At 42.5% G+C, this 134,582-nt stretch overlaps 1 protein-coding gene and 1 pseudogene across 9 annotated transcripts; both read left to right on the forward strand.

Moving 5' to 3' along the window:
• Positions 1 to 10,508: 10,508 nt before the first annotated feature.
• On the forward strand, positions 10,509 to 98,634 carry LOC135514260 (ras GTPase-activating protein nGAP-like). 9 transcript variants are annotated; one of them, XM_064937643.1, is made up of 19 exons: positions 33,030 to 33,753; positions 47,872 to 47,999; positions 48,270 to 48,393; positions 67,405 to 67,511; positions 74,849 to 74,961; positions 84,185 to 84,338; positions 84,644 to 84,742; positions 85,205 to 85,759; positions 85,949 to 86,093; positions 86,299 to 86,443; positions 86,943 to 87,179; positions 87,397 to 87,598; positions 88,945 to 89,144; positions 89,726 to 90,737; positions 90,888 to 91,022; positions 91,292 to 91,494; positions 92,527 to 92,614; positions 93,224 to 93,254; positions 97,564 to 97,732. In XM_064937643.1, exons 1-19 carry the CDS (start codon positions 33,210 to 33,212, stop codon positions 97,638 to 97,640), a joined length of 4,299 nt encoding a protein of 1,432 aa, XP_064793715.1. In that variant the 5' UTR covers positions 33,030 to 33,209; the 3' UTR covers positions 97,641 to 97,732. The 9 variants fall into 9 exon arrangements, with proteins under 9 accessions (XP_064793723.1, XP_064793715.1, XP_064793692.1 ...); XM_064937651.1 differs by lacking the exons at positions 33,030 to 33,753; positions 93,224 to 93,254 and adding an exon at positions 10,509 to 11,258 and having other exon boundaries at positions 97,564 to 98,634; XM_064937620.1 differs by lacking the exon at positions 93,224 to 93,254 and having other exon boundaries at positions 97,564 to 98,634.
• A 408-nt stretch (positions 98,635 to 99,042) lies between these two features.
• On the forward strand, positions 99,043 to 113,483 carry LOC135507061 (ATP-dependent RNA helicase A-like; annotated as a pseudogene).
• The last annotated feature ends 21,099 nt before the right edge of the window (positions 113,484 to 134,582 follow it).

Below are 134,582 nucleotides of genomic sequence, written 5' to 3' on the forward strand. Positions count from 1 at the left end.
GATCACTCCACGTACGACTGGTCTAATACTTAGAGTACTTCCATCGTGAGGTTAGCTCCTCCGTGGATAATATACAGTGCCTTGCAAAGGTATTCGGCCCCCTTGAACTTTGCGACCTTTTTCCACATTTCAGGCTTCAAACATAAAGATATAAAACTGTATTTTTTTATGAAGAATCAACAACAAGTGGGACACAATCATGAAGTGGAAGGACATTTATTGGATATTTCAAACTTTTTTAACAAATCAAAAACTGAAAAATTGGGCATGCAAAATTATTCAGCCCCCTTAAGTTAATACTTTGTAGCGCCACCTTTTGCTGCGATTACAGCTGTAAGTCGCTTGGGGTATGTCTCTATCAGTTTTGCACATCGAGAGACTGAAATTTTTTCCCATTCCTCCTTGCAAAACAGCTCAAGCTCAGTGAGGTTGGATGGAGAGCATTTGTGAACAGCAGTTTTCAGTTCTTTCCACAGATTCTCGATTGGATTCAGGTCTGGATTTTTACTTGGCCATTCTAACACCTGGAGATGTTTCTTTTTGAACCATTCCATTGTAGATTTTGCTTTATGTTTTGGATCATTGTCTTGTTGGAAGACAAATCTCCGTCCCAGTCTCAGGTCTTTTGCAGACTCCATCAGATTTTCTTCCAGAATGGTCCTGTATTTGGCTCCATCCATCTTCCCATCAATTTTAACCATCTTCCCTGTCCCTGCTGAAGAAAGGCAGGCCCAAACCATGATGCTGCCACCACCATGTTTGACAGTGGGTATGGTGTGTTCAGGGTGATGAGCTGTGTTGCTTTTACGCCAAACATAACGTTTTGCATTGTTGCCAAAAAGTTCAATTTTGGTTTCATCTGACCAGAGTAGCTTCTTCCACATGTTTGGTGTGTCTCCCAGGTGGCTTGTGGCAAACTTTAAACGACACTTTTTATGGATATCTTTAAGAAATGGCTTTCTTCTTGCCACTCTTCCATAAAGGCCAGATTTGTGCAATATATGACTGATTGTTGTCCTATGGACAGAGTCTCCCACCTCAGCTGCAGATCTCTGCAGTTCATCCAGAGTGATCATGGGCCTCTTGGCTGCATCTCTGATCAGTCTTCTCCTTGTATGAGCTGAAAGTTTAGAGGGACGGCCAGGTCTTGGTAGATTTGCAGTGGTCTGATACTTCCTCCATTTCAATAGTATCGCTTGCACAGTGCTCCTTGGGATGTTTAAAGCTTGGGAAATCTGTTTGTATCCAAATCCGGCTTTAAACTTCTTCACAACAGTATCTCGGACCTGCCTGGTGTGTTCCTTGTTCTTCATGATGCTCTCTGCGCTTTTAACGGACCTCTGAGACTATCACAGTGCAGGTGCATTTATACGGAGACTTGATTACACACAGGTGGATTGTATTTATCATCATTAGTCATTTAGGTCAACATTGGATCATTCAGAGATCCTCACTGAACTTCTGGAGAGAGTTTGCTGCACTGAAAGTAAAGGGGCTGAATAATTTTGCACGCCCAATTTTTCAGATTTTGATTTTGTAAAAAAGTTTGAAATATCCAATAAATGTCGTTCCACTTCATGATTGTGTCCCACTTGTTGTTGATTCTTCACAAAAAAATACAGTTTTATATCTTTATGTTTGAAGCCTGAAATGTGGAAAAAGGTTGCAAAGTTCAAGGGGGCCGAATACTTTCGCAAGGCACTGTACTTCTTCATACCTACAGCCACTACAATAGTGGAAGACAGTGACGGGTAGTAAAACCACTACAGACTCCATCGACACCAATTCTGACTGACCTCCAGGCAGTGACTTGAAAATTACCTGTTTACGTCAGACTCATTCTGAACGAGTTGTAATCTGCCAGGATACTTGGTTTCCTTCCCTTGACATGTGCGCTTACTTAAGCATAAACGCACATGCACAACGGAACATCCAATTAGGATTTATGCTAGGATCACTTAAGGGTCCGAGCAAAATACCAGCCTTTGTAAAGTTGAACATTTATTTTGAGGCCTTTAACTCTACAGCTACAGTACTAACTGTTTTCTTCTCAGAAGTCCATAGGTCATCCCAGTAGACTGCCCAAAACTAGTGCCTTACAGCTGGAGACTTATCATATAGTTATCAACTTAGGATAGTTCCCTAAGCAACACCCTGTAAATTAGGAAAGCCCTAGATATGATATTAGACAATGCCATGATAGGGTCATTTTTCCAAGACCATGGACGTAGATAGAATACAGTCCAATTAGATGATTAAGGGGGCATAACTATATTTCGTTTTGTTTATGCTTTCATTCATTTTGTTTCATTTTCTTTGGCACGTAGAAAGTGATAGAGCCATAAACAACTTCCCCATACAACCATCAGTTAGTGCCACAACACCGCTCATTTGGGAGGAAATGTAATGATATAATTCATGAGTGTGTGTGCGTTGTTAACATCTGCCTAAGTTACAGCCCAGATCTTCCTGCGATCCCAATCCGGACATCCGCTGCCCAGCCATGGAGCGGACTTCATTCGCAGAAACCCTACCCGGGTCGACCACCAGATGGGGACCACAACGATGGTCCACAACCAGGACAATCCACAGTCATTTTTATGTTGGTTTGCAACATGCAGGTTAATCGCAAGATTGAACCCAACATGGGGGGACTGTCATGACGTTGGCCTGGGTGTAGGTTTATGACAGTCATAAATACCTCTTTTCCCCTTTTTCCTCTCTCTACCCTACTGATGTTACATTTGCAAAACCCTTGGTTAACAAAGAGATTCTGGGAACATCAGAAGGTGGGGAGAAATAAACTATATTCTGGTAATCCGACCAATTGAACATATGCGGTGGTACTTAATGAATATGACGTCAGTTCGGTTGTCATCTGAGACATTCTCATCAATGATAAGATGACATAAACTCTATAGTGGAAAGTCTACACATCAGAGTTATCGGATTCACATGGAATTGTTGTTCAATTTAAATGTTTGAATATGAAATTATTTGTGATGGGATGAAATGTGATTTTAGCTTCTAAAATGTGAAATTTGGGTTTTCATAAGGTAGGGCTCTGCTCAATCAGTGGCCCACCCCTGTGGAGGGACATGGGCTATAAAACTTTTCAAACACGCCCTCCTCTCCCTTCCTATATAAAGCCTTGACGACAATATAACCTCCTGTTCTGAGGATGTGGGGACGACGGTCCGATGTCAGAATGGTTCAGATCATAACTGCAGAACGAAGCCAACATCAGTGTGAGCCTTGGTTGCGAACGGTATGCACTTTGAACTCTTATTCACTACAGAAGTGATACTTCCTAGCCGTTGTGTTAGCAACAGCCGCTGCAAACGAGGGTTAGGAAGGAACAGACAGAGTATCCCGTCTATTACACAATGACGTTACTACAACGTATCCAATTGACAACCAGAAACATTCTTCAAAGGACAAAGGACTCGGTTGGACAACACGGCCTTCCATCTACCACCAACCTACCGAAGCGCAACTCAGAGTAAATGTTTATTGCATTTCCCTTTTCCATATGGCCGGTAATTTAGAATGCATAAGATACTGTATTTACGATAGCACAGCTTCACCCTTTGTTCCTCAGTCTTCCCGCTCTTTCACTCAAACCCAGCCCCTTTTCTTTTGTGTAACAATCTGTCATATAATTTCCGCCCACTAGGGACGTTTTCCTTTATGACGTAATTTGTAATCAAGTTATGATTTAATTACGTGTATGTGTAATTCTGTGTGATTAGTTAGGTATTTAGTAAATAAATAATTAAAGACAATTTTGTATTGCTGATTCAACTTGTTAGCCAGGGTTCATGCAAGAATTTACAACTTTCAGATGCGACTGAATTAAGATGACGATTAATATTGACTGCTATTGATGTAAAATATTACTAGGTCTTTAAGAGTTTATTTGGAAGATAACAGCTCTATAAATATTATTTCGTGGTGCCCCGACTCTCTAGTTAATTGCATTTACATGATTAGCTCAATCAGGTAATATTAATTACGGATAAATTATTTTATAGAATAGCATGTCATATCACTTAATCCGGCATAGCCAAAGATATGACACTGGGAAGAAGCAGCACTGTGCGGGAACTTTTTAAATGTATTTTATTTTTATTTAACCTTTATTTAACTAGGCAAGTCTGTTAAGAACAAATTCTTATTTAAAATGCCGGCCTACCAAAAGGCAAAAGGCATCCTGCGGGGACGGGGGCTGGGATTTAAAAAAAATGACAACACAGCATGGTAGCAGCACAAAACATGGTACAAACATTAATGGGCACATACAACAGCACAAAGGGCAAGAAGGCAGAGACAACAATACATCAAGCAAAGCAGCCACAACTGTCAGTAAGAGTGTCCGTGATTGACTCTTGGAATGAAGAATAAACTTGTCAAGCATTGAGCTGAAGTTAATAAGTTTAATTACTGCAAGAGTTAGGCTAGGTGTTCCAACCATCACACACATATTAAATAATAATCTCTAATAATACACAATTATATCATGGACAATTTGATTTTAAAACACAGGTTTTTCCCCACTGTATTGTGTGGCTCTCTGGGGCCAGCTTGAGACAGTGAAAAATTTGGGGGAACTTTGTGCCGGCCTGCAGGCAAACAACTTCTGCGGGGGGAGGGCCAGGGAAGTTGCCTCTCGTTATTACAAAATGGATTGTGCAGAATATCTTACCTGAGCAAGTTAGATAGAGTGAAAGTATGAGATTGAGGCACCTGTGTGTGTGTGTGTGTGTGTGTGTGTGTGTGTGTGTGTGTGTGTGTGTGTGTGTGTGTGTGTGTGTGTGTGCGTGCGTGCGTGCGTGCGTGCGTGCGTGCGTGCATGCGTGCGCGCGTGCGTGCGTGCGCGTGCGTGCGTGCGTGTGTGTGTGTGTGAGAGAGATATGAGGGAAACTTCATTTCATAGTATGTGCTGCAAGTAAAAATATAATTATTCACTCACTCCAGAGACTAAGCAGGACTTGAAGTCATATATAACACATGTGAGAGACACCATTGATGACCCAGAGAAGGTTCAAGGAAAACTCAACAAGGAGGATAAGGTAAAACAAATACATCAACTCTAAACTACTATACTACAAGTAGATACGTCTCACTCTTGTTTTGTTTTTTACACCTACTAAAATGAAGTCATTGTTTTCTCGCTTCTTAGAACATATGTACGAACACCTGCTCAGTGTAGTTGGATTGGATGCAGAATACCAAGAACTCATCTATCCAAGACTTATTTGGGCAATGTCTTCAGGACATTATTATACCCATTCTGTCCGAGCTCACGACTCAACGTGAGAAAGACTATTGAGAATGCCAAGGTAACCGGTCTAAATAACTACTGACACGTACAGTTCTGTCTGTACTAGGTCTGAAGTTCAAATGTATGCAGATGATACAGTGATATATGTGCATGCAAAGAGCAAACAACAAGCTGCACAAGAACTCACTACTGTAATGGTCCAGGTTACAAAGTGGCTCAGTGACTCGTGTTTGCATCTCAATGTGAAAAAAACTGTTTGCATGTTCTTCACAAAGAGGGCAACAGATGCTGCTGAGCCAGATGTCTATGTGTCAGGGGAGAAGCTCCAGGTGGTATCTGATTTTAAGTACCTTGGCATCATACTTGATTCCAACCTCTCTTTTAAAAAGCATGTGAAAAAAGGTCATTCAAAATACCAAATTCAACCTAGCTAATTTCCGATTTATACGAAATTGTTTGACTACAGATGTAGCAAAACTGTACTTCAAATCTATGATACTCCCCCACTTAACATACTGCTTGACTAGTTGGGTCCAAGCTTGTTGTACAACATTAAAACCTATTCAGTCTGTCTACAAACAGGCTCTCAAAGTGCTTGATAGTGAGCCCGATAGCCATCATCACTGTTACATCCTCAGAAAGCATGAGCTCCTGAGTTGGGAAAATCTTGTGCAATACACCGACGCATGTCTTGTATTCAAGATCCTAAATGGCCTGGCTCCCCCTCCACCCAGTATTTTTGTTAAACAGAAAAGATATGGCAGCAGATCCACAAGGTCTGCCATGAGAGGTGACTGTATAGTTCCCTTAAGGAAAAGCACCTTAAGTAAATCTGCTTTCTCTGTGAGCACTTCCCATGTCTGGAATACACTGCCATCAGACACACATAACTGCACCGCATATCACACTTTCACAAAATGCATGAAGACATGGCTAAAGGTCAATCAGATTTATGAACATAATCCCTAGCTGTGCATTGCCACTTTCCATGGTGTCTGTTGTCTGTATCTTGTGAGGTGTGGAAACACTTTGTTGCTTTTATGAATTTTGTTTTGCTGCTTTTTGTTCTATGTTTCTGTCTGTATGCTACGTCTTGCTTGTCCAATGTTGCTCTGTCTGTATGCTATGTCTTGCTTGTCCTACATTGCTCTGTGTGTGCTCACTGCTCAATGATCGTCTATATTGTAATTGTTTATAATAACCTGCCCAGGGACTGCGGTTGAAACTTAGCCGGCTGGCTAAAACCAGCACTTTTACTGAAACGTTGATTAATGTGCACTGTCCCTGTAAAAATAAAATAAACTCAACCCAACATAGCAGTCACATCTGTAGCCATGAAATGCTTTGAAACGCTGGTCATGGCTCACATCTACACGATCATCCCAGAAACCTTCGACCCACTCCAATTCACATACCGCCCCAACAAATCCACAGATGAGGCAATCTCTATTGCACTCTTTCACACCTGGACAAAAGGAACACCTACGTGAGAATGCTGTTCATTGACTACAGCTCAGCGTTCAACACCATAGTGCCCTCCAAGCTCATCACTAAGCTAAGGCCCCTCAGGGGTGCGTGCTCAGTCCCCTCCTGTACTCCCTGTTCACCCACGACTGTGTGGCCCCACAAGACTCCAACACTATCATTAAGTTTACCGACGACACGACAGTGGTAGGCCTGATCACAGACAATGAAGAGATAGCCTATAGGGAAGAGGTCAGAGACCTCTCTCAACGTGGGCAAGGCAAAGGAGATAATCTTGGACTACATGAAACACAGGGATGAACCCGCCCTCATTCACATCGATGAAGCTGTAGCGGGTTGAGAGCTTCAAGTTCCTCAGTGTCCACATCACTTAGGACCTATTATGGTCCAAACACACCGACACAGTCGTGAAGAGGGCACAACTAATGCCTCTTCCCTTCAGGAGGCTGAAAATATGTGTCATGGGGGCTCAGATCCTCAAAAAGTTCTACAGCTGCACCATTGATAGCAACTTGACTGGCTTTATCGTTGCTTGGTATGGCAACTGCTCCGCATCCGACTGCAAGGCACTACAGAGGGTACTGCGTATGGCCCAATACATCATTGGAGTCGAACTCACACACCTGCATTGACTCCACACACACAGACACATTTTCACACTCTTTACCTACACTGCTGCTACTCTGTTTATAATATATCCTGATTGCCTAGTCAATTTTAACCCTACCTGCATATGCACTGTATTACCTCAATTACCTCAACTACCTTGTAGCCCTGCACATTGACTCAGTATCAGTACTCCTTGCATAAGCCTCGTTATTTTATTGTTACTATTTCCTTTTTTATTAAGTAAATAAGTCTACAACTGTTGTATTCGGCGCATGTGACCAACACAATTTGATTTGATTTGAGTATGATTGTAATTCAAGTCTACCTCTTGTTTCTTTTCTTGCAAAGGTCATTTTCCTTTGTCCTTTTATCTACACGAGAAACACTAATTTCATGCCACTTTGATACAAGCTACGACTGGAAGTGAATTTTTCATAGCAGATCTGGAGAGTTTACGCAGCAGGTTAGAAGAATTAACGTAGCAGTTTAGGACAATTACCCTAACAGGTTAGAATAATTAACGTAGCAGGTTAGGACAATTAACGTAGCAGGTTAGGGGAAGGTTAAGGTTAGGAAAAAAATAGGACAAATGTTCTCCTAACCTGCTACGAAAATAATTTCTGGTCGTAGCTGTATTGAAGTGGTGTGAAAAGAGTGTGCCCCTTATCTACACAGCCCATTATGCATAATCACTGACTGAATATCTGTTGCATGAGAGTGATTCATTGCTATTTCTATTTGCAGCTGAAGCCACAGCTAAAGAAAGCAAAAACTGGAGATAGAGAATGTGTCACAATCAAATATGCTCACAAATAGTCCAGACAAGGTCTAAAACTGTTAAACTGACCAAAGTGGAATTTGTCCACCATTGCATGTACTATCAAAATATTTTAAATAATAAAACATCAGAACCACCATTGTGTATTATGTGTACATTGCCTTTGCAAGTTAGCAGATGATGGAAATTAATATGATTGGGTTGATGACTGGATTTAGTGTTTTAAGATTTAATTATCAACAGACTGAGAACTATACTTACCACAGGGTGGAGACATAACACAAAGTTCTATATTATGAGAAGCCTGAGTCTTCATGAGAGAGAAAATCACTTTTTATTTCAAGACATGCTGAAAGGAAGTATTTATGTAATGTATTGACAAATTATAAAACTAGCAATAACATCATTATGAGGTAGAGTAGTTTCCCTCACTTGAAGAAAACTTAGTGCATTTTAAATGACAATCAAATAAGTTCATTAGGTATGAATTAAATGTATCAAATAGAAAATGAATGTCTGCCCCAGTTTTTTTTTAAATATTACTTAAAAAATATATTAAATTGCAGTCTACATCAGACATGTAGTTGAAGTCTAAAGTTTACATACACTTAGGTTGGAGTCATTAAAACTTGTTTTTCAACGACTCCACACATTTCTTGTTAATTAACAAACTATAGTTTTGGCAAGTGACACAAGTAATTTTTCCAACAATTGTTTACAGACAATTTTAGTTTACATTATTTCACTTATAATTCACTGTATCAAAATTCCATTTGGTCAGAAGTTTACATACACTAAGTTGACTGTGCCTTTAAACAGCTTGGAAAATTCCAGAAAATGATGTCATGGCTTTAGAAGCTTCTGATAGGCTAATTGACATCATTTAAGTCAATTGGAGGTGTACCTGTGGATGTATTTCAAGGCCTACCTTCAAACTCAGTGCCTCTTTGCTTGACATCATCGGAAAATCAAAATAACTCAGCCAAGACCTCAGAAAAAATTGTTGACCTCCACAAGTCTGGTTCATCCTTGGGAGCAATTTCCAAACGCCTGAAGGTACCATGTTCATCTGTATAAACAATAGTACGCAAGTATAAACACCATGGAACCATGTAGCTTTCATACCGCTCAGGAAGGAGACGTGTTCTGTTTCCTAGAGATGAATTTACTTTGGTGCGAAAAGTGTAAATCGATCCCAGAACAACAGCAAAGGTTGTGAAGATGCTGGAGGAAATGGGTACAAAAGTATCTATATCCACAGTAAAATGAGTCCTTTGTCTACATAACCTGAAAGGCTGCTCAGCAAGGAAGAAACCACTACTCCAAAACTGCCATAAAATAGCCAGACTATGGTTTGCAACTGCACATGGGGACAAAGATCATACTTTTTGGAGAAATACAAATAGAACTGTTTGTCCATAATGACCATTGTTATGTTTGGAGGAAAAAGGGTGAGGCTTGCAAGCCGAAGAACACCACCCCAACCGTGAAGCACAGGGGTGGCAGCATCATGTTGCTTTGCTGCAGGAGGGACTTGGTACACTTCATAAAATGATGGCATCATGAGGTAGGAAAATTGTGGCTATACTGAAGTAACATCTCTAAGACATCAGTCAGGAAGTTAAAGCTTGGTTGCAAATGGGTCTTCCAAATGGACAATGACCCCAAGCATACTTCCAAAGTTGTGGCAAAATGGCTTAAGGACAACAATGTCAAGGTATTGGAGTAGCCATCACAAAGCCCTGACCTCAATTTGCGAGCAGAACTGAAAAGGCGTGTGTGAGCGAGGAGGCCTACAAATCTAACTCCGTTACACTAGCTGTCAGAAGGAATGGGCCACAATTCACAATTTATTGTGGTAACCTTGTGGAAGGCTACCTGAAACGTTTGACGCAAGTTAAACAATTTTAAAGGCAATGCTACCAAATACTAATTGAGTGCATGTAAACTTCTGACCCACTGGGAATGTGATGAAAGCAATTTAACTCTCAGATTGTTCTGACATTTCACATTCTTAAAATAAAGTGGAGATCCTAACTGACCTAAGACAGGGAATTTTTACTAGGATTAAATGTCAGGAATTGTGAAGAACTGACTTTAAACGTATTTGGCTAAGGTGTATGTAAACTCCTGACTTCAACTGTATCTGCGATGTAAATACTATTTAAGCCGGTGCTTAAAATATTTCTAATCACTATAAAATATGTGCATAATACATATAGTAAGTACATCATCGTAGTTTAGGAATTTTTCTTCTAGTTTGTGGAATCTGACAGAAGGGCACGGCCCCTTTGAACCCATGCGTAAACGATTCTCTCTGGGATCCGCTGCTCTCTCCTGAATCCCTAGAATCTTGCGCTGGCATGTGATAGAAGTGGAACATTGGTTTGGATTTAAATATGAAAAGGATTTTTGATCCCCTTGGAAGAGTGAAGAGAAACCCAACCTCGTGAGCGCTGCTTCAAGTATTCAAGAATGGGCGAATAATTGAGGCCATGGCCGCACAAACTTAATATTTAGTTCCCTACACAATTGCTTGGAATAACAGGGGAGCGTACCAGACGTTCGGGACTTTTTCTGCGCGTGGTCCTGTTGGAGCAGCACTCCACCTCTGATCTCTGGGCAGTGACAATGTCAACAGCGTAGCTAGCCATAGCTAAAAAACGAATGATTCTAGACTACACAGACAGCTACCCAGCATTTACAATGTTGATTGCTAGCCCTCAGCAGTCTGGGAGATAAAAAAAAAATATGGTAGGGCGTTCGTCTAGCCAGAACGGCTTGTGCCAAACAATGAAATAGCTTGGGCTAGCTAGTAAACGTGAGTGAACTTAGCCGGGTTAAACGTGATTATTTTGTTGTCAAAAAGCTAACTTCATAGCAGGTTATTGCTTCCCTTTGTCGATTACGTCGTGGACTTCTCAGTTTTGGACTCTTGTTTCTACCTGGAAGTTGTTGGAAAGGTGATTTCTAGTATGGAGCCCGACTCACCCATAGGCGACGTGGATTCTCTACATGGGGGGCTGCTTTCCTTGGATCCATTGCTGGACCGAATCCTGGTGGATTCTTTATGCCAGCAACAAGGATGGGTGCGCGTATATGGTGAGATGGACATACATTTTCAAAGATGCTTAGTTAACCAGTGCACTGAGATGAGAGGTGTAATATGCGTTTTGGTTTTGACATCTCAAATCCTATTCCAAAGTTGCCATAACACCAGTGTCGTTGGTTGGAAAAAATGGGACCACTGTAACCAAGTTCTTCTGTCACATAGAAGGGTAACGTTAGGCTACATGGCTTGAGGGAACAAGCCATGTATCCAACCATAGACATCATAGTATTACATCATTGTTTGACCCTATTGCCAACATCACAGTATTTAGTGTTTGCCATTGCATTGGTAAACATTTACCATCCAACAGAAGGATATCTAACTAACAACTTTATTTAATATTTGTGTAGGGTGAGTCATGGAGGGATTGAATTACGTATTTTGGTGACAAGAACACATGTCAGAGTTCAGAAGACATGAAAGGCACATTTTCAGAATTCCATGTACATCACATGTCAACACAATGAAATATGGCAACAACCAAAGATATATGAAGGTCATATATTTGTATTTACATGCCTTCACTTCAGATGACAGTATTGGGCTGAGTAGTAGATCATTTTCAATGTTTGGCATGCTTAGTTCCCAAGCCCTATCATAGGCTACACATAGACCGAAAGAGCTGTTAATTAAAACACCTCCATATTATCAGGGGGCAGTTTATGCTGCTGCCACCAGTAGTAGTGGGGAATTTCGAGGCTCTCACATTATGTATTTACATGAATATGTCAGATCCTGTTGTTGGGTCTGGATGAGGAGAAGGAATGGACGTGATGGATGGGAGTTTTCCTCTGAAAAAATGCAATATGGTTGTAACTTGTGATATCTTGTGTGGTCGAGAAAGATTAGTAACTGCTTTCAGCTGGTGTTAATTTACTGTCCTCATTAATGATTTAAGTTTGCTAAATGGACATGCTATTTATAGATAGCTTGGCTTTACAGCAAGAGTTTTATGTAAGAATGCTGGCTAAATTTGAACTGATGTGTCTTTGGAGCCTACATCCTGTAGTCATGTTGGCAGGGACTGTTGTCATGGTAGCTCACTTCAATGAATGGAAAGGGATAGCTCAATAATATTGTGCTTAGACAGAACGTCCTTTGCTTTCCACGACTGTTTTTTCTTATTGTATGTGTTAAGATCGGATTGCATTCTGTTTAAATTTCTCTTGATGTTTGCAACCATTTTTTATGTTAGAGTAATTTCAAACGGCCACATTGGCTTTGCATTTCCTTGGTCATGTTATAAGCTACCTAGAGTAGCTTTGGGTAATTGAACTCTAAGACTGGATTGATTTCTAGCTATTTTTTGATCCTCAAAGATTATTATTGAACCTTCAGAGGAAGGAGTGATATAATGGAGAACAGAAGCAGAAAGATGTTGACAGTGTCTTGTTAATCTGCAATTCTGCTGCCCACTTGCAGAGTAACCGGAAGAGAGCTGTTTTCTTAATAAAAAGGGAACATTTTGACCTCCGTATACAGTTATGTTTTCTATGGATGAAGTTGTTCTCGAGGGACTCCTGGGAATGTTCTGCCAGGCCTATTTTTGGTTTTATTTGTTAATATCCTGGGAAAGTCACTTGACGTTAAGGGGTCAGTTGACACCATATTTAGTAGGCCATTAATAAATCTTAACTGCTATGTGATGTCTGATTTACGAGGATGATGTCAAATGTGCTGAAATATTGAGAGGGTGTCACTGTTCAGATTTTTGCTTTAGGCTAACATTGTTTTAATTATTGTGGCTATATAGAAAAAGTCACTGCTTGTATTTCAAATTGAAAGTGTGAACTGTTGGGTATGTAGGTGAGTTTAAGATTAGTTTGTTTTGCTCTGGAGATCTTTTGGTTTTAGAGCAGGCGAGTGACCAGCCTACTGTAGCTGCAGTGAATAGTGTGATTGTACTGTGGCCCATGGACAGCAGCAGCTCTGTTTCTGAGTCCTAGTACACTCAGGATGTTTGCCTCCACTTCCCTCCTCTCCCCTACCTTTTTCAAATGACTCGCCGGAGCTGTGATGTAAGCAGACAGTTCTGTGAATGACCTCAGTGGCCAGGATTCCAGAGCAGCAGGCACCAGTGTTCCAACGTCACTGCGTTCCAACGCTGAAATAACTCAATAAGGATGCCGGGCCAGCTGATCCCAATGTCCATGTTTTTCCAGTAAGAAAAAAACCCTGTCTTCTCTTCGTGTTTTGTCATTAAGTTCCAGACATGTAACCAAAGGCCAAAAATGATCTACATTTTTAACTGAAGTTTGTATTTTCTTCTTCAGAAAGTAGGCAACATTCTCAATGACATTGGTTGCCAGTTGAACTGGGAAATTGGGGATTCATTTGACTTTTTTGGCTATTCAGCAATTATTTGGTGTTGAATGAGTATCCAGTGTTCAGCCACAGTGGAATGGCAAGGTATGGTAGAACAATTATACTCCTAGTTTTTGCTTGTTGGCTGAGCTGGCAATTTTAGTTCTATTCAGGCTGAAAGAGTCGTTGTCATGGCTGCTTCTCATATAGTGCTCAGGGTCACCATAGCAGCTGTCTACAATTTTTTTCAATTAGGCTAGTAAACACTCAGAACAACAATTGCAATTTCCAGATATGGGAATACATGTTAAAGTAGGCGCAGCCTAGATTTCAGATCCTAGGCCTAAGCGTTAGTTTGTTACTCAAAAGCAAGACTTGATCCTACTGTCTGTCCCTGAATATCAAACATGGCACCATACGGATTAGGATTATGACCCATTAATAAGGATTGTGGTGCCCTGCTTGAATCCTTTGAAAACGTTGACAAAGTGCATTACCCAGAGAAAGGCATTGTGCATAAGCCTATTAAAATTTGACTGAAGAAGGAAGACCGAAGAAAGGGTTTATCAGTGGCCCTCCTACTCCTATTCAAATCAGCCATGCCTCATTTAAGGAAGTAGGCTTGGTAGTGAATTATTACAATATCATACGTCTCTAGCTGTAGTTTAGGGTTAAACACAGATTTTATAATCCCTGTCCTCTAACAATACAGAATCGTTTTTTTTTCTAATCCACCCAAACTCTATCGGTTTAGGCAATGGCCTAAATCGAGTCAATGAAATTGAAATCATAAACCAATCCCATTACTGCCATAGTTCGTCCTCAGTAGTCCACATTATCCATAGAGGAGAAATTTGCTTGTTTGGCCTGCTGTTTTAGACAGTTTTATATTCCCATTCATAGAAGACCAGTGGTTGACGGCCTCCCTGTGCTTGACTGCAGATAAAGGCAGGTATCTACAAATCCTCCACCCATTCCTTCGACACAAAGACGAATTGGCTTCACGACAACATTCTGGGATTCCAGGCGTTACCTGAAAGCACAGGAAGTCCCCTTCCTGTTTTAGATCCAATTCCAGATCTTTGAAGGACGGCCTGTCGTTTCCAATGGGAACAAATGAGCCATAGTGGGCAGAACAAGTAAGGAGAGGGGGGCAGAGCCAAGCACGAGCTTGCGAGATCCTATTGGTGCGTTCTAGCATCATCTGCTTATTTCCGTTAGGGAACGCCTGTGAAGTGCACTTGTGCAGTAACTCAATTTTCCTTTGCACTCCTTCTAAACAATGCCATTTGTTTTTCAAACTTTTGCAAAGGGTAACGTTTACAAACCTTATTCCACTCTGTTTATGACAGATTCTAGTTTTGGGAACAACTGTATTGAGATCAAATGATTCATCGATGAGAAGATTTGCAGAATGTCGTCCCAAATCCATCTCATTTCATCTTCTCCCTCTGCCCACCAGTGGGCTTCATCTCGCTACGATATGTGGATGCAAAACCTTTATACATCCAGTGAAATATCTGTCTCATTGTTCTGTCTGTGATAGGCAAAGTTCCCGCTAATTTCTTTTGGCACTGAGCAAATTTCAGGACTTGTAAATGGAAATTTGAATTCTGTGCCACTTCCAGTATCAATTTGAGCATAATGTAGGAGTGGCCTACCAAGAAAACCAATAGAGAAAATCCAATAACATTTTCACATGAAAATAGGCTATATCATAGAAATGAAAAGCTATGTGGTGTTCAATGCAAGCCTACATTCATCATCATCAACTTTTTTACACTATGCAGGGCATGACATTAATTAATGTAACACCATGGGCCAAATAGGTGACTGCAAATTACGTTATATTGTTGTATAATGCAAGGAACCACTTTACAAAGTACAAACCATTATTATTACCATACAGAAAACTAGACAATGTAGGCTACCCTCTGACTATTGTTTTTTTTGCATATTTAAGCCTGTTCCAAATTTCTACACTGCCCCGTAAATATTAACAAGCTTTTTACCTGACTCGCTTTTCAAAGATTGCTTAAAATGTGCTAGAGGTCTACCGATTAATCGGAAGGGCCGATTTCAAGTTTTCATAACAATCGGAAATCTATTTTTTTTGCGTGATTTTTGCGATTTCTTTTTATATTTTTTTATACCTTTTTTATTTAACTAGGCAAGTCGGTTAAGAGCACATTCTTATTTTCAATGACTGCCTAGGAACGGTGGGTTAACTGCCTCTTTCAGGGGCAGAACAACAGATTTTCACCTAGTCAGCTCGGGGGATCCAATCTTGCAACTTTACAGTTAACTAGTCCAATGCAATAACGACTTGCCTCTCTCTCGTTGCACTCCACAAGGAGACTGCCTGTTACGCGACTGCAGTAAGCCAAGGTAAGTTGCTTGCTAGCATTAAACTTATCTTAAAATGATTATGATTGTTTTTTTAACTACATATGGTTGATATTACTAGATATTATCTAGCGTGTCCTGCGTTGCATATAATCTAACTGAGCATACAAGCATCTAAGTATCTGAGCAGTGGTAGGCAGAAGCAGGCGTGTAAACATTCATTCAAACAGCACTTTCGGGCGTTTTGCCAGCAGCTCTTCGTTGTGCGTCAAGCATTGCACTGTTTATGACTTCAAGCCTATCAACTCCCGAGATGAGGCTGGTGTAACCGAAGTGAAATGGCTAGCTAGTTAGCGCGCGCTAATAGTGTTTCAAACGTCACTCGCTCTGAGCCTTCGAGTAGTTGTTCCCCTTGCTCTGCATGGGTAACGCTGCTTCGATGGTGGCTGTTATTGTTGTGTTGCTGTTTCAAGCCCAGGGAGGAGCGAGGAGAGGGACCAGAAGCTATACTGTTACACTGGCAATACTAAAGTGCCTATAAGAACATCCAATAGTCAAAGGTTAATGAAATACAAATGGTATAGAGGGAAATAGTCCTATAATTCCTATAACTACAAACTAAAACTTCTATAATAACTACAATATATGTACAGTGCATTTGGAAAGAATTCAGACCCCTTGACTTTTTCCAAACATTTCAGACTTATTCTACCGGGTTTTGTTTTTATGCAAATAAAAATGCAAAATAGATACCTTGTTTGCATAAGTTTTCAGACCCTTTGCTATGAGACTAAACATTGAGCTCAAGTGCACCCTGTTTACATTGATCATCCTTGAGACGTTTCTACTAACTTGATTGGACATGATTTGGAAAGGCACACACCTGTCTATAAAAGGTCCCACAGTTGACAGTGCATGTCAAAGCAAAAACCAAGCCATGAGGTCGAAGGAATTGTTCATAGAGCTCCGAGACAGGATTGTGTCGAGGCATAGATCTGGGGAAGGGTACCCAAACATTTCTGCAGCATTGAAGGTCCCCAAGAACACAGTGGCCTCCATCATTATTAAATGAAAGGAGTTTGGAACCACCAAGACTCTTCCTGGAGCTGGCCCCCTGTCCAAACTGAGCCATTGGGGGAGAAGGGACTTGGTCAGGGGGTGACCAAGAACTTGGTCAGTCTGATAAAGCTCCGGAGTTCCTCTGTGGAGATGGGAGAACCTTCCAGAAAGACAACCATCTCTGCAGCACTCCACCAATCAGACGGCCAGACGGAAGCCACTCCTCAGTAAAAGGCACATGACATCCCGCTTGGAGTTTGCCAAAAGGCACGTAAAGGACTCTCAGACCCATGAGAAACAAGATTCTCTGGTCTGATGAAACCAAGATTGAACTCTTTGGCCTGAATGCCAAGCGTCACATCTGGAGGGAATCTGGCACCATCCCTACGGTGGAACATTGTGGTGGCAGCATCGTGCTGTAGGGAGGGACTTGGAGACCTGTCAGGATCAAGGGAAAGATGAATGGAGAAACGTACAGAGATCCTTGATGAAAACCTGCTCGAGGGTGGTCAGGACCTCAGATGGGGGCTACGGTTTACCTTCCAACAGGGCAACGACCCTAAGCACACAACCAATACAACGCAGGAGTTGCTTCGGGAAGTCTCTCAATGTCCTTGAGTGGCCCAGCCTGATTCCAGACTTGAACATGATCGAACATCTCTGGAGATATCTGAAAATAGCTGTGCATCGACCCTCCCCATCCAACCTGACAGAGCTTGAGAGGATCTGCAGAGAAGATTCGGAGATCCTCCCTAAATACAGATGTGCCAAGCGTGTAATGTCATACCCAGGAAGACTTGAGGCTGTAATCACTGCCAAAGGTGCTTCAACAAAGTACTGAGTAAAGGGTCTGAATACTTATATAAATGTGAGATTTCAGTTTATTTTGAATACATTTGCAAAAATATCAAACTGTTTTTGCTTTGTCATTATGGGATATTGTGTGTAGATTGAGGGGGGAAAAAAACAATTTAACAATCACCCATCAATAGAATTGTACTCTGATGCACTCTGGCTCTGCTTAAAACAAATGTAGATTGTTTTTGGTTTGTTGCATCTCTGCGTGGCAGTCCTGGCGGAGGTGTTCGGCCACACACATGCTCAGCTTAGCGTGAACATGAGGCCTAAATGTTTTTTTGCTTAGTTCTGAAATCAAATGAACAAGTTGTCTTGGAATTAATCTGGAAATGCACTACAAAGAGGCTTAGATTTGGACCTAGGCTGCATTGCACATCTTACAAATGGTCGACTTATTTAGATCTGAACCACCGTTAACTATGTCCTCCATTGGCATAACGCAAATGAAACGCAAATGAAAACTTGAACGTTCTAGTTGTGCACAGGCATAAGAGGGCTGTCTGCGTCAATGATGGATGGCGTGGCTATGCGGGTGTATTTAGTGTTTGACTGAGGTGAACATGTCATAAAATATCCCTCTATGTAAAGCTGCAACAGGAGCAGTGTTGAATGAACAACAGACGCTTTAGTCTTCCATAATGAACCTCATCGTACTACTGCACCGAAGATTCAAACCTTTGCCCTGATTCATCTCACAGCTCCAAAGGTGGTTAAGGGATAGGAGAGCGGGAATAGCCTACGTCTAGACCTTTTGTCTTTCATTCAATACAGCCTGTTATTCAAAACAATAAATAAACAGGGACTGAATTAAAAAAAAATGTTCGGACCTCAAAAAGCAGAAGAGGATTTCGACATCCACCATCTGATTGTTCTGCAATTGTTTCTGTAGGGCAAAACAGATGATCATTTCCACAACATTATTTTTTTGAAATATAATTTGATCTCTGAGAATTGGCCATTTTCAATTTATAGGATTCATATAATATTCAATAAATATAGTACCCAATGTCCGATTTGCACAAAAACCTCCAATGATTTACCATGTGAAGAATCCCATAAAGTTATCAAACTCCATCCACGGTCCCCCACACCACGCCCACCTCAATGGCCAGTACACAGTATCAGTTCTCTGTATGACAAGTTATATTAAGCTGCGACGTGGAATATTTTCTTTGCAGCTTTTACTATGTTATGTAAAAAATAAAAATAAATTGTTCCGAGGTATTTGCCATTGACGTCGCTTACATTTTCCCCATAAATTAAGGGAAAGTACCAGGTTTTGTCCATGAAATGCCGCTGTTCCCGCTACTGCCCTTTTTGTCCATTTTGCTGGTCTCTTGTGTTTATCGTAACTGTCACAACATTTTCTTTGTGACTTTGGGTAGAAAACCAGGAGTTTTTGCTCATGGTGAAAATGCTTTGTGGTCATCCTCACAATTCAATCTGTGTCCAGGAAACTGCCCATGTGTGTGTTTGGTGAACAAGCAAACTATGAGGCAACATCAGTTCTAAGGGTTTCAGTACTATGGCCTCTGGGTTTTCAATGGTAAAAGTCCCGAAAAAGTGTTTTGTAATGGTGTTGGGTTTAATGGTGTCAAGCTCATCTAGATGGCTTTACAGCAGAACCTCAGTGTCTCATGAATGACAGACATGATCTTCAACCATCCTACTACTGAAAGAAGATCGTAGCTAAGCATGCATCTGCATCTTTCTTCTCCACTGCTTTGTCGACGTTTGTTGAAATACAAGACCGGGAACTCCAAAATATTTTGACATGATATAGCCTAATCCGCCTGTGAACATTTCCTCTGAGTTATTTACGCTGACTGTTTCACTCTGTTTCACTCAGTGCTCTGCAAAGCCACGCAGGCTTGCCAAGAGAAAGTGAGGCAGAAATAAATAGCTGTTGAAAATCCTGCTTAATGGTCAGGAGTGCAGGGCAGGGTGGCTATTTTCAGTTTGTTTTGTAGCAGCAGGCAACTTGGCAACTGTGAAGGGCTTAAGGATATTTGGCAGCGTTTTAGAGCACCTTCTGATTGTATGGTAGGAGCCTGTTAACTGGGGCCAGGTCATAGGCTGCAGCCCGAGAGGTTTTCTTAATCATATTGGATGGGGACTGTGGGAGTCTGCCTTGTTTTCTTCCCAGCTTAGTCACACATGACACACCACACAAGGATGTATAGGCCTCTACATGGAGGATTGGATCTGTCATCTTAACACCCCTATCATGAATGTTCTTTTTTTTTTTTTTTTTTTTTTAGTACCTTGCCAAGTCACCATGCTATTTGAAATAATATTTTGTCTGAACCTCTTTCTTTTTCCCTTCCTCCTGCCACTCATTACAAATTCGGGTTACATTTTATATAATATAGAATTATTGGTAGGCTGCCTCGACTAATAGGCTAGATATGAACCTCACACTTTGGTTGTGCATCACTGTGAGGAAACCTTTCTCTCTTGGTTTATTGGTCATCTTTAACAAAGGAGAGAGATGCTTCCTGCACTGGAAGATTAATCCTCTCTCTAAACCAGGGCTGTTCAAGGTCGGTCGTGGAGGGCCGTAACACTCCTGGTTTCCATCCTCTCCTTTTAATAAGGGACTAATTCAGACCTGGGACACCAGGTGAGTGCAATTAACTACCAGGTAGAAACAAAAACCAGAAGAAGTGTTTCAGGCCTTCAGAACTGGAATTGAACAGCTCTAAACCTCCTCATTTACCAATCCAAGGTCAATGCTGCATAACTGTTGTGCTATCTAGAAACGAGGTAAATGGCTATGCAGCACCATAACAGGTTTGAAATGAAGTGTTGTCTACAGAAGAGTGATGGGGAGAAGCGGGAGATTAGGTCTACGTCTATCATTGTATGCCCTCCCTCCTAACCACCTTACAATGGCTCAGCAGAGGCAGATCGGAGGAGGAAATGGAATGTTCCCTGTGTTCTTCTGTCCCACCCCAGCTTGCACCAAAGCAGCCATGCTGTCATTAGGGGGTTGGGATGAGGGGCAGGATTTCCCTTCCCCTCTGAAAATCAAAACAAGAAACTAACCTGTGCTGTTTAAAAAAAAATAAGCACTTGTTTCAGTTTTTCTATCATCCTGGTGAGTGGAAGAACACAGGTTAGGAAAGTAGGCTGATTGTGTGTTAAGAGAATGACTTGAGCTAGTTTTGTGTACAGATTGAGTTGCTGTTTTCTCAGATGCCTTTTTCTGTTTTGTAGTCCCTTTGGTGTAGCTAAGCTGTTGAATTCCAGTGATGGGATAATCATTATATGCTGCTTTTTAGCATTATTATAACAGCATTAAGCCATGTTTCCTCTCATGAAGTGAAATAATTGAACACCTCTTGGCTGGTTGGGGTGTCAAATACCATACCATAATGCGGGTTTTATCAGAGAACCAGCAGTACTCCGGACCTCAGAGTAAGATTTGAACACTCCTTTCCTATAGGCCCATAGTGCATTACTTTTGACCATAGCCCTGGGTATAGGGTGCCATTGAAAACACAGACATTAGTATTTTGCAGGGGGGATGTTCAATGCTTTGTCACCCTATACCCCCCTCAATCTTCACTCACTATTATTCATGGTCTGATTTATTGCCCTTTTTAATGGCAAGGTGCTATTTCTAGATCGGGCGGTGTTCATGCTCTCATAGGTCCTGGGTACAGTCCTGATTTCCGACAGGGCTGAATAAAGACGTCAATGTGGCCATTGGATAAAGCCATTCCAGCAGCCCAATGTCATTTTTCCTGTGGTCCAGATCGGAGACAGTATTTACCCGTACGTCACAATGGGAGAAGCATCAGCCAGACTCTCAGGGAGATGAGTTATGGGACTGGAATAGTAAGTCATCAGTCTAACTGTCATCCGGCAACAACTCTTCAACCGAAAAGGTTGTTGTCTCGCAATGCATATTTGGCAGTCTCATTCTCACGCTACGTTGACTAGACCATAAAGCGACATATATATATACACACACACACACACACACGGACATGCATTGCCCAACAACGCTACTGCCACATTCTGGAGTATTTTAACAAGGCTGAGTGGCTGACAACTTCAAGGTCTTTGCTGTGTGAACACACAAAAGAGATTGACTGCCAACTCTGACACTCTGTTCAGAGGTGGGTGCTAAGTACTGTTGGCAGGCAAATGTTTGACATCCCTACTGGTGTGTCTGAGTTGAAGTCAACACTTTATTGGTTTCTGATGCAGCTGGAATCATTTAGTCACTTGTCCATACAAATATTATATAAAACACCATTATTTACAGTATGTACAACAGCTGGCAGTATCTATACCACAATGCAGTTGTGAGCACACAAAGTGTTCTATATTATACTACAACGTCAATCTAACTGAATATGGATGTTGTGTTGGTTGAATGTTCCAGGCAAGTTCCAGAATGTTCTTCAGCAGGTGAATCTCTTCTTGTGTTGGCTAATGGCAGCTGGTTCAGTGGGCTTTGGCAGTGTTGGCAGGGATGTTTGGTTTGGGGGGCTGTGACTCTGGCTCCTTGAAGACAACTGTGTCTGGTCCTTTCTGCACTCCAGCCAGGTGGACTAGCCTTTCGGACACTTTCTTCACCACCCACTGCTTCGACCTCTTGCGGAAGATTTGTTTAATGCAAGTCTCCTGGAAAGACATGAGGATGTGTAACCATACAATAAACCATGTTCATCTGTAAACAAAAAAAAGGGTAGAGTAGACCGGTATGCGTTTTGTTACTCGTTCAATAATGGGGCATTGAGATGGGCCGTTAACGATGATGTGAAAAGTTTGAGGGGGGCTTGACTTGTTGAACGTCTAGTCGTGTATTGTTGTATATGATCACCTACAGTTGTACTGGTGAGTAGACAAGTACTGCCAACAATAGTGAGTTGTCTAGAAGAGTATACAAGCTACCCCTCTCCCCCATGCCGAAGACCTGACTGCAAGGGTGTGAAAAGTCTTGTGGAAAGTTTAGCACTGGTCTTGTAGATAGTTTAGTGTATTGGGGATTTTGTATTTCTTTCCCCCATGTCAATAGATCATGCATACTAACCTTCACACACGATACCCACCCTCAAAAGACACGAGTCAGTCACCCACACCATCCTCTCCTTACTAATACCAAATTCTCTGACATGTGTTCATGCAAAGCATTAAGTCTAATCAACTAAGCCTCCATAATACAGAGAGAACAACAGTAGAAAATCAAATCAAAGTTTATTTATCACATGCGCCGAATACAACAGGTGTAGTAGACCTTACAGTATTATGCTTACAAGCCCTAATCAACAGTGCAATTTTTAAGAAAAAAATGGATATTAGGTAAACAATAGAGTCAATGTTCGTTGGGTATCAGTTAGTCGGGCTAACTGAGGTAATATTTAGGTATAAAGTGATTATGCATAGATGATAAACAGGGTAGTAGCAGCGTAAAAGAGAGGTTGGGGTGGTGAGTGGCGGGACACAATGCAAATAGTCCGGGTAGCCATTTGATCACCTGTTCAGGAGTCTTATGGTTTGGGCGTAAAAGCTGTTGAGAAGCCTTTTGAACCTAGACTTGGCGCTCTGATACCGCTTACCATGCGGTAGCAGAGAGAACAGTCTATAACTGGGGTGGCTGGAGTCTTTGACAATTTTTAGGGCCATCCTCTGACACCTCTTTATAGGTCCTGGATGTTAGGCGGCTTAGCCCCAGTGATGTACTGGGCCGTACACACTACTAGGGCTGGGCGATATGGAAAACAAATTATCACGATAGATATATATTTAATTTGATAAATATAATTATCATGATATTAATCAAATAATGTTTAAAAGGTACATATTTCCTTTGTTTCTTATTTATTGTTAGAAGTACAACTCACAAATAACAAACTTTTTTTTAAAGCTGTAAACCCTTAAGTCATGAGCAAGAAGTAAAAAAAAGAATATGGTGCACATAGCAGTTTATTTTGGGGTAGTTCTTGTCTGACAAGTTTCAAGCAAGAAAGACAAGTCTGTCTACTAGAGGTCGACCGATTAATCGGAATGGCCGATTTTAATTGGGGCCGATTTTCAACAATCGGAAATCGATATTTTTGGACACCGAGTTTGCCGTTTTTTAAAATGTATTTGGGAACTGTATTTGGATTGGTAGCCACAAAGCACAGTTGGGTCACCTGCTACTGTCTTCCCTTCCACTGGTATACTGTTGTGTTAAGTTTTTTTCTTTCTGTCGTCTGGTGGTCAAAGCAAGACTGTAAAAACAGTCTGGACTCACTCTCTCACACACACACACACACACACACACACACACACACGCGTATTTGTTTGATTGGGATCAAGTCCGGGCTGTGACTGAGCCACACAAACATTGAGAGACTTGACTCAAAGCCACTCCTGCATTGTCTTTGCTGTGTGCGTAAGGTCATTGTCCTGTTGGAAGTTGAACCATAGCCCCAGTCTGAAGTCCTGAGCGCTCTGGAGCAAGTTTTCATCAAGGATCTCTCCGTACTTTCCTCCGCTCATCTTTCCCTCGATCCTGACTTGTCTCCCAGTCTCTGCCGCTGAAAAGCACCCCTACAGCACGATGCTGCCACCACCATGCTTCACCGTAGGGTTGGTGTTACACTCCAGACATGACGCTTGGCATTCAGGCCAAAGAGTTCAATCTTGGTTTCATCAGACCAGAGAATATTGTTTCTCATGGTTTGAGAGTGCTTTAGGTGCCTTTTGGCAAACTCCAAGCAGGCTGTCGTGCCTTTTACTGAGGAGTGGCTTCCGTCTTGCCACTCTAAGGCCTGATTGGTGGAGTGCTGCAGAGATGGTTGGTGGTACCAAACTTCTTCCATTTCTGAATGATGGAGGCCAGTGTGTTCTTGGGGACCTTCAATGCTGCTTACACCTTTTGGTACCCAGATCTGTGCCTCGACACAGTCCTGTGTCGGAGCTCTACGAACAATTCCTTCAACCTCCTGGCTTGGTTTTTGCTCTGACGTGCACTGTCAACTGTGGGACCTTTTTTACATAGACAGATGTGTGCCTTTCCAGATCATGTCCAATTAATTGAATTTACCACAGGTGGACTGCAGTGTAGTTGTAGAAACATCTCAAGGATGATCAATGGAAACAGGATGCACCTAAGCTCAATTTCGAGTCTAATGCAAAGGATCTGAATACTTATTTAAATATGGTATTTCTGTTTTCTATTTTCAATACATTTGCTAACATTTCTAAACCTGTTTTTGCTTTGTCTTATGGCGTGTTGTGTGTAGATTGATGAGGAAATAGATGTATTTAATCTATTTTAGGATAAGGCTGTAATATAGCAAAATGTAGAAAAAGCGAAGGGGGTCTGAATATTTTTCCAAATGCGCTCTATTAGTGTTTTATTTTTCTTATTTATTTTACAAATGTTAGTAATACTGCAAAAATGGGGCAAAGCAATTCACTTTTTCTTTATACAAAGTGTTATATTTGGGGCAAATCCAACACAACATATTACTGAGTACCACTCTCAATATTTCCAAGCATAGTGGTGGCTGCATTGTTTTTATTTAACCTTTATTTAACTAGGCAAGTCAGTCAAGAACAAATTCTTATTTATAGTGATGGCCTACTCCAGCCAAACCCTCCCCTAACCCGGACGACGCTGGGCCAATTGTGGGACTCCCGATCACGGCCGGTTGTGATACAGCCTGCGATCGAACCAGGGTCTCTAGTGATGCCTCTAGCACTGTGATGCAGTGCCTTAGACTGCTGTGCCACTCAGGAGCCCTGTGGGTTAACCTCTCTGCGCACGGAACCCGGTAGCGGGCTGTAATTCGACAACATACGGTGATCGCTACATAAATAGTCATTACACATTCATGAAAATACAAGTGTCTCACGTGTCGAAAGCCTATAATCTTGCTAATCCAACTGTGTTGTCAGATTTAAAAAAGGACTTACTGCGAAAGAATACGATGCGATTATCTGAGGATAGAGCCCCATAGATGTTTTTTATTTCAACCAGCACAGGCGTAACAAAATCACAAACTGCAATAAAATAAATTGTTTACCTTTGACGATCTTCCTGTTTGCAATCCCAATGCTCATTGTTACACAATGAATGTTTTTTTTGTTTGATAAAATACATTTTTATAGCCTAACACGAAACATTTGGTGAACCGCTTCGTGTCGTGAATTCCGTCTCATTCCATTTTCGACGACATATTCGAGGTGAATTCACACACAGAACGTGACTTTTCCAGTCATGTTAGGTTTCATTGCAATCAACTGGTTTGTTTGTAACACAACCAAACCTGAAGGGTCATTTCGCGGGACGTATTGACTGAAAGAAACCAATTTGAAGACCACAAGTAATGACATCATTGTGCTCCAATGATTTGCCCGCTGTTTCGTTGATTGACTGTATTTTAACCCAATGACCACTGATCGTCTTGAAATCTAGCTGGGTAGATAGCCAATGAGTTGAGGTAAACTGCAATATGTAATGTTTATGTGTTGGAAGACCAACCCATGTAGTAAACTCCGGCGTAAAGAGGTTAATTCGCCATTGACGATTCATACCGGAAGGAGCAACGCATGTTGCGCACAGCATTGTTTTAGTAAAGCGCATATTCAGCTGTTTATATATCAATCAGTATGACGATGAAATCAGGAAAAGCTCAATCTAAGTCTAGATCAACAGATGTACACACAATTTTAGAAGAAATTGATCTAGGACGATTAATTTAGCGATTACCAAATGGAGGAATATTTTTTGAACGGAGAGGACATCGTTTTGGACTGGTAAGTTCTTCTCATGCTAATGCAGTTGTTTGAAATTAATAATATAAAATAGTATTTGTGAAATAGGTTGTTGTTGAGGGGAGGGCAGGCCCACAACAATGGCCAAGTGAAATGGAGACAGTAGATCCAGCTGGTATGTTGTAATATAATAAAGACAGTAGATCTACCTGGTCTGTCATAATATAATATGAGACAGTAGATCTAGCTGACATGTCATAATATAAATGAGACAGTAAATGTAGCAGGTCTATAATAATATATTCAACCTTATGTTCCCTGTACTCTATATACAGTGGGGCAAAAAAGTATTTAGTCAGCCACCAATTGTGCAAGTTCTCCCACTTAAGATGAGAGGCCTGCAATTTTCATCATAGGTACACTTCAACTATGACAGACAAAATGAGAAAAGAAAATACAGAAAATCACATTGTAGGGTTTGTTTAATGAATTTGTTTTGCAAATTATGGTGGAAAATAAGTATTTGGTCACCTACAAACAAACAAGATTTCTGGCTCTCACAGACCTGTAACTTCTTTAAGAGGCTCCTCTGTACGCCACTCGTTACCTGTAATAATGGCACCTGTTTGAACTTGTTATCAGTAAATGATCACAAGAACGGTGAGCAAAAATCCCAGAACCACATGGGGGGACCTAGTGAAGAGGTTGGGAGAGCTGGGACCAAAGCAACAAAGCCTACCATCAGCAAGGGCATTGAAGATGAAACGTGGCTGGGTCTTTCAAACACACCGCCCGGGCAACGAAGGAGTGGCTTCGTAAGAAGCAATTCAAGGTCCTAGGGTGGCCTAGCCAGTCTCCAGATCTCAGCCCCATAGAACATCTTTGGAGGGAGTTGAAAGTCCGTGTTGCTCAGCAACAGCCCCAAAACATCACTGCTCTAGAGGAGAGCTCCATGGAGGAATGGGCCAAAATACCAGCAAACGTGTGTCAAAACCTTGTGAAGACTTACAGAAAATGTTTGACCTCTGTCATTGCCAACAAAGGGTATATAACAAAGTATTGAGAAACTTTTATTGACCAAATACTTATTTTCTACCATGGTTTTGAAAATTAATTAATTAAAAATCCAAATTAATTAATTAAAAGAGGTATGAATGTTTCCTCAAGGCACTGTATTTCACAACTGCTGTCGTTCAACACCAACAAAAATTAATTCGCTGATGATAAAAAAAAAAAACGGGGTTCAATGTCTAATTTCACAGAAAGATGCTTATTATATTGAAAGGCAAACACTGCCATTAATACAAGGAACGAAAGGTGTTTTTTTTTATGTCACACAATTTTGGACAGCTTAAACGTTATTAGAATGTATTACTGTTACCTAAAAGACGGCTCTAGTTTTAGGTCATACTTAATTAAATGTTTTAGGCATACTTGCCCAATAATTTGTATTTTTCTAAGCCTTTTTGTTTATAAATAAAGCCTTTTTGTTTTATAGTGATTGGTTGGTGTTGATGGATGGTGTGAAAACTAGAGAAAATACAATATTTAAAATGAAACTATATTACAGAAACTAGATATAGGCCAATATACAGTGCCTTGCGAAAGTATTCGCCCCACTTGAACTTTGACCTTTTGCCACATTTCAGGCTTCAAACATAAAGATATGAAACTGTATTTTTTTGTGAAGAATCAACAAGTGGGACACAATCATGAAGTGGAACGACATTTATTGGATATTTGAAACTTTTTTTAACAAATCAAAATTTGAAAAATTGGGCGTGCAAAATTATTCAGCCCCTCTACTTTCAGTGCAGTAAACTCTCTCCAGAAGTTCAGTGAGGATCTCTGAATGATCCAATGTTGACCTAAATGACTAATGATGATAAATACAATCCACCTGTGTGTAATCAAGTCTCCGTATAAATGCACCTGCACTGTGATAGTCTCAGAGGTCCGTTTAAAAGCGCAGAGAGCATCATGAAGAACAAGGAACACACCAGGCAGGTCCGAGATACTGTTGTGAAGAAGTTTAAAGCCAGATTTGGATACAAAAAGATTTCCCAAGCTTTAAACATCCCAAGGAGCACTGTGCCAGCGATAATATTGAAATGGAAGGAGTATCAGACCACTGCAAATCTACCAAGACCTGGCCGTCCCTCTAAACTTTCAGCTCATACAAGGAGAAGACTGATCAGAGATGCAGCCAAGAGGCCCATGATCACTCTGGATGAACTGCAGAGATCTACAGCTGAGGTGGGAGACTCTGTCCGTAGGACAACAATCAGTCGTATATTGCACAAATCTGGCCTTTATGGAAGAGTGGCAAGAAGAAAGCCATTTCTTAAAGATATCCATAAAAAGTGTTGTTTAAAGTTTGCCACAAGCCACCTGGGAGACACACCAAACATGTGGAAGAAGGTGCTCTGGTCAGATGAAACCAAAATTGAACTTTTTGGCATCAATGCAAAACGTTATGTTTGGCGTAAAAGCAACACAGCTCATCACCCTGAACACACCATACCCACCGTCAAACATGGTGGTGGCAGCATCATGGTTTGGGCCTGCTTTTCTTTAGCAGTGACAAGGAAGATGGTTAAAATTGATGGGAAGATGGATGGAGCCAAATACAGGACCATTCAGGAAGAAAACCTGATGGAGTCTGCAAAAGACCTGAGACTGGGACGGAGATTTGTCTTCCAACAAGACAATGATCCAAAACATAAAGCAAAATCTACAATGGAATGGTTCAAAAATAAACATATCCAGGTGTTGGAATGGGGCGGCAGGGTAGCCTAGTGGTTAGAGCGTTGGATTGGTAACCGAAAGGTGCAAGTTCAAATCCCCGAGCTGACAAGGTACAAATCTGTCGTTCTGCCCCTGAACAGGCAGTTAACCCACTGTTCCTATAAGAATTTGTTCTTAACTGACTTGCCTAGTAAAATAAAGGTACAAAAAAAAGAAAAATAGAATGGCCAAGTAAAAGTCCAGACCTGAATCCAATCGAGAATCTGTGGAAAGAACTGAAAACTGCTGTTCACAAATGCTCTCCATCCAACCTCACTGAGCTCGAGCTGTTTTGCAAGGAGGAATGGGGAAAAAATGTCAGTCTCTCGATGTGCAAAACTGATAGAGACATACCCCAAGCGACTTACAGCTGTAATCGCAGCAAAAGGTGGCGCTACAAAGTATTAACTTAAGGGGGCTGAATAATTTTGCACGCCCAATTTTTCAGTTTTTGATTTGTTAAAGTTTGAAATATCCAATAAATGTCGTTCCACTTCATGATTGTGTCCCACTTGTTGTTGATTCTTCACAAAAAAATACAGTTTTATGTCTTTATGTTTGAAGCCTGAAATGTGGCAAAAGGTCGCAAAGTTCAAGGGGGCCGAATACTTTCGCAAGGCACTGTATAGTATAGGCTGTTTTTAGCCTTCAGCCTTTATATAACCATATTAATTAATTTATGTACAATATTCTGCCTATATGAACAAATGTATATAGTCCTAGGTTACAATATTCTACCCATATGAACACTTATTTTAGGCCATAACTGAACCAGTTTCGGTAGTCTATATACTAAGGAAATATTGTGCCACTTGTGACACAGCCATGCTTTTCTTTCTTCTAAAACTAAAGCATCCATATCAAGGTTTTCAATCGTCAGTCTTGCTGTGGTGGGTTTCAAGTTGTGCTCCCTCCATTTCTGTCTCTGATAAGGATGTGCACTCCAATAAGCCCCGATGACAAAGGCAAGGCGTAGTGACTATGGCCTGTAGCTAGCCCCCAGTGGGACTCCTCTCCCATTTCCTCTCTGATCACAGAGGACTGGGGCCCAGCCAGGGCACCGCATTTAGCAGGACACATGAATATTTATGACACCATGCCATTCAGTTCGTGGTGGCCGGCAGCCGAGTGAGTGACATACAGTGGGGAGAACAAGTATTTGATACACTGCTGATTTTGCAGGTTTTCCTACTTACAAAGCATGTAGAGGTCTGTATTTTTTTTATCATAGGTACACTTCAACTGTGAGAGACGGAATCTAAAACAAAAATCCAGAAAATCACATTGTATGATTTTTAAGTAATTCATTTGCATTTTATTGCATGACATAAGTATTTGATAACCTACCAACCAGTAAGAATTCCGGCTCTCACAGACCTGTTCGTTTTTCTTCCTGTTCTCCACTCATTACCTGTATTAACTGCACCTGTATTAACCTCACCTGTTTGAACGCGTTACCTGTATAAAAGACACCTGTCCACACACTCAATCAAACAGACTCCAACCTCTCCACAATGGCCATGACCAGAGAGCTGTGTAAGGACATCAGGGATAAAATTGTAGACCTGCACAAGGCTGGGATGGGCTACAGGGCAATAGGCAAGCAGCTTGGTGAGAAGGCAACAACTGTTGGAGCAATTATTAAAAAATGGAAGAAGTTCAAGATGACGGTCAATCACCCTCGGTCTGGGGCTCCAAGCAAGATCTCACCTCGTAGGGCATCAATGATCATGATGAAGGTCAGCCCAGAACTACATGGCAGGACCTGGTCAATGACCTGAAGAGAGCTGGGACCACAGTCTCAAAGAAAACCATTAGTAACACACTACGCCGTCATGGATTAAAATCCTGCAGCGCACGCAAGGTCCCCCTGCCCAAACCAGCGCATGTCCAGGCCTGTCTGAAGTGTGCCAATGACCATCTGGATGATCCAGAGGAGGAATGGGAGAAGGTCATGTGGTCTGATGAGACAAAAATAGAGCTTTATGGTCTAAACTCCACTCGTCGTGTTTGGAGGAAGAAGAAGGATGAGTACAACCCCAAACACACCATCCCAACCATGAAGCATGGATGTGGAAACATCATTCTTTGAGGATGCTTTTCTGCAAAGGGGACATGACGACTGCACCGTATTGAGGGGAGGATGGATGGGGCCATGTATCGCGAGATCTTGGCAAACAACCTCCTTCCCACAATAAGAGCATTGAAGATGGGTCGTGGCTGGGTCTTCCAGCATGACAACGATCTGAAACACACAGCCAGGGCGACTAAGGAGTGGCTCCATAAGAAGCATCTCAAAGGTCCTGGAGTGGCCTAGCCAGTCTCCAACCTGAACCCAATAGAAAATCTTTGGAGGGAGCGGAAAGTCCGTATTGCCCAGCGACAGCCCCGAAACCTGAAGGATCTGGAGAAGGTCTGTATGGAGGAGTGGGCCAAAATCCCTGCTGCAGTGTGTGCAAACCTGGTCAAGAACTACAGGAAACATATGATCTCTGTAATTGCAAACAAAGGTTTCTGTACCAAATATTAAGGTCTGCTTTTCTGATGTATCAAATACTTATGTCATGCAATAAAATGCAAATTAATTACTTTGTCATACAATGTGGTTTTCTGGATTTTTGTTTTAGATTCCGTCTCTCACAGTTGAAGTGTACCTATGATAAAAATTACAGACCTCTACATGCTTTGTAAGTAGGAAACCCTGCAAAATTGGCAGTGTATCAAATACTTGTTCTCCCCACTGTATAAGCCACATGGTCGACGTCATGTGGTAGTTGATGATGGAAAATGCCACAGTGGCTGGGATGAATGGATGTTATGATTGATATTTGAGGAATGACTCCAATAACCAACATTTTGTGAATGCTAGTAATGGGTATTGAATAGGAAGTATACCCATGAGAACATGTGTAATCAAAACATTTTCCATGTTCAGGACCACTTCACTGTGGAATTGCCAGTGCTGCACTTTTCGCTCTTAACTTGATGAGTGTATGCGCTAAACAACTTCAGCATCCATTGACACACAGTCCCCATCATGGATACTGTTATGTTCCCCGGCGTTAAAGACACCCCCTCCAGTTCCCCGGAGTTAATGGCACTCCCTTGACAATCATAAATTGTTTGAATTACTTACTAATGCTCCATCTCCTGTTTTTAAATTAGGCGTACTTGAAATGTCAAAAGGCATAATGTTTTTTTCTTTTGCTCTCAAGTGTAACGTTGGTTAATTATGCCCTACAACTAAAAACCCCTCTGGAGGTCTTCTTCACACTTACATTTTAAATGTGTGAAGGACTCCAGTGAATGGCAGAGGTCTAATTTAATTTAGCCGACATAATGTGTTTTGTAGCAAATGGATTGCAGCAGTATTGTGGCCTATTTATGCTGTCTAGACTGTTATGCTGACAGTGAAGTTACACAATGTACGTAATGCAATATTTTGTTGGAACATCTGATTGAGAAACATTGCCTAGTCTTCGGGGAGTTTGTGACGTCTATGAAAAATGTATATTCATATCATGGCGCAGTAATGACAACAACAACAAAAAAAATCTTGACTGTTGATACGGAAAACCACAACCTGAGGCCTACAGTATAATAGCATCTGATTGGAGCGTCTAAGGAAGCTTACGTATACATCTGACTCCCCACTTCCTCTCAGGAAGGCTACAGTCAGCCAGTAAGCAAGATACTGAACTCTCAGACCTGAAACGTACTACTCAAATACGGAACATTACCAATACACAAAGAAATGGTCGCTGTAGTCTGTTAAAATATTACAAAGCTGTCAACCAACCATCAGGTTTAGCAGCCATTCGATGGTGACCTTCATCTGAAAGCTTTTAGGTTTACATTCGATTATGAGTCTACCGAGAAAGTTTCCAGAGCACAGCAGACAATCCGGTCCGAAACCACCTCAGTTTGGCATGGAGGGTTCTTACCACTGGCACCATTACAGAACGCGCTGGCTGAAGCAGCACTCCAAGTCCTCTCCTGAGCAGCCACTGAGCGGCTACGAGTGGAGGACCTCTGCCAGGCTGACACCTAAAATACCAAACGTGCCGAGGTTGGACAGTAATGATCACATCGTAATGGAACCTATCCACTTCAGAGTATTGAGTCTCCCTAGGAGGACTACCACCACCAGCAGCAGTACCGGACCTGTGGAGCAGCACAGTGGGCAGGGGAGGATGCGCTCTCTGCGCTCCCTGATTCCCTACCAAAGGTCTGTGTCAGAGCCGGGGGCTGGCAGCAGCACAAAGCAGACTGCAGTCAGGAAGGTGCGCTTAGACGAGCAGGAGCAAAATGTCCCCTTTGTCCACGGCCTGTTGTCCTCTGTATCACAGAGGATCAGTAGAATTCTCAGCATCAAGGATGAGCCAGACCCTGAGAACCAAGTGCCTGGTAGGAGAGCTCTCTCTCTACTCTCTCTACTCTCTCACTCAGTCACTCACTCTCTCAATCTCTCAATTCAATTTAAGGGGCTTTATTGGCATGGGAAACGTGTTTAACATTGCCAAAGCAAGTGAGGTAGATAATATACAAAAGTGAAATAAACAATAAAATTACACATACAGAAGTTTCAAAAGAAAAGACATTAAAATGTCATTATGTATATTTACAGTGTTGTAACAATGTACAAATGGTTCAAGTACACAAGAGAAAATAAATTAGCATAAATATGGGTTGTATTTACAATGGTGTTTGTTCTTCACTTGTTGCCCTTTTCTTGTGGCAACAGGTCACAAATCTTGCTGCTGTGATGGCACACTGTGGAATTTCACCCAGTAGATATGGGAGTTAATCAAAATTGGGTTTGTTTTCGAATTCTTTGTGTATCTGTGTAATCTGAGGGATATGTGTCTCTAATATGGTCATACATTGGGCAGGTTAGGAAGTGCAGCTCAGTTTCCACCTCATTTTGAGGCTATGTGCACATTGCCCAGTCTGCTTTTGAGAGCCATGTCTGCCTATGGCGGCCTTTCTCAATAACAAGGCTATGTTCACTGAGTCTGTACATAGTCAAAGCTTTCCTTAAGTTTGGGTCAGTCATAGTGGTCAGGTATTCTGCCACTGTGTACTCTCTGTTTAGGGCCAAATAGCATTCTGTTTACTCTGTTTTTTTTGTTAATTCTTTCCAATGTGTCAAGTAATGATCTTTTTGTTTTCTCATGATTTGCTTGGGTCTAATTGTGCTGCTGTCCTGGGGCTCTGTGGGGTGTGTCTCTCTCTCTCTCTCTCTCTGTCCATCCTCTTTAGATTGACATAGGGACAATTATTCTAATAGTGCCCAATTTAGATTTATGTTGCTATTATTTACTGCAATACAGGTGTGCACATTTTAGTCATTTAGAAGATACCATTAACCAGAGTGACTTACAATAGTGAGTGCATACATTTTCATACAGCGCCATGCTCTGCCAACTGAGCTACAAGGGACTACTGTGCATTTTCAGATATTTCCTCTGTGCTGTGGGGAGGAGTCTGCTGCTAATTGATAGTAAGGGATCTGCCTTTGGCCTGCCTTTCCAATAAAGGACTAGATATTCACAATTTAATTGACTGAAATCCTGTAATGCTCAACCAAAGAGCAGGGTGTATGAACATTTTTTGCTGGAGGTTAATGCTAATTGGATTTTCTAACTAAACTATCACATGACATGTAATACTCTGAGGCTCAAAAAAAGAATGACTGCATTTTGTCTTCCTATTCCCGACAACCTACATGAAAAGGAAGAAATATCTTGCCTGAAAATTGCTAGATCGTTTCTGATCTGAAGAACCATGGTATTTTATTTCCCATCAGCATATGAGAATTGAGCGGTGCGTGATCGTCCTGTTGATTTGTCATGCTGAAATGAATGGAAACATTCGCGGATATCTTTCACCCCACAGCACATCTGCAGTGTGTCTGCTCAGGTCACACATGCATTTAGGCCAACTGTAATTCAAGAGCAGAAATGACAATGCTTATTCAACCGTGGTTTGGCGTTCTTCTATTTCATGTTCCTGAAATGAGTCATAAGGGAACATTGGGGCCAGATTTCCTCAAAAAGAACAGTTGTAGGGTTGGTTAGGACTGATGTGTTACATTGGCTTTTGTAGGGGAAAACACACTTTGGTGATTTAAATTTCACTTCCTTATGTTAAAAAATGCATTTTACCAAGACAAATGTGGTTATTCATGTTCTGAATCGTTCAGTAGGGTCTTTCTCTAACATGTCATTAACATTGTATCCAAAAAATTGGATTTAATAAAGTAATACATCCGATAATAAGCACTGAGCACTGTTGACATAAGGGTGCGGGTTTCTCTTTTGAGGATTTTACATTTTGTGGTCGTGGCCGTCTTCAATGTTGTTTCCGCGTGTCGCAAAAGCAAAGTTAGCGTGACACGAGCTGAATTGAAAATAAAAAGCCTGGAATTTCACACAGACGCTTGTTTTTGGAAAAATAAAAGTAAAAAGAATTTCAAATTCATATGTAAAGCGTGCACAAAAATATGAAAATACTTTTGAACGGATTATGATGGTGATATAAGGTTTGGACCATTGGTTTTCTTTGAGGATTATCTACGCAATGAACATTTTTTTTACCCATTGGTCTAAAGGTGCGTTTTTGATTGGACACCCTAGCTTTTGTGTAATAAGTCTCACGACACTGTGGTCTAAGATGTGTAAATATTCCTACTTTTTCTAAGGGTCTGAAGGTGTAGTCCACTAGGCCCTGTGGACAATTTACGCTGTCACAAAAATGGCTTCCCTGTGTATTTGTAACATGTTTAGTTTATTGGGGAGAGGGGGGTGGGGGGTGAGGATATGTAGGGGGGTGGGGGAGGGTATTGCCTGAGTGGTAATGATCCTTATTATGCAGCAGTGTTCTCAAACATTTCAACATAAGTGTAAGGAAGCCTCCATGGAGCCCGCTGTACAAGCCTGTAACTGTAGGCTCACTATGACATGAAACCACAATGCTCTCCATTTGATGTTTCACTTCTGCTTGATAGTGTAAGCAACGTGGGCTTCCTCATTGTAGATTCACAGAACCTCCCTCAGGCCTGCCTACATTTCTCACACCAAGCAGTCAGCTGAGGCTTCTCTCATGAAAATGAATTGAAACTAATCCGAATTGGAGGACAATAAAACTGTATGCATCCATGTGCCTGAACTAAAAGTGTTCAGTTAGTCTCATGCCTCCCGCCTGTTCTGTGATAAACCTAAATTAGATTGCCTTGCGTATCTTCCACACAAACATATTACATTTCAAAGGTTGGTTGCTCACAAAAACAGAGCCTGCTGAATGCGGAGGGGAAACCGCATTAGCCCACCTTTCGTATGCAAATGCCCCTCTGCAAATAAATGTACCATGCTAAAACAAAAAGAATGTGGCAGCAGCACCTAAGAGCTCATTAACCTTTCAAAGCTCGGGCCAACGTTTGCATCCAGTCCTGGGAAAACTAACCGTAGCTTTGCATTTAATTTGGGGCATCTACCGGAATGAGGCCTGGTAGGGGGGAGGGGGGGGGGGGCTTTATGTATTAAAAGAGACATCTGTTGTGATGGGCCACTGTTCTGAAAAAGGGAAGAATTTGTGTGTCAGATATGCACAACGTGCTTGTGTGTCTGTCTGTGCACCTCTTCACTGAACGATTAACCTATGCTTATCTAATAGGCTTAACGTGATAAGAAATGACATTGGGTGATTCCCTATGGGCCCTGTTCAAAAGTAGTGCTCTATATAGTGAGTAGTGTGCCATTTGGGATGCACGCATTATCCCTCACCTTTGACCTCAGAGACTCCACCCCTTCCCATGCTCCAAGCACAGAGGGTTGACCCTTTTGAAACAAGGAAAAAAGAAGCCCATGCAAATGTGAGAAACCTCACTAATGGCAGCGTATTTAAATATTTAACAATGTCATTGAGTTCTGGAGTGAGCTCACCACAGGAACAAAGAGCATTTATCCCCATCATCCTGCACTGAATACAAATTATTTATTGTGACTGTTTTTGGACAGCTAGAAATACTTGTCCCATGAGGTACCTATGGCTATGTAGGTAGGACTAATGTATATTTTATATATACATATATATACAGTGCCTTGCGAAAGTATTCGGCCCCCTTGAACTTTGCGACTTCACAACAGTATCTCGGACCTGCCTGGTGTGTTCCTTGTTCTTCATGATGCTCTCTGCGCTTTTAACGGACCTCTGAGACTATCACAGTGCAGGTGCATTTATACGGAGACTTGATTACACACAGGTGGATTGTATTTATCATCATTAGTCATTTAGGTCAACATTGGATCATTCAGAGATCCTCACTGAACTTCTGGAGAGAGTTTGCTGCGCTGAAAGTAAAGGGGCTGAATAATTTTGCACGCCCAATTTTTCAGTTGTTGATTTGTTAAAAAAGTTTGAAATATCCAATAAATGTCGTTCCACTTCATGATTGTGTCCCACTTGTTGTTGATTCTTCACAAAAAAATACAGTTTTATATCTTTATGTTTGAAGCCTGAAATGTGGCAAAAGGTTGCAAAGTTCAAGGGGGCCGAATACTTTCGCAAGGCACTGTATATATACACACACACACACACACACACACACAGTTGAAGTCGGAAGTTTACATACACCTTAGCCAAATACATTTAAACTCAGTTCTTCACAATTCCTGACATTTAATCAGAGTAAAAATTCCCTGTTTTTAGGTCAGGTTGAATCACCACTTTATTTTAAGAATGTGAAATGTCAGAATAGTAATAGAGTGATTTATTTCAGCTTTTATTTATTTCCTCACATTCTCAGTGGGTCAGACGTTTACATACATTCAATTAGTATTTGGTAGCATTGCCTTCAAATTGTTTAACTTGCGTCAACGATTTGGGGTTGCCTTCCACAAGCTTCCCACAATAAATATTGGCCCATTCCTCCTGACAGAGCTGGTGTAACGGAGTCAGGTTTGTAGGCCTCCTTGCTCACACACATGCTTTTTCAGTTCTGCCCACAGATTTTCTATAGGATTGAGGTCAGGGCTTTGTGATGGCCACTCCAATACCTTGACTTTGTTGTCCTCAAGCCATTTTGCCACAACTTTGGAAGTATGCTTGGGGTCAATGTCCATTTGAAAGACCCATTTTTAACCCAAGCTTTAACTTCCTGACTGATGTCTTGAGATGTTGCTTCAATATATCCACATAATTTTCCTATCTCATGATGCCATCTATTTTGTGAAGTGCACCAGTCCCTCTTGCAGCAAAGCACCCCCACAACATGATGCTGCCACCCCCGTGCTTCACGGTTGTGATGTTGTTCTTCTGCTTGCAAGCCTCCCCCTTTTTCCTCCAAACATAACGATGGTCATTATAGCCAAACAGTTCTATTTGTGTTTCATCAGACCTGTGACATTTCTCCAAAAAGTACCATCTTTGTCTCCATGTGCAGTTGCAAACCGTAGTCTGTCTTTTTTGTTGTGGTTTTGGAGCAGTGGCTTCTTACTTGCTGAGTGGCCTTTTAGGTTATGTTGATATGGACTCGTTTTTACTGTGGATATAGATACTTTTGTACCCGTTTCCTCCAGCATCTTCACAAGGTCCTTTGCTGCTGTTCTGGGATTGATTTGCACTTTTTGCACCAAAGTATGTTCATCTCTAGGAGACAGACCGCGTCTCCTTCCTGAGTGGTATGACGGCTGCGTGGTCCCATGGTGTTTATATTTGCATACTATAGTTTGTACAGATGAACGTGGTACCTTCAGGCATTTGGAAATTGCTCCCAAGGATGAACCAGACTTGTAGAGGTCAACAATTTATTTTCTGAGTTCTTGTCCGATTTTTCCATGATGTCAAGCAAAGAGGCACTGAGTTTGAAGGTAGGCCTTGAAATACATCCACAGGTACACCTCCGATTGACTCAAATGATTTAGAAGCCTATCAGAAGCTTCTAAAGCCGTGACATAATTTTCTGGAATTTTCCAAGCTGTTTGAAGGCACAATCAACTTAGTGTATGTTAACTACCAACTGGAATTGTGATACAGTGAATTATAAGTGAAATAATCTGTCTGTAAACAATTGTTGGAAAAATGACTTGTGTCATGCACAAAGGAGATGTCCCAACCAACTTGCCAAAACTATAGTTTGTTAACAAGGAATTTGTGGATTCGTTGAAAAATTAGTTTTAATGGCTCCAACCTAAGTGTGTGTAAAATTCAGACCTCAACTGTATATATCTTTACATTTTATAAACGTGAACTTTCCAATTCTTCGCGCTGCGGTCTATGGCACTGCATCTCAGTTGAAGAGGTGTCACTAGGAGTCCCTGGTTCGATTCCAGGCTGTATCACATCCAGCCGCGATTGGGAGTCCCATAGGGCGACGCACATTTGGCCCAGCGTCTTACGGGTTTAGCCGGGGTAGCCCTTCATTGTAAATAAGAATTTGTTCTTAACTGACTTGCCTAATTAAGTAAAGGTTAAATAAAAAAAATGAAAAATATATCCAGACATGTCTGTGGGCTGAGCTTGTAAAACAATTTCACTCACTCCAGTAGCGCTGTGCATTTAATAGAATGGAATGGGACTTATTTTTAGGACTTTTTATGGTGCATGAACATGCCCATCTCGATTGTGAATGTCAGCATTGAAGCTAGCTGAATTCCTGTCATGTTCCTTTACTCATGCATGCCTGATTAGAAATGGAGTGCCACTGCTTTGCCGAGATAAGTTGTTTATGCTCAGATAGTCATACATTCATTCACATATACATCTATCCTCTGTATTGGCCTCCCGAGTGGCACAGCGGTCTAAGGCACTGCATCTCAGTGCTAGAGGTGTCACTTCAGACATCCTGGTTCAAATCCAGGCTGTATCACAACCGGCTGTGATTGGGAGTCCCATAGGCGGCGCACAATTGGCTCAGTGTCGTCCTGGTTTTGCCGGTGTAGGCCGGCATTGTAAATAAGATTTTGTTCTTAACTGACTTGCCTAGTTAAATAAAAAAACATGTTTTAGATGTGCAATTATCTAAATATGACACTTGTGCAAATTACTATAAAAAGCACTGGGCTCTAGGTATCTTTTTGTGATGATTGTGAGGCAGGGGTGAGTTTGTGGCTAGAACTGAGGCCTCGCCGCGCAGTTTTGAATCACTTGACTCCTCTAAAAGGAAACTATTTTCATGAAGCTCACCTAGTAATAACCAGGCTGCTGTCTGTTGTAACCTATGCCATAGAGATGAACAATGATTTATCTATATGGCCAATGCTGCTTTATAATATATTATCTTTGGGGAAAGCAACAGTATGTAAAGTGCGTCCCAAATGGCACCCTATGACCAGGGCCCATAGGGAATAGAGACGCAACCCTAGTTTGTCTAGTGTCTTCCTACCCCCTTCAGGGAGCAGCTGGTCAGAGAGCGAGAACACCTTACTGTGATTACAGATAGCCCTCTATACTAAGAAAGCATAACAAAAAACCCTGAATCATCCTCCACTCTGTGGTCCCACATGGCTTACAGCTGGAATGCCACACAATTCAATAAAGACAGGGCCACATTCACGAGCCAATCAGTTAATTGCAATAATTTCAGGCTCCACCTCTATCGCTCCAGCTACCAATTACTGTTGTTAATATGCAATGTTCTTGAATAGCTTGCTTTTGTCTTCTGGGATACAAAGGCCTGCATTTCAGCTATTGTAGTTAAGCCCCTGTAATATAGGGAGAACAATACAGCTATTATGTCCTATTCCCAATTTTGTGGTGAGTTTTTTTTTCTTTAGTGACAGACTGCGTGCGTGTAGCTGTGTACAGTAGGTCAGTTTCAGTACCACACCTCTCTCTGTTTGTGTCTGTTTGTATTCTAAACCCTCCTCTCTTTCCTCCCTCTCTCCACCTGTTGGCCAGGTTTTCTGGATAAAGGAGATGTCAGGCCATTGTCATTGGAGGAGCTGCTTTTATTTACTGGTTGCCACAGCGACCTGGCTATTGCTTACACATAGGTATAGGTTGGTCTCTGTCTGTGTAGGGCTTGAGGTTAAGATTGTTGGCGCACACAGAGCATCCTCTATTGCCCTATGTAGTAGAGGCTCTGGGTGTGGACCCACCTGGCAGCAAACACTATGGGAATTAAGTGTGGCGAAATGTATTACGCTTTTACCGGGTTGCAGCCTAAAATGTAGGCTTATGTCCCACGTGATAATTGTGTTATGTTATTCGGCGTGGTGAGTCACCCTTGAGCTAAAGATCGTTGTTTTTTTAGATGTCTTTAAACAAGTGGTAAATGCCTCCAAACAGTTTCCCCCCATCAGAAAGAAAACACTGCGTGAGCACTGTGGTAATTTGGCAGGATATTCCCCACCATATTTAAGATTTCCAAACAGCTGCTACTTCCCTGTTTTTAATCACAGCCGTAAGCAAATTCAGTAGGCTTATAGTCTACTTCTGGAGAGGTCAAAACCAAACAAACTTTTTTTTTTCTCAAGAAACCATGTTCGCCTTTAAGCTTTTTTCCTGGGAAAATAGAAGTGAATTCTCTAGTTTGAGCCGCAAAGGAGAAGTTCAAGATCCTATATGCCGACAGCATTACAAATAGGTCTGTGTGTGTGAATGTCTGTGTGTCTGTGTTAGGGTTTCAGTTAGGAAAATGAGGTGCTGGACATTTGACCAGCCGTTCTTTTTTTTCAGAAATTTGGGAAATCTGCCAGACAAATATGCATTGGGTGCGTGACCTGATTAGGGTGTCCACCCACGGTGCTCAGAATGATAGACATCCCATTTAGGTTATATAGTAATTCATATTAATAAAACTTGCAAGTCAAGGACACAACGATGTGCGAACGGTTCTTCTTACCGAATTCGGATGTGCAGTTTTACTTTTCCTCAGTCAACAAGACAAGTAACGAACAGTAAAATCACTAGCCTATGCCAATTTACTATCCCCCATAGTAGAAAAGTTTACTTATTCTGTTAGTCAGCTTGTCAATAAAGAAATGGACTCTGGGACAGTTGTGGGAAGATGGATTCCAAATTCATACAACCAGTAGGCCTATGCTACATAAACAACATGTTAAAAAGCAATGAGTCTGATGCAACAGATCAGAACGTTTAGCTTAAAATGCTGATAAACAATTTCTTCACATTATAGTGCAGCAATGCCCACAACGCAGTAGGCAGTTGTTCCATAATGTAATTAGCAGGAATTCGTTGTCAAAAGGGCACTGCCCGTGTGCGCAGTTTCATGTGACAGAGATGTAAAAAAAAATATCCATTAGAAATGTTGAGAGAGGAGTTCTAATAGGCTACTTTGAAGCAAGGTAAGACATGTTTCATAATATGTATTAAAAGAGTTCACGTTTCAAACAATGAAGTATTTATTTTTCTGAATGCATAGCCTACTGCCTCCAGGTCATTGCAAAGGGTCGTGTGAGGTGAAGCCTGCCTTCCTTTGTTTGAGATGCTGCTGCAGCTCTCGCGCTGTCTGACAGATTTTCTGCTTAAAGACTCAATCTGTATGCTGTATGCGTGTGATTGAATAAGATGCATTACAAATATACTTTGGTCTACACACACAGCAATTTAATTCCACTAAATTATGCAAATGAACCTATAGAACGATAAGCATGACCAGGCAAATAGATATCCATCAATGAAAATGCTAAAAAACATTATTTTCCAAATAGTATTTTTCTCTTCTCCTGGACAATTGGCCGGTGGCAATTAAGTTTTTCGTCTTTTTTAATTTTTATAGGCCAAAAGCCAGCTATTACCGGATAACGGAAACCCTGGTCTGTATGTATGTGTGTGTTGAGGACGATCTATCCTGTATTGGCAGTGATGAGCAACCAAAGTATGCCCCTGAAACCCCACCCTGGACAGGTGGTAGAACCTCACCCTGGTTCTCAGACATTCCAGACAGGCCTCTGGAGGGTTGGGTTTCACCCTGGCCATGTGGACTGGGCCTGGTCAGGGCCTGCAGCTGGACATCTCTGCCTGGTTGAGGACTGACCAGAGTATTCATAGATGCCACAAGTGCCAGTTGCCTTAGTTCCAGTCACACATTCTCTCTCTCCCCCGCTGTCCTCTCTTTCTGTCTTTCACACATGTATTGTAGACACACACCCAGTCAGAGGACCTCTGTTTCTCTCTTTCTGTCTTTCACACATGTATTGTTGACACACACCCAGTCAGAGGACCTCTGTTTCTCTCTTTCTGTCTTTCACACATGTATTGTAGACACACACCCAGTCAGAGGACCTCTGTTTCTCTCTTTCTGTCTTTCACACATGTATTGTAGACACAGACCCAGTCAGAGGACCTCTGTTTCTCTCTTTCTGTCTTTCACACATGTATTGTAGACACACACCCAGTCAGAGGACCTCTGTTTCTCTCACTGTTGCCACTATTTGTGTACTTTGCTTTGACCCCCTCCGGGTCACAAACTGGCAACGTTCTTTAACTTCCAGCTGGCAAGACTTCGCTGCTAATTGTTTTCAGACCCGTATGCCTCACAAACAAGCATATGGCAGTATGGGGGCTCAACTCTAGGACACCCACACAGTGACGACCTCATTACTCAATAACCAAAAGCATTACCTCTCTGTGAGCTGGGGAGCTGGTCTGATGATTTGTCTCCATTTCTTTTCTCCTGACGCTCACTTAGGCCAGGCAGCAATCACACACAGACAAACACACATACACACAGACACACAAACACACACACAGACACACACACACACACACACACACACACACACACACACACACACACACAGAGAAACTTCTCTCTTGTCTAGAGAAGTTGACTCTTTTGCTGCTTGTTGACTGTAACATCAGTGTTCCACTAGTGTATACACCCTTATGTTACACTAGAGAAATTGTTTCCATAGCTCGGGCTGACAGAGGAATTGTGAAGAGCAGAATCAACAACCTCTGCATAATCAACCCAGTTGCTTTGTGAGAAGGTGTTAAAGTTCAGAATCAGCCATTGTTATGTAAATGCATGGTGAAAAGTACCAGTGGTCTGGCTTTGGCCCCAAGTGAGAGCAGGTCCACTGGAGCCATGGCCCAAGTGAGACACTGGTATCGGCCCGCGTAGATGGATGGAGTCTTTTGGGTAAATCCTGGATGGAAATGTGCCATAAAAGTGGCTCTGATCATTAATGCTTTTCATTGAACTTACTGTAACTATTAAAGTGTCAGTGACAGATATAGGACCTTAAGCCCTCTGTCGGTCTGTTTCCAGGGGGGGGATGTTCAGTGAGGGGGAACGTGTTTCCTGTTCTGCCATTGAATTAACTGCTTTGTTGCACCCACACAACTCAGTACAAGTCCCCATCAGATTTTATAAACCACCAAATTCGTTTTTTGGGGTCTGATATCCCAGGCACAGATTAGGCCTAGTCCTGGACAAAAGCATGCTGTGGAGATTCTTCATTGAAAGTGCTTTTTAGTCCAGGACTTGGTTTAGGGCCCATCCTGTGTCTGGGAAATCAGCCATTTTGATTGAATTAAAATCCGTCTTTGCTAGCCTACAGTTTTGCTGGTGTTGATCACATTGACATTGCTTATATAATTCATATTTCTTGGATATTCTACCACTTTATGAGTGCAAATGAAACCAAATCATATTATGCCTGTTTGAGTTGTCTCTGAAGTACTTGCTCTGCCTCAGTCCTGAAAATGGGATGGGGACATCAGATAGCATATGGTCTTAAACCAACCAGGCCAACAGGCTTCTGCAGTCGAGCATAGATGCGTTATATAGTGAGATGAATTTGCAACAGAAGTTTTCTGACTAAATGGTCACATCTACCGTAAATATATTTTTTTATTTAACGAGGCAAATCAGCTGAGAACAAATTCTTATTTACAATGACGGCCTACACCGGCCAAACCCGTACAACGCTGGGCCAATTGTGCACCGCCCTATGGGACTCCCAGTCACGTCCGGTTATGATGCAGCCTGTCAATAGACTGTTGGTAATTAGGCCTAGTTAGTGACGAGTGTAAGGGTTTCTGTGGATGTGGTAGTTGGATATTCTTACAGGAGAAACGCAGAATACTCCAATTTGTTTTTTACTCCTGCTTAGGTGAGACTATTTTGTGGAATTTGTGGCCGTCTTGAATTCCCTTGAGAAACGTGGCAATTTCACACAGTAGCCGGCTACATTTGAACAGTAGCAGGTGAGAGAAGATTCTGTTCTCTTGGGTGTTGAGGCAGTGAACCTTTGTGGTACATGATTTAATATGCATGCAGAAATATCTGGTAACGGGTACATTTCTTCTCTGTATAGACTACCATTGTACAGTACAGTGCTATCATGGGATGGGGAAAACAACGGTGGATGCAGTTTTATTCTTTTCAGTGTTGAAGATTTAATGACACACTGTTCCAGTGATGACACACTCAAGTTTAGTTCATTCTTTTGTCTCAAAATAACTTGAAGTCCCTGTGTTTCGGAAATGATGAGTGATAAATTGTACCGCATGTCTGAAAGAAAAGAATATCTCATTCCCTCTCGTCTGTAATCTGGGAAAGTTGGCCAGATTCAAAAGGAGCTGTGCTGTTCACTCCTCTCCAGTCAATTAGTCAACTGGCACAGAGTGTCTAATTTGAGCTCTCAGCTCACATACCCAAATGTTGAACATAAACAATGAATACATGCAGCCAACCATCCTATTCAAAGCAGCCTACTATCTCTGGATTACGTTCCCCCCTTGCCCACGTCTTCTATATTCCGTGTGTGTGTGTGTGTGTGTGAGTGTGTGTGTGTGGAGCAGTCTCCAACACAGTGCTGCGGCCAAAAGACAGCACATTACCATCTCTAGTCAGACACTATAAAAACATGTCTGTTTACTCTGTCATTACTTCCGTGTTTGGTGAGCCGGCGTTGTAAAAAACTATTTGCTATCAGCCCTCGTCATTGCACTCTGTCCTATTGTTCAGCACTCCTTATTGCTGTTGGAGTACATTACAGGGTTGTGGCCAGTTAACATGGAGGCGGGAGGGGCAGCATTGGTCTCCCAAATGGTACCCTATTCCCTACATAATGCACTACACTATATAAGGAATAGGGTGTCATTTGGGACGCTCCCAATGACCGACTTGCGAGGTAGTACATGAACCTCTGGGAATAGGGCCTCCTTTGGACTCAACCTTGTTAGTCAAAGGAGATTGATTACGCCTGAAGGGTCACCTATAGACCTATAGCCCTTCCCACTTATGCTTGGTGACATGGGGGCTGACCTATGCACTCTTATTCCACAACTACCCTGCACCAACCAGACAGCCAGCCTATCATCAGGCAGATGCACCCGGTGGTTTGATGAACCTTGAATACAACACTTATATTTAATATTTAATCCCAAAAAGCCCCCCTTGGCTTGCAATGACCTCATCAACTATAATTGCCTGCCTGCTGTGTCTGCTGCCTCCTAAAACATTGTTTGCATCTCAAATACCACCCTATTCCCTATATAGTGAATTATGGACACAGGTCAAAAGTAGTGCATTATATAGGGGACAGTGCGCCATTTGTGACGGAACCATCTCACCAGTAGGGAAAAGGTCACATCCTGCAGAAGACATCCTGTAGGAGCAGTGAGGTAGTTAATGGACACAAGGCAGTGCACCTCATCACATAATGATGGGTTGACCGACAGCGGTGAATGAATGAAGCAATAAGGCCCGAGGAGGTGTGGTATATGGCCAATGTACCATGCCTAAGGGCTGTTCTTATGCATGACGAAACGCGGATACACCACAAACCCCCGAGGTGCCTTATTGCTATTATAAACTGGTTACCAACGTAATTGGAACAGTAAAAATATACCACGGCTTTCAGCCAGTCACCATTCACATACTTTTGCAATAATTCTATTGCTAGGTTAGGTAGGCTATCAAGCTTGGTTTCAGGTATGATGATAACACATTGTTTATTGAGCAAGGGGATTAAACTCCACACACGGCAATGTTTTTATTGTATGACAAGGTATGGATTCACCTTTTCCAGTTTTGTATGTCAGTGGATAATGTAGGCTTAGTTGTGTTTAATATCCCCCCATATAATCAATATTAAATTAATCTATATAGGATGTAATTGAAGGCCTGCAGTACCCTGACAGCGTGAAATCCATTCTTTGTTGCAGAGGACAACTCTGCCCTCTACAGACAAGCTGTGATGACTTCACCTTATTTTCTCTGGGCTCAACAGAGTTGGTGCTAATTCAATTTCCTACCTAATGCTGGTTCCTCTCAGTCAGTGGGATCAACAATACAGCTGTGTCTCGTGATGATCTATTTTCTGTTAGGCAGCAGACTTTGATCAGTCAAAGTGAGGCATAGCCCAAAAAGCAGTTCACTTCAGTGTGGCATCCTATCATTGCATACAAAAGGTGGTGTATAAAGTAAAGTTGAAAGGGTGAAGAGAATGTTCCTAAACTTTTTAAAGTTGAGTATCTTCCTGATTTACTGTGAGATCTTCTGTGCTGCTTACTCCCTCCTGAGGTGTCTTTCTTCTCCCCTCTGTGCAGATGTGAAGGGACCACCCACACACCGCTTTTCCTGCGGCCAGTCGCCCTACTCCGAGACCAGTATGTGGGAGAGGAAGTACTGCATCCTGACTGATAGCCAGCTCATCCTGCTCAATAAAGAGGAAGAGGTGAATAAAGTTCCACCTAATACTACCCCTCTTATACCACCATGCACACACACCATTTCAGAGGAACAAAGCAAGGTGTGGATAGTGAGGGGGCTGAATCTGACATCTTATCTCTAAAAATCTATCCCGTCTTCTGTGTGTGCAGGAAACATTTACATTTTAAGAGAAGACCTTAATATTGTATGTCCCAGGCTGATCGTGGTCCTAAGCTACTAGGAAAACTATTACTTATTCAGTATACATACTATAGAAATAAATGTGATTTTTCAGATGCCAGGTGAGGTGGTTGATAATCCGACAGAGTCGTCAAAGAGCAGGAGCCTGCGTCGGACAGTCAGTGTTCCATCAGAGGGACAGTTCCCAGAGTTCCAGGCAGAGGGCGCCTCCATTCTAGGTAAGACTGCCACAGACTGAAGAGGAGAGGAGGAAGCATATACAGGGCATTTGGAAAGTATTCAGACCCCTTCCCCTTTTCCATATTTTGTTACATTAGAGCCTTATTCTAAAATGGATTGAATAAAAAAAAATCCTCATCAATCGACACACAATACCCCATAATGAGAAAGTGAAAAGTGAATAACAAATACCTTATTTACGTAAGTATTCATACCCATTGCTATGAGACTCTAAATTGAGCTCAGGCATCCTGTTTCCGTTGATCATCATTGAGATGTTTCTACAATTTGATTGGAGTCGACCTGTGGTCAATTCAATTGATTGGAAATTATTTGGAAAGGCACACACCTATCTATATAAGGTCCCACAGTTGACAGAACATGTCAGAGCAAAAACCAAGCTATGAGGTCAAAGAAATTGTCCTTAGAGCTCCGAGACAAGATTGTGTCGAGGCACAGATCTGGGGAAGGGTGCGAAAAAAATTCTGCAGCATTGAATGTCCCCAAAAACACAGTGGCTTCTATCATTCTTAAATGGAATAAGTTTGGAACCACCAAGACTCTTCCTAGAGCTGGCTGCCCAGCCAAACTGAGCAATCGATGGAGAAGGGCCTTGGTCAGGGAGGTGACCAAGACCCTGATGGTCACTCTGACAGAGCTCCAGAGTTCCTCTGTGGAGATGGTAGAACCTTCCAGAAAGACAACCATCTCTGCAGCACTCCACCAATCAAGTCTTTATAGTAGACTGGCCAGACGGAAGCCACTCCTCAGTAAAATGCATGGCAGCCCACTTAGAGTTTTCCAAAAGGCACCTAAAGGACTCTAACCATGAGAAACAAGATTCTCTAGTCTGGTGAAACTAAGATTTGAACTCTTTAGCCTGAATGCCAAGCGTCACGTCTGGAGGAAACCTGGCACCATCCCTCCAGTGAAGCATGGTGTTGGCAGCATCATGCTGTGGGGATGTTTTTACAGGACATCTGCAGGGACTGGGAGACTTGTCAGGATCTAGGGAAAGATGAACGGAGCAAAGTACAAAGAAATCCTTCATGAAAACCTGCTCCAGGATGGTCAGGACCTCAGACTAGGGCGAAGGTTCATCTTCCAACAAGACAACGGCCCTAAGCACACAACCAATACAATGTCCTTGAGTGGCCCAGCCAGAGCCCGGACTTGAACCCGATCGAACATCTCTGGAGAGACCTGAAAATAGCTGTGCCGCGACGCTCACCATCCAACCTGACAGAGCTTGAGAGGATCTGTATAGTCCCTATGCCTAAGAATACTAAGGTAACCTGCCTAAATGACTACCGACCCGTAGCACTCACGGCTGTAGCCATGAAGTGCTTTGGAAGGCTGGTCAATGCTCACTTCAACACCATCATCCCAGAACCTCTAGAGCCACTCCCAATTTGCATACCCCAACAGATCCACAGATGATGCAATCTTTATTGCACTCCACAGTGCCCTTTCCCACCTGGACAAAAGAAACACCTACGTGAGAATGTTTTTCTGGCTGTGTGGTGCCAGGATAACAACCTCTCCCTCAACGTGATCAAGACAAAGAGATAATTGTGGACTACAGGAAAAGGAAGGACCCAGCACGCCCCCATTCTCATTGACGGGGCTGTAGTGGAGCAAGTTGAGAGCTTCAAGTTCCTTGGTGTCCACATCACCAACAAACTAACATGGTCCAAACACACCAAGACAGTAGTGAAGAGGGCACGACAAAGTCTTATTCAGGAGACTGAAAAGATCTGGCATGGGTCCTCAGTTCCTCAATGTTCTACAGCTGCACCATTTAGCGCATCCTGACTGGTTGCATCACTGCCTGGTACGGCAACTGCTCGGCCTCCGACCGCAAGGCACTACATAGGGTAGTGCGTACGGTCCAGTACATCACTGGGGCCAAGCTTCCTGCCATCCAGGACCTCTATACCAGGCCGTGTCAGAGGAAGGCCCTAAAAATGGTCAAAGACTCCAGCCACCCTAGTCATAGACTGTTCTCTTTTATACTGCCCGGCAAGCGGTACCGGAGCGCCAAGTCTGTGCCCAAAAGGCTTCTTAGCAGCGTCTACGCCCAAGCCATGAGACTCCCGAACAGCTAATCAAATGCCTTCCCAGACCATTTGCATTGTCCTGCCCCTCCCTCATTTACGCTGCTGTTACTCTCTGGTTATTATCTATTCAGAGTCACTTTAACTCTACCTACATGCACATATTACCTCAATTACCTCGACTAACCGGTGCCCCCCGTACATTGATCCTGTACTGGTACCCCGTGTATATAGAAGAAAAAGAAACGCACACCTATTAAGACGAGGTGCTGGCTAGCGGAGTAGAAACTTGAAAATAAAAGAGAGCCGCACACTCTTGGAGCTCAGATGCCAAAATTTAATACCAACGTTTCGACAGCCAAGCTGTCTTCATTAGGGTATAATCACAAACACTGCGGGATGACTCGTTTATATAGTGTCAAAGGACACAGGTGTCTGTAATCATGGCCAGGAGTGGCCTAATATCATTGGTTAATAATCAAATATTAAAATGTCATACAAAGAACAGCATACAAATGGATAGCATACGATCATAGATTAATTTGACTATACAAGTTTACACACAATTACAATGGCAAAGTCACAATAATCACAAGAATGGCTTCAGATCAAAGTCTACGTTGAGACCAAAGGGCGCAAGGGTCTTTAAATTAAAGATCCAGGCAGCCTCTCGGTTTAACAATAAATGATCAAGGTCACCCCCTCTCCAAGGGAGGGTGGCATGTTCGATGCCAATATAACGCAGAGACGAAATCGAGTGGCCTGCCTCCAAGAAGTGGGCCGCAACTGGATAAGTCAAGTTTTTACACCTAATGGTGCTTCGATGCTCTGAGATACGTACTTTTAATTTGCGCTTTGTTTTACCTACATAATTTTTACCACAAGGACAAGTTATAAGATAAATAACTGCCTTAGTGGAGCACGTAATAACACCTTTTATTGGGATCGATTTCCCTGTTTGTGGGTGTTTGAAGGATCTACATTTATAAGTGCCATTGCATCGAGCACAGCCATTACATTTGTAATTTCCATCCAGTAGGGGCGCAAATAGACATTGTTCAGGAATATCTTGGGGTGGTAAATCAGAGTGTACCAATTGGTCTCTGAGATTTCTGCCCCGCGAGAATACGACAACGGGAAGGTCCGAAAACACATTACCGAGACTATCATCGGATTTTAGGATGTGCCAATGTTTGTGAACAATTCCCTTAATTTGTTCAGAGCACTTTGAACAGCGGGTAGTTAGAACGCAAGAATGCGTCTTTTTGCTAGACTGACCTTGAAAAAGGTCATGTCTCATTTTGTTTTGAATTTTCTCAATGGCAATATTAATCTGATCATTCTTGTAGCCCCTCTCCTTGAACTTTATTTCTGTCGAAATCGGACTGTTTTTTGCAAATTCTTTTGATTCGACAGAATTGGCTGTAGGGCAAACTGTTTTTCAAGGGAAGCGGGTGACAACTATCAGCCCTCAACAAACTGTTACGATCAGTAGGTTTCCTGTAAAGATCAGTGTATAAAACCTCAATTACCTCGACTAACCGGTGCCCCCCGCACATTGACTCTGTACTGGTACCCCGTGTATATAGCCTCGCTATTGTTATTTTACTGCTGCTCTTCAATTATTTTTCATATTTAAAAGGCCACTCTAAATTGTGCAGTTTTGTCATACAACACAATGCCACAGATGCTTTGAGGGAATGTGCAATTCGCATGCTGACTGCAGGAATGTCCACCAGCGCTGTCTCCAGAAAGTTGAATGTTAATTTCTCTACCAAAAGCCGCCTCCCACTTTGTTTTAGTGATTTTTGCAGTATGTCCAACCGGTTACCTCGTGTAACCACGGCAGCCCAGGACCTCCACATCCGGCTTCTTTGCCTGTGGAATCATCTGAGACCAGCCACCCGGACAGCTGATGAAACTGAGGAGTATTTCTGTCTGAAAAACAAATTCTGATTGGCTGGGACTGACTCCCCAGTGGCTGGGCCTGGTTCCCAAATGGGTGGGCCTTCATAACATTTATAAATGTTATGTATGCAGTTCCGTGTGAGGACTTATAGTTTTTAAAATGGGTACAGACACCTCTGAACATTACTAACTGCTGCAACAATAATTAAACTAGTCTGCAATTTTTTATCTTCTCTTCATTGGCTCAGGACCGTAGAGAAACCTTGAAAATATTTATCTGGATGATGGTTGATCACTATCCATGTATCCCTCATCTGTAATACACCCTGCGACAAAGAAGCAGTCTGCAAGTATGAAGGACAATGGCACAAACGCATCTGTTGAGTGGATAAAAAAACTGCCAGCAGTGCCCATTACATAACTACAGCAGAGCATTTTAGAAAATACGACAGATCTGCAGCAGCGAGATTAGTATCAACTGAAGTAACTTAATTCTCTTATGATGAGTATGTGGACTGCTGCTGACCTCTTCCCTGCCTGGTCAGTGAGAAACAGCTGTAAGCTCCCAATAGGAACAAAATTACAAGTTGTAATAATAACAAAATGACTGCTATGTTCAGTGTCTTGTCTGTTTTCATGAGGGTTTAATTTAATTTATGCCAGTTAGTGTTTGCGTTCTACTACTTTGCGTTCTACTACTCCGTCCATAGGCCGGGAAATGCTCTGTAGAGTCGGTGTCTTTGGGAATGTATCAGGGACAATGTACCCTGTGTCCAGTCTATTGCTCCATCTCACAGGGTCTGAGTAACATGGCTGACCCTGCTGTCTTGATGTGGGCTTTTCTCAACCAGGGCATTCACTGGGGGAATCTGCGGGGGTGCGGCCGCTGGCTGGAGGGATGCTGGGCTGGGGGTCAATGGGAACAGGGAAGGGGTCTTTGGGCTGGTTGATTTGTGACTGCAGCTGATGGGTAGAGGAATGAGGATGAACATGGGCTTACATCCCAAATGGCACACTGTCCCCTATATGGTTGAAAGTTGTTCACTATGTAGGGAATGGGGTGCCGTTTGAGATGCCGCCCCTGTAACTCAGGGAGTCATCCACGCGTGATGACCCTCTTAATGTTTTCTGTCCTGCCCTCAACCAGGGGAGAGGGCCTTATTTATATGTTAATCTATACTCTTGTTTGACAAAGTGTCTGCTATACTGGGTTTTAGGCAAATACTGGGATTCTATGGGCATTCAACTATCATTTTGATTGACATGTAGAGCAAACAGAAAAATATGAAACTTTCTGAGATGAATGCAGTCTTCCTCCTTTAATATTGTCTTTTTGTTTTCTAAATATGGTGTTGAGTGATGCACATTTTAATAGAGCTCAGGGGACATAGCCTATTTTGTTTAGATTTATTCTACGAGGGAAATAATAACTTTTCCACCATGTTGTTATATTCCTCCACTATTGGCATTTTTTAGATGACCAGTTTTTGTGACACTGACTGGCATTTTTTAGAGGGAAGTCAGTGACATTTTTGGTACTTTTTGTCCCCCACACCAAATGATTTACAAGTCATAAATCTCAGTGCATTGGGCGCATTCGTCCCCTCCGAGGTTTGTATACAACAACAGTATTTGACTTCAACTATTTCACTGACTTTCCCTGTACTCCACCTGTAACCTTGTAGTAAGAGGGTTAATACAATACAGGTCGCTTGGTCAGCTGGTACCTGAGGTTGCTGCATCAATGAGATGACTGATATCTGAAGGTTATGATATGCGTGTGAAAGTTAAGGACAGCTTTTCACTCTTGAATGGAGGAATTTTGACTTGACGTTTCTGCAGGGCAACACACGTATTGACATCAATTTGTACAATCAACCGTAAATAAATCGCCTTATCATTTGCTGCACACCCCCTCTTTTACTGAGGGGCAGAGGCTTCGCTCTGACGGGTATGTTCGACGATGCGTCTTGAGTACGCATGTGGAAGGGCAGCTATTGTATTGTTCATTTCAAAAGACTAGAGAAGAGCGAGGGTGTGTGGGTTTGACCGGCTTGGGCGCAGGCTTTTCTGCATTCCTGCATGTCTTGAAAGGAGTCGAAATAGCAGCCAGGACGAGATAGAAAGCGAGCACCAGGATTTGGTATTTTTTCAGCGAAATGTGATTTCTGGATTGTAAACTATGGAATACATTTGGGGTAAGTTCAAGTCGTTTTAATTAATATTTTTTTACTTGCAAAAACAATTGTAGAATACAAAGAGCAATTCTATGAGAGCTCTTGGGCTGCTTACTCAGGAGGACCGTCTGTACTGTAGAGTTTGTACAGAAATAACTTTTCCAAGCACAACCTGTTACTCTTTGCCACTCGAAACAACACCTATGAATTTGTTTAGATGTTCCATCAATTTGTCGAGTCTTTGGTCAGAAACATTTAGGCTAAGCCTATGTTACATCCTTGTTGTAAGAAACAATGTAACATAATTTGGCCATATGTAAAAACGCTGTTACTTTTAGCATGTTGACAAGCATGTGATATTGTGGCCACGTAATCGCACAAATGATTTCTTATCTATTCTCCAAGGTTATTGTTATCTGCCATCCATAACTTGAACATAATAAACAATGGTTACTGTCATCTAGTCGGGAACATAGGTGAATACATTTTTCCGATGCCTTGCACTTCGCTGCCCCCATCTAACTGACACATTGTGGCAGTTATAGTTAGCCAAAATGTTGAACACTGTCTGGGTTTGACCACAGCTGTCCTTTGGTCGTTGATTTGATTTTCCATCGGTATGTCTGGAGAATGGAGATTATCATTGATATTTCTACAGTATTCGTAGGCAATCTCATTTCGTCACTTGGTTTGTCAATCAAAAGGTTGTTTATGATCGTTATGGAATATTGCCAAATAGCACTTATTACAGCTTATAGCATCTGTAAAACTCTGTCACAACTCTTTTACTTACATTCTCTCCTCGGGGAAAACACTTCTCTGTAATTACATTTCGGTTGATTTCTCTGCTCACAGCCAATGTTTACTGTATTTTGTTGCCAGAGTTGGGCATTTTTAATTTGTATGTTTATGATGACTGCGTGCACATTTTTCTGAAGAAAATGTCATCACAGAGAAGTGTCAGTACCGGCCACAAAGCATTCATGTGAAAATAGGGCATGGAAACGGTTATGTAACAGTGGATAAAGTCAAGAGCATTGCTTTGTTACCTGGACATATAACCGGTTCCATGAGTTGATAGGAATTCCTTGTATAGTTGTACAGTTGGACAATGGATACATTGCATTGCGTCATTCAGAACAAGTGGCAGTGTCAATGGTTTCTGATGAGGATGCTTTCATGGCATACATGTTGGGACATGTTTATGGGTTTTCTGAAACTTCCCTTATCTGAATAGATTAATTCTAGATACAGTGCATGATGACCGGTGATGCTGTGACACAAAGAAGTTGCCAACAGTGGCTCATAACTGTATTTTTTCCCCCTGTCTTTACCTTACTTGAGGCTTTCAGTGTTTTTGTATAGAGCAGGGGTTTTCAACATTTCCTTGACCAGGAACCCCTTCCCAGGCAAACCGGTGACCCAGGGACCCCCCACCATACACTATACAAAAGTATGTATCCACTTCAAATTAGTGGATTTGTCTATTTCAGCCACACCCGTTGCTGACAGGTGTTTAAAACCGAGCACACAGCCATGCAATCTCCATAGACAAACATTGGCAGTAGAATGGCCTTACTGAAGACCTCAGTTACTTTCAATGTGGCACCGTCATAGACTGCCACCTTTCCAACTAGTCAGTTCTTCAAATTTCTGCCCCGCTAGAGCTGCCCCGGTCAACTGTAAGTGCTATTATTGTGAAGTGGACACGTCTAGGAGCAACAACGGCTCATCAGCGAAGTGGTACGCCACACAAGCGCGTGTGGCGTACCACACATAAAAAAAAAAAATGCAGACCCCTTGCAGTACCCCCAGTTAAATAGCCCTGGTATAGAGCCCTTCACACTTGTATCTGTTCGTAGGTTTTGCTTGTCATATGGCAAACATTGTTTCGCCACGTGCTCCTGTGCTGACCTTACAGTGCAGGTGTGTCTGTTCTGGTTCATGATTGGACAGTGAATGGAACAGTGTGTATTTCACATTCCACACATTCTTCACACAGTTGCCGTGTGCATCACGCCTTACCATTGATATGCCTTCACTTCACAAAATATACACTCGTTCCCACACCACCATGTTGCTTGTGTAGCAAGTTTTCTATGTAGCAACTGTGTCTTTCCCCCATGTTGTGACATCTGTGGACAACCAGCACTGATGTTGCAAGTTTTATGTATTAAGAAATTCATTTCTATGAAGGCTGCCCCTATAATCCTTTCTAAAATAACTCTAAAGTGGCTGTTCTGTAGTAGATCCTCAACTCCACTTGAAATCTCTGTTTTCAATGGATTTTTCATCACCAAAAATCATTCAGATTTTTCTTTCTTTCAGCATCATCCAAACGATATCACGAATGAACATGATACATGCCTATCTATAAATGGTTACAGTGGCATTCCTTCTTCTTGACTGGCTGTCAGTGTTTGCCAATCCAGCCTTTATCTAGCACAGTATGTCAAGGTCACCACTCAGGGTTGTATACAGGAGCTAGTGATGAGGCAAGCAGTTGTCAGGCAGTCTGGTGGGGCCCGTCCTGCAGACAACATGGTCCAGTTTCAAATGGCAACCTATTTATTCCCTGAAAATAGTGCACTACTTTTGACCAGGGCCCATCAAAATTAACGCACTATATAGGGAATATGTTACCATTTGAGACACCTCCTGCTGCATCCGTTCCAGAAAATTCAGTTAAACAATTGATCGGGTGCAGGCCTTCCAGAAATCGATATCATGTTAAAAGATAAGCGCAGGATTAAAACGCATTGCCTGCCACGTGGTGAAATTAGGCGTCGCTGTAATTAGAAGTGATGCTTGCTGGGAGATTCCTACCAGAACCCCCTTTTATACCAGGTAGCTGCTAGCCTAATCTTCTGGGCCCGTATTCAGAAAGCATCTCAGAGTAGGAGTCCATTCATTAGTCAGGTCCATTCATTAGTCAGGTCCATTCATTAGTCAGGTCCATTCATTAATCAAGGTCCATTCATTAGTCAGGTCCATTCATTAGCCTATAATCTAAAAGGCAAAAGTGAGTTTAGATCCTCCTTGTTAGCATGCACAATAGCTGATATGATAGGCTATCCGTCTGCTGTTTCTCCAAGGCGCTCCATTATTTCCACAAAATAAGCGGTTAAGATATCACAATGTAGCATGCATGCTATTGAACATCATATGGTGTCAATAGATCACAATTACTTTGATGCAACTTGATGCAAACATCCTTGTTTGCAGGCTCCATTGGCCACTCACCACTTCATTGTGCTTGCGATATCTAATATGAAGTGTGGATGGTGATCATCAATAATTCATATTTAGAAGGACTTGGGGGTGTTATTTAACTAAGCCCAGCCCTAAGTTCTTGATTAACTCACAACGCTCACACCGTTGGTGCTACTGCATGATAAGGACTATAGAAATCATATTCCCTGAGGATAATTCTGCAGTTTCAGTAACTTTCAGTGTTGTCACATGCTGCATAATGGTCAACAATGTAGCAAAATTATGCAGACGCACTAAACCTCTGAGGTAGAGGACAAGGCACTGCTGCACTGTTCAAATACTGTTACCAGGGATTGCTGATCCACAAATCTGTATTGTGTTCATTGTTGTTTTACCTAGGTGTCTCTCCCAACCACTTCATATTCTTACCACTGAGTTTCTGGACTAATGAGGGATAGTTCCAGCTTTTTAGCAAGGGTCTGCATAGTAACTTTGTAAATGAACACGAACTCAGTCTTCGTCATCTTTTTGTGTGTAAGGAGAAATCTGGCTGGATCTTGCAGTTAGCCCTAAATAGTGGATATTTCTCATTTTCTGATTCACTGTATCTTGTCGCAAATCTTCCAATTTTGTAAATTGCCATTTCCGACTGACGATAAGGATTGTCTTGTACAGGGGGTTAATATTTTTTTTTGTTTCTCTCCCCCCACCCTTGTCTCTTCCCCCCTTGTCTCTTTCCCCCCACCCCTGTCCCTCTCTCCCCCATACCCCTGTCCCTCACACACAAAGATGACAAAGCCCCCAGGGTTGTGTCCTACATCAGTCGACTAAGGCAGCACGTTTTTTTGTAATTCGCCTTAAAGCGTGGCTCTAGATTTGACCTGTATGTCCTGTGGTTCCAGCAGTGAGGCTGCATTTCAGCTGCAGTAGCAGTCCAGCAGATGCTTCAGTACACAGAGAGAGGGAGGGAGGGAGGGGGAGGGGGAGGGAGCGCAACTGAAGAGGGAAGTACTTGCAGTCCTGTTCTGTTCTGTTGAGAGGAACGGTGGAGTGCAGTTACAGCGATTGATTGAATAAATGCGGTAAAATCTCTTCCGCTGCTGGCATGCCAAAAAGGAGTCTGATGAAGTGAAGGTTAGAATTGCTGCCAAGAGGAGAGAGTGAGTGTGATAGGGAAAGGAAGAAGAAGAGGGAGGTAGATAGCAGAGGGAGACTCCACGAGAGAAGGGGAGAGAGAGGGGGACCAGGAGAAGCATGGAGTGGAGTGCTATTTCAGGGAGAAATAGGTGGGATGCCAGACTGCAGGAAAAAAACTAGTTAATTAAGAAAACTGAGATCCTGGGATGATCTTGATAGAAATCTGAGATCAATGGGATGGCTTCATAGTACTGTAGAAGATGAACAGTTAAAAGGGAAATGACTTCGCCTCGTTAGCTGGTGGTGATGTTCTGTGTTTAGCCAATCGGATGCTGGCTAACCCTCTTCATCTCCTCCTCAGATGATGGGGAACAGCTGTGACAGAGGTACTGACTCAATCTCCCGTCTTTTTTCTATAGACTATATTGTTAGAAATTAGGTTGATTATTCATGCTTAATTATCATATGCGCAGAGCATCATTGTTAAAAAACTGTTATGTTCAGTTCTGTTTGTCTGTTTATTTTCCTTTAGGGTCTGTACTGTATACATGCAATGCTCTATTTGATGGGTTTGCTACCATCTTTCACGAACACTGAACTGATGATGTGCGTAACTTTGATCATCTTTACTTTGTGCTGTTTGTCAATGTCCATAGTTTCATTAAGTAGTAAGGATGTGCATTAAGTTTGATAGGTGTCTCTCTTCCCAAGCCAGAGAACTCAGTCTCCTCTGAATCAGAGTAAGTGGAGTTGAGCGTCTGAAATCCCGCTCACAGGGCGGTGCGCAAGGCGCTCAATGTCAATACCTACCGCTAAAACATGCTCCTTGCTCATAGGGAAAAAAAATAAAATTCCCTCCATTCATCCTTTTGTTTAGAAACACAATTTAAACAACGGCCATCGATTTGAGACGACATGGATCTACCATTTTGATTTGAAGTATTGAAACCAAACCATGTGATTTTGATTCAAATTATTTTAATAAACAACATGAAAATGTGACTGTAAGAAGCAGTCATCATTTAAATAGGCTACATATTAATCTGTATGTAAACACGAAATAGGTCAGGAGCCAAAACGGGTAGTCTAAGAAGGAACAAATATTTTATTATTTAGGCTATATCATTAGCCAATTATTTCAAGGCTATAGCCTACAAATAAATTAATTGTGAAGCATTTGCAAGTGTGACACAATAGGCTGGCAGGAACATTAAGCGCTCAACATTTAAATAACATTTTGTCTTATTCAATCGTTCATTCACTCACTCCTCTATAATGTAGAGAAAAACAGGGCAATTCAAGAGGGTGCTATGAAATTAATGTCAAATACATGAACTCTAAACGTGCTAAATTCTCAGAGAAAATCATCTTAACTTTTTAACCTTACAGTGGGGCAAAAAAGTATTTAGTCTGCCACCAATTATGCAAGTTCTCCCACTTAAAAAGATGAGAGAGGCCTGTAATTTTCATCATAGGTACACTTCCAACTATGACAGACAAAATTAGAAAAAAATCCAGAAAAATCACATTGTAGGATTTTTAATTAATTTATTTGCAAATTATGGTGGAAAATAAGTATTTGGTCAATAACAAAAGTTTATCTCAATACTTTGTTATATACCCTTTGTTGGCAATGACAGAGGTCAAACGTTTTCTGTAAGTCTTCACAAGGTTTTCACACACTGTTGCTGGTATTTTGGCCCATTCCTCCATGCAGATCTCCTCTCGAGCAGTGATGTTTTGGGGCTGTTGCTGGGAAACATGGACTTTCAACTCCCTCCAAAGATTTTCTATGGGGTTGAGATCTGGAGACTGGCTAGGCCACTCCAGGACCTTGAAATGCTTCTTACGAAGCCACTCCTTCGTTGCCCGGGCGGTGTGTTTGGGATCATTGTCATGCTGAAAGACCCAGCCACGTTTCATCTTCAATGCCCTTGCTGACGGAAGGAGGTTTTCACTCAAAATCTCACAATACATGGCCCCATTCATTCTTTCCTTTACACGGATCAGTCGTCCTGGTCCCTTTGCAGAAAAACAGCCCCAAAGCATGATGTTTCCACCCCCATGCTTCACAGTAGGTATGGTGTTCTTTGGATGCAACTCAGCATTCTTTGTCCTCCAAACACGACCATTTGAGTCTTTACCAAAAAGTTACATTTTGGTTTCATCTGACCATATGGCGTTCTCCCAATCTTCTTCTGGATCATCCAAATGCTCTAGCAAACTTCAGACGGGCCTGGACCTGTACTGGCTTAAGCAGGGGGACACGTCTGGCACTGCAGGATTTGAGTCCCTGGCGGCGTAGTGTGTTACTGATGGTAGGCTTTGTTACTTTGGTCCCAGCTCTCTGCAGGTCATTCACTAGGTCCCCCGTGTGGTTCGGGGTTTTTTGCTCACCGTTCTTGTGATCAATTTGACCCCACAGGGTGTGATCTTGCGTGGAGCCCCAAATCGAGGGAGATTGTCAGCGGTCTTGTATGTCTTCCATTTCCTAATAATTGCTCCCACAGTTGATTTCTAGAAACCAAGCTGCTTACCTATTGCAGATTCAGTCTTCCCAGCCTGGTGCAGGTCTACAATTTTGTTTCTGGTGTCCTTTGACAGCTCTTTGGTCTTGGCTATAGTGGAGTTTGGAGTGTGACTGTTTGAGGTTGTGGACAGGTGTCTTTTATACTGATAACAAGTTCAAACAGGTGCCATTAATACAGGTAACGAGTGGAGGACAGAGGAGCCTCTTAAAGAAGAAGTTACAGGTCTGTGAGAGCCAGAAATCTTGCTTGTTTGTAGGTGACCAAATACTTATTTTCCACCATAATTTGCAAATAAATTCATTAAAAATCCTACCATGTGATTTTCTGGATTTCTTTTTCTCATTGTGTCTGTCATAGTTGAAGTGTACCTATGATGAAAATTACAGGCCTCTCTCATCTTTTAAGTGGGAGAACTTGCACAATTGGTGGCTGACTAAATACTTTTTTGCAGAAACATGGGGTTTAGAATATAGTTTTTTTTCTCTATTGAATGGACATATTTGTATAAACATTGAATTAATTAATCATTTTATGGGTGAACACCCTACTTATTAGGCTCAGTGCCTTTCGAATGAACTATTAGAAGTTTGGCCAGAGTCTCTAGATTCAGGCTCATGCGATGGCAGAGGCCAGCAGTGGAGAATACACTCTGCAGAACCACTGGGGATGCTAAACACACTTCGGGCCACTCTTGCCAGGTGGGGGAAGGGATACGGAGTTGTCTTTCCAAAAGGTGATAACATCCTCGTCTGCATTGCTTCTCACAGCCGTTAGGTACTCCTCTACCTCTTCTTTCTTGTCTATAGAGGACTGCTGCTGCTGAATGAAGTAGAAGCTGAACATGCAAGGTCTTTTGGGCACTTTGTTTTGCTAAGGGGCAGGGATAGGTACTGCTGGTGCTACTGGTACGGCAGATGCACCTGCCAGAGGAGCGTTGATAGCCTCGGTCTCCAAGAGATTACGCACCAGTTCATCCCTTATCACCCACTAACTTTTAAACCTGGGGTCCAGGACAGCAGCTAGACAAGATGTTTATCATTCTAGTACCGCCTGTACCCAGTGGAAACGTTATCTGATGGTGTTTCTGCAAAAGCAGCAATGTCTATGGACAGACACAGTAGTCAACAGTTTATTTATTTCAGACAAGGCAGGGAGATTCATGCCTAGGGTCCCTAACTCTTTTTGAGGTCAGTTAGTGGTGTCAGAACCTCGGCCAGGACCTGTAGGCGACGCACTTTGTTTAAGGTGAGTTTTGCATCATCGAAGGTAGACTTCGGTTTGTTTTGCCACAAGGGGTGTCTTTCGAACATCTTCAACACAGATTCAATCATGCGTAATTGGCTCTTCCATCTTGTCATGCAGACTGATGTGGGACGCACTCCCAATCTGTCCCTTTCCTCTGTGTTCAATGTACACTTCCTAATGCTTTTCACAAGTTTCCCCACTTTCTGGATCTGTCCACTCACCCCATCATATATGTTAAAGGAATCCTTCATTGCGAGCTGACGCATGTGTATTGGGCACTGGAAATGGAGATTTTACTTTGAAGTAGTGGTTTACCATCATGTCCACGTTGTTGGCTATATGGTCAGTTTGGAACTGACGTGCCCTCCTCCGTGTCGGATGCCTCATTTTCCTCCTGTCCATCATCATTGATCTCCTCAAAACCAGGTAAGTTGAAGGCCTCGACCATGTTGCTTGCGCTGTCAGTCACCACTTGCTGGATGTTCACCTGTCGCTGCACGTTTCAGTTCCTCAGGACACTTTAATATTTCTGCTAAATGGCCTTTGATGTGTGGTGTCCTTGAGCTGCGAGCACATACAACGACACCGTGTGGCATTTATATTTGCCTTCAATGAAACTTTTGACAATCCCCAGTAAACTGTCCCCTTCTGCTAATCCAAATGTCTGTTGACACAACGAAACCATCACCAAGTTGAAATAGGTCTCTCAGCTTGGCTTCCATTTCTTTGAGGGCATGAGACATGAGGGTGTCTCAGACCGTACTATTAGCAAGGCAGTGTGTAGCTTGGTTGTGCTGCACTTGAAAAGTACCACATCCCTCCCCATTCTCCCTTTTTGTTACGAGCTCATAGTCCAAGTGAACAATTTCAAAGAAAGCCTCGTCGAATTGCCCCTTTACCTTAATAATTAACACTGTTTTGGTTACTACATGATTCCATATGTGTTATTTCATATTTTTCATGTCTTCACTATTATTCTACAATGTAGAAAATAGTACAAATAAAGAAAAACCCTTGAATGAGTAGGTGTGTCCAAACTTTTGACTAGTACTGTAGCTAACAAATAAATGCATGCTATGCATGCTGGGCTCTGAATTATGATGCATGCAATGTTTTATAAGACCAATCGGGCTACTGCCAGGGGTGCCAAGAGGACAGTGTCTGAAGAATAACTTGATATAGCACTTTGCAAATTAGCCTTTTTAATAGCTGGCTGCTGTCTCACAACCTGTCTGAAATGCGGGATCGGTCACCGTATGTGGTGTTGCTCTAGCCTAGACGTTCTCAGTTCATTATCTTGTCCGGTAAAACTTGTTTTCTTTACTGAGCATTAAATGGTTCTGGCTTCTTCTTTCACAGCACAGGCTGCATTCATGTCGCACAGGGTTATGCTCAAGGGGCTAAATTTAGCTTCCAATCAATAGCTCCCTGGATATCGGCCAGCGATCTCAATGTGACAGACAGTTTGGGACTTCTGTATTTGGAAGACGTGGCTTTCTTTGCTCTGTGAAGCATTGATAAGGCAGACGGTAGTCTTGTATACAGCTGCAGCAGCAGCAGAACTGGCTGTGGAAGTCTAGGAATGTGTTCTAAATGGCCCTGTATTCCCTATATAGTGTACTACTTTTGACCAGGACATTGGTCAAAAGTAGTGCACTATATAAGTTGGGTAGGAAACTACACTTTACAAAAATATAGATTTGGACGTAATGAATTTATTTCAATTGACCATAACTAAGCACAAAAAGAGATTTGTATTTGAAAATATAAATTTCAAACATTGATTACACATACAGTGTCTATATAGAGTCTACACCTCCCTTGAACTGTTACAAAGTGGGATTGAAATAGATTTCATTTGGCATTTTTTTTATTGATCAAGACAAAATACTCCATAATGTCAGTGAAAATAAAACTCTAGAAATGTCTACAAATTTAATAACTAAAATATTCGTTGAATAAGTAGTCACCCCCTTTGTTAGGCAAGCCTAAATTAGTTCTGAAGTAAAATGTGGCTTAACAAATCACTAAAGTTATTTGGACTAAATAATAGGGGTTGACATGATTTTTTTTAATGACTATTCCTTTCTTTGTCCCCCATACATACAGTACATCTGTAAGGTCCCTCAGTCAAGTATTGAATTCCAAGCACAGATTCAACTACAAAGACCAGGGAGCTTTTCAAAAGTTTATAAAGAAAGGCAGTTGTAGGTATTATTATATTACCTTTATTTTACTAGGCAAGTCAGTTAAGAACAAATTCTTATTGTCAATGATGGCCTAGTAACAGTGCCTGTTCAGGGGCAGAATGACAGATTTTGTACCTTGTCAGGTCGGGGATTTGAACTTGCAACCTTTCGGTTACTAGTCCAATGCTCTAACCACTAGGCTACACTGCCGCCCCAGGTAGATGGGTAACAGTAGCAAATCAGACATTGAATACATCTTTAAGCATGGTCAGGCTAATAATTATGCTGTGGATGATGTATTAAACCACCCAGACACATCAACGATTCTGAACTGAGCTGCAGGACAGGAAGGAAACTGCTTAGGGATGTGGCTGTGATGGGAGAAAACTGAGTAAGGGTCAACAACATTGTAGTGACTCTACAATAATGACCAACATGACAGAGTGAAAAGAATACAAATATACAGAACTAAAATATTCAGAAATATGTATATAACAAGGCACTAAAGTAATACTGCAAAAAGACACTGCAAAGGAATACACTTTTTAGACTAAGTTCAAAGTGTTATGTTTGGGGCACACGCATCACTGAGTAACTGCCTCTTTATTTTCAAGTATGGTGGTGGCTGCATCATGGTATTGGTATGCTTGACATCGGCAAAGACTGGGGAGTTTTTCAGGATGAAAAGAAACAGGATTAAGCTAAGCACAAGCAAAATCCTACAGGAAAACATGCTTTACACCGGACACTGGGAGTGGAATTCACCTTTCAGAAGGACAATAACCTTCAACACCAAGTACAATCTACACTGGAGTTGCTTACCAAGAAGATGGTGATTGTTCCTGAGTGAACAAGTTACAGGTTTGACTTAAATCTGCTTGAAAATCTATGGCAAGACTTGAAAATTGCTGTCTAGCCATGATCCCCAACACCTTGACAGAGCTTTAAGAATTCTGAAAATAATGGGCAAGTATTGCACAATACAGGTGTGCAAAGCTCTTAGAGGCTTACCCCAAATGACAACAGCTGTAATCGCTGCCAAAGGTGTTTCTAGCATTTATTGACTCAGAAGGTTGAATACTCATCTAATCAAGGTATATTGTGTGGATCATTGACCAAAAATGAGTATACAGTGCATTTGGAAACTATTCAGAACCCTTGACTTTCCCCAAAAAAATGTACTTTACAACCTTATTCTAAAATGGATGAAATAGTTTGGATTACATAGTCCCCCCCCCCCCCCTCATCAATCTACACACAGTACCCCATAATGGCAAAGCAAAAACAGGTTTTAGAAAATGTTGCCCAAAATATTAAATAAAATATTACATTTACATACGTTTTCAGACCCTTTACTCAGTACTTTGTTGAAGCACCTTTGGCAGCGATTACAGCCTCGAGTCTTTTTGGGTATGACGTTACAAGCTTGGCACAGCTGTATTTAGAGTTTCTCTAATTCTACTCTGCAAATCATCTCAAGCTCTGTCCGGTTGGATGGGGAGCGTTGCTGAACTGCTGTTTTCAGGTCTCTCCGGAGATGTTCGATCGGGTTCAAGTTCGGGCTCTGGCTGGGCCACTCAAGGACATTCAGAGACTTGTCCCGAATCCACTCCTGCGTTGTCTTGGCTGTGTGCTTTCGCCCCAGTCGGTGTTCCTGAATTCCTGGTGACTTTTGTATTTTTTGTCCCATGGGCAGCCTGTTTCCGACCCCTGATATAGGTATTAAGGTGTCATTTGGGACATAGCCAGGGACTCAGGGATGAGAAATTGGGGTGTTTTTCAGTTGAGGGCAGCTCTGCTCCAGGAGACTAGGCTGAGCTGACACTCCAGTGCCCAGGCTTACTAGGGCCTAGCAGCTGGCAGCTGGAGTCCCATGATAATGGCCCTGCCCTGCCACTGTAAACTGAGACCACCAGAGGGAAAATTAAATGTGGGTTGAGTCCATCCTCATCCTTGACACACATAGCCATAACCTTAATGAAAGAGACAGAATAGTTTGTCAGAACAGACCAAAAATAAAATCTTCTACAGAGAAATAGATTAATATTGTCATGTTTTTATTTTATCATCCAGAATGTTCACAGAGGATTACAGGGAAGCAAATAACACTATGTGACCTTATAGCAGGAACCTCAATGTCAATGAATTACAGACCTCTCTGAATAGTATTCTGAGATTTATTTTACTTGAGTTAGTGCATTAATTCAATGCTATAGCTTGTCTTTTGGGGGACCACAACACAGACTCGTGGCAGCCTGTGGCTTGAGGTAATTGCTTGCTCGATACCGCCCACCCCAGTCTCGTCCTTGGTGATCTAGATATCGTCAACAGCTTGTTCACCCATCACTCTGGCTCCCTCTCACAAATGTGGCAGAATCTGTGTCCATTCAACTCAACCTCCCCCAGTCCAAGGCAGCTAGCTTGATTGATTGAGTAGTATTGAGTTAGTGGAGTAAAGTGCAGACTCACTCCTCTTGTTTGTCCTGTCTAATCTCTCTGTCGCTCTATCTTTCTCTTGCTCGCTCTCGTTCTCTCTCTGTCTGTTGTCCACAGAAGTGTCTGCTGAGAGGTCCCCCAGGAGGCGGAGTATCACAGGCCTGGGGAATTCAGAGAAGAACATATCCCTGGACGTACCCAACTCATCTCCCTTCAAAGTACCGGTGAGTGCTATTGTTATGATTAGAAAATATGTTTATTGTCCAATGTACACGGATGTCCAACGAAAACTTCTCTTTTGCTTTATAACAAACCCCTCAGAAAAAAACGCACACATTAGACATTTTAAGCCTCTTTGTACAGTTTGATGTACAATAACTTGTGTTGGAGGCCATTAATATTTGTTGCCGTTTTATAATATTTTGCTATTTTATATAAGTTTGATATCCAGAAGTCTTTCTCTTGTTTGAAGCATATGGGCAGACTGCAGACCCAACCCTCTCTGTACTTGATTAGACTTTATTTCAGTTAAAACTCCCCAAAGCCCCATTGATGGCCATGGGCTTTCAGCAGCGCAGTCAGTGGTAAAACTCTCCGCTATAAACATGGTCTTCCTATTCCATCCTAGGACATGGATAATAGCAATCTAGTTGTTTTTTCTTTGCACCAGCAGGATAGAACGTCAGAGTCCGGTAAGATCAGGGGGGGTGGTGAATGTCTCTTTTATTAACAACATCTCTGATCTCCAATATTACGGTTCTGCTATTCTGAGTTAGAGTACCTCATGGTGGTAAGCTGTAGACTATACTATTGACCAAGAGTTTTCATCTGTAATTTAAAATAGCCGCCTATTTACCATCACAATCCGATGTTGACATTAAGACCGCACTCAACGAGTTGTATCAGGCCATAAGCAAACAAGAAAATGCTCATCCAGAGGCGGTGCTCCTAGTGGCCGGTGATTTTAATGCAGGAAAACTGAAATCTGTTTTACTTCATTTCCACCAGCATATGTCACCTGTGCAACTAGAGGGATAACAACTCTAGATCACCTTTACTCCACACACAGAGACATGTACAAAGCTCTCCCCCGCCCTTCATTTGGGAAATTGGACCTTAACTCTATCCACCTGTTAAAAAGCAAAAACTCAAACAGGAAGTACCAGTGACGCTCTCAATACGGAAGTGGTCCGATGAAGTGGATGCTAAGCTACAGGACTGTTTCACTAGCAGATATTGGAATATGTTCCGGGATTCATCTGATACCATTGAGGAGTTTACCACATCAGTCACCGGCTTCATTAATAAGTACATCGATGATGTCCCCACAGTGACCATACTTACATATCCCAACCAGAAGCCATGGATTACAGGCAACATTCACACTGAGCTAAAGGCTAGAGCTGCCACTTTCAAGGAGCAGGACACTAATCCGGATGCTTACAAGTAATCCCGCTACGTCCTGCAACAAACCATCAAATAGGCAAAGTGTCAATGCATTACTAAGATCGAATCCTACTACACCGGTGCTGATGCTTGTTGGATGTGGCAGGGCTTGCAAACTATCCCAGATTACAAAGGGAAACCAAGCAGAGAGGTGCCCAGTGACGGAAGCCTACCAGCCGAGCTAAATGTCTTCTATGCTCGCTTTGAGGCAAGCAACACTGAACCATGCGTGAGAGTACCAGCTGTTCCAAACAACTGTATGATCACGCTCTCCGTAGCTGATGTAAGATCTTTAAACAGGCTAACATTCACAAGGTCGCAGGACCAGACTGATTACCAGGACGCGTACTCAGAGCATGCTCTAACTAGCTGGCAAGTGTCTTCACTGAAATGTTCATCCTCTCTCTGACCCACTCTGTAATACCTACATGTTTCAAGCAAACCACCATAGTCCCTGTGCCAAAGAACGCAAGGTAACCTGTCTAAACGACTACCGCCCCGTAGCACTCACATCTGTAGCCATGAAATGCTTTAAAAGGCTGGTCATGGCTCACTCCACCATCATCCTAGAAACCGTGGACCTACTTTAATTCACATAGCACCCCAACAGCACTCCACACTGCCCTTTCCCACCTGGATAAAAGGGAGACCTATGTGAGAATGCCGTTCATTGACTACAGCTCAGTGTCCAACACCATAGTTCACTCCAAACTCATCACTAAACTCAGGACCCTGGGACTGAACACCTCCCTCTGCAGATGGATCCTGGTCTTCCTGACGGGCCGTCCCCAGGTGGTGAATTTCGAAACGACACATCCGCCACGCTGACCTTCAACACGGGGGGCTCTTCAGGGGTGCGTGCTCAGCCCCCTTCTGTACTCCATGTTCACCCACTACTGCGTGGCCACGCACGACTCCAACACCATCATTAAGTTTGCTCACCGACGACGAGCACGGCCTATAGGGAAGAGGTCAAAGACCTGGCAGTGTGGTGCCAGGACTAAAACCTCTATCTCAACATGGGCAATACAAAGGAGCTTGTTGTGGACTACAGGAAATGTAGGGCCGAACATGTCCCCATTCACATCAACGGGACTGTAGTGGAGCGGGTCGAGAGCTTAAAGTTCCTTGGTGTCCACATCACTAAGGACCTATAATGGTCCAAACACACCAACACAGTCGTGAAGAAGGTACGACAATGCCTCTTATCCATTTAATAAATAAACATTTAATAAACAACGGACATGGAACGAGACAGGAACAGCGTCAGCAAATGAGTAACACAAACAAAAAACAATGCAGAAGCGGGGAACAGAGCTGGGGAACTGACAAATATAGGGGAGGTAATAACAGGTGATGAGTGAGTCCAGGTGCCAACCGAGGCAACGAAACCTCTCGAGCCAGCCAGGGCGTGGATGCCTGACGGGCTGGTTTAGGCAACCCCGGTTCCATCGGTGGCGACCCAGAGCCAATGCCACGATACCAACCGGAACGCTAGTACTCTCCGATGCTTCGTGTGATGGCTTCTGCATTCTGTCACATGGATGGACTCTGGAGAGACGAAGCAGGTACGGGGAGTAAAACATTTAATAAACAACGGACATGGAATGAGACAGGAACAGCGTCAGCAAACGAGTAACACAAACAAAAAACAATTACTGCAGAAGCGGGGAACAGAGCTGGGGAACTGACAAATATAGGGGAGGTATGAGGATGATGATGAGTGAGTCCAATATCGCTGATGCGCTTGACGAGGGAAGGCAGGTGTTGCTTAATGGATGATAGGCGTGCGTGATGCAGGGCAGCCTGGCGCCCTCAAGCACCAGGGGGGAGGGAGAGCAGGAGCAAACGTGCACTACCCACACACTCACACATACTACATACAGTCACACCCACCCACACACTCACACATACTACATACAGTCACACCCACACACTCACACATACTACATACAGTCACACCCACACACTCACACAAACTACATACAGTCACACCCACACATACTACATACAGTCACACTCACACACTCACACATACTACATACAGTCACACCCACACACTCACACATACTACATACAGTCACACCCACACACTCACACATACTACATACAGTCACACACACACACACATGCATATTGACGCCACACTCACACACACTCTTTCACAATTCACATATGCTTCTGCTGCTCCCTTTATTATACTGTATATCCTAGTCACTTTTACCCACATGTTCATGCTGTATTACCGCAATTACCTCATACCCCTTCACATTGACTCAGTACTGGTACTCCTTGTATATAGCCTCGTTCTTTTTTTTGTGTTACTATTTCCATTTTTATTTAGCAATTGTGTATATTTTCCTTACTTTTTAACTCTTCACTGTTGGGAATGGGCTCGTAAGTAAGGATTTCATTGTAAAGTCTACACCTGTTGTATTCAGCGCATGTGACCAATAACATTGGATTTGATTTGAAACCACTCAAGGATTTCACCATGAGGCCGTGATAGGAGAAACTGAGGATGGATGAACAACATTGTAGTTACTCCACAATACTAACCTAAATGACAGAGTGACGAGAATAAAGGCGGTACAGAATGAAAGATATTTGAGAACATGCATCCTATTTCCAATAAGACACTAAAGTAAAACTGTAAAACATTTGGCAAATTAACTTTATGTCCTGAATACAAAGTGTTATGTTTGGGGCAAATCCAACACAACAAAAATAATGATGTGCAAATATTGTACAATCTAGGTGTGGAAAGCTCGCTGCGAAAGGTGACTCTCTAACATGTTAAATTGGTGTTTTATTTTTCATATATTTTTTGTAGATCGTTGACAAAAAATGACAATTAAATACATTTTAATCCCACTTTGTAATACAACAATGTGAAAAAAATTCTAGGAACGCGAATCCTTTCTGAATGCACTGTTATGCAGTAATTTAGATCATGGCCTATAGGGTGCACTATGCATGGAATAGGGTGCTTCAACCTTGTTAGGAAAAGGGGATACTTAGTCAGTTGCACAACTGAATGCATTCAACCGAAATGCGTCTTCCGCATTTAACCCAACCCTTCTGAATCAGAGAGGTGCGAAGGGCTGCCTTAATTCGACATCCACGTCATCGGTGCCCAGGGAGCTGTTGTTGTTGTTGCTCAAGGGCAGAACATCCCATTTTTCCACCTTGCCAGATCAGGGATTAGTTTACTGGCCCAACGCTCTTAACCGCTAGACTACCTGCCGCCCTCTCTGTTATACCACCACGTCTCTCATAGAGCTACATTCTGATTCATGTCATTCTGGTCTCCTCCTCAAAGTGAAGCAGTACTTGTCATTATTGTGTTGGCCTAAGGAGGAGGGATTGTCCATAGAATTACACATAGAACTCATTTAATAGGAGCTCTGTGGGTTTATCTAGCTAAATCTTACCTTATTATAGCTTCTCGCATAATGCATCAGCATTTTTCACATTCTCAGACATGGACTTGGAGTCTAGAACCAACTCTGTGCAGGTGTTGTGAAGTAAATATGGAAGTGTGTTATGAGATATATATATATATATTTGAAAACTTTTGCTTGCTAATCAGAGACTATGTGGGAGTGTGCCTCAAAGGACTGCGAAAACTCAGACATGCTTTTGGTGATATTTATAGCCAAAAGAATTGGGCCATGCATCACCGTTACTCATATCTCTGGCCTGTTATAAAGCTTCTTGTTACGCGTTTAGAAGATTTTGTTAAGGATAGATGAAGAACAACTTCTACATTTGAAGAAAAACTTCTACTTTTAAAAAAGGTCTCTGATAGCTTACATTTTTTTTACTATGTCATGTTTTTTTAGATTCACCAAAGGGTCTAGCCTACTTCCACTAGTGGGTAGGTGACTCATGTTTGTCTGCTTAAATGTTTGTCCGTTTCTATAGACAAGCTATTTTACCTGCACAGCAATATGGGAATGTTCCCAGTGGTGTAAAGTAAAAATACTTAAAAATACTACTAATGTAGTTTTTTTTATAGGTATCTGTACTTAACTATTGAAATGTTTGACAACTTGTACTCCACTACATTCATAAAGAAAATATTGTACTTTTTATTCCATACATTTTCCCTGACAACCAAAAGTACTTGTTACATTTTGAATGCTTAGCAGGACAGGAAAATGGTCCAATTCATGCACTTATCATGAGAACACGTGATCATCCCTACTCCCTCTGGCAGACTGACTATACACAAATGCATCTTATGTAAATAATGTGTTTGAGTGTGCCCCTGGCTGTCCATGAATTTTAAAAACAAGAAAATGGTGCTGTCTGCTTTGCCCCTTTACCCCTACCGACGTGTACATATTACCTCAATTACCTCGACTAACCTGTTCTCCAGCACATTGACTAGGTATCTGGACCCTCTGAATATACTGTAGCCTCGTTATTGTTATTTTGTGATACTTTTAGTTTATTTAGTAAATATTTTCTTAACTCTATTTTTCTTAAAACGGCATTGTTGGTAAAGAGTTTGAAAGTAAGCATTTCACAGTAAGGTCTGCACCTGTTTTATTCGGTACATGTGACAACTTAATTTTGATTTGATTAATATAAAGATTTAAAAATTATTTTTACATTTCATACTTAAGTATATTTAAAACCAAATAATTTTAGACTTTTGCTCAAGTAGTATTATACTGGCTGACTTTTACTTGAGTACGTTTCTATTAAGGTATCTATACTTTGACAATTGGGTACTTTTTCCACCACTGAATGTTCTCAATGGTGTAACCTGGCTGTTTCAAGTATGAGAGATTCCGTGTGTCTCTCAGAGTGGGAGTGCTGATAGGATCAGGTCCGTGTAATCTTATTCATTATGATCTAAAAGGCAACACTGTGTCTAGTTCAGCACTTCTAATTAGTGATGTCTAGGTCCCTGGCACTCAAAAAGCTGACAGACTTCCTGTACCTGTGCTCTCTGTGGATGTAAAATGTTTTATTTCTCTCTACCTCTCCTCATTGTGAATCATTTTTACAAAGCATATCAACACCTAATTATAGTGGAGTGCACTTCCTAGTGTTTATTGCAGCTTTGCTAATAAGTAACATGGCTTTCCTGTTTAGACTTAGCAATACGCTCTCACTGTCAGAGGTCACAATATGTACTCTGTGTTGCATTACCATATCCTATGTCAATATACAGGCCAGGGTAAGCATTATACACCACTCCAAGATATACAATATCTGGCTATGAATCATTTCAAAGTTACAAGTTTCTTCTTTCAACCATTCAATTAAGTCATAAAAGAACAACAATTGCATATATATATATAATATACAGTGGGGCAAAAAAGTATTTAGTCAGCCACCAATTGTGCAAGTTCTCCCACTTAAAAAGATGAGAGAGGCCTGTAATTTTCATCATAGGTACACTTCAACTATGACAGACAAAATAAGAAGAAAGAAAATCCAGAAAATCACATTGTAGGATTTTTAATTAATTAATTTGCAAATTATTATATCCAGATCATGTTTTATTTGATATCTCAGCCTTCACTGTAAATTAAGCAGAAAAAGCTTAAGGAAGTGATTGGGTGTTAGATGTGAGTAATACTGGGGTAAAAGGTCACTGACGACACCCCTGTCTCAGCTCTGACTCAAGACCCCTATTGGCTTCAATGTGACCACGTCATAGTATTCAGACTGACTGGGGTTATTTCACAATACACTACCAGACACGCTGTTCAGTTTCCTATGTGTCACCAGAGAATGACAATGGAATTCACTCCCCAACTTGGTCATTGTGGTCAGCTGGTCAGTCACACTGTAGTTTCTATATCACAAAATGAGCAAACAAAAGTCTAAGACAGTGATAGTGTTGTATAAAACTTCATTCTAGGTCTATGTAGGCTACACATTACACAACATTCGTTAGAAATTCTGAACTGACAGAGTTTATGACGGGTGTGACACATTAGCCATTCATTGGTACAGCAGCTCTCCCAATGCAGACAGACTAGTTGCAACAACTGCTGATGCCCACAGTAGAGACAGCCGTACATACTAACAAATGTGCGTCTCTGAGTGTAGCACTTCTCCTGAAGGTAGTTTCTTCTGTTGTGTCTTTCAGGGGTTTTTCAGCAAACGACTGAAGGGATCCATAAAGCGGACGAAGAGTCAGACCAAACTGGACCGCAACACCAGCTTCAGGCTGCCCTCCCTGAGACCTTCAGAAAATGACAGGTAGGCTGTTCAATTATCTCCTTCCATATTTTTTAAAAGTTTTAATACCGAGGAACTGAATTCACATCTCTTTTCTTAATTCTGCCTCTATATGAGTGGATTTAGGCCTATCTACTGGATCATCATTTGGTTATTTGGTTATTATTTATTATTTCACCACCAAAGTATAGCTGATATTGTAGATATTAAAATGTGGAAGGGGGGGGGTTGTACAGCCTTTTAAGAAGATAGCCACATCTTACATTATGTTCCCATCAATTATCAGTCCTGAGTGCTATTCTGAGATCTGTCTTTGATTCCAGGATTATAAGCCTGTGAAATAATGGCTTTACTGTAAGCCTGACTGCTTTCTTCCCTCCCTCGCATGCAGTCAATTTAACAGGACAATTAGGCATTGTTGTATCCATGCACGTGAGACCAAGACATTTGTAATCCACAGTGCGCTTCCTCCCTCCATTGGTCTGAACAGGGGGCTAATGTTGATATATTTGGGGTTCTCAACGCTGCAGTGAGTTTGCTGAATAGTATTGTTCTGAGGAGGGGGGCGGAGGGTCAGCAGACAGTGGGAAATGTCAGTGAGTTGCCTGCCCCCCTCCTCCCCCTGCGGATCCCTGCCTGGCGGGCTTCCTCTTTGCTCTGAGGGGAGGGGTCTTCGCCATGCTGGGCTCTTTGCTGCCTGCCGAGGGCCGTGCCCGACTGTGTTGATATGCAGCTCAGTGCGCCAGGCCAAATATGAAGGTTCTACCACTACACAGATACTCACTCACTCACTCTGACTGTTCTGTGCAGATTGTAGCCTACAGAGTTAGTGATGAACAGGCTAGCGGCAATAGACAAGTACTGTATCTATCTATGCTAGTGGCTGAGCGGGTAGCTGGTAGGCTACGTGCATATAGTACTGTCGAGCTTTGCTCAGGCTGACATGACATCTGTCACTGTGTAGGGCTGTACGCCCACGTGGATGGCATCTGCCTGCCCCGTGAGCCAGAGTAGTGAAAGTGGACTTTAGAGGCATTAGAGACAGCAGGAGTCAGGTATAATGGTCAGTGAGGCGGAGATGCAGCCTCTCTCTGCCATGGTTAACTAATGTGAGTGACTCCCAGTAAGGACCATACTACAGCATCAGCATTGTCACCATGGCGACCAGCGCATCCTCTTCATTCTTAAGGAGGGCCAGAATTCCCACCTGCCCAAGTCGCTGCACTTCAGGTAGGGCAGCATCATAGAAATAGAATGAGAACTAAGTCTAGAACTCATTCTAGTTCTGTGGACAGCATTTCTCCTACTTAGAGAATGCTGAGCTGAATGACCAACACATTGTTTGCTACATTTATAATGATCAAATTGGTGGCAATCCTGTCTTTTGTTTATAGATGGGTCATGTAGATGGGTCATGTTTCCTCTGCTGTTTCCTCTATTTCACCTTTATTTAACCAGGTCAGCTAGTTGAGAACAAGTTCTCATTTACAATTGCAACCTGGCCAAGATAAAGCAAAGCAGTGCGACACAAACAACAACAGAGTTACACATGGAATAAACAAACGTACAGTCAATAGCACAATGTGTGTAAATGCCGTGAGGAGGTAGGCAATAAATAGGCCATAGTAGCGAAATAATTACAATTTAGCAGATTAACACTGGAGTAATAAATGAGCAGATGATGATGTGCAAGTAGAGATACTGGTGTGCAACAGAGCAGAAAAGTAAATAAAAACAATATGGGGATGAGGTAGGTAGATTGGGTGGGCTATTTACAGATGGATTATGTACAGCTGCAGCGATCGGTTAGCTGCTCAGGTAGCTGATGTTTAAAATTAGCGAGGGAAATATAAGTCTCCAGCTTCAGCGAATTTTGCAATTCGTTCCAGTCACTGGCAGCAGAGAACTGGAAGGAATGATGGCCAAAGGAGGTGTTGGCTTTGGGGATGACCAGTGAGATATATCTGCTGGAGCACGTGCTATGCATGGGTGTTGTTATCGTGACCAGTGAGCTGAGATAAGGCGGAGCTTTACCTAGCATAGACTTATAGATGACCTGGAGCCAGTGGGTCTGGCGACGAATATGTAGCGAGGGCCAGCTGACTAGAGCATACAGGTCGCAGTGGTGGGTGGTATAAGGGGCTTTGGTAACCAAACGGATGGCAATGTGATAGACTGCATCCAGTTTGCTGAGTAGAGTATTGGAAGCTGATGATGTTTTGTTGTTTCATACAATACTGCACTGTTTTTGTCCCATCTGAACCAGCTGAATTATAGAAATTAACTGCAGTTACAACATGCAATATCATGCCAGGTTGAATTGTATGTGATTCTGCTTCAAAGTACTACCAGTTCAGAATCATATGGCAGCATTTTGTTAATTCAAGGACCTGGTCACAGCCGAGTAAGTTCCTATCCTTCCTCCCATTAAACATATCATGTTTCCATCCTAATGCATTGGACATGGTGAGGGCTGGCGTTCAGACAGGCAATCTGATTAGCTTTCAAAAGACTTTGAGGATGGGGGGCAGCAGCAGGTTTTTAAAGAGATCAGACTCCCTCAGAAATGTACTCAAGTGTTAGCTTTTTCACCACAAGTGCTCTGTGATGAATTTCAGTATGTCGGCTAGTTATCCACTTCGGTACTGATATAAACACTGATTGTTCTCAACATAATGCATATTTCTCATGTTCTCATAAACAGAGTTATGAGACGACACAAAGCACAACAAATGACCTTACCGCCCACAATGTTTTTACGACTTTAGCCTAACTGTGACACACAGGTACAGATCTGAATAAATACCCAGGTTGTGAATCACATAAGTAGCATTGTTGTATGTATGCATCTGTGGCATCCATTGCTGTATTGAGGGCAGATCTGTTTCTGCCCAAATCCTTAATCTGGGTTTACATAATTCAGTTGGCTAGGTATGTTAAAATAGCTTATACCAGGAGATTACAGGGGCACATATGCCCGCTGCAGAAGACACAGTCACAATGGATGGATTTGTGCTAGTAATTAGCGAGGTGGCTGCAGACCTGAAAGAAGAAGACAGAGGTGTCTGCTTTCTCTCTCCTCTGTTGCTACTCATATTACTTGTTCCAATGGGTAGGCATCAGCACATCCCACTCCCTTGTGTGTGGGATTTTGTGTGAACAGTCTAAAGACTACCTGGTTGATAACTTTGTTGTGACACTTTATAAGCAAGATAACGTGAATAAAATGGCTTCCCTTTGTATATGGGGAACTCAAGCAATCATGCTGCAAATCTGAGATATAGGTTGTGTTCCAAATGGGACCCTATTCTTCCTAGTGGTTAAAGCGTTGGGCCACTAACTGAAAGGTTGCTGGTTCGAATACCTAAGTCGACAAGGTGAGCAAGACACTTAAATCCAAATTTGCTCCTGGGGCACTGTATTACTATGGATGACCCTGTAAAACACCTATCCAGTGTATGTGACAATAAAACATATATATATATATATATATATATTCTAAATAGTCCACTGTTTTTGACCAGAGCCCTATGGGAAAGGGAATAATAGAGGTGCCATTTGGAACACAACCATGGTAGGTATAGTTCATCTTAATGCAAGAGGCACTGTCCTGTAAGGAGATAAGTTGATAAATAATAAAGAATGGTATTGTGACACTTGGTCGAGCTTGGAAGATAAACAGAAAATGATCGACACCGACCATACCAATCACTTATCGCAGGCATTTTGCTGATATCGTTCATTACGATAAGTAGCCTATACTAGAGAAATGTCAAGTTCGATGTGAAATAAGTTTGCTAATATGGGTGGTTGTTAATGGGACAATTGATGGCTATAACTGTCAAACTAGTAGAAGTTGTTTAAAGAATAATACAAAAAAACTGGTGCATATTGTTGTAAATGTATCGTTATCACATCAATTCAGGCAATTTATCACAATTTGACTTTTTGTCTATATTGCCTAGCTCTAATGCTTGGCCAGTGAGGTATGTAGGTAGAATGTTGTTTTATAGTTGTATGTAGGCCATGACGCTTTAACCCAGACATGTGCCAAATAATTAATGAAGACTATTTGCCAGGCCATTGTGGCCTAAAGCAACAGACAGACAGTTTGTTTTCTCAGCATGCTATCAGGATAACGACGCCTCAATTCTCCAAAAGCCTCAAAAGACAAACATATTTTATTAAGGCTATGGATTTTCAGAATAATTGTTATGTATTTGTGCCCAATGTTCCCTCCCAAAAAAATTGGGCACTGAACAAATTTCAGGTCAGCTGAGCACAAACTTGAACGTTGTGAAAATTCTGTGCAACTTTTGGCACGTGTTTACTGTAAACACTGAGGCTTGTACCTGCTTTAAGTTGCAGTTATAACAGTGGGCAAGTAGGCTACTGTGGCTATTTGATCATAATGTAGGCTTATCAGAGGCCTACCATAAACTGACAAATGCATCCCATAACATTTTAACATGGAAATAGCTGTTCTATCATTCAGCCTACAGTAGCAGCCAATGTGTGGCGTTCAATGTAGGCCTACATTCCATGGGGAAAAAAACATGGCGGGATTGACACTAACCTGTTTATCCACTTGTCCTTCAGACAAGGAGGTGACTGAAAATGCTGATGCATTTTGTAATGTGAAACCACTTAACAAAATAACATTATTATTCCCATACCATTATTACAGAGAATCAGACAAAATTATGCTACCCTCTGCCTATTGAGGGTATTACTTAGCTTCTTCTCAAAATACAACACTGCCCCTTACAACAACAAAAAATGCTCTTTATCTGACTTGCTTTTCAAAGATGGCTGGAAATGCAGACGTTTTGTGCTGCTCTTGTAGGATGCAACCACTCCCCCATTGCTGACTAGAGCGGATCTATAAATGGGCTAATAACGCTACAACGCTCGCGACCAATGTTCGCTCTAATTGTTTGGGGCACTGAGCAAATGTTAGGTCTTGTGAGAGGAAATGTTAACGTTTTGAGAATTTTGTGCGACTTCCGGCGCACGTTTACAGTGAACACTGAGGCTGTACCCTTTCAGTTTTAGACAGTAGCCAATAGGCTATTTGAGCATAATGTAGGTCTATCGACAAAAACAATGGAGCAAATCCCATAACATTTTCACATGGAAATAGCTTTTCTATGATATAGCCTACAGTAGCCTAAATTTGGTGTTCAATGCAGGCCTACATTGCATGAGACTTAAAAAAAAAAAAATTACATTATGAATGATTTTTTTACTTGGTCTGGAACACCATGGGCCAAATAGGTGACAGTTAATTGCATTGTATTACGTTGTATAATGCAAGAAAGAACTTCACAAAATACAATGAATTATTATTACCATACAGAGAATTAGACAGTGTAGGCTACCCCTAAGCCTATTGGCTTATTTGCATATTCAAGCCTGTCTCAAAATACAACACTGCCCCTTTTTAAGACATACGCTTTTTACCTGACTGTCTTTTCAAAGACTGCTTGAAATGTAGCCTACACGTTTTGTGCTCTTGTGGGCAGCAGTAACTCCCCATTGCTGACCTATACGTATATATAACTGGGCTAATAACTCGCTAACTAGCAAAGAATATTAACAAATGTCCACGAGCGCATTCAAGACCCCTCGAGAGCTACCCGCCAATAGAATTGTTACTCTGTTGCGCTCTGGCTCTGCCTACAACAAAATCTCAGACTCAATCTTGCAAAGTTAGATTTGTTTTGGTTTGTTGCATTGAAAAGGTGCTGATATAATGTTGATTTGATCACAAACTTTGATCTATATAGTGCAAACTAATGGAGTGAATTCAATGAAGTTCAATCTCTTGCTCCTCTGCGCGGCCCGGCATTTCTTCAGCGCGGCAGTCCTGGAGGAGGTGCGGAAGCTGCGCCTGCTTCTGAGCGCAGCTTAGAGGGAACATTGCCAATGACCATACTATAGTTAGAATAACACACATCATGTTGAAAGGGCCTTGAACGTCTTTTCTTTAAACGGTTAGATTTATCCAAACCAAATTTCCCTAAAAGAATGGCTAAGATTTGCCTCTTCTCAGACAGTCTCCCAGACAAGTTACTTATACAGCTTTATTTTATTACAATAATGCCTCCAGACTACTTTCTCCTACATTGTCTCACTGTCTTCAATAACTCGTAAACACACCATTGATTGTCTGGAATCTCTTACTTTCCTTCAGACACTCGAGGGTGTCCTGTAATTCAGAATAAACAGCTTTAACTTCTTTCAGTTCATCTTTGGTATTAACCACTGCTACTGCCTACTTATTTGCTACTGCCTACTTATTTCTAAAGAATGAATGATTACCAGCAACTGAAATTGACAACAGATCAGAATCTAATTGCAATGACCTGCCCATTACTATCTATCCAAGCAATGTTGCTTGTACATTACCCTTGGAAATTAATACATATGAGATATTTCTTGGTGATGTTTTACTACCATAGAAAATGGTCATTTACACTGAACAAAATATAAATGCAATATGCAACAATTTCAAAGATTTGACTGAGTTACAGTAAGGACATCAGGACACTTGACATACTTTAGGCCCTAATCTTTGGATTTCACATGACTGGGATTACAGATATTCATCTGTTGGTCACAGATACCTTAAAAAAAGGTAGGGGCGTAGATCAGAAAACCAGTCCGTTTCTGGTGTGACCACCATTTGCCTCATACAGCGCGACACATCTCCTTCGCATAGAGTTGATCAGGCTATTGATTGTGGAATGTTGTCCCACTCCTCTTCAATGGCTATGCGAAGTTACTGGATATTGGAGGGAACTGGAACACGGTATCTCTGTGCATTCAAATTGCCATCAATAAAATGTAATTGTGTTTGTTGTCCATAGCTTATGCCTTCCCATACCATAACCATCATGGGGCACTCTGTTTACAATGTTAACATCAGCGAACCGCTCGCCCACATGACGCCATACATGCTGTCTACGTGAAGAGCTCACTTCTCCAGCGTGCCAGTGGCCCTCTAAGGTGAGCATTTGCCCACAGAAGTTGTTTACGAAACCAAACTGTAGTCAGGTCAAGATCCTGGTGAGGATAACGAGCATGCAGATCTTCAGTTGTGCAAACCCACAGTTTCATCAGCTGTCCAGGTGGCTGGCATCCAACGATCCTGCAAGTGAAGAAGCAGATGTGGAGGATCTGGAATGGTGTGGTCTGCGCTTGTGAGGCTGGTTGGAAATACTACCAAATTCTCAAAAATTATGTTGGAGGCGGCTTATGATTGAGGAATGAGCATTCAATTTTCAGGCAGCAGCTCTGATGGACATTCCTGCAATCAGCATGCCAATTGCACGCCCCCTCAACTTGAGACTTGTGTGGCGTTGTGTGACAAAACTGCACATTTGAGTGGCCTTTTGTTGTCCCCATTACAAGGTACACCTGTGTAATCAGCTTCATGATATGCCACACCTGTCAGCTGGATGTATTATCATGGCAAAGGAGAAATACTCACTAACAGGGATGTAAACAAATTTGTGCGTATGGAAAATTTCTGTGATCTTTTTTTATCCTCAACATAGAGGGCAGGATTTTGAGCATATGTCTTTCCCCTGGGTACGTCACCAAACAAAATGACCCTCGTCACTAAAGTGAGTTAGATTTCTTGATCTGTAAGGCTACTGTTATAATATTATAATGTGGCTATTTTATTATGCATTTTGTGCATTTTCAAAAAGCATGTGTTACTTTGCTACACCTTTGTCAGTGATTTTTATCCTTTGTTTAATGTCCCCCTCTCCTACCATGTGGCTATTACATAAGGGTATGTTTTTGTGTTATGTATTTTCAATGATCATGTATAAACGCATGAAGCATTTTGATATTGTTGCATTTTGAACATTCAAATGAATGGTTTGCCAGTTGGAACGCATACAGTCCTTTGCTAAAAACAACACCTTCAGCCAGTGACTTCCATTCCCCTCCACTACCTGTAGTGTTGTGCTCTGATGGAAAGCCCAGGTTGTTTTGTCCAAGGTGTTTGTGAGCACAGCAGCACATCCTCCCTCTGTCATCTTCTGCTGCTGCTTTAGAGAGTCAAGTCTCCTTGTAGGGGCATCCCTATGGAAACTGGCCCAAGGGGCCAATGGATTGGCCAGCCCAGGTCCCTGTTTACCATCTGTGAATCAAAGGAAATCTGCAGCAAGGAAGAGCGAAGGGCATTGGAGCTGCTGGTCCTTCTTCACTTTTCAGCATTTCATGGGGGTAGAATGAAGAGTTGCGATTGTATGGTAGAGGCAGTAGAACCAAGGACAGCGAACTAGAACCGAGAAGAGAAGAGAACCGTCCCAAAGGGAATGTATTGAGCAACAGGGAGAGATGCTCTGGGGATATTCCTTCAAGTGCCTGTTTAGATGTTTTTCGTAGGTATTACTGCTTCCTGAAATGTCCTAGTGAGTGGTTAGATGCTGGAATAGTACAGAAAAAGCTTGAATTCCTTACAGAAAGACAACAGCTGGTTGTGTTGTGTTTTGGGATCACATGTAGGCGACAGCATCGATTCTCTACTGGTGGGTCGGAAGGTTTTGAGTTGTTCGCAGGTGTCCCAAAAAAATGAGAATCTCCAATCTGAACTTGAATGACTTAAATCTGGTAGGAAGTGTGGAGACATTATAATGAACCTACATTTTTTTTACAATGATCTCTGAACAACTTTTCTTTAATCACAGTATTTTCAATATAGTGCTATTAGCAGTGATATTTTAGTTGATTTTGTGGTCTCAAACCAGTGAGTTTATTAACATTCTTCATCAAGAATATGGGCAACATTTTATTATTGACAATGAAAGAGGTGGGAATTTTGTTCCCTTGTCATATAATTGTAACCTTATTTACTATCAATTTAGCATTAAAAATAGTTTTCCAGATTGTATTTTGCCGATTTATTTTTCATGGTGCAAATATTTGGTCGTGACTGAGACAACCTGGTTCAATTTGGTTACCGAGGCAAAACCAGTTGAGAACCACTGGGCTACAGTATATTACTTTTTCATTGTCCTCCAACTTTCTGTGTTGTGTTAGTGGCCATTTCCTTTCTGTGGTATACCTAGTGAATAATACAACTAGTCAGTGGAGGAGCCCAAGGTCTTTTGACTCATTTTAGGATTTAGAGCCTTGGAGCAGGTTACTCTGCCATGCTTTGAATGCTCTGAATGAAGAAGTTATGTTGTAAACTGTAACCAACTGCCATGATTTTATCTTTCAGATCCCGAGGGCTTCCTAAGTTAAAGGAGTCGTGTTCTCACGAGTCCCTGCTCAGCCCGGGCAGTGCAGTAGAAGCCCTGGATCTGGGAATGGAGGAAGATGTCTATGTCAAACCTCTCCACAGTAGCATATTGGGACAGGAGTTCTGCTTCGAGGTAAGTCTAAACAGTAGTTAGTCCTGTTCGACTGCTTTGAAGATGTACTTTGATGAAACTTTAAGCTTTTAGCAAGTAATGGAAGATCACAATCCTGATGATGCATAGTGAAAAGAGCACACTGACAAATTGCAAATGTTTATATTACTTGGATCATTTAGCTTACTGGTTTAACAAGGCTATATTTTTACATTTCGTTACAGAACAATTTTACTGTATGCTCTTTGTCTTTTGATAAAATCACAGGTGATATAATGCATAGAAGACCTTGTTTGTTATGCTCCTCATGCTTCTGTCTTCTCCAGGTGACCTACTCAGGAGGAAGTAAGTGTTTCAGCTGCTCCTCAGCCTCAGAGAGAGACAAATGGATGGAGAACCTGAGGAGGACGGTCCAGCCAAACAAGGTGAGACCAGAGACATAGGTTTCCATCCCAAATCGCACCATATTCCCTTCAAAAGTAGTGCACTATGTTGGAAATAGGGTGCCAATTGGGGCATTGATGCCCTTTACATTGTCCTAACGCTAGTTAATGCTACAATGTCCTCCTTAACTTCGCTTCTTGTTCTTTTCAACTTCATCTTCTTAACATTGTCAGTTCAGTGTCTGTTCCCCCCCCCATTGGGGTGGCAGGTAGCCTAGTGGTTAGAGTGTTGGGCCAGAAAGCGAAAGGTTGCTGGATCAAATCCCAGAGCTGACAAGGTAAAAAATCTGTCGTTCTGCACCTGAACAAGGCAGTTAACCCACTGCTCCCCGGTAGGCCATCATTGTAAAATAAGAATTTGTTCTTAACTGACTTGCCTAGTTAAATAATGGTTAAAGAAAAAGACAAATGTTTTGATTCCGTACTCATTTGATGTCTTCCCAGGATAACTGCAGACGAACTGAGAATGTCCTCCGGCTATGGATCATCGAAGCCAAGGACCTGCCTCCCAAGAAGAAGTACTTTTGTGAACTGTGCCTGGATGATATACTATACGCCCGCACCACCAGCAAAATCCGGGCCGACTGCCTGTTCTGGGGGGAACACTTTGAGTTCTACAGCCTGCCTTCTGTCCGTAGCATCACTGTGCACATCTACAAGGACGTGGACAAGAAGAAGAAGAAGGACAAGAACAACTACGTGGGCCTGGTCAACATCCCCATCGGGGGGGTGACAGGGAGGCAGTTTGTGGAGAAGTGGTACCCAGTCAGCACCCCCACCACTAACAAGGGTAAAGGAGGAGGACCATCGATCCGAATCAAGTCCCGCTTCCAGACCATCTCCATCCTGCCCATGGAGCAGTATAAGGAGTTTGCAGAGTTCATCACTAACAACTACACCATGCTGTGTTCTGTTCTGGAGCCGGTGATCAGTGTGAAGAACAAGGAGGAGATGGCCTGTGCCCTGGTTCACATCCTACAGAGCACCGGACGGGCCAAGGTAATACATACACTTTAGCAACTCCATCTCTGCTCTGTACGACTACTTCATATTTTTCACAACATTGTCTGTCACTGTGCCTCCCTCCCTACACTGACCATAACTTCCATCTATTTGCCCACATTAGTACATTAAGTACCGTACTGCAGTATTTCTCAGTAAATCAAAGTTCCCTCTCCTCCTCCCCAGGACTTCCTGACAGATCTAGTGATGTCTGAGGTGGACCGCTGTGCAGACCACGACGTCTTGATCTTCAGAGAGAACACTCTGGCCACCAAGGCCATAGAGGAGTACCTCAAACTGGTGGGACAGAAGTACCTGCATGATGCACTAGGTGAGAGGGCAGGGTTTATTATAGAAGACATCGGACATGATGATATAAATGTTCTTATGTTCCACTTTAAATTCAGTGGAAGCTCTTGATGTATGGCATTTTATTGATTGTTGAATTGGCAGGTTTTCAAACTATTCCATGGGTTTTTGGCAATGCCGTGTTACTGTTCTTCAACCCAGTCTGTGTTTTCTCCTGGGTACTGTAGGAGAGTTCATCAAAGCGTTGTATGAGTCAGATGAGAACTGTGAGGTGGACCCGGGGAAGTGCTCCAGTAGTGAACTCCCTGAGCACCAGAGCAACCTGAAGATGTGCTGCGAGCTGGCCTTCTGCAAGATCATCAACTCCTACTGGTGAGATCAGCCCCTCAGCACTGTGAAGCCTAAAGCCACATAGCCTGCTTCTTAAGGTCAATGACCCTGAGCCACATAGCCAGAGGGCCTTGACTTGCCTCCACTTAAGGCAAGCCCCAGCGCCTTGTAAATGGGTAGCTATGACATTATGTGAATAGAGAAGAATATCTGCAGCACTGCGGAACTTGAAACACAGATTTGGTGTACTTGTTTAGTCTTGTTGTTTTGAAAGAGATAGAGATGGATGGTACAGCATGTCTGGCTTGGCTTCAATTTAGTGATGATGTAAAGTGCATGCTGCCACTTGGTGGTAATATGTGGTGGTGCATGTGCATTTTGTCTGATACACACCATGGTCGTCACACTCGGGAAACCAGCATCTTAACCAAGAGGACATTCCCTCTTGGGCCGAGTGTTACACTAGCAGGCAGGGCTACCGCATGCGCTTATGATTCCAAATAATCTCCACTACTCTTGACTCTTCCCTCTGCCTCCCTAGTGTGTTCCCGCGGGAGCTAAAGGAGGTGTTTGCAGCGTGGAAGCAGCAGTGTCTGACCCGAGGGAACCAGGACATTAGCAAGCGCCTCATCAGCGCCTCCTTGTTCCTCCGCTTCCTCTGTCCCGCCATCATGTCCCCCTCGCTCTTCAGCCTCATGCAGGAGTACCCCGACGACCGCACTTCTCGTACCCTCACCCTCATCGCCAAGGTCATTCAGAACCTGGCCAACTTCGCCAAGTAGGTTTAGCCTGTTGCTGGTGGTATGGTAGATCACAGCTACGTGTGTAAACGGCACCCTATAGTACATTACTTTTGACCAGGCCCTGGTTCTGTATAGGGAATAAGGTAGCATTTAGTTTAGAATTTCACCTTTGCAAATTGACAAGACAATCAAAGCATGTCGCCCTCAGTAGAAAGTGCATTATATGAACGCTTGTTATTGTCCGTGTCCAAGGTTTGGCAACAAAGAGGAGTACATGGCATTCATGAACGACTTCCTGGAGCATGAATGGGCAGGTATGATGCGTTTCCTCACGGAGATCTCCAACCCAGAGACCATCTCCAACACGCCAGGATTCGAAGGTTACATCGACCTTGGCCGAGAGCTGTCTGTCCTCCACTCGCTCCTGTGGGACGTGGTGTCCCAGTTGGACAAGGTAAGGAAGACCTTGGAGTGGGAAGCAATGATACCTCTGTTAACAGATGTTGTAAAAACATAATTTGCATCCCAAATGACACCCTGTTCCCTTTATTGTGAACTACTTTTGAGCAGGGCCCATAAGGCATTTACATAGGGAATGTAGTGCAATTTGGGATACATACATATCTTTTGTAAGCCCAAAGATGAAATGGAAAGCACTGTACTTTAATGAGATGCTAAGGCTCCTAAATGTGGCCCTTAGTAGGTTTCTGTTGAGTTAAGAGGCTCTGCTGCAAATGATAACTTGCAGTGGTGTGTAGTGGATTTGCGTCTGCCCAAATTGATTGTGTTATCCTGACAAAGATCTTTCTTTCCCTAATCTGTTTGACTACTACGTTTGCAGGCTTGGAGTTTTTTTTTTTTTTACAGCTGCCATGAATCTAAATGCACAAATGTATGATTCTGAATAATGCTGAGTGTAATAATGTTTTTCTGGATGAAATGTGGGTGGATGGGTCTAACACGATCACTGTGACATAATCCTGTGCAATGGTCTAATAATATTAAGTGGTGTTAGGACAAGTCTGTCTAATCAGCTTACACCACATTGACTTACATCTCAAGCCTGCCGTGCCGTAGCTAAAGAGTTCGTTAATGACTTTATGAGAAGAGGGAAACTTAATTATTACTGTCCGGGATGTTTTTACCCCACATTTCTTTCCCTAGGATGTTCCTTTTAATGTCTGTCGAGTCTAAAAGTCTATATTAAAGGTTTTGAAGCAGGGTAACATCACCCAGTCGTTCACTGTTCCCACCACTCCCCCTTACCTTAATCCCGCAAGGCCCCTGCGCTGTACATCAGTTTATTTTAATGCATGTTTATTCTACTGCGTTATTTACACCCCTCTGCACAAATGTCCCATGAACCCGAGTTGTTTTACAACATCCATTTAAATCCTTCCTGCATCTTACCTCACAACCTTATGTATTAGTTTGCCCTTGATGCATGTTTGCTGTGTTTGGAATGTCTGTTATTTAGTGGCATGTGTTTACATTTTTTACCCCAAACTTATTCATTTCCTTATGTTTTTTTCCTCTTATGTATCTACTTTCTTTCCTTTTGCCTCTACGCCCACCCCTTCCCTTTCCCCTTTTCCACTCCACCCGACACACACACTTGGGGTCTTCATGGTTACGCTGTCCCGCCAATACCAATGCATTATGGTTCCTCTCATTGCCAACCAACCAACAAATCCAACCCATCAATCCTCCGCCCTCCAAACCTTCTGCCATCCTCATTCCACAATGCTGGGTGACGTGGCCTGGTGCTGCTGCCTCTTGTCTTGGTAACATGCAACCCAGGGTGAAAATTCCTTCCTGCAGGCGACCGTAGCCAAGCTGGGCCCCCTGCCCCGCATCCTGGGGGACATAGCCCGCTCTCTGTCTAGCCCCACACCCATCCAGCAGCAGCTCCGACGCTTCCAGGACTACAGCTCCTCACACAACATCAGCGGCAGCGTCTCCTCAGGCCTGCAGAGGATATTCGAAGATCCGGCTGACAGGTAGTGCTTCAAATTGGTCACAACTGCAGCAATGGTATTGCCAATCACCACCCAGCCATGCATGGTCTAATTCTGTGGTGTACTTATTTTCAAAGGCTGTTTCATCTGGTGATTTTGTATCAGTTATCCTGGAGGTTGAAAGCTGTTGGTGTGCTCATGCATTTTTATATAGATGGGTTGTTTCGTGGTGTATTGACTTGGGAGATGACTCGCTGCGAGGATCTTTCTAAATAAAGCTGCAGCTAGAGACTTCCTATTTTTAGCGGCTGTAGAGGTAATGAGGGAATCCGAAATGGAGGGTTTTCCGGCTTTAAAGTGAATCAGCGTAAACATTGTTGCTAAAGGAACATTTGAGTTAAACTTGAAAAGACGGTAGCTTACATTTCATGTTGTGAGTCCCAAATAGAACCCTATTTCCTAGTTATTTATAGTGCACTAATTTTTACCAGACCCCTATGGGCCCTGTTCAAAAGTAGTGCGCTACATATGGAATAGTTCAGACCATGTTCTTGGTCTGGTCCTAGCTTTGGTTTCGGAACTCTCTGTTAATGTGTTGTGTGTTTACTGTCCACGTCTTGCAGTGAGGTTGACAGAATCAAGTCCCCAGTCCAAGAGCATGTTACGAACGGCCTTCACCGGGGGAAGCACCCTCTCCTGGGCCAGCAGCCGTCCGGCCATAGCATGAGCTTCTCAGACAAGGAGGAGAGAGAGAACCTCCTGCCCAACGGACGCAGCATCTCCCTGGTGGACCTTCAGGACTCTCACATGGTCCAGAGTGGCAAGGGACCCCTCCCCCTCCACGATGCTCCCCCCAAGCTGAGCAGGGTGGGCTCCCAGCTCTCTATCGGACACCCCCACCAGGCTACCACCTCACAGTCACACCAAGCCCTCCACCAGAAGCCCTCGTTACAGGACAACCTCCCCCAGAGTGCACCACAGGTGCGTCGGCCCCTGCACCCTTCCCTCAGCCATCAGAGGAGCCTCCAGCCCCTGTCTTTCCAGAACCCTGTCTATCACCTTAGCAACAAGACACAACAACACACAGCAGTACCCTCCACAACACACTCGGTCCACTCCCACTCAGTGCACTCCCTGCAGCCGGACTCCAGCTCTGAGAACCTGAGCACTGATAGCTCCCGCAGCCACAGCAACTCAGAGGTTGAGTTTGGAGGTGGGAGCCAGGGGGGGAAAGGGGGCAGGGTCCCGTCCAATAGCAGTCTGGAGGAGTTCAGCCGGCGGAGCACGCAGAGCGAAGACTGCTCCACGCCGCGCCGCCACAATCTGCCAGACCACCACAGAGGAGCCCATGCTGTAGCAGTGCCCAGGCAAAGCAGCACGGCCCACATCGTGAGGGTGGAGCAGCAGAGCCGCAGTGGGGGGAGTGGTGGGGCCCGAACGCCCCGCTCCCTGCCCCGCTCCCTGCCCCACAGTGCCTCTCTGCGCAGCAGCGGCTCCATCAACACAGAGCCCATGCCTATCCCCATCCAGGCCCAGCCAGGCACAGGAGGCCGCTCACACCAACAGTCCACCTGCTCCATGGAGAGCCCTGTGCCCCCCGTCAGGAGCGTTGCCAAGCAGCAGACGCCACCGCAGGTACTGGTCTGGCATACAGAACTACACTTAGATTCACACACATTCCGCTCCGACACCCCTATATAATATCTGTTATTATCAAGAAATAAAGTGTGGCCAAAGGCACTCAGGGTAGATTTGATTGACATACATGTATCTGTGGTGGTGCAGGTGGCGTCGCCGGTAGAGCCAGTCACCATGTCACCGGTAGAGAGGACAGCGGCGTGGGTACTGAATAACGGCCAGTTCGAGGACGAGGCGGCCCCAGCAGATCAGAGCAGGGAGGACAGCAGGCACGCCAAGAAGGTAAAGACATAGCCAGAGTTACAGACAATGAAGGTTTGATGGACAAAATATTTCCAAGTAAAATGACTGACTTCTTCCTAATCATCCAAGTTAACACATCAGCCTGCTAAGCCAGTGTAGGCAGACAGAGATAGTCTTAGTCATGACTAACACGATCATCCCCTCCCACTCACTTTCCCTCTCTTTCCCTCTCTCTCACTTTCCCTCTGTCTGTCTGCCTCGCTTTCTCTTTCCCTCTATCTCTGTTTTTCTCGCCTCTCTCCCGCCAGTATGAACAGGAGATCTCCAAGCTGAAGGAGCGCCTGCGGGTGTCTAGTCGGTGTCTGGAGGAGTACGAGAGACGGCTGCTGGCCCAAGAGCAGCAGATGCAGAAACTGCTGATGGAGTACAAGGCCCGACTGGAGGACAGCGAGGAGAGGCTGCGCCGGCAGCAGGAGGAGAAGGACAACCAGATGAAGAGCATCATCTGCAGGTAGGCATTACTAGGCACCCTATGGATGATTTTGCTTAAAACAAGCCCATACTCCAGTCGGAATTCCTTTGAATGAATGAATGATTGAATGGAAGCAAAATCACAGATTGACTGTTTAATGGCGTGCCTATAGTGTCTTGTATAGTTGTCCCAAATGGCACCATATTCCCTATATACAGTACATTCGGAAAGTATTCAGACCCCTTGACTTTTTCCACATTTTGTTACAGCCTTATTCTGTAAAATTGATCAAATTATTTTCTTCCTCATCAATCTACACACAATACCCCATAATGACAAAGCAAAAACAGGTTTTTAGAAATACCTTATTTACATAGATAGATATTCAGACACTTTGCTATGAGTCTCGAAATTGAGCTCAGGTGCATCCTGATTCCATTGATCATCCTTGAGATGTTTCTACAACTTGATTGGAGTCCACTTGTGGTAAATTCAATTGATTGGACTTGATTTGGAAAGGCACACACCTGTCTATATAAGGTCCCACAGTTGACAGTGCATGTCAGAGCAAAAACCAAGCCATGAGGTTGAAGGAATTGTCCGTAGAGCTCCGAGACATGATAGTGTCGAGGCACAGATCTGGGGAAGGGTACCAAAATATCTCTGCAGCATTGAAGGTCCCCAAGAACACAGTGGCCGCCATCATTCTTAAAAGGTTTGGCACCAACAAGACTCTTCCAAGAGCTGGCCACCAAACTGGCCACAAAACTGCACAATCGGGGGAGAAGGGCCTTGGTTATTGATATATTTGCAAATATTTCTAAAAACCTGGTTTTGCTCTGCCATTATGGGTTATTGTGTGTAGATTGAGGAGGGGGAAAAACAACTTAATCCATTTTAGAATAAGGCTGTAATGTAACAAAATGTGGAAAAGGGGAAGGGGACTGAATACTTTCCAAATGCTCTGTATAGTGCACTACTTTTGATCAGGGTCTACCATTTGAGGTACAGCCTATGACCTCCCCTTTTGGTTTGTTTGCATCTGAGATGGCAATGCTCTGTCACTCTCAGGTTAATTGCTGTAGAGGAGGAGCTGAAGAGAGACCATGCAGAGATGCAGGCTGTCATAGATGCCAAGCAGAAGATCATTGATGCACAGGTATAGTAACAGAAAACGCTAAATATATTTTGTCTGTACTCTGTGTAGGGCTTGAATAAATCCAATACTCAAACCACCCCCTTATGAATGAATCTTCTACTCTCCATGGAAACCGATTCATTCAGTCTTACATTTGGGTTGCTGACCATTGTTTTATATCATTGACAGCTTTTCAGAGCAATCTGGAAATGCCATAGATAGTCTCAATAGAGGCACATTTTTGGGCTTTTAGCAGGGCCTGTTTATCGGCTCGTTGCCTCTGAACACTCTTTGAGAAGTCATACTTTACGTCAACAGATCTTCAATACCAAGCAGGGACAGGGGAGAAGAAAATAGGATGAATGTTAACTATTATTGCACCATCAAAATACATATTTTAAATGCTTTGACTTTTTAAAAATGTCTACTTTCTTTACAATGTTATCTTTTTGTCAGGGGAGATATAATTGACACTAAATGTAAAAGTATAGACTTGACATGCAGTTAATTCTCTAATCCCATCCAAACAACACTTTTTAAGCTTTGGAAGGGGATGGAGTTCTTGTGCTCTGTATTGGAGCAGAGAACCTGTTGACGTGCTCACTATCACTATGTTCCACTGAATTCCAGGTCATTAAAGCAACAGAGGTAATCCAAGCAGGCAAGTAAACCAGTCAGTCCTCAGGTTTTGGAAAATGCCGGCAAGCCTTGTAGGAGCGCAACCCCACTTGACACCCATTCCTACCCTCCCTGACAAAAAAGTCCTTATTTGTGTGCAGACTAGAGGTTGTTTGGCATTGCTTTTGGATTTCCCCATCAGTCACAATATAAAACATAATCTAATACATGTTCATTACTTTTGCAGTACGCCCCTGCTGCTACACTTAACAATTCTCCAAGTCCGATGTCAATATCATCTCAGACACAAAGTGGCGCTCATAGCTAATAATCAACAATATTATAGTATGGGAATGTCTGTCACGAGATGGAATTAGGTCTGTAAATATTAAGCAGCTACATTGATGTGTTCACCATTTCTGTTTCTCCAGGAATGTGTGTTGTGAGTTGCGCTCTTAGCAGATGATAGCTTTGGCTGCTTTTCACCCTGCCTTCCTAATTGAGCTACTGTCACTCCCAAAACCCATCCCCCCCCCCCCCTCTCACTCAGTTCTGCAGGAACAGTGCCATGACCTGGCTAGATGAGGTTGCCCATGGCTGGTGACACAACTTTATTTTGTTGCTGATTTCAAGGAGAGCAAACTGAATCAGTTTTCCTCCATCTAGGATGGCATCACAGTGGTGGTCATTGGGGGGAATAATCTAATACATAGTGTAGAGGATACTTCAGTCCAAGGGTTAGGCATAGAATTGGGATTTCAGTAAAACAATGAAATGATAGTTGAATACAACTAATGTGTTTACACAATATAAATGTACAATTGTTTTCAGTTGAAAGCCATGCCACTGTTGACATGTAGGCTCTGTGAATGGTATACGAATGGACAGATACAGGACTAGTCAAAAGTTTGGACACCTACTCATTCAAGGGTTTTTCTTTATTTTTACTATTTGCTACATTGTAGAATAATAGTGAAGACGTGAAAACTATGAAATAACACACATGGAATCATGAAGTAACCAAAAAATTGTTACACAAATCAAAATATATTTTAGGTTGTTCAAAGTAGCCACCCTTTGCATTGATGACAGCTTTGCACACTGTTAGCATTCTCTCAACCAGATTCATGAGGAATGCTTTTCCAACAGTCTTGAAGGAGACTTCTGCATAAATTGGTCATCAATAGACAAACATAGTGTGCTTAACCTAATAACACAAATTATTGTATTTTTCTTGTCTATATTGAATACATCATTTAAACATTCACAGTGTAGGTTGGAAAATATGTGAAACCCTAGGCTAATGACTTCTCCAAAAGCTAATTGGAGTCAGCTAACCAGGAGTACAATCATTGAGACGAGATTGGAGATGTTGGTTAGAGCTGCCCTGCCCTATAAAAAACACTCACAAAATTTGTGTTTGCTATTCACAAGAAGCATTGCCTAATGTGAACCATGCCTCGAACAAAAGAGATCTCAGAAGACCCAAGATAAAGAATTGTTGACTTGCATAAAGCTGGAAAGGGTCAGAAAAGTATCTCTAAAAGCATTGATGTTCATCAGTCCACGGTAAGACAAATTGTCTATGAATGGAGAAAGTTCAGCACTGTTGCTTCTCTCCCTAGGAGTGGCCGTCCTGCAAAGATGACTGCAAGAGCACAGCGCAGAATGTTCAATGAGGTTAAGACAAATCCTAGAGTGTCAGCAAAAGACTTACAGAAATCTCTGGAACATGCTAACATCTCTGTTGACGAGTCTACGATACGTAAAACACTAAACAAGAATGGTGTTCATGGGAGGACACCACGGACGAATCCACTGCTGTCCAAAAATAAAACATTACTGCACGTCTGAAGTTTGCAAAAGTGCACCTGGATGTTCCACAGCACTACTGGCAAAATATTCTGTGGACCGATGAAACTACAGTTGAGTTGTTTGGAAGGAACACACAATGTGTGGAGAAAAAAAGGCACAGCACACCAACATCTAAACCTCATCCCAAATGTAAAGTATGGTGGAAGGAGCATCATTGTTTGGGGCTGCTGTGCTGCCTCAGGGTCTGGACAGCTTGCCATCATCAACGGAAAAATGCCTTCTGGAGTGGCACAATCAGAGTCCTGACTTCAACCCGATTGAGATGCTGTGGCATGACCTCGAGCAGTTTACACCAGACATACCAAAATATTGCTAAACTGAACCAGTTGTGTAAAGAGGAATAGTCCAAAATTCCTCCTGACCGTTGTTCAGGTCTGAACAACTACAGAAAACATTTGGTTGAGGTTATTGCTGCCAAAGGAAGGTCAACCAGTTATTAAATCCAAGGGTTTACATACTTTTTCCACCCTGCACTGAGAATGTTTATACGGTGTGTTCAATAAAGACATGAAACTGTTTTGTGTGTTATTAGTTTAGGCAGACTGTGTTTGTCTACTGTTGGACCTAGATGAAGATCAGATCAAATTTTATTACCAATTTATGCAGAAATCCAGGTATTTCCAAAGGGTTCACATAGTTTGTTGTGAACCCGCTGTATGCTGAGCACTGGTTGGCTGCTTTTCCTTCACTCTGCAGTCCAACTCATTCCAATATATCTCAATTGGGTTGAGGTCGAGTGATTGTGGAGGCCAGGTCATCTGATGCAGCACTCCATCACTCTCGTTCTTGGTCAAATAGCCCTTACACAGCCTGGAGGCGTTTTGGATCATTGTCCTGTTGTAAAACAAATGATAGTCCCACTAAGTGCAAACCAGATGGGATGGCATATAGCTGCAGAATGCTGTGGTAGCCATGCTGGTTTAAGTGTGCCTTGAATTCTAAGTAAATCACTGACAGTGTCACCAGAAATGCAAATTGGAGTGGGTCTAGGGTTTCTAGGATGATGGTGTTGATGTGAGCCATGACCTTTCAAAGCACTGGCTACAGACATGAGTGCTACGTCTCGGTAGTCATTTAGGCAGGTTACCTTAGTGTTCTTGGGCACAGTCACTGTGGTGGTCTGCTTAAAACATGTTGGTATTACAGACTCAGACAAGAAGAGGTTGAAAATGTCAGTGAAAACACTTGCCAGTTGATCAGAGCATGCTCACAGTACACATCCTGGTGACCTGTCTAAAGGTCTTACTCACATTGTGTGATCACGCTCTCCGCAGCCAATCTTCCTGTACATCTGGTGCTTTCATGCATGTTTCAGTGTTATTTGCCTCGAAACGAGCATAGAAGTAGTTCAGCTCGTCTGGCAGGCTCGTGTCACTGGGCAGCTCTCGGTTGTGCTTCCCTTTGTAGTCTGTAATGGTTTGCAAGTCCTGCCATATCCGACGGGCGTCGGAGCCGGTGTTGTACGACTCTATTTTAGTCCTGTATTGATGCTTTGCCTGTTTGATGGTTCGTCGGAGGGCATAGCGGGATTTCTTATAAGCTTCCGGGTTAGAGTCCCACTCCTTGAAAGCAGCAGCTCCAGTCTTTAGCTCAGTGCCGATGCTGCCTGCAATCCATGGCTTCTGGTTGGGGTATGTATGTACGGTCACTGTGGAGACGACATCATCGATGTACTTATTGATGAAGCCAATGACAGATGTGGTGTACTCCTCAATGCCATTGGAGGAATCCCGGAACATATTCAAGTCTGTGCAAGCAAAACAGTCCTGTAACTTAGCATATGCTTCATCTGACCACATTTTTAGTGATCTACTCACTGGTGCTTCCTGCTTTAATTTTTGCTTGTAAGCAGGAATCAGGAGGATGGAATTATGGTCAGATTTGCCAAATGGAGTGGAGGGAGAGCTTTGTATGTGTCTCTGTCTGTGGAGTAAAGGTGGTCCAGAGTTCTTTTCCCTCTGGTTGCACATTTAACATGATAGAAAGCTGGTTGAGAGTATGTCAAGAGTGTGCAAAGCTGTCATCAAGGCCAAAAGTGGCTACTTTGAAGAATCTCATAAAATATTTGTATTTGTTTAACACTTTTTTGATTACTATTTGATTCCATATGTGTTCATGGTTTGTTTTCACTATTATTCTACAATGTAGAAAATAGTTTTCAAAAATAAAGAAAAACCCTGGAATGAGTAGGTGTGTCCAATCTTTTGAATGGTACTGTTTATTAAAAAATGTTTTCGTTTTAAAAACAAACATGATGCAATGCTTGGATATGAGTTTGTTTTATCTATAATTTTGGCTGGTAAACAAAATCTATTTCAGTGAGGTATATTTCAGACTTTATTTCAGACTTGAATTTCACCATCTACATAGTAGTAATCATCCTTTAGCTTATCCTGCTAATTTATTCTCCAATGTAAAATGAATGTTTTCCTCTCTCTCACTCCCTCCCTCTTTCCCTTCTCTCTTTCACTCTTCAGGAGAAGAGGATAAGCTCCCTGGATGCAGCCAACTCTCGGCTAATGAGTGCCCTGACACAGGTGAAGGAGCGCTATAGCATGCAGAACCTGCGCAACGGCCTCTCGCCAACCAACCCCACAAAACTGTCGATCACTGAGAACGGAGAGTTCAAAAACAGCAGCTGCTGATTTAGTCGGACAGTGTGAGATGGTGTTATGGTCACACACTCTCCATGCACACAGACCAATTACCTGTGGCTCTACAAGGAATGTCTAGATATGAATGTAAATAGCTTGTATCTTGTATTGGTTGTGTACAGAGATGATACTGAAAGATGTGTCTTTTGAAGACGTGAACAGGGGGATCAACTGTTGTCATGAAATAGCGAATTGTTGTTTTATAAATGACATTCCCATATGCAGACAAATGCAGTTTTAAATAGATTTGAAGTATTCTCTAATTAAGAGATGATATATTGAGTAGATGTACATATCAAATGGGTTTGTTTAAATAAATAAGCACATATAGTGAGCAGTTATAGCTCTAAAAACATAGTCATTATAGGAATGGAAGGGCAAAATAAACCAAAAAAAAAAAAAACGTTTTATGCACTGTTTTTCTAACCCTACTTTAAAAAAAATCTTTTTAACTTCTGTTTTTGTCGTCTTAAACTAGGGGTTGCATTGGTTTTGATTGTCTGATTTAGAGTATATTGGGACTGCTGCTTGCCCATCGTTAGCTGAAACCATAGGCCTTTGAGTTCAGGTTCTTACGGCCTACTGGATCTTCAAAACAAAGTGTCTGCTCACTCCCACCTTGCCACAGAATAGCAAATGTTATTTATTTCTGTACCTTCTACTGGCACGCCTTCAAGATCCCATGAGAAGATGTTCAACATGACAGCCCTCCTGACTTTGTACAATTTTCTATTTCATGTCAATAACTACTGTTTAAGAGTCTTTTCTGTTCTCACCCATCCAACCTCCCCCTAGGCACACACTTTTTTGTTGCACAAAAATCTATGAACTGGTGAATGTCAATGATAGCTTATCTGTCAGTTGTTGAGAATAAAAACTGCCTGTAACATTGTGGATGTTTTGCATTCGTGACTTTAATATGGTTTGTAATTCAACTACTGCTGAAGCACATGCATATTTGCAGTGCTCGACTTGGGCAGTGCCTAAAATATTCCTTGCACCCAAAATGATTACCGGCACCTATTTCAGTCCAAATCAAACACTGCATATTTGTGGAGTCATTACATAAATCCACTTAATAAAGATTTTGTTATTGTTACTTTGTAAAATGTGACTTGATTAGTGAACTACAGTTAGTAGAACAGAGTATAACAAAAAAAATACATGTCAGCTTGATTGGAAGGCCTCAATGACCGATCAAATGTGGTAGATTTAAATTTCGGCAGATTGGTTGCCACAGCATTGGTTGTTGCCCACATCGCTCTAGGTCTGGGATTTTGAGTCCGGCAACTAGTCATCGTTCTGGCCATAGAGATGCTAAAGACTAATTATGTGGTCCTACTGCCAAGGGGCTCTCTGGCTGGCAGTCCGAGCCACGTATGCGCCCCAGACAACGATTCTCTTCCTCTCTGGCCCCAGTTCGTGCTCATGACATGTCTACCGTCGGAATGGTTTGTTTTTGTTAGCCGGCTCGTTTGAAGAAAGAATCTGGTGGAGCTTGACTGGGTAAGATGAGCAACGTACAAATACAATTCGTACTAATTGTGTCATGCATTTAGCTAGCTGGATTTCCATGCAACATCTGTCAACGTTAGTACAGAAGCGTAATCTTCTAAACGAGCTAACATTTTTATATTTCTTTTTACATTGTTATAGTTATCTTTCAGCTAACGTTAGCCTAGCTGGCTAGCTAGATTACGTATACCGTTTTTTTGTCTGACCTAACTACCTATACATGCATTTTGATGTAGCCTGCGTCGAATAAATGAATACACGTTAACGGAGTCCTCGCATCGGTGATATTGTTAGTCAAATAGCTAGCTAAAATAGCATGGATTTGGATCGGATTTTCAGGTGCCTTCATCAATGTGCCCATTCACACGTTTACCTGCACTCTCACTGGCAAGAATGGTCCCACCTGATCTCGCTTCCCCTCTCGTCTGACTTCCATATTTGAGAACACATATTTCCATCGTTAGAGCTGTCATAAGACTATCTTGTCAATATATTATTATTTGTAGGTCAGTCACGGCCAATTAACCCTGCTCCAACAGATATCCACAAATCCGCCATGGCAGACATCAAGAACTTCCTGTATGCTTGGTGTGGGAAGAAGAAACGTACACCTAACTATGACATTCGAGCAGCTGGAAACCGGCAGAAGTTTCTGTGTGAGGTCAGTTGTATTCTTTAAAATGTGTCTGCATCAGCAATGATCTGGTAAATAACATTCATATTTTGACCTCTTCCAAGGTTTGTATTGAGGGATTCAACTACACTGGAATGGCAAACTCCACCAAAAAGAAGGATTCCCAGGCAAATGCTGCCAGAGACTTAGTCAATTATCTTGTCAGTGCTGGAGAAATGAATGCAGCTGAAGTCCAAGCCCTTGGGGTCAGCTATTAACATATTACACCCAATGCTTTTTTTATCATTCAAGATAAAACATTTTGTCATGCACATGTGATGATAACGTATTAAAAATACTTTTCATATTTATAGGCAAGTGTACCTGACTTCAGTGAGCCGAGCTGTGGGGGAGCAGGGGGTGATAAAGGCAACATCGGCTTTGGAAGTCTTCCTCCAAGTGCACCTCACCTGGTTGTGAAAGCTGAGCACGGTATTGTTTTATTTAACTAGGTAAGTCAGTTAAGAACAAATTCTTATTCACAATGACGTCCTAGGAACAGTGGGTTAACCGCCTTGTTCAGGGGCAGAATGACAGATTTTTACCTTGTCAGCTCTGGGATTCAATCTTGCAAGCTTTCAGTTACTGGCCCAACGCTTTAACCACTAGGCTACTTGCTGCCCCACTAGACTGACTTCACCAAGTCCTGTATAGTCTGTTTTGTGAACTCTCTTTATATGGTGTCATAACTCATCTTGATGTTTAACTGTTGCTTCAGCGACTGCACCTTCTGGACCATTCCCAGGTGTCACTGGTTTGGGATATTCGGGAGGTGAAAGTGGAGGCAATTATTCTGGGGGTTCTGGAAACAGCAATGCTCCATGGGATCGTGGGGACAATCCATTGGGATGCCTAGTTATTGAGATTTTCTATAGATTCATTTGTAACCTAGTTTATCAGGAATATTGCTTCAACGCATTCATGACAAACCAAAGAGCTGAGCCTTAGACATACATTAGTTATGTGGACTGTATGTTTTTCTGCTGGAGACAGAGCCCTCATGGGTGTGCGGTTAACACCTGAGAGATCTCGGTGAAGTCATTTTGGAACTATTCATATTTCAACCATAGAGATTCTATAATCCAATAATTAGTTATTGGATATCTATGACCTCAACCAATACCTTGTACTATATTGATCCTATTTGAATTTAACTGGACTAAGTAATTCTTAATATAAAAAGATGTGGACATGTGATGCCAGAATTCACAACCTTACTTGTCAAGACATATGGTATCCTTTAGGCTGCACTAACGTTGTCACATGGTTGCATCCACAATGGGGTATGGAATGGGCAGAGTATTGTGTGGTTTTGATTTCTGGTGTTACTTGTTCCACTAGGGGTGGGACAGTCTGGCTGTGGTGATCAGGTTGATTGAAGTCTGGCAGAAAAACATACTGGCTCCCTCAAGTTCTCATCAGAGTGGACAATGGACTTGTCAAGCTCTGAGGTCAGTTGGTCCAATGTTTGATACATGTTTTATCACCTGTAAAAGCATGACAGTCACACATCATTCTGAATTCATATACATTAGGCTTAGTAACATTATGGATGATGGGATTTAGAAGCTTTATTGCTGAGATGCAGTTGTTTGTTAGCTTGGTAGAAGTAAGTACCGACTTTTTCAGTCTACTCAAACTGAATTGTCTATCGGACGTAAACTGCTTTGTTTAAATGTTTGTAGATGAGTCTCAGAAATATTCGATATTACCAAGTTCTGGAGAAAAAATGTAAGCAATGACAAAATTGTTTAGTGCCTCTCTGGAGATGACAAGTATGACTTCACATGCCGAGTAAGAAATACATTTGAATTTGTTTTGTAGAGATAATTGCCCGCGAGCATGGCTCTAACAAGAAGCTGGCGGCCCAGTCCTCTGCGCTGTCTATCGTCCGTCAACTTTACCATCTGGGTGTCATTGAGCCTTATACTGGCATGACTAAGAAGAAAGCGGGGAAAATTGTAAGTAACGTGTTTTACTGCTGCTGAAAAAAAACTAGTTTAACTTTTTGGAGTACATTTGTTTAATAATACGACGTCTTCATGTTGTATGCTTTGTGTTTGTTCACCTCATTTCAACATCTGTCTCAAGGTTACAACAAAGTATGCAGCAAGTCCTTTTTTTAACCCGAGGGTTGAACCTTGGTGTCTTCACAGTTGGAAGCTTTTGAGGTGAATGTGGTAGATGATCTGCAACATCAGCTAAAGAGTATTGCCCAAGAACTGGGTGTTGTAATTCCACCTCCAGTAAGTCTAATTTATCTGATTACATTTATTAACCTTTTATACAGTTTCCATTAGTATCTGACCTGTTGCACAGAAAAGCAAGGTACTGTATGTGATTGATTTGAGTATGACTGTTAATATGAGGATTGAGTTAAACATTTTGCCTGTCCCCCGCCACCTGATCCAAGTACCCCAGTGTCCCTAGTCCAAGGGAAGATGGCTGTGTTTGAGCCCTCCCAGAGACGAACCTTGGCCGGGGTGGTGCCCTGGTCCCCCTCCGCAAGTTAACTGGAACCCCTGGACCAGCAGCAATATCTACGAGGGCCCACTAGCATTTGTGAGACAGACTTGTTTCTAGCTGTACATTTACTAAAAGAAATGCAACAATATATCTGTATTTTCTGTGGTTATTCTCTTCATAATGTGTCCTTACTTTCTCTAAATTAAAGCTGTCTATTTTGTCATGGTAGACCTGCCATCCCATCTAAAAGTATCATTCCCATTTCCCCCTAGTGCACCCCAGAGCAAATCAGCGCTGACTTCCAACATGAGCTGACCTGTCAATTGGAACAAGATCAAAGCCTACAGAAGGTGTTGTTGCCTTGACTTACTAGCTATTATCTTGATTTAGTGTTAAATTATGGTCTGTTATGTCTGACTGACATGCAAAAACTTGTCTCCTAGGTCATTGGGGAGCGAGATGGGCTTCCAGTGAAGAATTTTGAGAGGGAGAACATGTCTGCTGTTCAGGGTAACTCAGTGGTGATCATTCGAGGGGCGACTGGCTGTGACAAAACCACCCAGGTTCCCCAGTACATCCTGGATCAGTTCATCAAGAGTGGGAGGGCGTCCGACTGTAACATTATTGCAACCCAGGTAAGACTCAAAATGAAATATGCATGGACTTCCTTGTTTGTGATAAGATAATGACGTTGTCTCCTTGGGACATTTTGGCAGTGTGTAAACGTTAAAAGACATTACAAACAGAAACACAGGTCAAGGACATGTTCTGTGACATGAATGTACATAGAATGTAGAAGTGCAGATGGCTTAATGACTGACTGTTTTGTCACAGTGTCTTCCCTTCTTTCTCAGCCCCGGCGTATCAGTGCAGTGTCTGTTGCAGAGCGTGTTTCCTACAGGAGAGGAGAGGATGTCGGTAAGAGCTGTGGGTACAGTGTCTGCTTTGAATCCATCCTCCCACAGCCCCATGCCAGCATCATGTTCTGCACTGTTGGTAAGTGTCTCTCATATCCTCATTTCTCATTCATACATTAGGTGTTTTTGTGTAGCTAATACAGCCTGGCTGTAAGCATTGCAGAAGTAGGGCTGTCCCAGACAAAATAAAATCTTGGTCTACCAAGAGTGAAACATTTCTTGTGAAATGTTTAAACGTGTATTTTTCCATATACAGACACATCCTATGTGTTTTAATCAAATCAACTGTATGCACTGTTTGTCTGATGCTTTAAGCAAATTGTTTGATGAAATAATTAAAAAACACAAATGACTAGAGGGAGTCTGACCGCAATTGATTTGATTGTGCCGGGCCTGGCTCAGGCAGCGAGTGACTGGGTGACTCGCACCTGTTTTTTTTCTCTCTATTCCCTGCTGCAGCGACCACCACAATACACAAACCGTTTGTGTTGCTGAAGCTGCAACATAATTACAGCCATTTCTGACTGAAAAGTACTGTTACCAAAATCCCTAATTTGTTGTTTTGGAAAAACATTCCCTATTCCCTCAAGCCTTGCTCTCTTTACATGACACATGTACGCATCTCATGCACGTGACCAATAGGGCCTGACCTTTTAGCCTTTCATAATTACATCAATAAATAGGTTATAACAAACTCTGAACACTGTAATACATGTGACAGAAAAATTGGATGCAGAGGACGTGACAAATAAACTCAGAATGGGGGAACGTTTACTGGTTGCTCAGGGGGTAAAGGGAAGTCAGATATGTGGCATACATTTGACTAGTTGTGGAAAGTACTGGAGATCAAGAAAGGTAAGGAGCAAATGCTTCCTGCATATTGTGTGTGCCAAACTGGTGCTGTTAGATTACAATATAATTTTCATGACCGTTTCGAACAATGTAAACAACTCCAAATAAATTCTATGCATAACAGAGAGTCTGATGTAAAACATTTTATTAGAGCAAAGATCAAAAACAGTTGCATTCATTTGTGAATGCAATATCCGAAATGGAGCGCTTTTGCCCTATTTATTGTGTACACTAATTATTCAATGGTCACTTTATTTTACTTTAAAACTAAAATTCTTGATTGCATTTCAAATCATGATTGACTCGTATGCTGTGTGATGACATGAATGAATAAAAGATTGATTGATACAGTAGCCTAAGTAAGTTACGGTATTAAGACTAAACTGGACGTGCTCTGAGGCCTACAGCTTGATGGTTATACAAGGCTGCTATATTAAGCTTACTAATAATAATAATATTACTTATTATTATAATGATGATAATAATAGCAATATTAACAAGAAGTAGATCAAGGAAATACTAGGGTTATTCTTTTATATAATTTATGTATGTGTATATATATATTTGGAACAGTGTAAACAACACTAAATCAATTAAAAATAATACCAGATAATTAAGTTGGTTTCCTCTCTCCTCACTTTTCTTACGTAATATAACAATATACAATTTCAGTAGCACATGTCTTAGACTGATGGACTGTACCAACCCCATGGTTACACAATGGATCAGTCCACTCAGATGGGCACGAATCAGACAGGTGTCTTGAACACCATGATCTTTTTCTTTTTTTTGCTACTACTCAACTAAAGAAATCTAAGAAACAGCCTATCCACCAAACAATCGATCATTCGACTAAATGGGGTCGGCCCTAAGCAGAAGACACATTCAATTGTTTTGATATTGTCATGTTAATATACAGTGCCTTTGGAAAGTATTCAAACCCTTGACTTTTTCCACATTTTGTTACATTACAACCTTATTCTAAAAGGGATTAAATCGTTTTTCCCCATCAATCTATGCGCAATACCTCATAATGACAAAGCAAAAAAGAGTTTTTAGAAATAAAAAAAATGGAAATATACATTTACATAACTATTCAGACCCTTTACTCAGTATGCTGTTGATTCACCATTGGCAGCGATTACAGCCTCGAGTCTTCTTGCGTATGACGCTACAAGTTTGGCACACCTGTATTTGGTGATTTTTCTCCCATTTTTCTCTGCAGATCCTCTTAAGCTCTGTCAGGTGGATGGGGAGCATCGCTGCACAGCTGTTTTCTGTTCTTTCAAGAGATATTTGGTCAGGTTCAAGGCTGGGCTCTGGCTAGGCAACTCAAGGACATTCAGAGACTTGTCCCGAAGCCACTCCGGCGTTGTCTAGGCTGTGTGCTTAGGGTCATTGTCCTGTTGGAAGGTGAACCTTCGCCCTAATCTGAGGTCCTGAGCGCTCTGGAGGAGGTTTTCATCAAGGATCTTTCTGTACTTTGCGCCGTTCATCTTTGCCTCGATCCTGACTAGTCTCCCAGTCCCTGCCGCTGAAAAACATCCCCACAGCATGATGCTGCCACCACCGTGCTTCACCGTAGGTATGGCGCCAGGTTTTCTCCAGACATGACGCTTGGCGTTCAGGCCAAAGAGTTCAATCTTGGTTTCATCAGACCAGATAATCTTGTTTCTCATGTTCTGAGTCTGTAGGTGCCTTTTGGAAAACTCCAAGTGGGCAGTCATGTGCCTTTTACTGAGGAGTGGCTTATGTGGGGCGGCAGGGTAGCCTAGTGGTTAGAGCGTTGGGCTAGTAACCGGAAGGTTGCAAGTTCAAATCCCCGAGCTGACAATGTAGAAATCTGTCGTTCTGCCCCTGAACAGGCAGTTTATGGCAGTCATTGAAAATAAGAATTTGTTCTTAACTAACTTGCCTAGTTAAATAAAAGTTAAAAAAAAAAATGTCTGGCCACTCCATTTGACTTTTGTTTACTTATTTTCCACCATAATTTGCAAATTAATTAATTAAAAATCCTACAATTTAATTTCTGTTTTTTTTTTTCTAATTTTGTCAGTCATAGTTGACGTGTACCTATGATGAACATTATAGGCCTCTCTCATCTTAAGTGGAAGAACTTGCACAATTGGTGGCTGACTAAATACTTTTTTTGCCCCACTGTACGTACTATACATACGTACGCACATACGCACATACATACATACATACATACATACATAATACATACATACATTGATACATACATACATACATACATTTTGGACACACCTACTCATCCAAGGGTTTTTCTTTATCTCTACTATTTTACACATTGTGGAATAATAGTGAAGACATCAAAACTATAAAAAAACACATATGGAATCATGTTGTAACAAAAAGGTGTTAAACAAATCAAAATATATTTTAGATTCTTCAAAGTAGCCACCCTTTGCCTTGATGACAGCTTTGCACACTCTTGGCATTCTCTCAACCAGCTTCATGAGGAATGCTTTTCCAACAGTCTTGAAGGAGTTCCCACATATGCTGAGCACTTGTTTGCTGCTTTTCCTTCACGCTGCAGTCCAACTCATCCCAAACCATCTCAATCGGGTTGAGGTCAGGTGAGGTCATCTGATGCAGCACTCCATCACTCTCCTTGGTCAAATAGAGCTTACACATCCTGGAGGTGTGCTGGGTCATTGTCCTGTTGAAAAACAAATGATAGTCCCACTAAGTGCAAACGAAATGGGATGGTGTATAGCTGCAGAATGCTGTGGTAGCCATGCTGGTTAGGTGTGCCTTTAATTCTAAATCAACCACAGGCAGTGTCACACCTCCTCCATGCATTACGGCGGGAACCACACATTCGAAGATCATCCATTCACCTACTCTGAGTCTCACAATGACACAGCGGTTGGAACCAAAAATCTCAAATTTGGACTCATCAGACCAAAGAACAGATTTCCACCGGTCTAATGTCCAATGCTCATGTTTCTTGGCCCAAGCAAGTCTTTCCTCATATTTGTGTCCTTTAGTAGTGGTTTCTTTGCAGCAATTCGACCATGAAGGCCTGATTCACACAGTCTCCTCTGAACAGTTGATGTGAAGATGTGTCTGTTACTTGAGCTCTGTGACGCATTTATTTGGGATGCAATTTCTGAGGCTGGTAACTAATGAACTTATCCTCTGCAGCAAGGTAACTTTGTATCTTCCTTTCCTGTGGCCGTCCTCATGAGAGCCAGTTTCATCATAGCACTTGATGGTTTTTGCGACTACACTTGAACAGACTTTCAAAGTTCTTGACACTTTCAGGATTGACTGACCTTCATGCCGTAAAGTAATGATGGACTGTCGTTTCTCTTTGCTTAGTTGAACTATTCTTTCCATAATATGGACTTGGTCTTTTACCAAACAGGGCTATCTTCTGTATACCACCCCAACACAACTGATTGGCTCAAACACATTAAGAAGGAAAGAAACTCCACAAATTAACTTTGAACAAAGCGCACCTGTTAAGCTGGTTGAGAGAATCCCAAGAGTGTGCAAAGCTGTCATCAAGGCAAAGGGTGGCTACTTTGAATAATCTCAAATATATTTTGATTTGTTTAACAATTTTTTGGGTTATTACACTATTCCATGTGTTAGTTCATGGTTTTGATGTCTTCATTTATTATACAAAGTAAAAAAAAAAAATAGAACAACCCTGGAATGAGTAGGTATCTATAAACTTTTGACTGGTACTGTATTTCAAAATGAAAATCAAATTTACTAGCCTAACTTTGTAGGCCGCATGTGCTGCACCAGAATCACATGTTCTCTCCCTCCTTTGTCAAGGTTTGAACGATGTGCATATTCCAGTCCATATAATACATTACAGTAATCCAGTTCCCACTCAAAAGGATTAGCCTACTGGAGCTAGTTTCAGTTATTTACCCAAGACAGCATATACAGTGCCTTCGGAAAGTATGCAGACCCATTTACTTTTTCCACGTTTTGTTATGTTACAGCCTTACTCTAAAATTGGTTAAATAAATGTTTTCCCTCCATCTACACACAATACTCCATAATGACAGAGCGAAAAATTGCACACAAAAAACTAACTCTTATTTACGTAAGTATTCAGACCCTTTACTATGAAACTTGCAATGGAGTTCAGGTGCGTCCTGTTTCCATTGATCATCTATGAAATGTTTCTATAACTTGATTGGAGTCCACCTGTGGTAAATTCAATTGATTGGACATGCACTGTCAACTCTGGGACCTTATATAGACAGGTGTATGTCAGAGCAAAAACCAAGCCAGGAGGTTGAAGGAATTGTCCGTGGAGCTCCGAGGCAGGATTGTGACGAGGCATAGATCTGGGGAAGAGTACCCAAAAACTTCTGCAGCATTGAAGGTCCCCAAGAACACAGTGGCCTCCATCATTCTTACATGGAAGAAGTTTGGAACCACCAAGACTTCCTAGAGCTGGCCACACTGCCAAACTGAGCAATCGGGTGAGAAGAGCCTTGGTCAGGGAGGTGGCCAAGTACCCAATGCGAGAACCATCTCTGCAGCACTCCTCCAATCAGGCCTAAGGTAGAGTGGACTGACAGAAGCCACTCCTCAGTAAAAGGCACACGACAGCCAGATTGGCGTTTGCCGAACTGGGACGAATATTCAACCTTCCAAACAGGACAACGACGCTAAGCACACAGCCAAGACAACGCAGGAGTGGCTTTGGGACATGTCTCTCAATGTCCTTGAGTGGCCCAGCCAGAGCCCAGACTTGAACCCGATCAAACATGTCTGGAGAGACCTCCCCATCTAACCTGACAGCTTGAGAGGATCTGAAGATAAGAATGGGAGAAACTCCCCAAATGCAGGAGTGCCAAGCTTGTAGTGTCATACCCAAGAAGACTCAAGGCTGTAATCACTGCCAAAGGTGCTTTAACAAAGTACTGAGTAAAGGGTCTGAATACCTAATGTAAGTGTGAAAAAATACTGTTTTTGCTTTGTCGTTAAGGGGTATTGTGTGTAGATTGATGAGGAAAAAAATACAATTTAATAAATGTTAGAATATTGCTGTAACAAAATGTGGAAAAGGTTAAGGGGTCTGAATAGTTTTCCGAATGCACTGTCGTTAGCTACGCTTATGGAATTCTATTTTTCTGTTGTGCGTAATGTGCAGTAGAGTGTGTGTGTGTGTGTGTGTGTGTGTGTCAGATAACGGCACAATCATTTGGTATGTTTTGGGCTTGGGCTCATTAAATGTAGCTCTGTCTATGAATTTGTGGTTACATTTCTCCAGGCCCATCCATCAGCTTTATGCCAACAGAGGTGGGGTAACCGCTTTATTGTTTCTATTGAGGTTCTAGCTTTAATAGATTTAGTTTTTTCCTCAAGTTCTAAATGAGGCCCATTGTGGTAAGCATTACCAACAACCTGGAATAGTGTTGGCATTTACGGTTCTTCAGTATTTTTCCACTAGAACTGGTTGCCTTGGACACCAATGACGAGTTGACTCCACTTGGTCGGATCCTTGCAAAGCTTCCAATCGAGCCACGGCATGGAAAGATGATGATTATGGGCTGCATATTCAAGTGAGTGCTGCATCAGAAGTCATGCATGAATTTAGTAAAAATCCTTCCCTAAGATACTATTCAATATTGACAAATCGCTATACACATGCACTGTTTTGATTCCAATGAGAAATGGTTTCAGTAGTCGGTGCTTTCTCTGCTCTGCTTTCTAGTGTTGGAGATGCAGTGTGCACCGTCTCCGCAGCGTCATGCTTCCCAGAGCCCTTCATCAACGATGGCAAGCGCTTGCGCTACGTGCACCGTAACTTTGCGGGCACCCGCTTCTCAGACCACGTGGCACTGCTGTCAGTCTTCCAGGCTTGGAACGAGGTGAGTCCTGGCTTCATAGAAACATGCAACATGTACATCTAGAAAACAACCAATCCGCTCTTATGGATTAGAATGAAACGCTCCTATTCTCTCTCACTACCTGGAAAATGAAGGTTAGAAAGGCTTGTTAACTTCTTTGTAGAATTTGGAGGTGAGGATGCGGAGTGCAGATTCTGTGAACACAAGAGTCTCAACATGTCCACACTGAGGATGACCTGGGAGGACAAAGTGCAGCTGAAGGAGATCCTCATCAACTCTGGCTTCCCTGAGGGTAAATTGTCTGTCTCAAATGCCCTATGGATCCTGGGCAAAAGTAGTACACTTTATTGGGAATAGGGTGTGATGTGATCAACACAATTTGTGTAGCTGTATTGGCATAATTTACAATCACATCTGAAATAGTTTACTGTTTTTTTTTTTTGTCTTTTTCTAAGAGTGCTTGATGACACAGATTTTCAACAACGTTGGACCTGGCCGCAACCTTGACGTGGTCATCTCTCTCCTGACATATGTCTCCTTTCCCAACGTGTGCTACCACAAGGAGAAGAGGAAGAATCTCACCACTGGGGGGCGCAATGCCCTCATCCATAAATGCTCTGTCAACTGCCCCTTCAGCAGCCAGGACATGACCTACCCATCACCGTTCTTTGTCTTTAGCGAAAAGGTAGGATCTCAAATTATAAGTTGTCAATGTCTACATAATATGAATATACTGGTGTGTCATAGGTTTACTATGCTATAGCTTGTGTACTGGTTATTTATGCGCTTAAATGTGAACTAATGTGGTCACTCTGTCAGTGTTCGATGACAATTTATGATTGTAAATTGGTGTACAATTCAGTCTGACTGCACCAACCAGTTAACACTACTACTACAGTTCATGACCACTCGTCTTTTGTTTTCCACCAGATCCAGACTCGAGCCATCTCCGCCAAAGGAATGACACTAGTCAGCCCACTCCAGCTGATCTTATTTGCCGCCAAGAAAATCACATCAAACGGGGAAGTCATTGAGCTGGATGATTGGTGAGTGTAGCTACCATCTTTTAAAGTGGTGCAATAGTGGAAACATGTTTTTTTCCTGCATATTTACTTAGAATACTAAAAAGGGTTTAAGATTAAGCATAAATTGTGGGGTCAAGCAAATAAAACCACCATTGGTATTTACAGGATCAAACTGAAGATACCTCATGACGTGGCTGGTTGCAGAGCGGCATTGAGGGCTGGAATGGAGGCCCTTGTTGTGGAAGTCATCAAAGACCCTGAGTACATCAGACAGCTGGACCCCACAAACGAGCGCATGCTCAACATCATCCGCCAAATCTCCAAGCCCTCCGCATCCGGGCTTAACCTCATGGTCAACAATCTACGGTAAGATCAACACGACTGACTTCTCAGCTCAGGGTAGTAGGAAAATATCGAGATTATGTCCCAAATGGCACCCTTTTCACAACATAGTGCACTACTTTTGACCAAAGTTCTAGCAGCCATAGTCTGATAAACATGACATACCATACATACTTGTAGTGGCATTATTGGATTAGTTTATTCTGTGTAGGTTATCAACATTTGTGCACAGTATGATCTACTCCACTCAGTGAGTAGTAGCACAGCATATTACTTTTTTCAGTAGTGAAATACAGTGGGGCAAAAAAGTATTTAGTCAGCCACCAATTGGGCAAGTTCTCCCACTTCAAAAGATGAGGCCTGTAATTTTCATCATAGGTACACTTCAACTTTGACAGACAAAATGAGAAAAAAAATCCAGAAAATCACATTGTAGGATTTTTAATGAATTTATTTGCAAATTATGGTGGAAAATAAGTATTTGGTCACCTACAAACAAGAAAGATTTCTGGCTCTCACAGACCTGTAACTTCTTCTTTAAGAGGCTCCTCTGTCCTCCACTCGTTACCTGTATTAATGGCACCTGTTTGAACTTGTTATCAGTATAAAAGACACCTGTCCTCAAACAGTCACACTCCAAACTCCACTATGGCCAAGACCAAAGAGCTGTCAAAGGACACCAGAAACAAAATTGTAGACCTGCACCAGGCTGGGAAGACTGAATCTGCAATAGGTAAGCAGCTTGGTTTGAAGAAATCAACTGTGGGAGCAATTATTAGGAAATGGAAGACATACAAGACCACTGATAATCTCCCTCGATCTGGGGCTCCACGCAAGATCTCACCCCGCGGGGTCAAAATGATCACAAGAACAGTGAGCTAAAATCCCAGAACCACACGGGGGGACCTAGTGAATGACCTGCAGAGAGCTGGGACCAAGGTAACAAAGCCTACCATCAGTAACACACTACGCCGCCAGGGACTCAAATCCTACAGTGCCAGACGTGTCCCCCTGCTTAAGCTAGTACATGTCCAGGCCCATCTGAAGTTTGCTAGAGAGCATTTGGATGATCCAGAAGAAGATTGGGAGAATGTCATATGGTCAGATGAAACCAAAATATAAATTTTCGGTAAAAACTGAACTCGTCATGTTTGGAGGACAAAGAATGGTGAGTTGCATCCAAAGAACACCATACCTACTGTGAAGCATGGGGGTGGAAACATCATGCTTTGGGGCTGTTTTTCTGCAAAGGGACCAGGACGACTGATCCGTGTAAAGGAAAGAATGAATGGGGCCATGTATCTTGAGTTTTTGAGTGAAAACCTTGTGAAGACTTACAGAAAACATTTGACCTCTGTCATTGCCAACAAAGGGTATTTAACAAAGTATTGAGAAACTTTTGTTATTGACCAAATACTTATTTTCCACCATCATTTGCAAATAAATTCATTAAAAATCCTACAATGTGATTTTCAGGATTTTTTTTCTAATTTTGTCTGTCATTGGTACACTTCAACTATGATGAAAATTACAGGCCTCATCTTTTTAAGTGGGAGAACTTGCACAATTGGTGGCTGACTAAATACTTTTTTCCCCACTGTATGTCTGTTTTGAAAACCAAATACAGCTGTTTTACATATTTTTCTGTCTTTATCAGTTTTGGCATTGGTCCACGTCCTCCTAAAATGGGCAGGTTTGATGGAAGTGGAGGAGGGTACAGAGGAGGAGGAAGTAACAGAGGAAGCGGTAGTGGATACAGGGGGTGTCAGGGATAATAGAGCAAGTACATTTTTGGATGTTGTATATAAAAATGCATAATATGACGTTTGTTTATTTGACTGTAACATTAGAAAAATGTCTACGGATGTTTTTGTTTTTGTTGTGCATTGTGTGACACCCCACCACCACCACTTTGAAGTCAAGGTTATTGGCCCACATATAATAATTTAACAATTTTAAGTCTTTGTTATATAGATCATCCATTCTCTGTATTATCTCTTAGACTGACTCATTGGATTAGTTAACGTTAAATATTTCATTTCATGAGCTTCATTTTGTCAGTGATTTATAACTTGAAGATGATTATTTCAATAAAATACTTTTCTCCAACACCGCCAGATTTCCTTTGCATTTCCTCTGAAGGCACAAAAAGGAGCACCATTTTGAAAAAAACATTTAATTAATTGTTCATATAAAGTGCACGTTTATGGGGCCAGTGCATAAAAAAAGCTTTTAACTTTACATTGAAATGGACATGAACACAAGAAAAATAATCGACTTAAGTAGTAACAGCTGTTGCATGGCAAGATACTGAGCAAACAGCTACATTCAATAGTGAATTGTCTGTCAAAGGTCTGGTTACTTCAACTTGTTTTAACCATTGTGTACAACACATTTACGCTGCAATCCTAGACTCAGGAATCCACCCACATTTTGTGCAGCAAGCCTACATCGCCCTTTGTGTTGTACTCCAGTTTGTTGGTGGTGATCTCCAAGCTGAGTTTCTGCAGGGCCTTGGAAAGATGATCTGTCTTGTTCTTGTCCCCACTGGCTGTCTGCTCCAGGTCCTCACTCACTTTGTACAGATTGTCAGGAACAAGAATGGTCACGCCATACCCGTGGTTATCATGAATGTGGTTGTTGGTGAGTTTCAGTTGGGGCTGAGGGAGAAGCTGAATAGAAAGAACATTTCATGTTACTGATCAATCCTTGGTTTTCTACTTGAGTCGGTTGTACACTTTTCACTGAGGTGAAGCTTACAGCGTACACCTATTTAAATTAGGTCTGCTTTACTATGCCACATTTATTACACTTACTACAAAACTATCACAGATTATCATGCTGCTGACAATCTAGGGTTTCTCCTAGCTTTAGTTGATTCATTTTCCCAGAATCACCACTTTCCCAAGAGAGTAAGCAGCGAAGAGAGAGGTTTTACTTCACCCAAAATCTTTCCACAAAAACAGACCCACGAGGGGAGGATTTTTTTTTGTATGGAGGTCAATGAGTGTTAAACTGTAATTGCCAATTTGCTAAGTAAGGCTTACTTGAACAAATAGAAGTTCCATAATGGTTAGGTTGTTACGAATGTACTGATGAAAGTGGACGCACATGGCATTTTGACAACTTTGAAAAAAAAAAACTATAGGCGTTGTGCATGTTGTCATAGCGGACATCATGTATATAACCCGTTTTAGCATGGACATTGTCAGCGAGGACTTCCATAATTTAAAAGTAGTAAACTGAGTCGGGATTCCTATGAGTTGGGAGCAATCAGCCAATGAAGAAAATTGACAGCTTCAATGATCAATGATTGCTATAATATCAATGATTGCTATAATGGCAAAGATACAAAGATGAGTCCTCTATCCATTTCTATGGCTTGTTGTTCATATGGGAATCTGCCCTCTCATTGGCTAGTAGGGTCTCACCTGAGGACATATTTCAATTGTTAGAGTGGCACTTGACTTTCTGGTCAATATAATAGACAATCTTTGCTTCCCCTTAAAGCTGCAATATGTAAACTTTTTGGGCGACTTGACCAAATTCTCATAGAATTGTGAGTTATAGATCCGACACTTATTGAAAGCAAGTCTAAGAAGCTGAAGAGCTGTTCTGTGTGCACTATTTAAGTGTTTTCTGTTCTTGTTTTTGCGTCTTTTACTTTCGGTTTTTGTACACCAGCTTCAAACAGCTGGAAATTCAATATTTTGGTTACTGGAAGGATATTTCACAGCAGTTTAGATGGTACAATGATTCTCTACACTATACATTGCAGGTTTTGTCACACACTGAAATTAGGCAAACTATTTGAATTTTAGCAACCCGGAAATGGCGGAGCGATTTCTGCATATTGCACCTTTAATGTTCCATACTACGAAACCTTTTCTTGCCCAGGGGCCCCCATCATATGTTAGCAAAAGGGGGGCAGTTAAGACCAGAGTTAAGCACGTTTAAATGGAATGAACAGTGCATTCGGAAAGTATTCAGACCTGGACTTTTTCCACATTTTGTTACGTTACACCCTTATTCTGGATAAAATAAAACAATTCTCATACCCCATAATGACAAAGTGATAACAGGTTTTTATAAATGTTACTTATTTAGATCAGTATTCCGACCCTTTGCTATGAAAAATTAAGCTCAGGTGCATCCTGTTTCCATTGATCATCTGATGTTACTTGTGGTAAATTCAATTGATTGGACATGATTTGGAAAGGCACACACCTGTCTATATAAGGTCCCACAGTTGACAGTGCATGTCAGAGCAAAAACCAGGCCATGAGGTCAAAGAAATCGTCCGTAGCGCTCCAAGACAGGATTGGGTCGAGGCACTGAAGGTCCCCAAAACACAGTGGCCTCCATTGTTAAATGGAAGGAGTTTGGAACCACCAAGACTCTTCTTAGAGCTGGCCACCCAGCCAAACTGAGCAATCAGCTGGAGAAGGGCCTTGTTCAGGGAGGTGACCACGAACCCTATGATAACTGACAGAGCTCCAGAGTTCCTCTGTGGGGATGGTTGTCCTTCTGGAAGGTTCTCCCATCTCTGCAGCACTCCACCAATCAGGCCTTTATGGTAGAGTGGCCAGACAGAAGCCACTCCTCAGTAAAAGGCACATGACAGCCCTCTTGGAGTTTGCCAAAAGGCACCTAAAGGACTCTCAGACCATGAGAAACAACAACATCTGGTCTGATGGAACCCAGATTGAACTCTTTTTGGCCTGAATGCCAAGTGTCATGTCTGGAGGAAAGCTGGCAAGGTACAGAGAGATCCTTGATGAAAATCTCCTCCAGAGCGCTCAGGACCTCAGATGGGGGCGAAGGTTCACCTTCCAACAGGACAACAACCCTAAGCACACAGCCAAGACAACGCAGGAGAGGCTTTGGGACAAGTCTCAGAATGTCCTTGAGTGACCCAGCCAGAGCCCGGACTTGAAACCGATCAAACATCTCGGAAGAGACCTGAAAATGGCTATGCAGCAACGCTGCTTGAGAGGATCTTTAGAGAAGAATGGGAGAAACTCCCAAATACAGGTCGCTAAACTTGTAGTGTCATAACCAAGAAAGCTTGAGGCTGTAATCACTGCCAAAAAGTGCTTCAACAAAGTGCTGAGTAAAGGGTCTGAATACTTATGTAAATGTGATAGTTCATTTTATTTGCTTTGTCATTGTGGTATTGTGTGCAGATTGACGAGGGAAAAATACAAATTATTCAATTTTAGAATAAGGCTGTAACATAAGTCAAGGGGTCTAACTAATTTCGAAATACACTGTATATAATACTGTCCACGTTCTTGAATTTGTTCTGGATTTGGGGACTGTGAAAAGACCCCTGGTGGCATGTCTGGTGGGGTAAGTGACTATGCAAAGAATTTGGGATTTTCAACGCGTTCATATACCTTATAAAAAGAGGTGATGCAGTCAGTCTCTCTGCAACTCTTAGCCAGAGAGACTGGCATGCATAGTATTTATATTAGCCCTCTGATTACAATTGAAGTGCAAGACGTGCCACTATTCTGGACCAGTTGCAGCTTAACTAGGTCATTCCTTGCAGCACTCGACCACACAACTGTACAATATTCAAAATAAGAACTAGAGCTTGCATGACTTTTTGGAGTGTGGTGTCAAAAAAGCAGAGACCTCTCCCCATCTTTACAACCAATGAATCTACATGTTTTGACCATGACAGTTTACAGACTAAGGTAACACCAAGTAATTTAGTCTCCTCAACTTGTTCAACAGCCACACCATTCATTACCTGATTCAGCTGGGGGTCTAGAACTTAGGGAATTATTTGTATCAAATACAATGCTCCTAGTTTTAGAAATGTTCAGGACCAGTTTATTACTGGCCACCCATTCCAAAATAGACTGCAACTCTTTGTTAATGGTTTCAGTGACTTCATTTGTTTTGGTTTCTGATGTGTATATGGTTGAATCAGCAGCATACATGGACACACATGCATTGTTTAATGCCAGTGGCAGGTCATTGATAAAAATAGGAAAGAGTAGAGGGCCTAGATAGCTGCCCTGCGGTACACCGCACTTTACATGTTTGACATTAGAGAAGCTTCCACTAAAGAAAACCATCTGAGTTCTAATAGATTTGAATCCACAATATGGCAGAGGTTGAAAAGCCATAACACATAACTTATGGTCAATAATATTAACGGCTGCACTGAAATCTAACAATACAGCTCCCGCAATCTTCTTATTATCAATTTCTTTCAACCAATCAGTCATTTGTATCAGTAAAGTACGTTTGGAGAGCCCTTCTCTATAAGCATGCTCGAAGTTGTTCATTTGCTGACAGAATTACTTTGGCTTCCCTCCAGGCCTGAGGACAAAGAGTTACCTCAAGGCTCAGATTAAAGATATGAATGGCTATAGAGTCAGCTACCATCAGTAGCTTTCCATCTAAGTTGTCAATGCCAGGAGGTTTGTCATTATTGATCGATAACAATTTTTCCACACTAACTTTACAAAATTCAAAATGTTCAATGCTTTTCTTTATGCATGAGTACGATGGCTTACTGTTCGTTGTTGGCATTTCCTGCCTAAGTGTGCCCACTTTCCCAATTAAGTAATCATTAAAATAATTGGCAACATCAAATGGTTGTGATGAAAATGCCATCTGATTCAATGAAATATGGAGTTGAATGTCTTTCTGCCCATAATTTAATTTAAAGTACTGCAAAGTTTTTTTCCCATCATTCATCTTGGCTTCATAATGCATTCTCTTATTTTTGTTGAGTTTAGTCACATAATATACAGTGGCAAGAAAAAGTGTGTGAACCCTTTGGAATGATCTGGATTTATGCATAAATTGGTCATCAAATTTGATCTGATCTTCATCTAAATCACAACAGACAAACACAGTCTGCTTAAAATAATAACACACAAATTATTGTATTTTTCTTGTCTATATTGAATACATAATTTACACATTCACAGTGAAGGTTGGAAAATATATGTGAACCCCTAGGCTAATGACTTCTCCAATTAGCTAATTGGAGTCAGGACTCAGCTAACCTGGAGTCCAATCAATGAGACAAGTTTGGAGATGTTGGTTAGAGCTGCCCTGCAATATAAAAAAACACTCAAAAAATTTGAGTTTCCTATTCACACAATTCCAATTCACTGTATGTGAACCATGCCTCGAACAAAAGAGATCTCAGAAGACCCAAGATGAAGAATTGTTGACTTGCATAAAGCTGGAAAGGGTTACAAAAGCACCTCGAAAAGCCTTGATGTTCATCAGTCCACAGTAAGACTAATTGTCTATAAATGGAGAAAGTTCAGCACTGTTGCTACTCTCCCTCGGAGTGGCCGTCCTGCAAAGATGACTGCAAGATCACAGTGCAGAATGCTTAAAGAGGTTAAGACGAATCTTAGTGTCAGCTAAAGACAAAGAAATCTCTGGAACATGCTAACATCTCTGTTGACGAGTCTATGACACAAAACATTAAACAAGAATGGTGTTCATGGGAGGACACCACGGAAGAAGCCACTGCTGTCCAAGAAAACCATTGTTGCACGTCTGAAGTTCGCAAAAGAACATCTGGATGTTCCACAGCGCTACTGGCAAAATATTCTGTGCACAGTTGAAAGTAAAGTTGAGTTGTTTGGAAGGAAGGAATACACAACACTATTTGTGGAGAAAAAAAATGGCACAGCACACCAACATTAAAAACCTCATCCCAAATGTAAAGTAAAGGGAGCATCATGGTTTGCGCTGCTTTGCTGCCTCAGGGCCTGAACAGCTTGCTATCATTGACAAAAAAAAATGAATTCTTAAGTTTATCAAGACATTTTGCAGGAGAATGTAAAGCTATCTGTCTGCCAATTGAAGCTCAACAGAAGTTGGGTGATGCAACAGGACAACGACCCAAAACACAGAAGTAAATCAACCACAGAATGGCTTCAACAGAAGAAAATATGCCTTCTGGAGTGGCCCAGTCCTGACCTCAACCCGATTTGAGATGCTGTGGCATGACCTCAAGAGAGCGGTTCACACCAGACATCCCAAGAATATTGCTCAACTGAAAGTTTTGTCACATCCAAAATTCCTCCTGACCATTACGCAGGTCTGATCCACAACTTCAGAAAATGTTTCGTTGAGTTTATTGCTGCCAAAGTAGGGTCAACCAGTTTTTAAACTTTTTCCACCCTGTACTGTGAATGTTTACACGGTGTGTTCAATAAAGACGTGAAAACATATAATTGTTTGTGTGTTTATTAGTTTAAGCAGACTGTGTTTGTCTATTGTTGTGACTTAGATAAAGATCAGATAAAAATGTATGTCCAATTTGTGCAGATGTCCCGGTAATTCCGAAGGGTTCATTTTTGTTGCCACTGTATCAATTTGCAGTAAGTCAGCCAGTCAGATGTGCAGCCATACGTATTAGACACTCCTTCTGCCTGATCTCTTTCAACCAATTTGTCATCAATCCATGGAGTTCTAACAGTCAGTTTCTTAACAGGTACATGTTAATTATCGAAAGAAGCAATTGAATAAATTAGTGTTTATAAGGGTTGGAGAAATAATAAAGGAAAACATACATACAGAAAGTATTCAGACCCCTTGACTTTTTCCACATTGTTACATCCTTATTCTAAAATGGATTAAATTGTATTCTTTCCTCATCAATCTACACACAATACCCCATAATGACAAAGCAAAAACAGGTTTGGAATTTTTTGCAAATGTATAAAAATAAAAAAAAAAGTAACTGAAAAATATGTATATACACATACAAAAATATTAATGGGGGATTGGAAATGACGCAGACAATTACATTGATGGAAGCCACGACTTTCTGCAATATTATAGCTGATCTACCCCCTAAATGTATTTATATGTGGCGGCAGGGTAGCCTAGTGGTTAGAGTGTTGGACTAGTTACAGAAAGGTTGCAAGTTCAAATCCCCGAGCTGAGAAGGTACAAATCTGTCGTTCTGCCCCTGAACAGGCAGTTAACCCACTGTTCCTAGGCCATCATTGAAAATAAGAATTTGTTCTTAACTGACTTGCCTAGTTAAATAAAGGTAAAATAAAAAAATATATACTGTGTATATATATATACATTTAAAAACCCTGTTGAATGAAAACTCTACAAGAAATTATTTTGGGAAAGGGTGATACCTAGTGATACCTGAATGCATTTAACCGAAATGTGTCTTCCGCATTTAACCCAACCCTTCTGAATCATAGAGGTGCGGGGGGAGTAGTTATTCTGGGGCTCCCAAATGGCACAGCGGTCTAAGGTACTGCATCTCAGTGCTTGAGGCCTCACTACAGACCCTGGTCCTGGCTGTATCACAATCGGCCACGATTGAGCGTCCCATAGAGCGGCGCACAATTGGACAAGCGTCATCTAGGTTAGGGTTTCGGCATGACAGGTCGTAATTGTAAATAAGATTTTTTTTCTTAACTGACTTGCCTAATAAAATGAAATACAATTATTATTGGGGGTTAACTGTCTTGCTCAAGGGAAGAACGGCAGATATTTTCCCACCTTGCCTGCTCAAGGTTTTAAACTAGAGATCGTTCGGTTACTGGCCCAATGCTCTTAACCGCTAGGCTACCTTCCGCCACCATTGGCCAGCATTTGGGAGGGTTTTCAGCAGTTTAAGGAAATTTATTCAGAGCGTGCAACGTAGCCACACCTGCAGAGCACGTTACGCAACTGAATAAGGTAAGTCTGAATACCAAATACGGACAACTGCGCAGGAAGGGCCTACATTCCTAAGTCTGAATCGGCCCAAAGTTGAATGGTAAGGAGAAGTAAAATGAATATATTTGGTAGATAGTTTATTATTCTGACCTCCCCACAATATAATTAGAAGAGGAAGTATAATAGCAGCTGGTTAAACAAAGGTTATAAAAAATGTATTAACTCAAGAAAGCGGTGCTTTTTCAAAGCCTATGGCCACGTTCCTCTGCCCAGATGTTGCTGACGCTTGGCAGATCTTACAATGGGTATTTGTATAGGTATTTTACGTATTAGCTAACCACATTTGTTGTAGTAATCTGGTGCCTGCGGGACAGTCGATGACATGGCACTCAACCATTGGTTGATGCATGCAACATCTGAGCAGGGGAACACAACCATTGTCAGATACTCCTGTGTCACAGTCCTTCCAGATGTTCTCTGTCCTTTTCTGCGTTTGTAGATCCTCAGATAGAAGGATCCATGTCTCCTAAAGACATATAAAGCAATATCTTGGTATTAAATCAACACTATGGCTCATTGTTAGAAATGTTGACAAAAAAAAATTGAGCAGTAACACTATTTATTTATTTTTATACACTATAACAGGATTAGTAGTTGGATGTTGAGAAATGCTAGAACCAAAGACCATATTTTACCTGAGTTGCAGGTCTTCCCAGAACTTCAGATGCTCACACAGCATTAACATTTCGTAATACTTTTTCCAGCATTCCACAGCCTCCCCAGGTAATGTCATGTCTTGTTATGTCTGTTCCTGTCCTTTCTCTTCACTCTGTCTCTCTCTGCTGGTCTTTTTAGGTTACCTTCTCTGTCTCTCATTCTTCAGCTGTTCTACATCTCCCCTAACTAGCTCATTCACTCTTTCCCACCTGTTCTCTCTTCCCCCTCTGATTAGGTCTCTATTTCTCTCTCTGTTCCTGCTACTTTCAGTGTCTGATTCTTGTTTGTGTTTTTGATGCCAGAAGCAAGCTGTCGTCTCGTTTGCTTCCACCTTGTCCTATCCTGTCGGAGTCTGCCTGGCAGGTGCATCCTGCACTATACTAACGTTCTTTTTGTTCCGTTGACAACGTTGGAAGAGGATTTATGCCATTCCTGTTTTTCATTAAAGAACTCTGTTTTCTGTTAAAACCGCTTTTGGGTCTTCACTCAAGTACATAACAGAAGAATCAGACCAAGAATGGACCCAGCGGCTCCGGACCCTTTTCACTCCGCCGTCGAGATCCAGGGAGCGATGCTAGGCAGACACGAGGAGGAATTGTCTGCTGCTCGACATGCCGTTGAGACCCTGGCCGTCCAAGTCTCCGACCTCACAAGACAGGTTCACCAACTCCACCTCGATCCACCGCCCACTTCCAGGGTTTCCGAGTCTCCGGAGCCCAGGATCAACAACCCGCCGTGTTCCTCTGGGGAGCCCACTGAGTGCCGCTCATTCCTCACTCAGTGTGATGTGGTGTTCTCTCTCCAGCCCAACACTTACTCCAGGAGCGCAGCCCGCATCGCCTACGTCATTTCTCTCCTTACCGGACGGGCGCGTGAGTGGGGCACGGCAATCTGGGAGGCGAGGGCTGAGTGTATTAACCAGTATCAGGACTTTAAGGAGGAGATGATACGGGTTTTTGACCGTTCTGTTTTTGGGGAGGAGGCTTCCAGGGCCCTGTCTTCCCTATGTCAGGGGAATCGATCCGTAACGGATTATTCTATTGAGTTTCGCACTCTCGCTGCCTCTAGTGACTGGAACGAGCCGGCTTTGCTCGCTCGTTTTCTGGAGGGTCTCCTCGTCGAGGTTAAGGATGAGATCCTCTCCCGGGAGGTTCCTTCCAGTCTGGACTCCTTAATAGCTCTCGCTATTCGCATAGAGCGACGGTTTGATCTTCGTCGCCGAGCTCGTGGAAAGGAGCTCGCGTTCTCCGTTGCTCCCCTCTCCACATCACTGCCACCTGCCGCATCACTGCCACCCTCCTCCGCCGGCTCGGATGCTGAGCCTATGCAGCTGGGGGTATCCGCATCTCGGCCAAGGAGAAGGAACGGAGAATCACCAATCGCCTCTGTCTCTACTGCGGCTCCGCTGGTCATTTTGTCACCTCATGTCCAGTAAAAGCCAGAGCTCATCAGTAAGAGGAGGGCTACTGGTGAGCGCAACTACTCAGGCCTCTCCTTCTGGATCACGCACTACCTTTCCGGTCCATCTCCGCTGGCCCGGTTCATCTGCTTCCTGCAGTGCCTTGATAGACTCTGGGGCGGAGGGCTGTTTTATGGACGAGACCTGGGCTCGGGAACATGACATTCCTCTCAGACAGTTAGGGGAGCCCACGGCCTTGTTCGCTTTAGATGGTAGTTCTCTCCCCAAGATTCAGCGTGAGACGCTGCCTTTAACCCTCACTGTCTCTGGTAATCATAGCGAAACCATTTCTTTTTTAATTTTTCGTTCACCTTTTACACCTGTTGTTTTGGGTCATCCCTGGCTAGTGCGCCATAACCCTTCTATTAATTGGTCTAGTAATACTATCCTATCCTGGAATGTTTCTTGTCATGTGACCTGTTTAATGTCTGCTATCCCTCCTGTTTCCTCTGTCTCTTCTTCACAGGAGGAGCCTGGCGATTTGACAGGGGTGCCGGAGGAGTATCACGATCTGCGCACGGTGTTCAGTCGTTCCAAGGCCACTTCTCTCCCTCCACACCGGTCGTATGACTGTAGTATTGATCTCCTTCCGGGAACTACTCCCCCCCGGGGTAGATTATACTCTCTGTCGGCTCCCGAACGTAAGGCTCTCGAGGATTATTTGTCTGTTTCGCTCGACGCCGGTACCATAGTCTCCTCCTCCTCTCCCGCCGGAGCGGGGTTTTTTTTTGTTCAGAAGAAGGACGGGTCCCTGCGCCCATGCGTGGATTATCGAGGGCTGAATGACATAACAGTTAAGAATCGTTATCCGCTTCCTCTTATGTCTTCGGCCTTCGAGATCCTGCAGGGAGCCAGGTTTTTCACCAAATTGGACCTTCGTAACGCCTACCATCTCGTGCGCATCAGGGAGGGGGACGAGTGGAAGACGGCGTTTAACACTCCGTTAGGGCACTTTGAATACCGGGTTCTTCCTTTCGGCCTCGTTAACGCTCCAGCTGTCTTTCAGGCACTAGTTAACGACGTCCTGAGAGACATGCTGAACATTTTTGTTTTCGTTTACATGGACGATATCCTGATTTTTTCACCGTCTCTCTCGATTCATGTTCAGCACGTGCGACGCGTCCTCCAGCGCCTTTTGGAGAACTGTCTTTATGTGAAGGCTGAGAAGTGCATTTTTCATGCCGCCTCTGTCCCTTTTCTCGGTTCCGTTATTTCCGCTGAGGGCATTAAGATGGATCCCGCTAAGGTCCAGGCTGTCATTGATTGGCCCGTTCCTAAGTCACGCGTCGAGCTGCAGCGCTTTCTGGGCTTCGCTAATTTCTATCGTCGTTTCATCCGTAATTTCGGTCAGGTGGCAGCTCCCCTCACAGCCCTTACTTCTGTTAAGACGTGCTTTAAGTGGTCCGTTTCCGCCCAGGGAGCTTTTGATCTTCTTAAGAATCGTTTTACATCCGCTCCTATTCTTGTTACACCTGACATCTCTAGACAGTTTGTTGTTGAGGTTGACGCGTCAGAGGTGGGCGTGGGAGCCATTCTTTCTCAGCGCTCTCTCTCTGACGGCAAGGTCCATCCTTGCGCGTTTTTCTCTCATCGCTTATCGCCGTCAGAACGTAACTATGATGTTGGTAATCGCGAACTGCTCGCCATCCGCTTAGCCCTAGGCGAATGGCGACAGTGGTTGGAGGGGGCGACCGTTCCTTTTGTCGTTTGGACTGACCATAGGAACCTTGAGTACATCCGTTCAGCCACAAACGACTTAATGCGCGTCAGGCTCGTTGGGCTCTGTTTTTCGCTCGTTTCGAGTTTGTTATTTCTTATCGTCCGGGCTCAAAAAACACCAAGCCTGATGCTTTATCTCGTCTCTTCAGTTCTTCTGAGGTCTCCTCCGACCCCGAGGGATTCTCCCTGAGGGGCGTGTTGTCGGGTTGACTGTCTGGGGAATTGAGAGGCAGGTAAAGCAAGCACTCGCTCACACTCCGTCGCCGCGAGCTTGTCCTAGGAACCTTCTGTTCGTTCCCGTTCCTACTCGTCCGGCCGTTCTTCAGTGGGCCCACTCTGCCAAGTTAGCCGGCCACCCCGGCGTTCGGGGTACGCTCGCTTCCATTCGCCAGCGTTTCTGGTGGCCCACTCGGGAACGTGACGCGCGTCGATTTGTCGCCGCTTGTTCGGTCTGCGCGCAGACTAAATCTGGGAACTCTCCTCCTGCCGGCCGTCTCAGACCGCTTCCCATTCCCTCTCGACCGTGGTCTCACATCGCTTTAGATTTTATCACCGGACTGCCTTCATCAGCGGGGAAGACAGTTATTCTTACGGTTGTCGATAGATTCTCTAAGGCGGCTCATTTCATTCCTCTCGCTAAGCTCCCTTCTGCTAAGGAGACGGCTCAGATCATTATCGAGAATGTTTTTCGAATTCATGGCCTTCCGTCTGACGTCGTTTCCGACAGAGGCCCGCAGTTCACGTCTCAATTTTGGAGGGAGTTTTGCCGTTTGATTGGGGCTTCCGTCAGTCTCTCGTCCGGCTTTCATCCCCAGTCTAACGGTCAAGCCGAACGGGCCAATCAGACTGTTGGTCGCATTTTACGCAGTCTTTCTTTTCGTAACCCTGCGTCTTGGTCAGAACAGCTCCCCTGGGCAGAGTACGCCCACAACTCGCTTCCTTCGTCTGCTACCGGTCTATCTCCTTTTCAGAGTAGCCTCGGGTACCAGCCTCCGCTGTTCTCATCTCAGCTCGCCGAGTCCTGCGTTCCCTCCGCTCAGGCTTTTGTCCAGCGTTGCGAGCGCACCTGGAAGGGGGTCAGGTCGGCACTTTGCCGTAATAGGGCGCAGACTGTGAGGGCCGCTAATAAGCGTAGGACCAAGAGTCCTAGATATTGTTGCGGTCAGAGAGTATGGCTCTCCACTCAGAACCTTCCCCTTAAGACAGCTTCTCGCAAGTTGGCCCCGCGGTTCATTGGTCCGTTCCGTATTTCTCAGGTCATTAATCCTGTCGCAGTGCGACTTCTTCTCCCGCGCTATCTTCGTCGCGTTCACCCGGTCTTCCATGTCTCCTGTGTTAAGCCCGTTCTTCGCGCCCCCGCTCGTCCCTCCCCCCCCCCCATCCTTGTCGAGGATCTACAGGGTTCGTAAGATTTTGGACATGCGCCCTCGGGGCCGTGGTCATCAGTACCTAGTGGATTGGGAGGGGTACGGTCCTGAGGAGAGGAGTTGGGTTCCCTCTCGGGACGTGCCGGACCGTTCGCTGATTGATGATTTCCTCCGTTGCCGCCAGGTTTCCTCCTCGAGTGCGCCAGAGGCGCTCGGTGAGTGGGGGGTACTGTCATGTCTTGTTATGTCTGTTCCTGTCCTTTCTCTTCACTCTGTCTCTCTCTGCTGGTCTTTTTAGGTTACCTTCTCTGTCTCTCATTCTTCAGCTGTTCTACATCTCCCCTAACTAGCTCATTCACTCTTTCCCACCTGTTCTCTCTTCCCCCTCTGATTAGGTCTCTATTTCTCTCTCTGTTCCTGCTACTTTCAGTGTCTGATTCTTGTTTGTGTTTTTGATGCCAGAAGCAAGCTGTCGTCTCGTTTGCTTCCACCTTGTCCTATCCTGTCGGAGTCTGCCTGGCAGGTGCATCCTGCACTATACTAACGTTCTTTTTGTTCCGTTGACAACGTTGGAAGAGGATTTATGCCATTCCTGTTTTTCATTAAAGAACTCTGTTTTCTGTTAAAACCGCTTTTGGGTCTTCACTCAAGTACATAACAGGTAAGGCCTCCCCATGGATGTTGGTCTGGAACTTGGTCAAATTCAGTCCTTTGCTTCAGTACTCCTCCAGGGTCTTCCGGTATCGCTCAGTGATCGGACCAGGAATGGTTCCATCCTGAATGTCATAATAACCGCAAACAAATAGCATAGTCGAGGTGAAAGTCCTTCATTCTCCACACAACAGTAACATCATAACTAATCTTTGTGGCTTGTTTTTGGTTGGCTCTGCAGGAATGGGGAGGGTATGCTTACAGCTCTACGCGTTTCTCAATGAACCCTGCATACTCATCACATTCCTCCTTTTCATCCCAGTCTCCAGAGAAAATCTGGAATAAATTGGGTTTATCAGATTTGATTTACACTGATTTGGAGAGATTCCCTTATTTTATTCCCATTGCATGTTCTAGATACTCTGAAATGTTGTCTATATCAGCTCCCAGCTCTTGTATGGGTTAGACATCCAAGATTGGCACAGAGTATTCCTGTTCCTTCAACACATCTTCAACCAACCCTCTTGGTAGGTTGGCAATGTTTGATGAATTATGGTTCTGCCACAGAAATGGTCACTCGAAGAGGGAGAGTTTTTACTTCGCATGGTGTACAGTTGACCAAGACAGGCGAAATTAAGGTTTAGGTAAAGGGTCCGATGCTTTTCCATCTCCCTAAGGTACTGAGATCATACACCTGTGTGCTTAGGGCAATGTTGCCATGTTCGTGGTATTCCAGACAGATTGGGCTACTTTGAAAATGATGTCATTGTTGCAGGTTATTGGGCTATTTCTAAGCAGTGTGTGTGTTGAGAGAGAGCAGCACGTGCCCACGCTGTGACAACTTTTTACCAGTTGTAAGTAAGCTATTTAGATTATGGAGACACCTATTTCCAAACCATTTTCCATAAAACAGTAATATTACAGAACTGATGCATATCAATAAATAATGGAGACAAAGCACTGGAAAATGACTTTGTTGCGCACTAGAGCGCATTACATAAATTCACTGTGAGGTGGTTTAAAAGTATTCTAATTTTGTTTAACTGTTTAAAGAACTTCATCAAGTGATTTATGCATGCCCAGTTCTTGGGTCTCAGGGGCTGCCGAGTGGAAATTTGAAATTTAAGTTATGGAACTCCATCATGTGGTTCTTTTTATGAGGGGAAAAGTCCTCAATGAAACTAACATTAGGCTAAATGTGAAGAATGATACATTTGCCTCTGTTGGCCATCAAGTAGCCTATTAATGTATATGCCATTAGGTTACCATTTGATACAATACATATGTTGAAATGACGATATCACTGGAGTCATTGTAAATGAATCTGTGCCATTTGTGTAGCCTACCTGGAGCTGGCAAACCAATTTAATACATAGTCTATAACTTAATTTTATAGTTGTTGTTATGCAATTATTAATGGACATGTTTAATTAATTCAATTGGAAATTATCAAAGCTCTATTGCAATTTCCGATCAGTTGTTAGAATGCGTTAGATTGAGGGTAACAGTAGTCAGATGAGGCTACCGGTAAAACAAATTCTAAAAAATAAACACTGGCTGTTGTTGACAAGCATATTCAGTGATTGAACTTATGACCCCATCCTCAGTAGCCTCTTCCAGCTTCCTATTGGGAAACACAAGCACTTCTTACCGCTCAATCACTTCGCTATTCATGTTTAATAAATTAGTCTCTTGTCTAGGCCACTGTAGACTATCTGAAATTATAGGTAGGCCTATCAGGGGCTATATCCTACTTGCCTTTATCTAAGCAAACCATGGAAAATTTTTATTACAATCATGAACCCAGAATTTAGTTCGTAACCTATGCCTATTGAAATGATAAATCAATCTCACAAATTTGTAGTCTTAACATTTTGCACATAACAGCACAATTTCCAGAAATAGTTTGTTTCTGTTCATCCAAGTTTTTCTTGATCGAGATTTCGAGATCCTCTGTCCAACTTTCATCAGTCAAATCAAATCAAATTTTATTGGTCACATACACATGGTTAGCAGATGTTAATGCGAGTGTAGCAAAATGCTTGTGCTTCTCGTTCTGACCATGCAGTTATATCTAACAAGTAATCTAACAATTTCACAACAACTACCTTATACACACAAGTGTGAAGGAATGAATAAGAATAAGTATAGAGTACAGTATATACAGTATATAGTATATATGAGATGAGTCATGTAGGGTATGGAAACATTATATAAAGTGGCATTGTTTAAAGTGACTAGTGATACATTTATTACATACATTTTTTAATCATTAAAGTGGCTAGAGATTTGAGTCAGTATGGTGGCAGCAGCCACTCAATGTTAGTGATGGCTGTTTAACAGTCTGATGGCCTTGAGATAGTAGCTGTTTTTCAGTCTCTCGGTCCCAGCTTTGATGGACCTGTATTGACCTCGCCTTCTGGATGATAGCGGGGTGAACAGGCAGTGGCTCGGGTGGTTGTTGTCCTTGATGATCTTATTGGCCTTCCTGTGACATCGGGTGGTGGAGGTGTCCTGGAGGGCAGGTAGTTTGCCCCCAGTGATGCGTTGTGCAGACCTCACTACCCTCTGGAGGGCCTTACGGTTATGGGTGAAGCAGTTGCCGTACCAGGCGGTGATACAGCCCAACAGGATGCTCTCGATTGTGCATCTGTAAAAGTTTGTGAGTGTTTTTGGTGACAAGCCAAATGTCCTCCCCCCTAGTGGTGAAGGTAGGAAAAAACACCTCCACTTCGCTGATCCTCAACTCTGTGGCCCCACAAGGATGTGTGCTCAGCCCCCTCCTGTACTCCCTGTTCACCCATGACTGCCAGGCCACGCACGCCTCCAACTCAATCATCAAGATTGCAGACGACACAACAGCAGTAGGCCTGATTACCAACAATGACGAGACAGCCTACAGGGAGGAGGTGAGGGCCCTGGGAGTGTGGTTCCAGGAAAATAACCTCTCCCTTAACATCAACAAAATGAAGGAGCTGATTGTGGACTTCAGGAAATGAAACAGCAGAGGGTGCACCTCCTATCCACATCGACGGCACCGCAGTAGAGAAGGTGGAAAGCTTCAAGTTCCTTGGCGTATACATCACTGACAAACTGAAATGGTCCACTCACACAGACAGCACCTCTTTAACCTCAGGAGTCTGCAAAAATTTGGCTTGGCACCTAAAACCCTCACAAACTTTTAAAGATGCACAATTGAGAGCATCATTTCAGGCTGTATCACCGCCTGATACGGCAACTGCACCGCCTGCAACTGCAGGCTCTCCAGAGGATGGTGCGGTCTACCATACACATCACCATTGGAAAACTACCTGCCCTCCAGGACACCTACAGCACCCAATGTCACACTTTAATAACGTTTACATATTTTGCATTACTCATCTCATTTGTATATTGTAACGAGTGCACTGAGTGTATGGAAGCAAGCTCAGGGAGTGAGTGTTTTAATAAAATAAACAGAACATAATACAAAACAAGAAACACTAACAGCACACAGACAAGAAAGAGAAACAATGACGCCTGGGGAAGGAACCAAAGGGAGTGACATACAGTATATAGGGAAGATAATCAGGGAAGTGATGGAATCCAGGTAAGTCTGATGACGCGCAGGTGTGCGTAACGATTGTGACAGGTGTGCGCCATAATGAGCAGCCTGGTGACCTAGAGGCCAGAGAAGGGGCACACGTGACATATATACTGTATTCTATCTTATTCTACTGTATCTTAGTCAATGCCGCTCTGACACAGCTCGCCCAAATATTGATATATTCTTAATTCTATTCCTTTACTTTAGATTTGTGTGTATTGTTGTGAAACTGATATTACTTGTTAGATATTACTGTACTGTTAGAGCTAGAAACACAAGCATTTTGCTACACCTGCAATGACCTTGAGCCTTCTTGGATAGGAACTTCTAATGTAACTCTATGGCAGCACCCGAGGGGCCATCATTTTCGAGGTCCACCTTTAGACTTGGTGGTGATGTAGTGTCCACATGAGTGACAGAGCACTGAGCCAATCACGGCGCAACGCTCCGTATTTTCTGCTGACTTGCCCCACCACCACAGAAAGCACTGAGCTTGGCTGAAACACCTGCATTTTGGAGCTGCCTTACTCAAGAAAACAAAAAAAGAGACCATGTTTGGATGCAGCTTAATTAACTCAATTAACTTTTATTAACTTTTTTACATTGTTTACAAACTGATATGTGACACGTATTAACGGCAAAATAAAATGTGTATTTTTTGCAAAGAATTTGTGGCTCTGCCCCACCTGCCCTGAATGATGGGTCACAACTACACACACCTGGAACATTATCTGAATGTATCCAAAATGTATCATAACGTAACAACAAAATTATTACAGTTTCAGTAATTAAATTGCTAACTTATGTCAACAAGCACACCCACGAATGGCAGGTCCCCAATATCGCAGTTTACTGAGAGGAGTTCTGGGGTAGTTTTCCACACTACAGTCCAAGAGCGTTTGCTGGCAAGTTTTTCTATTATGTAGAAGCTTCATCTGCGTCTTGTGCCCGTTAAACATGCAAATAAAATGTGTGTTACTTGACTGTGAAGTTCGTTGGGTTCTTTTTTGATGAGGCTTAACTGCAAGTTGCATCCAATAAATGTTGCATTACTACCACCTACTAGACTGGAGTACAACTCCCTTATACTTTTCTTGAAGAAATAAACAAATACCCTACCATCTAACACTACAATCACAAAAAAAACACCACCCTACTCCACTATTTAAATCTATTTAATCCTACCTCAGGCCAACAACCTGCAAGAATAGGACACCACCACTAAACACACCCTGTAACTCTTCTGATGTCAAGTCTCGCGCACACAAATACCTCTCTGCTGCTGCCACCCCAACCTCATTTTTCTGTGATTTACGTTCCATCCCAACAGTACTGTTGGTAACCATTGCTATAAATGCTAACAATCCAATCTTATTGAAACATATATCACTCGTTGGCCTATCTCTCTGTACTGATACATATCTACTACTCACACCACTCCTCTCAGGATCCCTCCCCTTTGACCCATGTTCCTCTACTTTCTTCATTGCCTCAGCATATGACAATTCCTGCACTACTCTAACCCTGAATACCTCAAACTTCCTCTCTCGCACAGGACATTTCTGATCCCCAGCCCCATGGGTACCCCAACAATTAACACAAACCATTACTTTCCCCAATGCTACACATTCCTTTGTCTCATGCCCTTCTGCCCACTTCTCAGACCAAGGAACCTCCCTCCACACTGCTGCCACATGCCCATGAGATTGACACCTGTAACAACGTAATGTATTTGGCACAACAGCTCGTACAGGATAACTTATATATCCTAATGTTACTTGGTCGGGCAAAGGCTCAACATCACAACTCAAAAGAACAGACAATGACTCTTCTGTTTCACCACTTACGCCACCCTGTCTGCATCGCACCAAACAAGGAGCATCACAAACATGGGGAATCTTCCCCTTCAGTAGGATAACTTTTATATTTACTGTTACCCCAGTAATCACTCTTTTCAATGGTGCCCTTTTCTTGAGAGCAAAACAATTCACATTTCTTGCTCCCATTTGTTTAATGCCTTCTCCATCTGACCAGCAGAAATCCCTCACCGATTCCACAGCATCCAACTCTGTTTTCACCCACCCTGAAACCACAAATGGATCAGCCAAAAGGCAAGGGTCCACTTTTGCCAAAAACTTCACTCCTATTGTCACAGACTTATCTTTATCCTGACCCTCGGTGCAGGCCTCTGGCTCCGAGAACTTCACCACACCTCCCCCCGTCGGGATCGAGGAGAAGGGTCTGGGCCACAAGTTGCTATTAGATTAGCTAATTACAGCGACTGGCTATCAATGTCTTCTGTTCAAAAAGGACTTTTGCTTAAAAAACTACGCTTGGCCCGGCCCCACGAGCCTGGGTTGGTTGAGGTTTTGAAAATATTAGCTCCAAATGGTTCACAGGCTAGTAGCAGAAAGTAGCATGCACCATTACAAAATACTCAAAGAACAGAATAAGTTGATAAAGCCAGCCAACCAGCCAGGAGGTATCACGGTAAGTCAATAGAAATTTTCCCTCTAGAGTCTAGTTTGTTTTCACTTTTGAGAGAGATTGTATATCTGATCTTAAATGGTTTGCTAAATATATTTAGCTAGCTAACTCGCAATCTTGCTAGATTGTGATGGCAAGGTCATCGAACCAAGATCACAGGCTTCTGACACAGATGAATTGTAAGTATCATATGTCAGCACGTGGAAATAAGTGCAGCTAGATAGTAACAATGTTCTTCATTCCTGGGGACTCACTGGGTATGCAAGTTTAAGTTCCAACCAATACTAACATATGAGATTCTATTGAACCAGGTGTGTTTACTGGACTGGGGCACCCGAGTGGCGCAGCAGTCTAAGGCACTGCATCTCAGTGCTAGAGGCATCACTACAGACCCTGGTTTGATTCCAGGATGTATCACAACCGCCCCTAATTGGGAGTCCCATAGGTGACGCACAATTGGCCCAGTGTCGTCCAGGTTAGGGTTTGGCCGGGGTAGGCCATCATTGTAAATAAGAATTTGTTCTTAACTGACTTGCCTAGTTAAATAAAGGTTCAAATAAATCAAATAAAAAGAACACAAGCCTGTGCACCCTTTAACACTGTTGTCTATTTTCACCTTGAAAAACAGGGTATATTTAAGCAATAAGGCCTGAGGAGGTGTAGTATCTTTTATACCATGGCAATAATTTAACACATTTGCCACTAGAAATGTGTTCAACATCCACTGAAGTGACTAGCTGACAAGTTTACTGGCTAGATAGCTACAGTAGTTGCGGTAGTAAACAAACAAACATACTTGCTAGTTTAGCTAACCAAACCATAAGTCCTAGCTGTTTTCAATTAGACTTTTGCTTTCAAAAGCAGCTCAAACAAAACATGTAAAAATGAACTACAGCCATTGAATAATACCGTGGAAATATACTGTGCATTATAGGGGAATAATGTACGCTCTAGAATGCCCATCAAGTCAATCAGAAAGGAGTATCAATCAGCATCCAGGACTCAAACTCCGTGGCTTATAATAAATTGTAGACCAGGCCCAAATTATTTTTGCTAGTAGCCGTAATACACAGTGAGTGAACCTCTCCAACAATAGATTTTAAATGACTCACACTGTTCTTTTATATTTATATTGACATCATGATAGCCTAGTTTGCAATCAGTGCTGGAGCATAAATAAATGGCACTCTCAATAGCTAATGTAACACTTTCCAGGCTACTTTGTTTCATTGGCTGATCATGCAACTTATAGGTTAATTTTAGAATTTATATAATTAGTCAGCATTTAATGAAAGAATAGTAGAGGGCCATGCAACAGTGAAAAAAAGGGAACTCTCAGTACCCCAAACTACTTGAATTCCAAACTTAACCCAACACTTACTCAGCTACAGTGAACCGTTTGATTGATTTAATGTGTTCATATTGCTGTGTTATTGACTGTAAATGTAGCCTGGGAGGTCTTTTGATTACCCAGAGCAATAAGAGCATCAATTATAACTTTTGCCGTTGACTAAAGTTGTGATTATGTAAATTGACTATCAT

This window comes from Oncorhynchus masou, chromosome 3, assembly GCF_036934945.1.
Source record: "Oncorhynchus masou masou isolate Uvic2021 chromosome 3, UVic_Omas_1.1, whole genome shotgun sequence".
Classification (NCBI taxonomy): Eukaryota; Metazoa; Chordata; class Actinopteri; order Salmoniformes; family Salmonidae; genus Oncorhynchus; species Oncorhynchus masou.

Excerpts from the sequence above, each read along its gene's own strand:
- LOC135514260 (XM_064937620.1), top strand. The coding sequence starts at position 33,210 with ATGAGTCTACCGAGAAAGTTTCCAGAGCACAGCAGACAATCCGGTCCG. Across the intron at positions 48,394-67,404 it reads AGAGGGCGCCTCCATTCTAG|AAGTGTCTGCTGAGAGGTCC; the intron begins GTAAGACTGCCA and ends TGTTGTCCACAG. Across the intron at positions 87,180-87,396 it reads AACCTGGCCAACTTCGCCAA|GTTTGGCAACAAAGAGGAGT; the intron begins GTAGGTTTAGCC and ends TCCGTGTCCAAG.